This window comes from Hyla sarda, chromosome 1 (assembly GCF_029499605.1).
Source record: "Hyla sarda isolate aHylSar1 chromosome 1, aHylSar1.hap1, whole genome shotgun sequence".
Classification (NCBI taxonomy): Eukaryota; Metazoa; Chordata; class Amphibia; order Anura; family Hylidae; genus Hyla; species Hyla sarda.
In genome coordinates this window covers 72,426,339-72,542,784 of record NC_079189.1, presented here as the reverse complement: position 1 = coordinate 72,542,784, position 116,446 = coordinate 72,426,339, and the positions used below count along the sequence as shown (strand labels likewise).

The 116,446-nt window shown below is 45.0% G+C and overlaps 1 protein-coding gene across 2 annotated transcripts; it reads left to right on the top strand.

The window, feature by feature from the left end:
- Nucleotides 1-52,041: 52,041 nt before the first annotated feature.
- Nucleotides 52,042-97,949, top strand: LGI2 (leucine rich repeat LGI family member 2). Of its 2 annotated transcripts, XM_056555793.1 has the most exons (8): nucleotides 52,044-52,526; nucleotides 66,101-66,172; nucleotides 74,133-74,204; nucleotides 81,720-81,791; nucleotides 81,900-81,971; nucleotides 89,392-89,561; nucleotides 91,083-91,247; nucleotides 95,697-97,949. In XM_056555793.1, exons 1-8 carry the CDS (start codon nucleotides 52,345-52,347, stop codon nucleotides 96,512-96,514), a joined length of 1,623 nt encoding a protein of 540 aa, XP_056411768.1. In that variant the 5' UTR covers nucleotides 52,044-52,344; the 3' UTR covers nucleotides 96,515-97,949. The 2 variants fall into 2 exon arrangements, with proteins under 2 accessions (XP_056411776.1, XP_056411768.1); XM_056555801.1 differs by lacking the exon at nucleotides 74,133-74,204 and having other exon boundaries at nucleotides 52,042-52,526.
- Nucleotides 97,950-116,446: the final 18,497 nt, after the last annotated feature.

The following is a 116,446-nucleotide window of genomic DNA, read 5'->3' as shown; positions in this document are numbered from 1 at the left end:
CCCCCCCATATCACATTCCCCCCCTGTCACATTCCCCCCCCTTGTTGCATTCTCCCCCCCCTGTCACATTCATCCCCCCTGTCACATTCTCCCCCCTTGTTACACTCTCCCCCCCGTCACATTCATCCCCCCTGTCACATTCCCCCCTTGTTACATTCTCCCCCCCCCTTGTTACCTTCTCCCCCCTCCATGTTACATTCCACTCCCCCCCTGTCACATCCCCCCTTTGTCACATTCCTCCCCCCTGTCACATCCCCCCCCTTGTCACATTCTCCCCTCTGTCACATTCCCCCCTATGTCACATTCCCCCCTATGTCACATTCCCCCCTATGTCACATTCCCCCCTATGTCACATCCCCCCCCCCCTTGTCACATTCCCCCCCCCCTTGTTACATTCTCCCCTGTGTCACATTCCCCCCTCTGTCACCTTCTTGTCCTGCAGCAGCATACACTAGGTTTGCCGGGCAGATTTCAAACCTAGTGTATTTGCTGCAGAACAAGCCCTTTCCCCTTCAGCCAATCACAGGCTTTACACCACTGCGGCCTGTGATTGGCTGAAAAGGGAAAGGTCCTGTAAGATGAATAGAGCAGTGAACAGAGCGCACTGAGGGGAACGACATCTTCAGGGACCGGGACTAGGTGAGCAAAAGGTTTTTTTATTTTCTTCCTTCTTACTTTTACACTTAGTTCAGGGTTTTCTACCAGGGGGCCTCCAGCTGTTGTGAAACTACTGCTCCCAGCATGCCCGGACAGCCTTTGGCTGTCCGAGCATGCTGAGAGTTGTAGTTTTGCAACATCTGGAGGCCCCCTGGTTGAGAAACACTGACTTTTAGTATATGTCTTTACCTGCTCTGGCCGGCCCCCGCAACGGGAGCCGACCCGAGCAGATAATCACATATTTTCCCGGGGGCTGCATCACTACATCGCAAAAAGCAAAAATCGTGATTTGATTGCTTTTGCGATATACTGTGCAGCCCGCACAGCAACTCTGCAATTCTACCCCGAGCGTGACTCGGGGTTACCGCTTCTAGCAGCGAAAATTAACCCCGAGTCACACTCGGGAATACCGCTAGGCTGGTTAAAAAGCTTTGTGCATGTTTGCCAAAGTGTTCCTCCAACTGTCAGGGAATGCTGCGTGGGTGTTGTAGTTTTGCAACAGCTGGAGGCACCCTGGTAACAGTAACAGGAACAGTGTGTAGCGCAACAGTGTTAGTGCAAGGACCAATAAAACAACTTAGAGTGAATTCTTTACTTTCGTTTACGGATAACGAATGCATTCGTTATTTACAGCATGCATTCGGTAAATAACGAATGCATTCGTTATTTTGCTATTCGTATTATCATGGCTATTCGGGAATGTTCAAAATATGTTTTCATGCATTCGGATCGGTCCGAATGCCCGAAAACGGTAAAATTCGGTAAATTAGACATTCGTGCCCAAACTAATTGCACATGTCTAGTAAATATCTTCTCCTTAGACTCCATTTAACAGGGTCATAACAAGTTATATATAGTTGTTTAAGTTGTTTGAATGTCCATAAAAATAAATAGTGCAATATATTTATTTTAAAACTCCATTAAAGGGTTTGTCCAGTGTTTTATTTATTTTTATCTATACTAAAATGCCCAGCCAGCCTAAATAAAAGAATGAAGCCTTTAACTCATCTTCTTCACTCCCTTGCGCCCATGTGGCCGGTGACACAACTTTACCCGGAGATCTTGGCTTCTACAGCTAGGGGAACTGAAAGTGCTGTTTGGCCAATCACTGAGGTGGGACACAGCAGCAGCCAGTGATTGGCAGAACGTCGTGGGGACGTCCTTTCTGCAGCTTTGGCCGGGACCAAGCCGTGGACAGTTTCCTGATACCGGTGGCTACAAAGGAACAAAGGAAGGTGAGTTAAAGGTTTATGGTTTTATTAGGCATATTATTTAAAAAGAAAAAAACATCACAGCACAATCCCTTGGCACTGTACATAAAAAATGGGTTTATATATATACATGACATCATTCAGATGTTCATTGGCAAACTTCTGATGGGCCTGCACATGTGCTTTTCTGAGCTGGGGCTGACTATGATCCCAGCTGCCTTGAGATCATTGACAAGTCAGCATTCTCATGATCATTGAAACTCCTTAAGGTGAGATTTTCCATGGAGCCCTTGACCAAGGGAGATTGACAATTATTTTGTTTTTCTTTCATAAAAATTATAATTGATCATTTCTCAATTATAAAGCAATAGGGGGCCTAATAATTTTTTGCTTCACTGTACAAGTCAAATCATCCCTACCTACGTGTAATGTATTTCACCCTTATTTATCCCTCCTACACATGCGCAGACACGCTGCTGACAGGGGGCCACACTGAGTGCTGTCAGAGACTAAGGGTGCGTTCACACAGCCGTTTGCCCCCATTCTGTTTAAAAAAAAAAAGGATTTAAAAAAACGGATAGAAATGGCTGATCAAACGGGTATCCATTTTGAAACGTTTTTAACCGTTTTTGAATCCGTTTATTTTTTTTATTTTTATTTTTTTATGGCTCCTCAGTACCGGCCACTCAGAAGTGAGACCCGTTGCGATCAATCCCTCAGCCCCTGTACTACTACCCCCATCATGGAACAGAGTCTGATCCATGATGGCGATAGTAGTACAAACACTAATGTAGTCCCCCCAGCTACCGGCAGACTCCCGAAGTCAGGGAATTACTACTCTCATCATGGAACAGAATTTTTCCATGATGAGAGTAGTAGAAGTCCCACAACACTGTAGGAGTCTGCTGATGTCACCTCTTCTGAGCATGCTCAGATGTAATTACGGATATTTTAAACCCGGGTGCAAATGGATGACATTAACCCCTTAAGGACTCAGCCAATTTTCACTGTAGGATCCGGCCATTTTTTGCACATCTGACCACTGTCACTTTAAACATTAATAACTCTGGGATGCTTTTACCTTTCATTCTGATTCCGAGAATGTTTTTTCGTGACATATTCTACTTTATGTTAGTGGTAAAATGTTGTCGATACTTGCATCATTTCTTGGTGAAAAATTCCAAAATTTGAAGAAAAATTTTAAAATGTAGCATTTTTTTTTACTTTGAAGCTCTCTGCTTATAAGGAAAATGAATATTCCAAATAAATTATATCTTGATTCACATATACAATATGTCTACTTTATGTTTCCATCATAAAGTTGACATGTTTTTACTTTTGGAAGACACCAGAGGGATTCAAAGTATAGCAGCAATTTTCCAATTTTTCACAACATTTTCAAAATCGAAATTTTTTGAAAAGGATTTGAAGGGCCTTCATATTAGAAATACCCCACAAATGACCCCATTAAAAAACTGCACCCCTTAAAGTATTCAAAATGACATTCAAAAGGTTTGTTAACCCTTTAGGTGTTTCACAGGAATAGTAGCAAATTGAAGGAGAAAATTCAAAATCTTCATTTTTTACACTCGCATGTTCTTGTAGACCCAGGTTTAGAATTTTTACAAAGGGTAAAAGGAGAGAAATCACCCTAACATTTGTAACCCAATTTCTCTTGAGTAAGGAAATACCTCATATGTGGATGTTAAGTGCTCTGTGGGTGCACTAGAGGGCTCAGAAGGGAAGGAGCGACAATGGGATTTTGGAGAGGGATTTTTACTGAAATGGTTTTGGGGGCATGTCACATTTAGGAAGCCCCTATGGTGCCAGAACAGCAAAAAAAAAAAAAAAAAAGAAGAAAACTCGTGGGATACTATTTTGGAAATTACACCCCTCAAGGTAGGTAACAAGGGGTACAGGGAGCCTTAACACCTTACAGGTGTTTGACGACTTTTCGTTAAAGTTGGATGTGTAAATGATTTTTTTTTCCACTAAAATGCTAACTTTCCCTCAATTTTTTTTACAAGGGATAATAGGACAAAATGCCCCCCAAAATTTGTAACCCCATCTCTTCTGAGTATGGAAATACCTTATGTGTGGACGTCAAGTGCTCTGCTGGCGCACTACAATGCTCAGAAGAGAAGGAGCGCCATTGAGCTTTTGGGAAAAAAATTGTTTGGAGTGGAAGTCAGGGGCCATGTGCATTTACAAAGCCCCCCCGTGGTGCAAGAACAGTGGACCCCCCCCCCCCCCACATGTGACCCCATTTTGGAGACTACACCCCTCACAGAATTTAATAAGGGGTGCAGTGAGTATTTACACCCCACTGGCGTTTGACAGATCTTTGGAACAGTGGGCTGTGCAAATGAAAAATTACATTTTTCATTTTCACGGACTACTGTTCCAAAAATCTGTCAGACACCTGTGGGGCGTAAATGCTCACTGCACCCCTTATTACATTACATGAGGGGTGTAGTTTCCAAAATGGGGTCACATGTGGGTATTTCTTTTTTTGCGTTTATGTCAAAACCGCTGTAAAATCAGCCACCCCTGTGCAAATCACCAATTTAGGCCTCAAATGTACATAGTGCGCTCTCACTCCTGAGCCTTGTTGTGCGCCCGCAGAGCATTTTACGCCCACATATGGGGTATTTCCGTATTCAGGAGAAATTGCGTTACAAATTTTGGGGGTCTTTTTTTCCTTTTAATGCTTGTGAAAATAAAAAGTATGGGGTGACATCAGCATGTTAGTGTAAATTTTTTATATTTTTTTACACTAACAAGCTGGTGTAGCCCCCAACTTTTCCTATTCATAAGGGGTAAAAGGAGAAAAAGCTCCCCAAAATTTGTAGTGTAATTTCTCCCGAGTACGGAGATACCCCATATGTGGCCCTAAACTGTTTCCTTGAAATACGACAGGGCTCCGAAGTGAGAGAGCACCATGCGCATTTGAGGACTAAATTAGGGATTGCATAGGGGTGGACATAGGGGTATTCTACGCCAGTGACTCCCAAACAGGGTGCCTCCAACTGTTGCTAAATTCCCAGCATGCCTGGACAGTCAGTGGCTGTCTGGAAATGCTGGGAGTTTTTGTTTTGCTACAGCTGGAGGCTCCGTTTTGGAAACACTGCCATACAGTACGTTTTTAATTTTTATTAGGGGGGGGGGGGGACAGTGTAAGGGGGTGTATATGTTGTGTTTTACCCTTTATTATATGTTAGTGTAGTTGTAGTGTGTTTTTAGGGTTCATTCGCACTGGCGTGTTACGGTGAGTTTCCGGCTAGGAGTGTGCGCTGCGGTGAAAAATTTGCCACAGCCCAAACTTGAAGCAAGAAACTTACTGTAAGCCTGCCCGTGTGAATGTACCCTGAACGTTCACATGGGGGGCAAACCTCCAGCTCTTTCAAAACTACAACTCCCAGCATGTACTGACAGACCGTGCATGCTGGGAGTTGTACTTTTGCAACAGCTTGAGGCACACTGGTTGGAAAACCTTCAGTTAGGTTCTGTTACCTAACTCAGTATTTTCCAATCAGTGTGCCTCCAGCTGTTGCAAAACTACAACTCCCAGCATGTACTGATCGACGAAGGGCATGCTGGAAGATGTAGTTATGCAATAGCTGGAGGTACACAACTACAACTCCCAGCATGCTGAGATGCTGGGATTTGCAGTTTTGCAACATCTGGAGGGCTACAGTTTTAGAGAACACTGCAAAGTGATCTCCAAACTGCGCTCCTCCAGCTGTTGCAAAACTACAACTCCTAGCATGCCCAAACAGCTGTTTGCTGTCTGGGCATGCTGGGATTTGTAGTTTTGCAACAGCTGGAGGAGCGCAGTTTGGAGATCACTTTGCAGTGTTCTCTAAAACTGTAGCCCTCCAGATGTTGCAAAACTGCAAATCCCAGCATCTCAGCATGCCCAAACAGCTGTCTGGGCATGCTGGGAGTTGTAGTTTTGCAACATCTGGAGGGCTACAGTTAGAGACCACTGTATAGAGGTCTCAAACTGTACCCTTCAGATGTTGCTAGGCAACTCACCAGCTTCCATACGATCCAGCCGCACGACATCGCCGCCTGCCGATCTCCGTCGCCCGCAGCCTCCGTCTCCCACCCGAATGGGTAAGTAGACCTACGGCGTTCGGTCTCGTTCTGCCCCGCCTATTGATGGTGGGCAGGACGGGGAAAACGAAAGTTAACCCCCCTGCCCCCGATCTGCTATTGGTGGTCGCGTCTAGACCAGCAATAGCAGGGATAGGAGGGGTGGCACCCCTGCCACCTCACTTCAATCCCTTCAAGGGGATCGTGGGTGTCTTAGACAACCGCGATCCCCCTTATATTCCAGGTCACCATAGACCCGTAATGACCCGGAATCGCGCAAATCGCAAGTGTGGATTAACTTGCGATTTGCCGCGATCGCCGACATGGGGGGGGGGGGGGGGTCTGATGACCCCCCTGGGCATTTGCACGGGATACCTGCTGAATGATTTCAGCAGGCATCCTGGTCCGATCCCCGCCCAGCGTGCGGCGGGGGCCGGAATTCTCCATGACATACGCCTACGTCATGGGTCCTTAAGTACCAGGGTGTCATGACGTAGGCGTACGTCAAGGGTCCTTAAGGGGTTAAAGGTTCATCCGTTTGCCATAAACTTCAATGTTAAAATGATGATGTCCGTGCTTTCTTTTTTGTTCTGTTTTTTTTTTCACGGAATAAAAAATACTGCAGTGCAGACGGGTGCAAATGGGTGCACACGGATGTAAACGGATTGTAAAAAAAATCCCATTGACATGAATGGGATTTTTTTTAAACGTTTTTAATCCGTTTACAGTCTGCAAAAACGGAACTGAAACGGGGATAAAAGAACGGGGACAGACGGCCGTGGGAACAAGCCCTAAGCCATGCCCTCTTCCATTATGGGACGACATTTAATTTAAAAAGCAGGAGCTACACAACTTCAGTATAGCCGAAGCATTGCAGTAAAGCGGCACGAGTATATTGAGCACTTATACAAGGTTTATTAATGGAATTAACGTTATGAAAAAGTTTGATGCCGGAATAAATACCCCTTTAACGTTGGATTAAAAATTCTAAAAGAGACCCCAGTCGGAGGTAGAAAACAAAAGGGCAGAATGATCTGTTGTGTAATTGTGTTTTTCTTTTGTCGAAATGAGCACTTTATAATTTGTAGCTGCTGAGAACGGAACAGGGCAACCAGATGCATCAAATCTCTAGAGCCCAGTAGGTGGGGGGAAAGGGATTATGTTGCAAATGTTAATGCTGGCATTGCAATTTAGCTCATACAAACTGAAAGCGCATTATTGAAAAGTCATTTGTAGTGTATAATCATCATTTTCAGGACAGCTGGAGTCCAGAGACCTACATCCTCCTCCACTCCGCCGTACATCAGCAATTTTTCTATTTTTCATCGCTAAAGGAATGATAGAGCTAATTGAAGATTAATTGAAAGATTAATTGCATGGCCAACTTTTATGACTAATGGTCGCAGCAGAACATAACACTTCCTAAACAGATGGGGACGGGACCATGATGATCTTCCAAACGCTCTTTCACCAGATTAAAGTTAACACATTTAAGGGTCTGCTCCCTCAAGATATGATCCAATGAAACGGATCATTACACACTGTAGAACTAAGGAAAAGAATGACGAAGTGTGTCGGAAAAAAACCTTAAAGATGGGCAAATAGAGAGTTTATTCAGATGAGCGCTTGAAGACTGTCATGGTGATGAAGCGGCCGCAATCGACGCCTTTCGCGATCGTTTGGATGGAAAATGATAGATTCCGAACTTGTAGGTTTGTAACAAGATTATCCGCTTCTTTACCGAGGAAATTACCTTAAAATCACTTCTCCCCAATGCGAAAACAAATCACTGGTTAATATCTCTGACTTGTCGTCTTTCGTCAGGAGGATAATAATTCTATGTAGCCTTGAATCAGATAGATAGATATGTTTCAGGGAAAGTTTTGTCTGCCGGGCTACAATGAGAGGGCATGCCGAAGGCTGTCCGGGCATGCTGGGAGTTGCAGTTTTGTAACAGCTGGAGGCACACTGAATAGAAACTGCTTTAACCCCTTAAAGAGTACCTGTCACTAAATAAACTTTTCTAAACTAACTCTGGCTATGTTCCCTAACTACTCCTAACACCCCCTCTGCCCTTAAAAGAATGTTTAAGAGCTAAAAAAAGTTTTGTATCTTGCCTCTCTTCTTGCTCACTTAGTGTAAGCTGCTGGCAGGAGGATGTGGGCATGCCCCAGTGAGTGCTACATCACTGAAGCCTGCTGGGGGGACTGCTTCCGCCTTCACTTTGCTTGTCCTGAGTACACAGAGCGCCGCCTGTCCTCAGTGTACAGAGCCCTGCTTGTCCTCAGTGTACAGAGCCCTGCTTGTCCTCAGTGGACAGAGCCCTGCTTGTCCTCAGTGGACAGAGCCCTGCTTGTCCTCAGTGGACAGAGCCCTGCTTGTCCTCAGTGTACAGAGCCCTGCTTGTCCTCAGTGCACAGAGCCCTGCTTGTCCTCAGTGTACAGAGCCCTGCTTGTCCTCAGTGTACAGAGCCCTGCTTGTCCTCAGTGCACAGAACCCTGCTTGTCCTCCGTGTACAGAATCCTGCTTGTCCTCACTGTACAAAGCCCTGCTTGTCCTCAGTGTACAGAGCCCTGCTTGTCCTCAGTGTACAGAGCCCTGCTTGTCCTCGGTGTACAGAACCCTGCTTGTCCTCGGTGTACAGAGCCCTGCTTGTCCTCCCTGTACAGAGCCCTGCTTGTCCTCACTGTACATTGCCCTGCTTGCCCTCCCTGTACAGAGCCCTGCTTGCCCTCCCTGTACAGAGCCCTGCTTGTCCTCAGTGTACAGAGCCCTGCTTTTCCTCAGTGTACAGAGCCTTGCTTGTCCTCAGTGTACAGATCCCTGCTTGTCCTCGGTGTACAGATCCCTGCTTGTCCTCAGTGTACAGAGCCCTGCTTGTCCTCAGTGTACAGAGCCCTGCTTGTCCTCAGTGTACAGAGCCCTGCTTGTCCTCAGTGTACAGAGCCCTGCTTGTCTTCAGTGTACAGAGCCCTGCTTGTCTTCAGTGTACAGAGCCCTGCTTGTCTTCACTGCACAGAGCCCTCCTTGTCCTCAGTGTACAGAGCCCTGCTTGTCCTCAGTGCACAGAGCCCTGCTTGTCCTCAGTGTACAGAGCCCTGCTTGTCCTCAGTGTACAGAGCCCTGCTTGTCCTCCCTATACAGAGCCCTGCTTGTCCTCACTGTACAGAGCCCTGCTTGTCCTCAGTGTACAGAGCCCTGCTTGTGCTCACTGTACAGAGCCCTGCTTGTCCTCACTGCACAGAGCTGCGCTCGTCCTCAGTGTCTTGCAAGGTATGCGCTCCCGCCTGTCTGATTGACAGGCAGGGAGCTGCGCTGAGCTAGTCACGTGCTCAGCCAGCGGTCTGCGATTTCGGACTTGCGGCCAGGGACTCCTAGGGAGACCCCTAGTGGCCACATTTTCAAACTGAATAAAGACATAAAATAAAGCATTTTTTAAAATAAAATCCAAATAGAAAGTAGTTTAATATTGAATAAAATTTAACATATCTAAAACATTTTTGATGAACGGTACTCTTTAAGGACTCAGCGTTTTTCAGTTTTTGCATTTTCGTTTTTCCTCCTTCCCTTTTAAAAATCATAACTCTTACAATTTTCCACCCAAAAATCCATATGAGGGCTTATTTTTTGCGCCACCAATTCTATTTTGTATTGACATCAGTCATTTTACCCAAAAATCCACAGTGAAACCCAAAAGAAAGTCATTATGCGACAAAATTTAAGAAAAAATGCAATTTTGTAACTTTTGGGGGCCTTCTCTTTATTCTGTAGGTCCATATGATTAAAATGACACCCTACTTATGTAGGTTTGATTTTGTCTTACTTCTGGAAAAAATCATAACTACATGCACGAAAATGAATACGTTTAAAAATGTCCTCTTTGGACCCCTATAACTTTTTTTTTACTGCGGTGGTCCCGATCAGCCTGACTGAGCAGCCGGGAATGCTTTTTTTTTTTTTTTTACTTTAGACACCGTGATCCACTTTGATCGTCGCATCTAAAGGTTTAATATCGCACGTCACCGCGATCAGTGACATCCACTATTATTCATGGGTCCCGGCTACCTTTAGCCGCCGGGACTATCGTGGGAGCGGGCGCAGGACATTACAGATTTTTTTTTCTTATATAGTGCAGCATAGAATTTCTTGCATTTGCTCTTTGCTTACCTCTTTTTGCTGATATGGCAGGCAAGGGATAGGTTCCATTTTGGTCAACAAATGCACAATGATGTGGGTTCTGTAAGGCAGCCCACATTTCCCATGAATCCTCTGGCTTTGGGTGGGGTATTTGATTAATGCAGCTGGTCATCTCATCAGGCTGCTAGTGCTGAAGATCACGCAGATGAACTCATTAGACCTATAAGTGGGTTGGAGTCAGTTCACACTGTACAGTTTTCATGTATTTGCCATGAGGGAAAATTGATTTCACCTATAATCACAATCGAGGTGTTCAATGAAGATTTTGGGCTGTGTTCACACATTGCATTTTTCACACATGTTTACTGCATTTTAGCTGCACCATTGTAGTACAGTATATCCATTTTGCCATGATTTGACAAAAATCTCAGCAAAAAAAGGAAAAAAGCAGCAAGAAACAGAAAAACCAGCAAGAAATGCAATGTGTGAACACAGCCACATGCGAGGTGCATAACTACTATATACCCTGATCTCATAGAGATAGCAGATGGAGCTTGGAGGGGGAGCTGGGACTTCCACAGGAAGTCAAAGTCTGACATCCGGTTGTAATCATTAGGCACTGAAAAATTTGGAGAACTAAAATTGTGATCACATGACCAAGTTAGAGTAATAAAACACATGAAGAAAGCTGCGCTGGAATAAAACAAATGGAGCTGTAGGACTAGGGTATAGTGAGTGTGCATGATCTAGGAGTGCTTCTTTAAAGGGGTACTCCACCCACATATGTCTGATCGCGGGGGGTCCGGCTGCTTGGACCCCCCCCACGATCTTCGGCGCAGCACCACAGTTATCCGGTGCTCAGTGCAAACTCTGCTCTGTTCCGGATGATGGGCGACCACAGCTGTCACACCCCCCTCTCTTGAAAGGAAAGGGATAAGATGTCTGATTGCGGGGTATCCCAGCATAGACATAAATAGAGGGGGGCGTGGTGTTGACATCATGTCTCCGGCCTTGAAAACCCAGCATTCTAAACAAACTGTTTAGCATGCCGGGTGTGGCGAGGTAGCTGCACGGAGATTGCGGGGGTCCCAGCGGCAGGACCCTCGTGATCAGACATCTTATCCCCTATACTTTGAATAGGGGATAAGATGCCTGTGGGCGGAGCACCCCTTTAAGGACTGAAAATCTTTGAGCCTTTCAGACTGATACGTGGGAAATGGAAAAAAAAATCTGATTACATTTTTTTTATCCTGTTCATTGTACAGTTAAAATAGCCTTTTAACTTGATTGATACAAAAGATATATAATTCTAGTACATTTGCACAATTACCGTATATCTGTTAAAGTAAGACTAAGGTGACATACAGTGGCCGAAATGCGTCACTTTTTGTACATGTCTGTATCCTGTGAATAAAGAAATTCATGCTCCATATCTGCGCTGGACAACTCTTCTGTTATTGCTGTTAAATAATGTATAATGTAAATTTTTCATGGGTCATTACCTGTCAGGCCCAAGGCCTGATTATGGAAACATACATGTGTTTTATAATCGTATCTGTGTATAAACTAAGACCTGGGGGTGTGGGTCATTCAGACTGTGGGTTTGTGTATTGCATTTTATTGGGGGTATGGCTGTTTGGGATCTCCTTTGAAGTCATGCACACTGGTTCCATCATATAATCAAACAGATAAGGGTCAGGAAGAGAGATGCCCCACCTGCTGGGATCAGAGGGGGGGGGGGGGAATGGAGTTTCCCTCCATAGAATCAGATAAGACTTAAAATGCTGGACTTAACTGGTGTTCAAGGCTGTGCCCAAAGCTGACAAGAGCTGGACTCTCACTGACAAGGACGGCTATACCATCATGCTGTAAGAACTTCATCTTTTGTTTTCTGAACTTGCCTTGCTAAACTCTTTCATATTTTTGTAACTGTATTTCATTTGTTTATTTTTATATATATAGCACTGTGATACCTTTTATCAGATTAAATGTTTAATTAATCAACTCTGGTCTTTGATCTCTAAATATATGAGCTCACCTTTCTGAAGGAAGCTCTGGTGGAAACACGTTTATCTAAGGGTTAATTTGGTGACTTGCTGGGACTAGTAGTGGATACCCAGAGGTCTGGCGGCTTTAACCCTTGCACCATCACACTCTCTCTAGCGTCTTAGCTGGACCGATAGGGTGTGATCGTGACATTACCATATAACTATTTTTATTCATTTTTTCCTAAAATCCATGACTCCTTATACAGAGTCACATGAAAGTCTTTGTGGGACAAATTGTTCTTTTTATTTTAAAATGTACAGCGAAACAGAATTTTTTACATTTTTTTTTTTAGCTCTTTGAAATATAGCTCTTTTAAATTTTGTACTGTAGATCAGTACAATTACAGTGATATCCATTCCATATCATGTTGTTATTTTACTACAAAACTTTCCATATTATCACCTATATCTATGACTTTTTTTTTTTTTATGAAGCACAGGTAAACAACAGAAGTAGTACGATGATTTATTTTTTTGTACCAGATCTGTAGTTTTTATTGGTATTATTATACATTTGATGGGACTTTTTGATTGCTTTGTATTCCATTTTTTGTGACTAATTTAAAAAAAAAATATTCTATTTTTAGACTGTTTCCCATGCAAGATGAAAAACATAAATATAAATTTTATATTTTGTATTACATGGCAGTAAATAGTTAAATCTGTTATCTTCTAGTACAGCCTGGCTGAATTTTACCTGCCAATTACCTTCATAAAGCCCAAGACTAACTTACCCCAATTTTAGTCTTCCATAGACGTCATCAATTCCTTAAAATATTCAGTAATATGTATAGAAGGAATCTGAACAGCAGCTTGAAGTTTACCATACTCTCTGCCAACCAAGTGACAAGAGTTTTCCGAGCGAGCGTAAAATTACAGCAAATTCTTTTAAGTTTCTTCGATTGAACTCTTTCACTGTACATTACAATACCGTCCAAGTGATTTGCACAATGTTTGTATTCCATTTCCTTTTTGCTACCTGAATGTGTTTCTCAGCCAGCTCAATTGGCCAGAAATGCTTATGTTTTCATTCCTGCCGTTTCTGAGCCTCCTGAGCATGAAATGAAGTGATGCCATTGGCAGCAGGTGTCTGTACACATATCATTAGTCCATGTTATCGCGGGTCCCGGCTCCGATTGATGTGCTATGGATGCTATTTTAAGTGACTTAAGTGTAACTCCCTCAGTGCCAGAGCAAATCAACCTCATATGGAGTAAACTTTGCCTTTCCTTCAGATATCTACATGATTATATCCTGTATTGACCAATGGAATAACCGTAGGTACGTCAACTGCTACTGCATTCTCAGAGCCTGGTGAATTTTATATCCACAGGGGCAAAACTGGAAACAAAACCTTCCAAAATTGCTCAGACTGCCATACATTTACATGGTAGTGATAGTGCCATGCTGTACCAAGATAAACTATTACACGTGGCCCAGACAATACCATCATCACACTTTCAAATGAACACTATGGAAAAATATATACTTTTTATTATGCCTCGTGCAGGGCCTGTGGAGGTGGTACATGACACAGGACTTCAAAGAACACTTAGGGCCCATTCACACTAGAAAATCCCCATTGGCAAAGTGATTCCATGGGCAGCAGGTGCTTGCAAAACAAGCCATTTGTAGAACCGCCCAGACATGTGCTGTCCTCATTGACGGCAATGAGGTCCGGACAGAATTCCATGGAAAGATTGAACGTGTTAATTCTTCTTGGGGCGTGGCTTGCCGCGACCGATGATGGCCGCTTAGTCTCTGAGCTCCGCGCCTCGTGGCCGTACTATTCGCTACATTAGCCTACTTCCACCCTCTTTCTGATGCCCAGGGGAACCAGACGCCGCAGACAGACCCCGGCCCCCGGACTTGCCTGCCAAACTTTGTCGGGAGGGATTAGGCGCTATCTCCGCCAGCACTCCTCGTCCACTCCGGCCTCCCCGCCTGCTTCGCCGGCCTCAGACCGCCGACTGCGGTCCCGCTCAGTGGGAGCCGCTGCTGGATCCCGCGACCCGGCGACCGGCTCGGACAGTCAAAGTGATCCTCCTGCTGCCTTCACGGACCCTGGGGTGAGCCTTGTGAATCCCTCCTGTCCCTCCCCGGCCCCGTCCACCGCTGGCCTTGGGATTAAGGGTCTGCAGGCCCAACTGCTGCAGTTCCCCATTCCTGGTCCCACTGCTGCCTCTGCTGCTGCCTGTGCTGTATCTGGAGGGGGAGGGGTCCCGGACTGTGCTCTGGGGGAACTGGACTTTGGCCCTGGGCTAGTCCCTGTGCTGGACCTCCCTCCTGCTGCCCTGGAACCTGTGGATCTGGGGGTCCCTCCTGTTCCTGTTGGTCCCCTGTTGGAGGTTTGTGGGTCCCCTGTAATCTCCCCTACTGTGCCTGCTGCCCACCCGGCCCTTACCTCTGAGGGGTGTGATTGGCCCCCTGCCCTTGCTGTGGCCCTTGCTAAGACTCCTCCAAAGCCTCAAAGGACTATGACTGCCCCAGGATGCACTGGGGGTTCCCCTGGGATGTTACCCCAGCCAGGCCCCTCCTCAGCCTCAGGGTCCCCTAGGGGCCAGTCTGGTAAATCTGGTCAACCGACCTGGGGAGATGGCCCTGATTTTGATCTAGATTGCTCGGGGGTCCCTGCCTCTGCCCCTCTCTCCATGGATTTCAGCCAGCTGCTCTCTCATTTGCCGTCTAAGGAGGACTTCCGGGCTCTTGTTGCTGAGGTTAGGGATGCCTGCAGAGCGGAAATCGCTGATATGCGTAAAGATCTCCAGCATGTCTCCAATAGAGTGGATGATATTGAGGGGGCCCACGATTCTACCAGATCCTACATCTCTAAACTCCAGGGTACCCTGTCTGCCCAGACTGATTTTCTTAACGATCTACATTCGCATGTGGAGGACCTGGACAATAGGGGAAGGCGTAACAATATACGGGTCCGTGGCCTTCCGGAAGCTCCGCAGGCCGAAGATCTGCACATCACTCTAGAGGCCATCTTTAACATGATACTGGGTGAGCCGCCATCCCACAAGATCAAATTGGATCGGGCTCACCGGGCCCTGCGCCCCCGCCCCGCCAATGGCCCACCACGAGATGTCATCTGTTGTCTGGCGGATTTCCAATTGAAGGAACGCATAATGGCTAAGTCGCGCTCCCTCCGGAATTTCAACTTTGATGGAGCCCCTATACAGCTCTTTCAAGATCTTTCCTGGATCACCCTCCGCAAGAGAAGGATGCTACAAACCCCTGCTGTCCTCCCTACGTGCTGCACAGATCCCTTACAGATGGTCTTTTCCATTTGCTCTGCAGGCCAGGCGGGATGGACGCTCTGCTGTTCTACGTACGTTTCTGGACTTGCAGGACTTTTGCTCAACCTTAGACCTCCCATTCCCTTCTCTCACGGATTGGGGACTGATCCCTCCTCCCCCATCTCTGCCTCCGGTGTGGCAGCCTGTACGGGGGAAGCGTCACCGGTCTGATCGCATTGCCTCAACCTCTGGCTTGCCGAAGGCTGGTCCAGATCCTCCTTGATTGGACTACCTCCCGCTTGCTGATGCCTACGGTCCGGGTGTAGCTGTGGAGTCGGATCTCCTGTTTGATACTCCGTTTTTTTTTTTTTTTTTTGCTGATATGTGACTAACTTTTGCATTTTAGGTTCCTGATGTTTCCATGATCTATCCCTCGGGATTGTGCTGAGGGTGGACTCTCTCTCATTTGCCTGGCCCCTAGGCGGGATGCTGATCTATCTGAGTGGTATCGCTCTCGTTGCGTTCTTCCACCTCCCCCCCCCCTTGAGGCTATGGCAAACGGTGAGATGGTGCTGTTTATTGCTCTTTTGTGCTTTTGTTTCCCCATTTTGGCCTCCACACTGGTTAATGTTCCAGTGGTTATTTCTTGGTTCTCTTTGTTGTGTCCCCTTTCCCTGGTGTTTCCGTCTGGTTTTTCCCTTTGTCTCTCTGTGTTCTCTCCTTTATTTCCCTATCCTGGTAGTCTGGCTTCTTTTTTTTTCTCTTTCCCTCCTAGGAAGTCTAGCTTACCGCTGCGGACTGCTGTCTTTCGGGGGACCTTCCTGAGCGCCCTTGATAGGCTGAGTGAGTACTGTACACAGCACTTGATTTTTTCCTTCTATCTACTCTTATGGCTAAGTGTGTCTCTTTGAATGTCAAGGGTCTCAATACCCCCACAAAGCGGCGTTTGCTGCAGAGGGAGCTGGTAGCCCTTAAAGCTGATATTGTATACCTTCAGGAGACACACTTCGATAAGACGGGCACTTTTCAATTCCTTCATCACCTGTACCCTCAAGCTTTTCTTGCCTCTGCTGATAGAAGGGTTGCTGGAGTGGCTATATTAATATCTAGAACTTGTCCCTTACAGGTCACCTCCTCATATGCCGACCCCTTGGGCAGGTTTCTTATTGTACAAGGGACCCTGGGGGATAAACAGCTGCTCCTCTGTAATGTCTATGCCCCGAATTCCTCTCAATTACCCTTCCTTAAGCGGGTCTTCACTCGTCTTTATAAATGTGCTCCCTCGGCCTGGTTGTTGGGTGGGGATTTTAATTTAGTTTTTTCCCCAAGGGTTGACCGTCACTCGCTCGCTGGGTCCCCACCACCTGCTTCGCAGGTACGCCTCTCCACGCTTTTTCGTCGATTGATTCGCTCAGCTGCACTTTTTGACCTATGGCGCATTGACCACCCCTCTGACCGCTCCTTTTCTTTTTACTCTCACCCCCATAAACTCCATACTCGTATCTACTATTTTTTTGGGAATCTTCCCATGGTCCGTATGCTCACCTCTGCCTCACTAGAGCCTATTTCCTGGTCTGACCATAGCCCTATTCTGGTTCACTTTTCTCCGTTTTCCTCTTCTGTCCGCAGATGTCACTGGCGTCTTAATGATTCCCTACTCAAGACCCTTCCTTCCCGTGAGTCGATCCACCAATGCATTACTGATTATTTTACTACTAATGAGGGTTCTGTCTCTTCCCAAGCCGTCTTGTGGGAAGCCCATAAGGCCGTTATTAGAGGACATTGCATTGCTTTGGGCTCCAGACAGAAACGTGATTGTTTGGCTCGTTCCCGGGAACTCAGGGCTCTGATCTCCGACCTGGAGGCTCGACTTCAAGTTGCTCCTTCCCTCCCGGTCCTGAGGCGCTTGGTAGCTGCACGGTCTCAGCTGGGTGAACTGGCCCTCCATAAAGTGGAGCGGCAATTGCTTTATGCCAAACAGCGCTTTTATGAAAAAGGTAATAAAGCCCATACTATGCTGGCTAGGCGCCTTCGGGACCGGGCGGTTTCGCAGACACCCTCTGCATTGAAGGATTCAGCAGGGACTCTTCATTACCACCCTGTCTCTATCTCACGACTCTTTCAGGACTATTACTCTAAACTGTATTCTCTTCCTTCTCAACTGCCCTCGGACCCCAGGGATCGCAATGCGGCCCTTGACTCTTTTCTCTCCAGGTGTAGCCTTCCGGGCTATCGACGGTGATCGAGAGGTTCTGAATGCCCCTATCACACAGGAGGAGCTTGCGGAGATCCTTAAGTCCCTCCCAGCGGGGCGCTCTCTGGGTACCGATGGCTTTACCTATCTGTATTATAAAACTTTCTCTACTATTCTTTTGCCTAAACTGGTTCCTCTGTTCAACTCCTTTCTTCATGGGGAGGGCATTCCGCGGACCTTCCTACATTCTCTCATCACATTGATCCGCGAAACCGGGAAAGGACCTCCATGATTGCTCCAGCTACAGGCCCATAGCCCTCCTGAACTCTGATCTTAAGCTGTTTTCTAAAGTTCTGGCGACTCGCCTGTGTAGTTTTTTGCCCACCCTTATTCATAAAGATCAGGTGGGGTTTATCCCCGGACGCCAGGGGGGTGATAACACTAGGAGGGTCCTGGATCTGATAGATGTGGTCAATCGGGGGTCCGGACAGGCCTTGCTATTGAGTTTAGATGCGGAGAAGGCTTTTGATAGACTAGGTTGGCCGTTTATGTTTGCTACGCTTAAGAAATTTGGGATCTCTGGGAACTTCCTCTCTGCACTGCGGGGCTTGTATTCCTCTCCCACTGCCTCTCTCAAACTTCCCTCTGCCTCCTCTACTCCTTTCCCTCTCTACAATGGAACTAGGCAGGGATGTCCGTTGTCCCCCCTGATTTTTGCTTTATGTATCGAACCGCTTGCGGCCTTGATCCGGGGGGACCCGGATATCTCTGGGGTGGCTCTTCACGGTAGGGATTTTAAGATCTGCCTTTTCGCTGATGATGTCTTACTTACTCTCACTAACCCTCTTCTCTCTTTGCCCTCTCTGTACAAACTCTTACATGATTATGGACGGGTTTCCGGTTATAAGGTCAATCTCTCCAAATCAGAGGCTATGCCTCTCAATCTATCCTCTCCTATGGTCTCTCTCCTTAGATCGAACTATTCTTTCCGTTGGTCTCAGTCTGCTATCAAATACTTAGGGGTCTATCTTACTCCTACTTATGCCTCCCTCTACTCTGCTTATTTTCCCCCTCTGTTCCGTGAGCTGCGTGCTATGATGGAGAAATGGCGTTCCCAATATATATCGTTTTTTGGACGTATTGCGGCGGTTAAGATGACTGTCCTCCCTAAACTACTCTACTACTTTGAGTCACTACCTGTACGGGTCCCGCTAGCGGTGTTGCGCTCTTTTCAAACGGCTATTTTTCGGTTCATTTGGGACGCTAAACGGCACAGATTGTCTATGTCGGTTATGATGGCGAGCCGGTATCAGGGGGGTCTTGGGGTTCCAGATGTGACCAAATATTACTGGGCGGCTCATCTGCGACACCTGGCATCCTGGTCCACCTACCATGCTTATAGCAAGTGGATGGAGGTGGAGAAGTTGTGGCTAGCGCCAACCCACCCGAACTCTCTCCTGTGGACTTTCCCTCTCCCGACTCCGGCAGGCCCCCTGCTAGGTCCCATGTCCTTCACTCGTTACGTGTGGACTTATTGTTCTCGACGCTTCGGGCTTCTTTCTTCTTTTTCCCCTCTACGGTCATTCCTTTATCACCCGGATTTCCCCCCCGGATTGACTTCCCTAATGGTCAGGGAATGGGGCTCCCGTAACCTTTTCTGCTGGGCGGATGTGGTTGACCCTGTGACCCGTTCCCTCCTACCCTTTGACCAGCTGGTTTCCCGTTGGACTCTCCCCTCCTCTGAATTGGCCCGCTATGTACAGCTTCATCATTATCTGTCCTCCGCTAGGGGCTCTTTGTCTGTGTCCTTACCTACCTGCTTTGAGAGGCTGTGCAGGGGCGGGCCCCAGACGAGGGGACTCCTTTCTAGTATCTACTCTTTCTTGATCTCCCCTCCTGATGGTGTCCCCCCTTCTCACAAATATATGACCTATTGGGAGACGGCTCTTCAGACTGTCATCACCATTCCTCAGTGGAGGGTGATCTGGAGTCGGGCAGCTAGGGCTTCAATTTGTACTGCTTACAAGGAAACGCAGTACAAAATGCTAATGGGGTGGTATCATACTCCAGCCCTGCTGAATAGGCTGAATCCTGATATTCCTCCTCAGTGCTGGAGATGTGGGGTTGGTCTGGGCGACACATACCATATTTTCTGGTCTTGTCCGCTCATCCATCCATATTGGGGCAGGGTTCAGCGTCTAGCTCGGGAGGTGCTGGGGTAATGGTCCCGCTGGATCCGCTGGTCTTCCTACTGCAACTCTCTGTCCGATCTCTCTCTAAGAAACCGTTTAGGTTGTTTTTACATATTGTTTTAGCTGCTAAAACCCTTATAGCAAAGTATTGGAAGCGGACTCTCCCTCCATCTGATGAAGATTTAATGGCTAGGATACGGGAAGTTAGGTCCCTTGAATCCCTCACAGCCTCTTTGAACAACACTGTCCCAGCCTTTCTGTCAGTGTGGGACCCCTGGGATAGATTCACGGATAGGCAACCCCCTTAGTTTGTGACCCTCCTTTGGGATTTCTTGTCAGTACTCCCCTTCCTTGTCCTTACCTGCTTTCTCTCTGTCTTGTCTTTCCCTTCCTGATTGTGGTCTGTCGGTTCAGTGTTTGTTGGTTTCTCCTGTCCACCCCCCCCCCCTCCTACCCCCTCTTTCTCTTTATGTAAGCGTTACATATGGTAACTGGAGTTGGGATTTTTTCCAATGCTCCCCCTGTTTGACTCAGTCTTGGATTTTGTACACTTTATGCGTTCCATGTCTGTTGTTTACCTGAGTGGCGGGGTTCACTTTCCCTGCTTGTGCTGTTGTATGTATTTTCAATGATGTTCTTTCAATAAAAAATATACAGTTGAAAAAAAAAAAAGAATGTGTTAATTCTTTTAGGCTAAGTTTCCACTTGGGTTTTTTTTTCTGGCAGTTTTTGGAATACTGCCACTGCAGTTTTTGAGCCAAAGTCAGAAGTGGATCCATAAGGGAGGAGAAGTGTAAGTCCTTCCTTTATATGTCCTATTCCTTTTGAATACACTTCTGGCTTTGGCTCAAAAACTGCAGTGGCAGATATCCAAAAACTGCAGAAAAAAAAACAAGTGGAAACTTAGCCTTAGCAGAGTGTGAAATCCAAAATTCAAGTGCCAGAATATCCACTGTGGAAATTCCACAGTGTGAGCGGTGCAGCAGAAACCCATTGAAAACAATAGTAGGCTGCTGCATCGGAATTTCAGGGCAGAATTCTGAGCGGATATCAGCTTGAAAAATATGTAGTGTGAATGGGCCCATATGGCTTTTTTTAAATATTTTTTTTAGCAAATTTAGCAAAAAATAAATAAAAATAAAATCCTCACTAAATTTCCTCTGGGGATTCTTTCACACTCAGCAAATTCAGTAAGGAAAACTTCCTTGTGGAATTCCTCTGCGGATCAGCATGGAATTGGTGCTTATTTCGCAATTCATAGTCTCATTCAACAAATGGGCTTCCGTTGACGGATTCCATCGAAAGAATGAAGATGTAAATTTTGGGGTAAAATCTGGATCTGCGTCACAAGATTCCCTATGGAAGTTTTGATGTGTGCACAGAGCAGCAGAATCCCATTGAAATCAAGCAGATTCTGCTAGGATATCCTCTTGAAATTCTGTGCAGAGTTTGCTTCGGCCGGGTTTACATGGCGAATCCAAGCGTGGTCAGCACCGACTGAAATAAGTCAGCACTAGGAGCTCATGGACATAGCCGTCCCGATAGACGGCAATGTCTGCAGCATGGATTTTACCAAAACATTGAGCAAGTTTGGTCCAGAAGATTCTGCAGTGTGAATGGATTAACAGAAAACCCATTCACCTACATTTCCTAGGAAATAAGCCCATTCCTCCAGCTTTAGAGTAGTATTGTTCCTCCTTCTCCTCTTCAGGTATTGTAGTATAATACACAGTGAACTATGAGACGAAGGTTTTATGGTGTTATCAAAAGCTCAATAATAATAAAAAACAAAACACAAAGAAACGTCATAAACACCCGTCTGTTCCTTCAGTCCTTGGTGGTAAAAACCCAGTACCATATTGGGGGGCCCATTCTAATCTTTACTTTGGTTTTTGCTCCCTTTTTATCTACACCAAAATTCAAAGAGCTATAGGTACCCATGATTTAACCCTTGACTAACCTGTGTCTTATATGGTAATTTATATGTCCTCACCTCTTAGGCTAGGTTCACATTATGGAATTTCTGGGCAGAATGTCTGCCGGAGATCGAGCCGGCAGCACTAGGACCGTGAAGACTACATTGCCGTCCCCATAGATGGCTATGCATTTCTGAGCAGATCTCCCAAAAGATCCACCCAGAAATGCATTGCAGTCTATAGGGGCAGCAATGCAGTCTGCTCAGTCCTAGCACCGCCAGCTCCATATCCGGCAGAAAATCTGCCCAGAAATTCTGTAGTGTGAACCCAGCCTTAGGGTCCATTCACAAAGATAGAATTTCCGCTTTCGGAATTCTTCCTCAATTTAAGGGGGTACTCAAGTGGAAAACTATTTTTTTTATTTTTATCAACTGGTGCCAAAAGTTAAATTACTTCTATTTACTTCTAAATCTTAATCCTTCCAGTACTTATCAGCTGCTGTATGCTACAGAGGAAGTTATTTTCTTTTTTAAATTCTTTTCTGTCTGATCACAGTGCTCTCTGCTGACACCTCTGTCCATGTCAGGAACCGTCCAGAGCAGGAAAAAATCCCCATAGCAAACCTATCCTGCTCTTGACAGTTCCTGACATGGACAGAGGTGTCAGCAGAGAGAACTGTGGTCAAACAGAATAGAAAATCAAAAAGAAAAAAACTTCCTGTGCAGCATACAGCAGCTGATAAGTACTGGAAGGATTAATATTTTTTTAAATAGAAATAATTTACAAATCTGTTCAACTTTCTGGCGCCAGTTGATTTAAATGAAAAAATAATTTCCACCAGAGTACCCCTTTAAAGGGGTTCTCCGGTGCTTACACATCTTATCCTCTATCCAAAGGATAGGGGATAAGATGCCTGATCGCGGGAGTCTGACGCTGGGGACCCCCGTGATCTTGCACGCGGCACCCCGTTTGTAATCAGTCCCCGGAGCGTGTTCGCTCCGGGTCTGATTACCGGCGACCACAGGACCGACGGCGTGTGACGTCACGCCTCCGCCCCCGTGTGACGTCGCGCTCCGCCCCTCAATGCAAGCCTGTGGGAGGGGGCATGACAGCTATCACGCCCCCTCCCATAGGCTTGCATTGAGGGGCGGAGCGTGATGTCACACGGGGGCGGAGGCGGGACATCACATGCCGCTGGCCCTGTGGTCGCCGGTAATCAGACCCGGAGGGAACACGCTCCGGGGACTGATTACAAACGGGGTGCCGCGTGCAAGATCACGGGGGTCCCCAGCGGCGGGACTCCCACGATCAGGCATCTTATCCCCTATCCCATGGACTTCAATGGGACTCCACACTCCCATTCACACTTCTGAATTTTCGCTTGAGCAAGCGGAACTTCAGAAGTGTGAATGGGAGTGCGGAATCCCATAGAAGTCTATGGGCTTTAATTTAAGGCAGAATTCTGCAAGCAGAAATTCTGCTGTGTGAACGGACCCTTACTGTTTGTTTGCACTGAATGGTAAACTTTATTTCCATAGACGGCAAGGTGGGACGATTTGCACAATATGACTTATTGATTAACCTCTTAGATCTAATTCCTTATAATAGTTTCGGAACGTCTAATAGTTTATGGCTATGATTTATAAAGTCCCCGACTATCCCTCTTTTTAATTCCACGCATGCTTCTCTGTTCTCCAGGTGCAGTTTGCATTCAGCAGCGATCACGATGTAGCTTCCTCTCTGTCCGCCAGCCAGACACCTGCTTCTGGTGCTTTTCTAAAGATATAACAGTTTTCAACAAGAACAAAAATTGAGAAAGTCCCCTAACAGCTGGCACGGGTAACTCTCCTCTCCTTTATAGATCTCAGCCACCTGGACATTTGCTGACATCAGACTGTGTTAGGAAAAAAAAGACACGGCGAGGTTTTAGGTTTCACTACAAATATAAATAGCTGGGTTTCTTGCACCTGAAGGTTACTCAACCACGTCATCAGGAATAGTGATTTATTTCAGATAGCTTCTTCAGCCATACTTGGCACCATTCATGTTAAGGATTTCACAGTCTCCTACGTCAATGGAGACAAAGGAACTTGGAATATTTCTGCAGTAGCGAAGATAAAAAATGCACCAAAATGAAAAGCGAATCCTCTGACATGGATTACAATTAGACAAAAAATGTCAAACTTTCTTCTCTCAATAAAAACAAATCTTTGTTATTGAAATGTTTTATTGATGCTTAAATGGGTTGTCCCGTGATTTTATATTACATTGCATTGTTAGATCATACAAAACATTTACAACTATTCAACTGAAACCATTTACAACTATACAAATAAAACTTTTGTGTCTCAATACGGCTGTTACATACTTGTCATAGTGCCCCCCAGTCTACTTTTGAGTCCCTTTAAAAACATCCATCTAATGTGTCCACTGTCCAGTGCTGGTGGTTACACATGATTCAGTAGGTCAGTCCTAGGATCTTCTTGTTCAAAGGTGGTGGCATATATGTGTGTGTGTATATATATATATATATATATATATATATATATATATATATATATATATATAGTGGTACAGTATGACCTTGGAGCTTGCACGGAGCCATCATATCTTTTTTTTTATCTATTTTTTGTTTGTAATTCTAGTGAGGAAACCAGAGAGTCCTAAAACAAGAAAGTTTTGTAAATGGGTAACAGTACTAAAGAGGTAATGTGATGTGGGGTGCAACAGGAGACCCACTTCCTCTTGACAAAGCTACGGATCAGTGGTGAAACATGTTGAAGGGGGCTGAGTTTATGTTTTCATATACTGTATGTGCTGGACCATAGAATAGGATGTAAGCATACTGCAGACTGTTATGGAAACTAAACAGTTAATATCCTTAAAGTACAGAATTTGTTAGAAAATAAGCTGAATTTGAGAAAGGCCGAGAAGTTGTTTTAGTTTGTACCAGTATATGAGTTCTCAGGAAGGAATGACCAAGCTGATAACAGTGAGCTGAGGAGTTTCTGGGAGATTAGTCAAGGGCTGAGATAGCAAGCAGGTGTCCTCTGGTTAATTGCCATTATTGTCTTCAAACCAGCTTGTCTGCATATTCATCAATGTAGCTTTTCTCATTTGGCCAAATTATACCTCTCATCCTAATTTGGACCCACACAGGTGACCTGTAAGTGGATGTTTATCCAGAACAAGACGCATAATAGTCAGCTACATATAACTATACAACACTGACTGACACAATACAGTGATACTCAACTATGAAGTTCGAGCACATAATATTTTTAACATATTGTGTGTGTTTTCAATAAAGTTTATAAAGTTGTTAGTGGTGTAGGTGTCAGGCCCAAGGCCTGATTATTAAAATCCTATATGTGTATTATAATTGTAACTGTGTAATGTCTTATACAAGACATGGGTGAGAGGTCATTCAGACTGTGTTTTGTGTATTGCATTTAATTGGGGGGTCTGGCTGTTTGTTTACATCTCCTTTGAAGTCAAAGACTCTTTTGAAGTCATGCACTCTGGTCCCATCAGATAATCAAACAGATAAGGGGTCAGGAAGAGAGATGCCCCACCTGGTGGGATCAGAGGGGAGGGGGGAATGGAGTTTCCCTCCAAAGAAAGCAGATATGATATTTAAACAATGCTAGACTAAAAGTTGGGTGTTCAATGCTGTGCAACAAGCTGACAGGACCACCCTAAGAACAGCTGGCTCTGACTCTCATGGACTGCTATATAATCATGCTGTAAGAACTTCATCTTTTGTTTTCTGAACTTGTCTTGCTAAACTCTTTTATATATTTTTGTAACTGTATGTCATTTGTTCCTGTATTTTTATATATTTAGCACTGTGATACCTTTTATCAGATTAAATGTTTAATTAATCAGCTCTGGTGTTTGATCTCTAAATATATTAGCTCACCTTTCTGAAGGAGGCTCTGGTAAAACACGTTTATCTAAGGGTTAATTTGGTGACTTGCTGGGACTAGTAGTGGATACCCAGAGGTCTGGCGGCTTTAACCCTTGCACCATCACACTCTCTCTAATGTCTTGTCTGGACCGATAGGGTGTGATCGTGACAGTAGGAAATATAGTTTTTTTGTGGACCCCCTTTTAGTTGGTCTAGGAGTATAGCAATTGGAATTAACCCTCCAAGCACTGATCTTTTATTGAGTGATAAACTATTTCACAAGGCTCATACTTCTCCAAAACCACAGCTTTCTCTCTTTCTCTTGAGGTTCAGCACCCCACTCCCGCTGGGCCAGTAGCTGCTCATCATACACAGTCAAAGAATGCTCAGACTCTTATCATTGTTTGTCTAACACTCTCCTTCACTTCTACTACCTGTGGCAGAAATCCATTTTTACAGGCATGAGGACCCTCAATTTGGTCACACGACCCTCATTCATCATTTGCATCTATCATGGCACACAATGGCAGAATTCCCTGTCGCCATGTTGCCAAAACACACAGAAAAATCTGCATTCAGCTACTTCTTACATCCCGACTTCACAGTGTCCCAATGTTATGCCAGGTGCTCGGAGAACCTCGTTGGCTGAAAAGGAAAAAAGGGCAGTGTGTCCTGATGCTTGACGCATGACATTTTTTTGATGCTTTTTTGAACCACCAAAGTTGTAATATGGCAATCACATGTAGTACTGAAAGTTACGATAAAGAAGAAGAGTTTATGAAGCTAAGTTTGCTGTTAGTTGTTGCACTTTCTACCCTACCATAACATAAATGCTGGATGTTACAATTCCCCTTAGTTTTGCAATATGGCATCCCTTGAAAGATAAAGCCCATAGTTAGCATCAAACAGAACATTTCAAACACTTCTCAGTCCTAAAACCTTGCAGATAACTTATGGGATGGGATAATGGCTACCATTTCCTCGACTCTATTTCTCCTGGGGAATTTGATGTGAGAAACCATATACATTGGCACATGCAGCAATTTCATCATGTCACTTGTACATGAAAAACCTAATGTATAGCATAGTATATAGTTATAGGGGACGTTGTTATACCTCGGCAATAAAACCTCAAAAGTCCCATATTTTTACACAAAAATGGTGTTTGTAACAAGAGGGTGTGAAGGGGGCGCACCCTCCTCCCTTGTGACTTTAGGGACAATTTGCAACATCTAAAGTGGTATATATTTCTGCATATATTCTGCACCGGCGCAACAGCACCCATGGAGCCATTTGATTTACTTAGAGGCGTGACAGAAAGGGGTGGAGCTTTACTCACGTGCGGTACACCAAAACACTGCACATAGTGTGGTGACCAGTGATTGGCGGAAAATAAATTAACTTTTTGTATACATTTCTATAGATTTAATTAGATCTATAGAAACTCTTAGATATATGGAGCATAAAATATAAAACTCAAAATTTACTGATGCAAACTTAAAATAATCTGCTTGTTACTGAAGTCCAAATATAATGAATAAGCAAACAGAATACATTTGGCACTCCTCTAGGAGATTTAATACTTCCGGTAAGGCGGGGACGGCAGCGATGAAGGAGGGACTTGAAGGCTGACAGCTAATGGTGCTGAGCGGTCAAGGGAAAATAAGTTCCAAATATATGCAATTTAGAAAAGAAAAAAGACTGTTGCGCTCACCACTCTGATCAGCTTTTCTTTAATTTAGTACTGTGAAGCAGGTACAGTCATTGATGATGCAGGGGTGTAGGGGGACGGTGTCCATTTTGCGTGATGTACACGCTTCGCCTAGCCAACGCTCACGCGTTGGCTAGACGAAGCGTGTACATCACGCAAAATGGACGACGTCCCCCTATGCCCCTGCATCATCGATGCCTGTACCTGCTTCACAGTACTAAATTAAAGGGGTACTCCGGTGGAAAACTTTATTTTTTTTAATTAACTGGTGCCAGAAAGTTAAACAGATTTATAAATTACTTCTATTAAAAAATCTTAATCCTTCCAGTACTTATTAGCTGCTGAAGACTATAGAGAAAATTCTATTCTTTTTGGAACACAGAGCTCTCTGCTGAATCAAAAGCACAGTGCTCTCTGCTGACTTCTCTGTCCATTTTAAGAACTGTCCAGAGTAGGAGAAAATCCCCATAGTAAACATATGCTGCTCTAGACAGTTCCTAAATAGGACAGAGATGTCAGCAGAGAGCACTGTGTTCCAAAAAGAACATAATTTCCTCAGTAGTATTCAGTAGCTAATAAGTACTGGAAGGATTAAGATTTTTTTTTATAGAAGTAATTTACAACTCTGTTTAACTTTCTGGCACCAGTAGATTTAAAAAAAAAAGTTTTCCACCAGAGTACCCCTTTAAAGAAAAGCTGATCAGAGTGCGACAGTCTTCTTCCCTATAATGTCCAAAGATAGCTGTGTACTTAAAGGGGTACTCCGGTGGAAAACTTTTTCTTTTCATCAACTAGTGCCAGAAAGTTAAACAGATTTGTAAATTACTTCTATAAAAAAAAATATGAATCCTTCCAGTAATTATTAGCTGCTGAATACTACAGAGGAAATTATTTTCTTTTTGGAACATAGAGCTCTCTGCTGACATTATGATTACAGTGCTCTCTGCTAACACCTCTGTCCATGTTAAAAACTGTCCAGAGTAGTAGAAAATCCCATAGAAAACATATGCTGCTCTGGACAGTTCCTAAAATGGACAGAGATGTCAGCAGAGAGCACTGTGCTCGTGATTCAGCAGAGAGCACTGTGTTCCAAAAAGAAAATAATTTCCTCTGTAGTATTCAGCAGCTAATAACTACTGGAAGAATTAAGATTTTTTAATAGAAGTAATTTACAAATCTGTTTAACTTTCTGGCACCAGTAGATCTTAGAAAAAAGTTTTTCACCGGAGTACCCCTTTAAAGAAAAGCTGATCAGAGTGCGACAGTCTGTTTTCTTCGCTATAAAGTCCAAAGATAGCTGTGTACTTAAGGGGTTATTTTTGAAAAATGGAAGACAATGGCACACAGATACAAATGTGACCGAATCTGTAATAATATTAATAAAAATGTGAATACATCTGACGTTGTACCATGTATGCCTGTAGTAGGCTTCCTGAGGCTAAGCAGTTTTTAGAATTTTTTTTATTTATTTTTGGTTTACTACTAATTGACTTTATTTTCCAATGGATTTTAGTGCTATGTAAGTTCATAAAGAGCACATTCATGCTATAATGAGACAGAAGAAAGAATAAAAAGTCTTTGATTCCCTTTGTCAATATCTGTTTATGTCGATGTTCACACTTCAACTCCAGACCCTTATGACGTCCTTATAGAGAAGAAAACGGCGTATTTTTACCCATATACTGCAGTCTTGGATAAGTAATTCATCTTGAAATGACAATGCCACAAATAAAGCCTAAGCCTATACTTCCTTAGCGCCAGTGAATATCCTCCAGTCATTGGCTAGATCCTTGTATAAGAAGCCAGAACCCCTTGCTTCATTAACCTCTCTGTCCCCGCTCATTGTCTTTGCTCGCCACATTTAGTATGGATTTCGGAATGGGGTTAGTTAATCTGTCATTTTGACTAAACTCAAAGCTTCTCACAGACAGAGTGTTCCGGACTGGAATATGAGGCTTGATGTAAATGAATGCGTGCCACCACTGCTCTTTTCACAGCGTACAAAGAAGCAAAATTGCTGTGTGTAAATGTGGAAAATGCTGATATTTTGTTTCTATAAATATCCTGCCTTTGGAGTGTCGGGTTTCATTTGTGCCGTTTCCTGGGAGTTTTTGGCTTCTTATCGCTGTTTTTCAGAGAGCTGAATACAAATGAGACTGTTGAGCCATGCACCCAAGAATCCTCGGCTAGAAGACTGGTGACTGCTCGCCATTCTTCTGAGCCCGAGCGATTATTGGAAGGAATGTGCAGTCAAACTTCACACAATGGCGCACCATCTATAATTAGTGAAGGTGTATTACATTTTCACCCGCGGCTTCCCTGCATGCTACCTGATTTCAAGCATCAGTGCAGCATAGACAACATTCGCAGAACTCAGTGTCTTTCAGTCTACTGTCTGAGTAAGGAACTGGGGAGACAATAGCGCTCAAGTCACATAAGTCCAACAAAACACCAAAGACCAAACAAGTCAGCAGGTGGCTAATTTTAGGTGTGATGACCTATACCAGGGAAGAACTCCATACTGAGCGCAAGGGGCAGTATACCCTGATAAATGCTACCCGGTACAACAGGCAATAAATCATCACAACCCAGCGGCTGCCACATATGACTGACAAGTCCAAGACATCTGAAAGTGTTCATTTCAGCTTCAGTTTTATATATTATCATTTGACTGGATGCTTTTCTTTAATTTAAAAGAGAACTCCAGAATATAAAAATTGTCCCCCATACTGCCGGCAGTAAAAAAATAAAGATGTACATACCTTCCTCCGCTCCCCCCGGGGCCTCCGGTAACTGGCTCCGGCCTCCGCCGCGATCCTCTTCCTGGTTGCCGGTGGTCGGCGAGTCATACTGCGCTCAGCCAATCACCGTCCGCAGTAAAGTCCCGACTCGGCCGGCGATAGGCTGAGCGGCAGTGTGACTTTTTGGCCCCGGCAGCAGATGTGGTGTGGTGAAGAATTTTGTGTCTTGAAGCGTTCTCACACTGCCGCTCAGCCTATCACCGGCCGAGTCGGGACTTCACTGCGGCTGGTGATTGGCTGAGTGCAGCCAGACTCGCCGACCACCGGCAACCAGGAAGAGGATCATGGCGGAGACCGAAGCCGGTTACCGGAGGCCCCGGGGGAGCGAAGAAAGGTATGTACATCTTTATTTTTTTTTTCCGGCAGAATGGAGGACAATTTTTATATTCTGGAGTTCACCTTTAAGCATTTAAGCAGAAATACAAGTTTTGTGGGAGTTTAGCTCGGCAGAGATGGGCAAATGGCAGCAAACATCAGTCTGAGACAGTGACACAGTTCAGTGGCCAGGCTTCTCCTGCAGTTTATTGTCACATGGGCATAAAACAAAACAAAACCTGCTTGTCCAGCACAAACTAAACGCTCTAACTGGCCCTTACTATGAGTGTTGAGCGTGAATATTGGAAATGCACATTTTTACTGCAAATATTTAGAATATAGTAATATATACATAATGACAAATATTCATTTTTTTTCTGAATATGCAAATATGCAATTATGCAAATATTTGCAAATATCTGCACTTCCAGTCAGAGGACACTGATCCCTCCCTTCTTTTAATTGAGAAATATAATCGCGCATGTTCACTATGGGAATTTCATTACAAATTTCCGCATGAAAAAAATAAGAGTACGAACATAGCAAATATGCGACTTTTGCGAAGATAGGACAAATATTCGTCCATATATTTGTGAAATATCGCAAATTCGAATATGGCCCCTGCCACTCATCACTACTTACTATACAAGTGGATTACTACCAGCTACTCGACACATAACAAAACTCCCATCTGAAGGTCAGGTTACTCTTTGCCTAAGGCTAGGTTTCCACTTGTTTTTTTTTCTGGCAGTTTTTGGAAAACTGCCCTTGCAGTTTTTGAGCCAAAGCCAGAAATGTATTCAAAAGGAAGAGGACATATAAAGGAAGGACTTACACTTCTCCTCCCTTATGGATCCATGTGGAAACCTAGCCTTACTAGCAGACTAGCTTTCAGCTACCCTTAACACTCAGTAACCAGCTAATTTCAGCACCTGTGCTGATCATGGCTTGTCTAAAAACCTGGCGTGGCCCAGAAAGCAGAATAAAAAGGTTCCTCTGCCAAAGCCTCCTTTCGAAAAAAAAATCCTGCCCAGAAAATAGTCTTTACATAGATTTAACTCTTTCCTGAATTTCCCATATTCCACCCAGCTCTTCCTGGATGGGATATGCACTTCCTGATATATTGTGTCATATGCAGGTACCTTGGTGAAATATAGCGATCCCTGATCACTATGTACTGAAGTGCTAATCCAAATAAAGTCTGTCCTGGTTATATAAAAGTGTTCTCTACATTCTTAGCATATACGGCTTAAAGGGGTACTCCGGCTCTAAGCATCTTATCCCCTGTCAAAAGGATAGGGATAAGATGTTAGATCGCGGGGATCCCGCCGCTGGGGACCCCTGTGATCTCTCCTGCCCCCTTTATTCATCTGCACCGAGCGGTGCAGGGGATGGAGTATTGTGATGTCACGGCTCTGCCCCCTCGTGACTTTACACCCCGCCCCCCAATGCAAGTCTATGGGATCCCCGTGATCTATCATCTTATCCCCTATCCATTTGATAGGGAATAAGATGTTTAGCGCCGGATTACCTCTTTAACTAGTAATCTATCTAGGATCTTCAATTTCGATGGATGAGATACAGTGATCTACAGGGTCCATTAAGCTGCCATGCAGATATGTTGTGCTGTATACACGTACCATATGGCATTGATCTGGGAAATAGAGCTTAGACATGGAAAATTATGTGTAAGAAATCCTTATGCATGAGACCAACCACTAAAATGAGAGTTAAAAAGGTTGTTTTTTTTTGTTTTTGTTTTTTTAACACAAAACACTCTCATCACTGGATAATGATAGCCAAGAGCTGTACTTGCCTATTTTTGTCCAACCCAGTTGAACAGAAGGGCAACACACATGTCCAACCACAGCTCCATCTCGGGGGGCATCTCTGTTCTAATGATTGATGGGATTCCAAGCAGTTGGACCCCCACCGATCAGACTCTTATGGCCTATCCTGCAAACATGAAAAAGGTCTGTTTAAAGGGGTATTCCAGGATTTTTTTTTATTTGACTATACTACAGGGGCTGTAAAGTTAGTGTATTTCATAATATAGTGTCTGTACCTGTGTGTGACTGTTTTCTCACAATTCTTCTGTGATTTTCACTCCAATATTTATTTTTACCAGCATACAAAATGACTGTTGTCTCAGATTTTTCCCAGGTTGCAATGCGGCCGAGACCTGACTCACTAGTCAGCTGATGACAGGGAGCCTGTCTGCTTCAATGGAGAGAGAGATCAATCTGCAACAGATATAGGCACCCTGATTGAAAACCACACTGATTTGAATGGATGAAGCTCATTTATGTTTCAATGTGTGGGGTGGCTGATGTGTGGGAGGGAGGAAGATGGAATTGTGGGATTTTTAGTCAAAAAAAGAAAAGTCAAACAGGAATTACCAGTTCACAAACAGCTATCCACAGTATTATGGTAATCTCACAACACATTTAGCCCCAAGACAAGTGCAGACCCTTCCTAAGCATGTCCATTACTGTATGCCAGGTACGTACTAAAATCACCTTATGGTGGATAACCCCTTTAATGAATGGAATAGTAGAATATTGTAGTTCAAAAGAAAAGGGTAGGCTTATAGGCAAATATTTGGTTCCCTGACTTCCGGAGTGTTGAAGCAAAGAGAAATGTTTAAGGCACACCAACCCCTTTCTTAGGGTCCTAGCTCCAATTTAAAGGGGTACTCCAGTGCTCAGACATCTTATCCCCTATCCAAAGGATAGGGGATAAGATGCCTGATCGTGGGAGTCCCACCGCTGGGGACCCCCGTGATCTTGCACGCAGAACCCCAGTTAAAATCAGTCCCTGGAGCATGTTCGCTCTGGGTCTGATTACCGGCGACCACGGGGCAGGCGGTGTGTGACGTCATGCCTCCGCCCCCGTGTGACGTCACGCTCTGCCCCTCAATGCAAGCCTATGGGAGGGGGCGTGACAGCCGGTAATGCTCCGGTGACTGATTTTAACTGGGGTGCTGCTTGCAAGATCACAGGGGTACCCAGCGGCGGGACCCCCGCGATCAGGCATCTTATCCCCTATCCTTTGGATAGGGGATAAGATGTCTAAGCGCCGGAGTAGTAAATGAACTGATGCCAGAAAGTTAAATAGATTTCTAAATGATTTATAAAGAAAAAAAGGGGTACCAAAAGCCTCTAGACTAATACCATAAATGGTACATTATGATAAAAATTACAAAGGAATAAAGTCGGACTGTGCTTCACTTTAAATGATAAACAAAATTTAATATAAAATAATTACAAATGAGACATAAATGTAAAAATAATATAAATAATATAAATCAAATACATAAATATCTCCTTCCACAGGGCCCTTGTGGGGAGGTGATAGTGTTGTAATAAGATAATTTAATAGTTTAAAATCCGGATGTATGGTATATTCTTCCGCTAATCCAAATTTTTTGTAAATCGGCATAATTCACTTTTTATAAAGTGCACTCCGTGATCGTAAAGTTTGAAACAGTTCATATAATAGTATAATTACCAACTCCCATAGATGATGTGATTTTATGGCTGGACGTCCGAGAGGTAGATGGCAAGTGCTGTAGGGGCTATGTCCAGCGCTGGCATGCGCTTGCGGTGACGGGCCCGGTTGCCACAGGCCGAAGAGAAGTCACCGGTCACGGAGTAACTCCGGAGATGGAAGCACACTCGGAGACAGATGGATCAGCTCCGGCGACAAAGCAAAGCCTCGTGGAGGATCTCTCGGCGTCTGGTGGTGAAACAGGTAAAGTACAGCCAGGTGTAAAAGCAGCGAATAACGGAGCTTATCAGGAGTGGTATCGGAGGTAGAAAATAGCGGTTTGTGGATTGCGGTTGTCATGCGGTAATAGTCTCCTTCTCTAGACGCGTTTCAGGGTACTTTGTAAACGACCCTTTCCTCAGTAGATCTATATCTCTACTGAGGAAAGGGTCGTTTACAAAGTACCCTGAAACGCGTCTAGAGAAGGAGACTATTACCGCATGACAACCGCAATCCACAAACCGCTATTTTCTACCTTCGATACCACTCCTGATAAGCTCCGTTATTCGCTGCTTTTACACCTGGCTGTACTTTACCTGTTTCACCACCAGACGCCGAGAGATCCTCCACGAGGTTTGCTTTGTCGCCGGAGTAGATCCATCTGTCTCCGAGTGTGCTTCCATCTCCGGAGTTACTCCGTGACCGGTGACTTCTCTTCGGCCTGTGGCAACAGGGCCCGTCACCGCAAGCGCATGCCAGCTCTGGACATAGCCCCTACAGCACTTGCCATCTACCTCTTGGACGTCCAGCCATAAAATCACATCATCTATGGGAGTTGGTAATTATACTATTATATGAACTGTTTCAAACTTTACGATCACGGAGTGCACTTTATAAAAAGTGAATTATGCCGGTTTACACAAAATTGGATTAGCCATACATGCGGATTTTAAACTATTAAATTATCTTATTACAACACTATCACCTCCCCACAAGGGCCCTGTGGAAGGAGATATTTATGTATTTGATTTATATTATTTTTACATTTATGTCTCATTTGTAATTATTTTATATTAAATTTTGTTTATCATTTAAAGTGAAGCACAGTCCGACTTTATTCCTTTGAAATTTTTATCATCATGTACCATTTATGGTATTAGTCTAGAGGCTTTTGGTACCCCCTTTTTTCTTTATAAACTATTTTATATTTGTATTTTTTGGTGTAAATACATTCCATATAGCCTCGACTAATTTATTTTGTGAGCTGCACATAGCCCAATTTTTTCTAGATTTCTAAATGACTTCTATTAAAAAATCTTTACAATTCCAGTACTTTTTAGCAGCTGTATGCTACAGAGGAAATTCTTTTCTTTTTGAATTTCTTTTTTGTCTTGTCCACAGTGCTCTCTGCTGACACCTCTGTCCGTATCACAAACTGCCCAGAGCAGCATAGGTTTACAATGGGGATTTTCTCCTGCTCTGGACAGTTCCTGATACAGGCATCAGATGTCAGCAGAGAGCACTGTGGACAAGACAAAAAAGAAATTCAAAAAGAAAAGAATTTCCGCTGTAGCATACAGCTGCTAAAAAGTACTGGAAGGGTAAAAATTTTTTAATAGAAGTAATTTACAAATCTGTTTAACTTTCCGGCACCAGTTGATTTTAAAATATTTTTTTTTCCACCGGAATACCCTTTTAAATGAGTTTGAGTTTTCCATATATATATATATATATATATATATATATATATATATATATATATATATATTTACGATCTATCCTTAGGATAGGCTATCAGTGTTTTTTAGTGGGAGTCTAACCTCAGTGCTGTCCACAATTAGTAGGAGGAAGGCTCTTTTAAAGGGGTACTTTGCTGCCCCAGCATTCAGATTATTTCCAGAGCATTCTCCACTTCCTCAGCTTGGAGCGGTTGACCCTGATTGTGACATCGCAGTTATGCCCCCTTCAATGCAAGTCTATGGGACTTGCATTATGGGGATGTGGCGTGATGTCAAAAGGGGGCATGGTCGTGACGTCATGGCCCCTGCTGCCCACACCCAGCATTCTAAACGAACGCCGGGTGCTACACAGAGATTGCAGGGGTCCCAGCGGCGGGACCCTCGTGATCAGACATCTTATCCCCTATCCAGGGCCGGCGTTAGGGCAGGGCATCCTAGGCAATTGCCTAGGGCCCCCATCCAAAAGGGGGCCCCTGAAAAGCTTTAGGGCATTACTCCATACTCCATTTTGCGCAAAATCACGGTAAAATCGCAGCGTTTTTTGCCGCGATTTTACTACAAATTTGTGCAAAATGCAGTATTCAGGGCCTAAGGCACTAACACTCCTCTCCCACATCACCAAGTTCGGAGGAACGCAGCAGGCAGCGCTCCACTATTAAATCCCCCTCACATCCTGCTTGCACTCCACTGCTCGGGGCCCTGGGCGAAAAAAAATTGGCCCAGGGTCCAATCAAAATTAAAGATGACCCTGGCAGTAATGGTAGTGTAAGTATCAGTGGCAGATCCAGGAGGGGGGGGGGCTCCAACGGTGCAATTGACCCCCAGATTAATTTCCCCCATCACTATTAAGGACATCCCTATGTCCCAAAAGATCTTTTTGAGACACAAGGTTACCCCCATTAACTCTCTGCGGCCCTGCATTAACTTTAAAAACGCAGGGGCTGCCGGGAGATAGCGCACGCCGGGACGTCACTGACATCCCATGCGTGCGCCCATAGGAACGGAGGCGCGGAGCATCGAGCAGGAGGACGCCCACTGGCCAGCATGGTAAGTTACCAGTGGCACGTCATCGTCAGTGCTCCGACCACTGGTCCCGGGACCTACTGCTATGGCCTATAAGCCATGAAGAGCGGTGGTCGGAGCACTGAAGCAGAGCAATATATAGACATACAGCCTCCAGCCATACACTGTATATGGTTGTAGGCTGTATGTATGTGGGGGAATATACTGCCAGCCTAATGTGGGGGAACATACTGCCAGCCTAATGTGGGGGAATATACTGCCAACCTAATGTGGGGGAATATACTGCCAACCTAATGTGGGGGAATATACTGCCAACCTAATGTGGGGGAATATACTGCCAACCTAATGTGGGGGGACTATACTGCCAGCCTAATGTGGGGAAATATACTTCCAGCCTAATGTGGGGGAATATACTGCCAGCCTAATGTGGGGGAATATACTGCCAGCCTAATGTGGGGGAACATACTGCCAGCATAATGTGGGGGAACATACTGACAGCCTAATGTGAGGGGGGGGACTATACTGCCAGCCTAATGTGGGGGGACTATACTGCCAGCTTAATGTGGGGGACTATACTGCCAGCCTAATGTGGGGGAATATACTGCCAGCCTAATGTGGGGGAACATACTGCCAGCATAATGTGGGGGAACATACTGACAGCCTAATGTGGGGGGGGGGGGGAACTATACTGCCAACCTAATGTGGGGGAACATACTGCCAACCTAATGTGGGGTAACATACTGCCAGCCTAATGTGGGGGAACTGTTCTGCCAACCTAATGTGGGGGGCTATTCTGCCAACCTAATTTGGGGGGACTAAACTGCCAACCTAATGAGGGGGACTATACTGTCAACCTAATGTAGGGGAACATACTGCCAACCTAATGTGGGGGAACTATACTGCCAACCTAATGAAAGGGAACTATACTGCCAACCTAATGAAAGGGAACTATACTGCCAACCTAAGGTGGGGGAATTATACTGCCAACCTAATGTGGGGGAACTATACTGCCAACCTAATGAAAGGGAACTATACTGCCAACCTAAGGTGGGGGAACTATACTGTCAACCTAATGTAGGGGAACATACTGCCAACCTAATGTGGGGGAACATACTGCCAACCTAATGAAAGGGAACTATACTGCCAACCTAAGGTGGGGGGGAACTATACTGCCAACTTAATGTGGGGGAACATACTGCCAAGCTAAGGGGTAAAGGGGTTAATGTTTATTCAAGCTCAGCATAACCTCTCTACATATCTTGTCCTAAATTTCAGCCCTAGTGAGCCACATCATTGTGTTGGCCAGTCGCTCAGATCCCCACATATCACACATCATAGATGTCCTTATAATGATAAGATATCACTGTATATCCTTAGACTAAGCTTATTATGCATCAAGACGCCTGATGTTCATAGGAGTTTTCTGACTGTCCTCCTCCAAGATCGTGGTAGAGCAATGGTCAGCACTATCTGAAAAGTGGTGGTGCACGAGGAAAAGAGTAATGTAATTTAATGAAGGAGGTCCCAGCTCTCATCGATGCAAGTAATTAGTATTTATTGTATATCCAAGTCACAGGACGCGTTTCGGCACTTAGCCTTCCTCTGCTGAGGAAGGCTAAGTGCCGAAACGCGTCCTGTGACTTGGATATACAATAAATACTAATTGCTTGCATCGGTGAGTGCTGGGACCTCCTCCTCCAAGATTGGATGTCTTTTATTTCCAATTTTTATTTCCATTGACAATGACCAGCAGCCATTTACTCCTCTTCTTATAGCAATAGACATATATCCTTTCTATCACACCATATGCCCTCTGTGTACTGCCATATGGTCCTCATTGTGATGGCATCTTGCAATGCATCTAGGAGTATAATAAAATTAGACAAAGCATGCCATGATGTTAGTTCCTTATGAAAAATGGTACAATAGAGAACCAGAAAAGTGTAGGGTTCCATATTACGGCTCTATACAATTCAGAAGTAGTATGAACCCATAATACAGCCATATGACTGAGGCCTACAGCAAAATGAATCCACCAAGCCAGCATGCAATATATATAAAAGCTTTAATAGTATTTTATCTGAAGCCAAAGAACAAATGTCCTTTACAATACAAATCAATATGAGTCTTCATGTATCCTATAAAGTGAAAAAGAAATTCATTAGTAATGTAGTTATGTATTATTCATGAATATTGTAATATATATGTAATATTATAGGTTGGGTTTGCTTCATATATATGTAGCTGATACATCCTCTTACAGTATGAAATTTAATGTATATTAAAAGTACAATGTCAACAGTAAAATGTTTCACTCCATAGTTTAACACTAGTATTACTACCCATTCAACCAGTTCTTATGTTTTTGAATGGTCTAATTTTGGCATAAATTTACATAAAGACATCAACACAGCTGCAGAACTATAACAGCGGCAGCCATATTAGATCTTCTTCATCCTTTACAGGGGAGATTCATCAAAATCTGTGAAGAGGAAATGGTGACCAGTTGCCCATAGCAACCAATCAGATCGCTTCTTTTATTTTTGAAAAGTCCTTTGAAAAAATAAAAGAAGAGATCTGATTGGTTGCTAAGGGGCAACTGGTCAACTTTTCCTCAGCACAGGTCTTGATGAATCGTCCCCATAATAAGCCAATGCCTAAATTCCTCTCCTGGGCCCTTCTGGTCATACATAGTGACAGAAATACAGCTAGCAAGTGGGACACCGGAGTTGCACTACATCAAGCTATGTGAGTATCTATTGTTGCATGGTGAGAGAAGGAAAAAAGTCCATAAATATGCCTTCATAAAGCAGTTGAGTTTTTAAGGGGAACTCCGGGATATATGATTTCTTATTCTCTATTCACAGGTTAAGTGTCTGATCGTGGCACCCAGGCTTTCCTTATGCATGGTCACTCTGTGCATAATGTCGGGGTGCCAGGCAGGAGATTGTTGGGGGGGGGGGGGTCCCAGCCATAGATTGCATGTTTGTATTTGGAATAGTTTGTAATACTTCTCTAAATATATGTAACATATCCATACACAATCATTTGTCAACTGTGTGCTAGCAGAGGGTCCTTTTGGCGTAAGCTTGGTCAGTATACACTTGTGTATCTTTGCTTCCACTGTATTGAAAAGCACCAATACAACAGTATACAAAGCAGAATCTATACACAACATAGTATATATCATTTTTTCAATAGGAGTCAATGGCAGACACATGCACATACAAATATTGACTGAATAGCCAGATACACCTACAGTATACCCGATCCCACTGCACGGTGAGGACCAAATAAATAAGCAAAGTAACTTACAGCTACCAGGGAACTCAATAAAAGGCTTATACATAATTTCATACTTTCCATCTCGGACCAAAAAAATATGCATTTTGGGTTCTTCTTAACCCTAAATCATATCATTACTTTTTTGTTTCAATAGAAAAAAGAACGTTTCTATTTGAACACTGCTTGTACAGTGTTGCACTGCTAGTTACCAAAGGACAAAAGACAAAAAATTTGCACATATTACCCATATAAAACTGAACCTAACTAAAAGATTTGTTCTGTTAGCTCAAGCATCCCCCCCCCCCTAAAAGAAAAAAGGAAAAAAAAGACTAAAATATAAAGTATAATTGGATTGCTGAACTTATGTGCTGTCCTGTATGTATAGGACCTTCCTTGGTCATGTGACCTACTGTCATGTGCAATACCCAGATTTCCAGGGGCACAGGAACCCCAGGCATTAGCAACCATGGGCTTTAGTCCAGCCCCCTAGTATATAAGGGGCTGTAGTTTCTCAGCTCTCTTAGTTCCTGCTTCTCATCCTGTACACTAAAGCAGCATCAATTCCTGCACAATTGCATCAAAGCCAAAGCCTAAAGAAATGCAGCCACTTCTAAAACGTGAGTTACAATTCTCTCTACAAATCCAGTGACTACTACTCAGCTAAGGAATATACTAGTAGCACAGTGGCCTGCCTAAATATCTCAATAACTACAAGTCTAAGCAAGCCTGCAAGGTATCCTGTGTCCCGGTTGCCTCTGAAGGAACTGCATAATTGTAAAGACTATTTTAAATGCTTCCCTAAGCATTTCAAGAAAAAGTTCCAGTTTGTTGAGAATCATTGCTGTGGACATTCCTTTATTATAAACCGTGCCATTAATAATTAAGCCACCCAGGCAACCCGCAACGAAAAACTGGTGTATACCATCATTGCATACCATTATTGCAAGTGCCACTAGCCCTCCCCCTATGCAGGAATGTGTATAGAGAACTGTCAAGGATTGTCGCAAGCCGTGATCAAAATTGCACCCAAAAGTGTACAGGACATTGTTGCTGAAATTGTGCTTTGCCTGGGCGCTAGAAAAAGTAAGGGGGGAGGTGAAGAATATTGTATTGTGGCCATGTGTAAAATTAGGAACGAAGCCATGTTACGTGCCCCGCTACAAATAGTACCTGAAGGGGTTAAGGAAGAACCCGAGAAGCTCGCCAAAATGTCCCACGCTCGTCTGCGTCCCACCGAAGTGGAACTGTTGTTGTCTGCTTGTGTTTGCCGGGGAACAGGAAGTCAGCGCTGCACCGATGACGTCCTTCTGGCTGGCCGACATTTTGTTGAAGCCTCTTATAAAAGAGACCACGCGACCAGCCCTCTTCAGTCCGGAAATGGCGAGAGGTGTTCAGAGATGGCAGAGCCCACCAGAGCATGTGAGGAGAGCAGCAAGATGGCGCCGGAGCAGCGGAAAGTTGCCGCAACCACAGCGCAACTTTTCCACGACTTAACTGACCGCTTGCAGCAATTGTCCCTTGTGGCAGAGGAGGCCTGCAACCTGCCCAGAGGACAATGAGTGGCCAGCCACCCCGAAAGGGTAATCACCACAGACTTCAGCGACGGCATCGCCAGTGAGACTGTCCCCTCACCATAGATCCTGGGGATCCTGGGCGGAGATCGCGACCGAGGAGTCGGATGTAAGTACGCTGGCCGAGGCCGCATTTTCTATGCTTTCTTACTCCTCCAGCCCAGGTAGGGAGTCCCCAGTGCCGAAGTCTGTTCCAGTTAGCGCACGGCCGCAGTCACCCCCCTCTTCCTCAATGGGTGTTCGGCGACCAGCCAGCGCTTATCCAATACATGTGGGACCATGTCCATCGCCTGCCAGGGAAGTCCCATCCACCGGTCCCCACAGCCCAGGCTGAGAGAGCCTGCAGAGAGGTCAAAATAACCGGCATCATAGAAAAATTGAAAGCACAGCCAAGAGAAAGGTATGGGCCTAAGCAGTTGCCCTATGAAGTACAGCTGGAGCAACAGCAGGATACCAAAAGGCTTCCAGATATCGCCCCTAAGGAAGACATCTATTTGTCCAAGGCGCCCATCATGGCTCCTAAATTTATGAAGAGGTCCAGCTCTACATCATTTCTTACAGAGAACGTACGGAGGCCTACTCCCCCTGAGGAGGTTAGACCTAATCACCGGGCACCAACTTATGTGCCTAGGCCTATTCCAGTCCCGGAGGTGTGGCATAATCAGCAGGCACCGACCGATGTGCCGTGGCCTACTCCACTTAAGGAGGATTGGCCGAACCTGTCGGCACCTACAGCTGTACCAGTGGCATCAGCCACTGAGGTCAATGTGGTGGTCAATGTTAATCCGACCTTAACACATTCCCGGCTGACCAATGTAGCCTGGGACACTGTTGTCAACCCCATGAGGGAAACCCAACCTCATGCTCCCCGATATATGCCTCAAAGTAGGAAGCACACCGACAGGCGAGGTTGGGAAGCAAGAAGATCCCACTTCTAAAAGTATTGTTGCTGTTCTACTAACTGTGTAGTACATTAGTACCTTCTCTATTGTTCCAGGGTTACCATTGTCTGCAACAGTTCAAGCTAAGCACCTGGCAGTACTATGCCAAGAAGTTCCACTGTCTTGCAAAGCAAACGCTTTCGTAAGTTTGTGCCAGGCTCCGGCTGAGAGACTCCTTGCTTGAGGAGATCCTATTAAGTCTTGTGCCCGGCTATAGCCGTGATCCTAACCAAAGACTTCATAATGTAGGTGGACTGTAGAGCCTTACATGACCGTTATTGTATATGTGATCATAGTAGTATATATTCTTGGGCACTATTTTTGCACTCAAATGTCCGGTAAATTTAACCTGACCATCTCAAGTATTTTGCTGTTGGTATGAAACCTTTGTGTCTTCAAGCAAATAAAAGTTCTGGTTATATCAAATGTAGACAGGTAAATTGTTTGCTGTACAGAAGTACAAAATTGTATAGAGCTGTTATAGTGATTATACTTTGGTGCTGTCCCGGCTCCACTGGGAGAAACGAGAGAACCACCTTTCCACTAATGCCAACTACCAATTAGATATCAAGACTGACTTCATTCATCTATAAATTTAGTACACCTAAAAACTTTATTAGTGTACACATAAGTTTAGTACACACAAAATCTAATTAGTGTATATCTACAAGTTTAGTACACCTAAATCACTAAGTTCACGTACCTATCTCACAAACACACAATTAAAGGTATGTTAGGGACTGTAACCTGTCTTATGCCAGTCCACATATGTTATGTTATGCACTAAATGTCATGCAACTAATGCTATTTCTCCTTGTCTTTGCGTGTCCAGGGTACTTTTGTGACCAGAAGGTATTCCTGTAGCTAACTAAATGCACGTGCACGCACCAAAGTAAGGTAACAGAATGTGTAAATGTTATCTAGAATAAAGTGTTCTAAGGGTAAGTGTGCATTACCGATAGACCCTAGCAGCCAAGGCATTGGGCAGAAAGCCTCAGGCAACCGAATCCGCAACCAGTGTATAACAGCAGAAATAACAAGTGGTACAATATTAATAGTCTATCAACAAGAAAAAGTAACCATGAGGTAATGTTACGTATGTATAAGCATTGCGTTCACCATACATACCTTAAATAGCAATAAACTGTCAGTCATAGTCAAGTGTCACTAGAATGTAAGTCATAATTAAATGTCAATAAAAATGTCAGACATAGTCAAATGTGATAATTACTCTTAGGCTATGCTTAGTCATTAGAGATGTATAATAAAATAGATATGCCTATTAGGGATCGACCGATATCGTTTTTTTGGGGCCGATACCGATAATCGGTGCAGGTTAGGGCCGATAGCCAATAACTTATACCGATATTCCGGTATAAGTTATCGGCTATTTAACCCCCTGCGACACCGCTGCAGATCATTGATTTAAAGCGGGCGCTTTAAATCAATGATCTGCAGTGGCTTTTGCGGGGCCATAGGCCGCCGCCGCCACCCGCTTCTCTCCCCCTACCTGTCAGGGTGGTCCGGGCCATCCATCCATCGTTCCTGTAGTGTCCGGGGGCGTTCCGGGTGAAGAGTGAACCGGTCTGGGCTGTCCTTCTTCTCCGGCGGTCATCTTCTCCACTCCGGGCAGGCTCCGGCCTAGTACGCTGCATAGACGCCGCTGCGCAGTGACGCCCGTGCGCAGCGACGCACCTGACGTCACGGCGTAGCGGCGTCTATGCAGCGTACTAGGCCAGAGCCTGCCCGGAGTGGAGAAGATGACCACCGGAGAAGAAGGACAGCCCGGACCGGTTCACTCTTCACCCGGAACGCCCCTGGACACTACAGGAAGGATGGATGGCCCGGACCACCCCCATTACGGGTAAGTTAAATTTTTTCGGAGGGTGGGGGAGGGGCCCGACCGGTATACCGCCCAGCATCACGGTGGGGGTGCGACGCGGTGCGGCGGGTCGGGGGGGGGGTGGCGTTCGCGATGCGGTGGAGGCAGTGCGGGGGGCGGGGCATTATCGGCTTATCGGCAAGGTAATTGCAGATACCGATAATGCCCAAAATCGTGATTATCGGCCGATAATATCGGCCATACCGATAATCGGTCGATCCCTAATGCCTATGCCAAAAGAAAAGAAAGGGTATTGATACAAAAAATAATGAAACGTTATTAAAGTTATGGTCATGTTATTGAGGACTTCTAGGATTCAGTAAGTCTTAAAAAGTTGTCCCACATCATCCTGTTCCATCCTGTTCACAAAGTTACAGAGCATGTATGGACATTATCAAATGCACAGAGACTCTACATTTCTTCATTATTATTTTCTCGTTCATCAACCTGAAATTGAACGTTACAGAGCATGTATTGCTTCAGGACTGCATCTGGCCCGATGGCCACGTCGCTCCTCTCCCTAAGGGGACAGACGTAGAGGGCGACTTTCATTAAGTAAGGGGGTTTGTGGTGTCCAGGTACAGGATCTAGTCCTGTACCCTCCCTAAGTCCCCTCAGGAAGAGTCCCTTGAGTCCATAGGGCTCTTCTGCAGGGCTCACCCCTTGCTCACCCTTCACAGTCTTATCTGAATGCACTGTATATCTATATTGTGTACATATTGTTCTTGTGTATAAAGTTGTACAGTTTGTATAAAATGTATAAGACCTTTCTTGGTCATGTGACCTACTGTCATGTGCTATATCTAGAGTTCCAAGGGCACAGGAACCCCAGACATTAGCAACAATGGGCTTTAGTCCAGCCCCCTAGTATATAAGGGGCTGTAGTCTCTCAGTTAGCTCTCTTAGTTCCTGCTTCTCATCCTGTACACTAAAGCAGCATCAATTCCTGCACAATTGCATCTAAGCCAAAGCCTAAAGAAACGTAGCCACTTCTAAAACGTGAGTTACAATTCTCTCTATAAATCCAGTGACTACTACTAAGCTAAGCAATATATTAGAGGTCTGCCTAAATATCTCAATAATTACAAGTCCAAGCAAGCCTGCGAGGTATCCTGTGTCCCGGTTGCCTCTGAAGGAACTGCATAATTGTAAAGACTGTTCCCTAAGCATTTCAAGTAAAAGTTCCAGTTTATTCAGAATCCTTGCTGTGGACATTCCTTTATTACAAACCGTTTTTGGGTTAGTTGACGGCAGTTACCATGCCGGAATAACCACATCCTGGCGTCACGAACACTAGGGGTTAACAACATCTTGCCCCCAGGGTTAATACCACAAGACCCTGCTACATACTGCAACACGCCAGTCACCACATTAGGGACACCAGGTAGGTGAATGGAGGAAATCATGGCCGAGGCACATGGATGGTCCAAAAAATTTGACAGGATTCGGTCTCCTTGAAACACATTTTTGTACTTGTGGAATTCTTGGTGCTCCTCCATTAAATGCTCTTCCACTCTCAGGTCACTCGGTTTTTCTAGGCCAGCTATGGGTGAGTGGGCTAAATGTTTATAGGGTACCTAAAGTTTTTACAAACTCCTGACATGTTATAGTGACAGGTCAAATGTTTTGAACATAGTTGGGAATGTGGTGTCCATGTGCTGAGACTTCCACTGATTGCTGAAATGAATGGAGAGCAGGGCTCATCTGAGTCTGTGTCTATTTGTTTCTACTTGTCTCTGATTGGAGACTGGCATAAGCGATGTATGGGTTCACAGACCTGACTTTCTGTGAATCTGTACATTACTCAGATGGACACAGCACTCACCTATCCTCACGTTCTGGTATACTAGAGACTAGATGCTATGTACAGTATATGGTGGAGCTGAAGGTAAGGAAATTGTTAGGTACCAACTCAGGTATCAGGTATGCATCGGTTTCAGGAGGCAGTCTATTCCAGGAAAAGTCCAGCACAGATACTAAGTGAAGGTGAAGACCTTTTTCCCTAAGTAAAAGAATAACTACAGAAAATGACAATCGCATGTGACAATCAAATTTGACGAATCTGAATTTGTTAGGAATTTCAGGAATAATTTGCTTTGCAACGAATACGAATATCGCCGAGATTCTATCACACGAATCGCTTCATTAAACTCCATTTAGTGTGGTCCAGTTTCCAGGGCATCAAAAATGGTGGATCCACATGTGAGGACATGGGACAACGAACTCTGGGAAGGCGGCAAGGCGGGTAAGCAGGTTGACCCTGAATCACATGCAGCATGCAGCCTATCAGCAGACAGTCACCCCTGTGATGTCACAGCCCTATATAATCAGCAGCCATCTTGAGGCCAGTCACATCAGCGTTTTTCAGAGAGAGCGTTACACTGCATGGAAAGATGCAGTGTGTGCGTTGCACAGAAAAACTGCTTGACAGTAAGTGATTCACCTCAAGCCCAAATCACTGCATAAAAGCACTGACAGAGAAAGAGAGAAAGTACACTTTTGGGTGTAATACACAGTGACTCCACTGCTGCAGTGGGGTGTACAGCAACTCTAAAGCTTAAAGGGGCAAGTTAGGCAGAGCAGTAAAAACCATTGTCACCTGCTATTAGTGCACCTCCTAATAGTACTGTAGTGGGCTCTAATACACAGCGATTCTGTACTGCTGCAGTTGGGTGTACAACAACTGTAAAGCTAACAGGGGCCAATTAGGGTGATCAAGAAAAACCATAGTAACCTGATAACAGTGCCTAATTCAGGTTGCGTAGCGGAGCTTATTGTCCTCTCAAGTGTGGAACAGGTGGTAGCTTGCCCCGCAGCGGACCGCCAACTCAAAGCTCACCAGAATGGGTCCTCAAAAAAGGATTTTAAAACATTAAAATAAATTCACATTAAATTAAATGAAAATGACATTAAAAAAAAATCTCTTTAATCTCGGAATGAACCTAATTCGGAATGAACCTAATTTTTTCGGAAAATTCGGTGAATCGGTCGAATCAAATTTTTCAAAAATTCGCTCATGTCTAGTCCCTTCATCAAGAAAATACCCCTAAGCCCAACGGTATAAATTTGTTTAAAACAAAATAATTTAAATCTTATGGGAATTACTATATTTCTTAAGTAATTCATAACACCCTAAAGGATTATAAATAACTGAGGAGCAATTGTCCACAAGGCAGACCTATAATAGAAATCCAGGGACTGCTTTATGCTAACCGTCCTCCCTCCCTTATATTATTTATTACATTGTATACCAAGCACTATATTAAACACTTTGCTCATAATTTTTATGCAGGATGCACCTTTTATCTCAGCATATTAAAAGAACTTTTTTTTTCTGTTCAGTGATGAGGTTTGGACCATTTTTCTCCGTTTGCAATTGTTTTACAGGGTAAAATAGGAAAATTGATGTAGCTGAGAATGTTATTTACTTTGTAATAAAAAAAAGCAATCAGTGGAGTCAAAGACTCTGCTTCCTGTACAGAAAGTCGCTAAATTACTCTTTGCAGGGAATTTATCAAAAACTAGTTGTGTTAAATTGTATTGTAAGGAACAGGGCTGGGATTTCGTTGCAGATCTGTTTTCTTGAAGGATGTTCTTAGGACAGCATTTGTAAAGTTGTTTCATCTTTCTATATTTTTTAATTTCTTTTTTGATACCTCTATGTTAGACTTTTGGTGACAAACTGTCAATGCTATGACAGAAAGTTAAAGGGGATTGTCCACCATAAGGTGATTTTAGTACTTACCTGGCAGACAGTAATGGACATGCTTAGGAAGGATCTGCGCTTATCTTGGGGCTAAATGGCTATGTTGTGAGATTACAATAACACTGTGGCTATCTTTTTGTGAACTGGTATTTCCTGTTTGAGTTTTCTTCTTTTGACTACAAATCCCATAATTCTATTTTCCTCCCTTCCACACATCAGCCACCCCACCCATTGAAACATAAATGAGCTGCATCAATCAAAAGACCTGTGTTTTTCAATCAGGGTGCCTCCAGCTGTTGCATTAGTTGCAGATTGATCTCTCTCCCACCAAGCGATCGCTCCACTCATTGAAGCAGACAGGCTCCCTGTCATCAGCTGACTAGTGAGTCAGGTCTCGGCCGCATTGCAAGCTGGGAAAAATCTGAGACAACAGTAATTTTGTATGCTGATAAAAACAAAAATTGGAGTGAAAAACACAGAAGAATTGTGAGAAAACCATCACACACAGGTACAGACACTATATTATGAACTACACTAACTTTACAGCCCCTGTAGCATAGTCAAATAAAAAAAAATCCTGGAATACCCCTTTAAGTATACAATGATGCTGTGGCATAGCAATAGATACTAAACACAAAGTCCTAAGACAAAAAAAGAAAAACTCCAGCTCACCGGTAATTATGCAGTTTTCACATGGAAGGTGCGTTCAGGCAGGGAGCACGAGAGCACAGAGCCAAGCCATATTCTTGGTTAACATAGTCCAGATCCAAAGAGAAGGTAGGGAAGGGAGAGGGGGGAGGAGGACGGGGAAGCTCCAGCTCCACTTGGAAGTGAAAAAAATTCCTTTATTGACTTTCCATAAAATTAGAAAAAGGTAAAAAAGTGCAAAACAAAATCAAACGTGCATGGTGAGTTAAAATCTCAGGTCCACCGACGCGTTTCGGGCTGTCAAAAGCGTTTCGGGCTGTCATGCTTTGAGCTGCTTATATACACTGCCAACCTTATCAAAGGTCACATGATCCAAGGCCACATGACCCTACACATCTGATGCTTAATTCACCTTAAATCACTATAAGCCACATAGCACAGCTATAATGTAAACTTGTATATTGACCCTAAAAATGGATAGGCAACATGAGTATCAATAGATATATGCCAGATCATTTCTATAATTCATCCCTGCTGGAAATCTAGTTTCCAGCATGAGAATCCAATATGCCTCACGTTTAAGCAATAGGCGGGTCCAGTCTCCACCTCATTGAGGAGGGGAAACCCTTTCAATGCCGCATACTTCAATGGAGTCTGAATTGCCCTGGCAGACCTCTGCTATATGCTTAGACAGACCGGACATTGAGCGTGAGTTAAAAACCGCAATGTGTGCATTATGCATATGTTCATATATGTGTTTTTTCAACTTTCTAGTCGTGCAGCCTACATATTGTTTTTTGCAATCTCTGCATGTAGCCACATAAATGACATGTGTAGTATCACAGTTAAGGAATGTTTTAATGGGATATCTCTTGCCATTCGTAATGGAAGCAAAGGTATTAGATTTAGGGGCATACCGGCAGAGATTGCATCTATTCTTAGCACATTTAAAAAAAAAACTTTAAGGTGAATTAAGCATCAGATGTGTAGGGTCATGTGGCCTTGGATCATGTGACCTTTGATAAGGTTGCCAGTGTATATAAGCAGCTCGAAGCATGCAGATCATACACCAGGATTAAGGGCTTTTGACAGCCCGAAACGCGTCGGTGGACGTGAGATTTTAACTCACCATGCACGTTTGATTTTGTTTTGCACTTTTTTACCTTTTTTCTAATTTTATGGAAAGTCAATAAAGGAATAGCAATAGATAGGCTTTCTTTTAACCAGGCCAAAGTAAAGTGGCTTGTTGGGAATGGAGTACTGGTATACCAACACCCTGTACAACAAGAGTACAATCCTTAACCTCAGAGTGGTCAAAACAGTCACTGAGGGGGGAATATATCAAAAGTGGTGTAGGTTAATCAATTTTTCTACACCTTTATTTGTGTTATGGTAATGTGTGCATTCAACAAATTTTTTAACAGGTAGCATGGCATATGATGAATATGGTGCTACCACTTTGGATGGTTCCTTCTCTGTGGCTTTTAAACTTGATTGCCTTACTTCTCAGAGCTGATAACTGGCTGCTCTGTGCACTGAGGCTCTATGGCACGTCCCTAGCTCCCACAGCAGGATGATTGACAAACCTGGAGCCATCACAGAGCCCTGCTTGTCTTCCCACACTTCCTGTGTTTTGTCCAAGCAGAGACAGATAGGCAATAACTACAGGGACAAGACAATGTTTTGGACAGTGGGGGACTCCTAGTGGTATACAGTGTTTTCCACCCCAAAATATACCCATTTTTTAAGGTATATTACAAATGTACATACAGTATAATGTTATTATCTACATTATATAAAGCATTTTTGCAAATGACAGTACCCATTTAAGCCTTAGGTTGAGCATGTTTGATACTTGATATCATTTCACTGAAGTCATCAGTAAAGAGTCATTCTTCTTCTATATTGTTCCATATCTTTTATTTAAAAAAAAAACTACACTATGGCAAGGTGTTTGGATGTACCCAGGTAATGTATAGGAACAATGGAGGATATCCGGCTCCCAACAAGGTAAAATTCAAGGCTTTATTCCAAACATAGTTAAAATCCAAGTGTAACATAGCAAAAGAAGTATAAAAAATACAAATGAAGTGCACCAACGTGTTTCGACTTGTTAACAAGCATTAGTCATGGGCTAAGACTTGTTAACAAGTCGAAATGTGTTGTGCATTTCGTTTGTAATTTTTATACTTCTTTTGCTATGTTACACAAATTTTTATTTGACTATGCTACAGGGGCTGTAAAGTTAGTGCAGCTCATAATATAGTGTCTGTACCTGTGTGTGATGGTTTTCTCACAATTCTTATGTGATTTTCACCCCAATATTTAGTTTTACCAGCATACAAAATGACTGTTGTCTCAGATTTTTTCCAGGTTGCAATGCGGCCAAGACCTGACTCACTAGTCAGCTGATGACAGGAACCTGTCTGCTTCAATGGGTGGAGCGATCGCTTGGTGGGAAAGAGATCAATCTGCAACTAATGCAACAGTTGGAGGCACCCTGATTGAAAAACACAGGTCTTTTGAATGGATGCAGCTCATTTATGTTTCAAGGGGTGGGTGATGTGTGGGATGGAGTAAAATGGAGTTATGGGATTTGTAGGCAAAGAAGAAAACTCAAAAAGGAAATACCAGTTCATAAAAAGCTAGCCACAGTATTATGGTAATCTCACAACATAGCCATTTAGCCCCAAGACAAGTGCAGATCCTTCCTAAGCATGTCCATTACTGTCTGCCAGGCGCGTACTAAAATCACCTTATGGTGGATAACCCCTTTAAAGGAAGGTCGTGTGACCCAAGCCTCATGCATACTTTCATATCATCTATCCACCAATGGTGGCAGGACTGATAAACATTAACCCTTTAATCCAAGTATATGCATGTGTAGCAGTTTACCAGGTAATATTATACAGTGAACAAGTAAAGGATGTAGCTCTCTGGATATATTCTGCTACTATTTGACTTATAACTTAATAGCTGGCAGATGGGCGCCAGGGCACTGCACTTACAGGCCTAAGTACCATAAGGCCTAGGGTCCCTTCCACATGCAAACTGGGGCATATTTTCCTTTGCTAACTATAAGAAATATTACATATCCTTAGAAAAATCTGACATGATCTTATTCTGTTAACCTCTCCTTCTGGTTTATGTATTAAATCCGAACCGATCTCCCAAAACTAAAATAACATTTGCAACGTGATATACGGTACTTGTCACGCTAAGGTTTTCCTCAAGCAGTCCCCCGGCAGCCCTGGGTCATTCTGAGTGACAGATGACTGGAGACAACTCTGCACTTGTCCATATAGCACACAACTCTTGAGAGTCTTGGCAAGGTCATCCCCTGATTTGTTCTCATGTTCAAGGAAGATCGAGTCTGCTGAAACAGAGTAGGAACCTTTGCTACTTGGGGATTATTTTTAAACTCACCCGAATGGAGTGTTTAATAAATTATTCATTGGAGGGAAGGAAAAAAAGCACAGGCTGCAGCTGAAGTGCTGATGTCAGGAGGCAAGTGCAGTGTAGTATGGTGCAGTCAGAATAAGGAATGCCTGCCAGCCAGCTTCTTCCCAAGCCTCTGTCCTCACTATTTCACAGTGCACACACCAACACTCAGCCTGGGGGGTCAGGATGATGGCGCTTAATATTAAGGAACCCCTGCTCCTTCTCATTTTGCTTGGATGTATACAGAACACTGTTCAACTGAAGAAGCCGGTAAGATGTCCGTCCACATGCAGCTGCACCAAGGAATCAGTCATTTGTGTCGGTTCTTCCTGGATCCCAAAGACCATCCCCAGCGACATCAGCTCCTTGTAAGTGGAACGTCGGCTGCAGAAGTTGCATGAATGAGGAATGGTGTATCCTGACCAATTGCAAGAGCTTCTTTAAAGGAGAGCTCCACAGACCACTTTACCTGAGCACCAGGGGAAGGCTTATGGTCTAACATCTATGTGGTTATCAATCTATTAAAGATTGTTAATATTCAGAGTGATAATGATAAATGATGTGCATGCGGGATTAGCAATGCTTTCCAAAGATGTGCATGAGAGCAAGGGAGAGACTCCGAAGAGACAGGGATTCCAGATCGGGGTGACTAGTATATAGCTTACACTCTAAATGATACATTATGCTTTCCCTAGCACTAATGTGCTCGGTGGTTTTAAATGCTAAGATCCCATACGTGTCTTATTGTAAAATCTGAGGTATCTAAATATTTCTTAGAATAGACAAGTTAGCCCAATTTGTCAGTAAAGTATGAGACTGATTGTTTTTTATTGACAACTTGTAAAAGTTTTCTTCTTAATGTTTTATACTATGCACATTATCATGCTATCTTTTTATTAAACCAGTAGTTGATAAAATTATTTATTTAGCTAAAACAAGGTCTCAAAAACTGACATGCTTTTTAGATCTTTTTAGATCCTAACTCTTCTATGAGTCTGTTCTCACTTATGTTAGGAGGTTCTTCCACTCGGGGTACAGCAGGTCTGTTACTGTTAACAGCAAGAATACCTATTGGACCCCATTATATGCCAATAGGGTCCATCAGGAGCCATTATATATATATATGTATATGTTATGGTCATGGCACAGCGATTATACAAATGTGTACATAGCCATACACCTATACTTCCCAAGAAAGAGTTGTCACACATTTTTTCCCCTAACTTTTAATAGCAAATCTGTTTATTCTTTCATCCATTCTCTTTATTGCATCATAACTAATCCCATTTGCCTTCAAACGTGTAGGGGATAAGTGTCTGATCAAACACTGTATTTCAGTTTCTTTGACACTCTATAGACAATAATGGAGCTGCAGTCAAGTATTCATAGTCCTCTCCATTCAGAAGGGAGGATTTGACATAGTCAATGAGCTGCAGTAACCCATCATGGCCACTACACATTGTACAGAGCTATCTGCTTCTGGCTCGGTTTTTCTTTATAGGCCGGAGCAGTGGCTGTTGCACCCTTACTGATCAAATATTAATGGCCAATCCTGTGGACAGACCGTCAATATGTTTTCACTAAAAGACCCCTTTAACAACCAATGAGTAAAATAGCTATGCAGAACATATAGCTTCTATAAACAATAAATAGAATATTGAAAAGCATCTATGTCTGCATTTTAGATTTAGGACCCATGCAAATGGCAAACCCATAAGCATAGACCCTATGTGGAAACATTCACTTCCGTTTTTTTCCAAAGGATTGCCGCCAATCCATTTTTCAGAGCCTCAGCAAGGGAACCCATTTTGTGTTTCTTTGCATTTACCAGCAAATATGATTGACCAGCCAGCTTTCCATAGATGCCTTATTTACTGTGTGGTGTGCACAGGTAAAGTGATTGAGTTTGAGTTTTAATAATAAGCACCTTATGATTCTAGTAAAATACACAAAGTGAGCAATGTACCAATGCTGAACTTTAACGCTAGGCCTGTGTAGTGTTTATAGGCCTGCCAATATGCCAACACTGCCAGCATACATAGCATACTATATGTGAACATCCTGACTCAGCTTGCAAGTTGGCTTCATAACAAAATCTTCTCCTTTGAATAGGCATAATAAAAACACACAAACTGCATACCCTGCAACATTCTGAAATCAAAATAGGACACAATCCTCTCACCACAACAGACAGAAATGTATGCAGTTAGGTTATCACATACGCCTTCTTTAGTAAGCCCTCATTCGCCCTATAAAAATGCCATAATAATACAGCCAAGTGAGTCGGCCTTTGTGTCAGTTAATACTCTGATAAGTGTTATGTTCCGGCTACACATGCTGGCTGTGAGCACATAACCCCTGCTGACGGCGGGGCTGGGATTCACAGGACGCGCCCGCATGCGAATCCCAACCCGTCACTCACTTAGTGCTCCTTCGGCCTCCTCCTCTGCCTTTCTGCTCCGGCATGCGTGTCCCCTAGGGCGCGCGCCAGAGCTTGTAGATTTAAAGGGCCAGTATGCCCAATAATTAAGTGAACACCTGTGGCTCAGTTATAAGTTCCACCACCTCCCACACTTCCCTGCCAGATCTTTGTTGCACTAGTGCATGAGAGAAGGCATTCCTGAGAGTTGCCTTGCCGTGTTTCTGACCCTTAGTTCTGTGACCTGACCTTGCTCCTTTGCCGTCTGCCTACTGACCTCCTGCTATGTCCCTGACTACGCATCTGTGCCGCCTACCCTGACCATGAGTTGCCATATCCTACCTGTGCCTCGTATAACCTCAGCCGCCTGTGTGGTCAAGCCGTGCCAGGGGTAGCGATCTGGGTGCTGCCTGCCGCAGCACATCCGACATGAGCTCCAGATGCATGGAGCACTGTGCAACGAAGCCTCTACACCGCTTAGGATCACCGTCATACTTAGAGAATAGAGGTAGACATAGCTTGGAGCCAGAAGACGCTGCAGGAACAGGCGAAGACACTGGAGCTGTTACGCCGAGCGCTCCGGGTCCCCGTTCCTCCCCGGAGCGCTCGCCTCATCTTCGTTGTTGCAGCGCCCCGGTCAGATCCACTGACCGGGTGCGCTGCGGTCCCGCCTTCAGCCGGGGTGCGATTCGCGATGCGGATAGCGCCCGCTCGCGATGCGCACCCCGGTCCCCGTACCTGACTCGCTCTCCCTCGGTCCTGTCCCGGCGCGCGCGGCCCCGCTCCCTAGGGCGCGCGCGCGCCGGGTCTCTGCGATTTAAAGGGCCAGTGCACCAATGATGGTGCCTGGCCCAATCTTCCCAATTAGCTTAATTGGCTCCCACCTGTGCACTCCCTGGCCGGATCTTGTTGCCTTAGTGCCTAGTGAAAGCGTTCCCTTGTCTGTTCCTAGTCCGTGTTCCTGACCTCCTGCCGTTGCCCCTGACTACGATCCTTGCCGCCTGCCCCCGACCTTCTGCTACGTCCGACCTTGCTTCTGCCTACTCCCTTGTACCGCGCCTATCTTCAGCATCTTCAGCAGCCAGAGAGGTGAGCCGTTGCTAGTGGATACGACCTGGTCACTACCGCCGCAGCAAGACCATCCCGCTTTGCGGCGGGCTCTGGTGAAAACCTGTAGTGGCTTAGAACCGGTCCACTAGCACGGTCCTCGCCTTCCCTCTCTGGCACAGAGGATCCACTACCTGCCAGCCGGCATCGTGACAGTAGATCCGGCCCGAGCTTCTTCAGCCGAGATTGCCCTGCTGAACCTGGCCCAGGGTGTTTCTTCCGTTGGCGAGTACGCCATTCAGTTCCGTGCTCTTGCTTACGAGTTGTCCTGGAATAGTGAGGTTCTCTGCGCGACCTTTAAAAAAGGCCTATCCAGCAACATTAAAGATGTTCTGGCCGCACGAGAGACTCCTGCTGACCTACATGAACTCATTCATCTTGCCACTCGCATTGACATGCGTTCTTCCGGATGGCGTCTGGAGCTCCGCCTGGATATGGACTTTGTTCGCACGAAGCGTTTTTTCTCCCCGGCTCCTCTCTCCTCTGGTCCTCTGCAATCTGTTCCTGTGCTTCCCGCCGCGGAGGCTATGCAAGTTGACCGGTCTCGCTTGACACCTCAAGAGAGGACACGACGCCGCATGGAGAATCTCTGCCTGTACTATGCCGGTACCGAACACTTCCTGAAGGATTGTCCTATCCGTCCTCCCCGCCTGGAAAGACGTACGCTGACTCCGCACAAAGGTGACACAGTTCTTGATGTCAACTCTGCTTCTCCACGCCTTACTGTGCCTGTGCGGATATCTGCCTCTACCTTCTCCTTCTCTACTATGCTCTTCTTGGATTCCGGATCTGCAGGAAAAAATTTTTTGGCCTCTCTCATCAACAGGTTCTACGTTCCTGTGACCAGTCTCGCCAGACCCCTCTACATCTATTGTTTTTACAATAAAAGATTGGACTGTCTCGTACATTTCCACACAGAACCCCTCCTAATTTGCATTGGACCTCATCTCGGAAAAATTGAGTTTTTTTTCCTCAGGTTCTTTGGCCCCAAGAAGAGGGGGAGACCCAAGGGGGGGGGGTACTGTTACGCCGAGCGCTCCGGGTCCCCGTTCCTCCCCGGAGCGCTCGCCTCATCTTCGTTGTTGCAGCGCACCGGTCAGATCCACTGACCGGGTGCGCTGCGGTCCCGCCTTCAGCCGGGGTGCGATTCGCGATGCGGATAGCGCCCGCTCGCGATGCGCACCCCGGTCCCCGTACCTGACTCGCTCTCCCTCGGTCCTGTCCCGGCGCGCGCGGCCCCGCTCCCTAGGGCGCGTGCGCGCCGGGTCTCTGCGATTTAAAGGGCCAGTGCACCAATGATGGTGCCTGGCCCAATCTTCCCAATTAGCTTAATTGGCTCCCACCTGTGCACTCCCTGGCCGGATCTTGTTGCCTTAGTGCCTAGTGAAAGCGTTCCCTTGTCTGTTCCTAGTCCGTGTTCCTGACCTCCTGCCGTTGCCCCTGACTACGATCCTTGCCGCCTGCCCCCGACCTTCTGCTACGTCCGACCTTGCTTCTGCCTACTCCCTTGTACCGCGCCTATCTTCAGCATCTTCAGCAGCCAGAGAGGTGAGCCGTTGCTAGTGGATACGACCTGGTCACTACCGCCGCAGCAAGACCATCCCGCTTTGCGGCGGGCTCTGGTGAAAACCTGTAGTGGCTTAGAACCGGTCCACTAGCACGGTCCTCGCCTTCCCTCTCTGGCACAGAGGATCCACTACCTGCCAGCCGGCATCGTGACAGGAGCAGGCTACGGCTGCTGCTGCTGTTGCTGTTGCTGCATGGCTAGAAGTTGTTGCATCATAGCAGACAATTGTGTGAGTTGCTGCGCTTGTTGGGCTGATAGCTGAGATTGACATACCACAACGGAGGGAAGATCCGAGACGTCCGGCAGAGGTACCTCAGTGGGATCCATTGACGGATCTTACTCTGACACTCACGGTTCAGTAGACAGGAACACTTGTGGTAGTGGATCCGCTGGACCTGTGTGGAAGATGACACGGACCATACCAGGGAGTGGAGTCTAAGGTACCATTGGTTTTCACCAGAGCCCGCCAAAAAACATCCCGCGGCGGGCTCTGGCAATGGATCCCACTGAGGTACCTCTGCCGGACGTCTCGGATCTTCCCTCCGTTGTGGTATGTCAATCTCAGCTATCAGCCCAACAAGCGCAGCAACTCACACAATTGTCTGCTATGATGCAACAACTTCTAACCATGCAGCAACAGCAACAGCAGCAGCAGCCGTAGCCTGCTCCAGTGTCTTCGCCTGTTCCTGCAGCGTCTTCTGGCTCCAAGCTATGTCTACCTCTATTCTGTAAGTATGACGGTGATCCTAAGCGGTGTAGAGGCTTTGTTACACAGTGCTCCATGCATCTGGAGCTCATGTCGGACCAATTTCCTACAGAACGAGCTAAAGTGGCCTTTGTGGTCAGTCTGCTATCCCGAAAAGCCTTGGCCTGGGCTACTCCTCTTTGGGACCACGGTGACCTGGTTCCCTCAAACTTGACTATGTTTCTGTCTGAATTTAGCAGCGTCTTTAAGGAACCAGCATGTGCTTCTTCTGCATAGACAGCTCCACTTAATCTCTGCCAGGGGAATTCCTCCGTTGGTGACTACACAGTCCAATTCCGCACTCTAGCCTCCGAACTGGCATGGAATGATGAGGCCTTGTGTGCAACTTTCAAAAAAGGACTGTCCAGCAGGATAAAAGATGCTTTCGCTACACATGATCCTCCGGCTTTCTTGTCTGAACTTATCCACTTGGCTACACATATATATATATTTTTTTCAGTTTTACAATCTTTTTATTGTTTTTTTTAAAAACATAAACGTAACAGACATTTATAACATAGAGTTAAACAGTCATGACATCTCTTACATGGGGGGATCCGTCACATAATATAATATCCATGCATATTACAAGGATATTATTGCAAGATTATGCATATGCGACAATCAACCCTTCAATAGTAAGTTATGTAGAACAACAAGGAACTGTTGAGTCCAAGGTAGGACTAGAGTAAAAATGGAAAAATAGTAATCAAGACAAGTAAAGATAAAATAAAGGACTTGTGTGCAACTAGCACTGTTACTTTAAGTTTAATCGCTCTGTAGATCTCATTCTCGTGGGTACGCCCGAGTAGTCAGACTTCATCTTCTCCTTATAGGAATGTGTGGCTTCCATCATCTATACTATTTGTTGTTTAATTGTAACTATCTGTTGAACAGCATTTCACTGTGTCATGGAGGTTTGTAGAGAGTTAACCATGGTTCCCAAGATGAGGCATATTCTTCCCTTTTGCTTCTCTGACCCGCTAAAACAAGTTCATGGGTGTAGTGGATTAATAAAGTATTTATTAGTTCTCTAACGTGAGGAGAATCTTTGGAATTCCATTTGGATGCTAATATGGTTCTATACGTTAGGCATATGTGGGTTACTGGAGTTTGAATTATTTTTGGAAGATCTTCTATCCCCAGCAATAGCAGTAATAATTCATCTTTAATGTGAAAGCCTTGGGGGGCTAAACTTGATATCATATTTTTAACTTCTGTAATAAATTGGAAAATAATAGAGACAGGAAGAACTTCGTTTGGAGGGAGAACCTCCAAAAGGGTTTTATCCATAAACCCCCTTCTCCTGCCGGAGCAGGTTTCTTCTTTTTAGGGAAGAAGGATGACTCACTCGGCCCTTGTATTGACTACAGGGGTCTTAACAAAATCACAAAAAATCGTTATCCACTTCTTCTGATCTCTGAACTTTTTGACCGCCTCTTGGGAGCCAGGGTCTTCTCCAAGTTGGATTTGTGAGGAGCACATAACCTCATTTGTATCCGCCAGGGGATGAATGGAAAACAACCTTCAATACCCGTGATAGACATTTTGAGTATCTTGTGATGCCTTTCAGTCTCTGCAATGCTCCTGCCGTTTTCCAATTTGTCAATGATATCTTCTGAGATCTTCTCTACACCTGTGTTGTCATGTACTTGGATGACATCTTGATCTTCTCCACCAACTTAGAGGAGCATCGTACTCATGTTCGTCTGGTTCTTCAGCACCTTCGGAAGAATCACCTCTACACTAAACTGTTGAAATGCCTATTCGAGAAAACAAGTCTCTTGTTTCTTGGCTACAGTGTCTGTTATCGAGGCCTGCAGATGGATCCAGATAAATTGTCTGCAGTATTGGATTGGCCTCGACCTTCTGGCCTTCGGGCTGTTCAACGCTTTCTGGGATTTGCTAACTATTATGGTCAATTTATCCCACATTTCTCTTCCTTGGTTGCTCCGATTGTGGCTCTCACAAAAAAGGGCTCTAATCCTAAGTCTTGACCTCATGTGGCCGAACAGGCCTTCTCCCGTATAAAGTCTGCATTTGCTTCTGCTCTCATGCTTTCGAGACCTGATCCGGAGAGGTCCTTTGCTTTGGAGGTTGATGCCTCATCTGTTGTAGCCAGTGCCGTCCTTACCCAGAAAACGCCAAGGGCAAGACTGTAACTTGTGGGTTCTTTTCCAAGACCTTCTCTCCTGGTGAGAGGAATTACTCCATTGGAGATCGAGAACTCCTCACCATTTAGCTTGCTTTGGAGGAATGGCAACATTTATTGAAAGTATCATCTCATCTGGTCAGCATCTACTCCAACCATAGGAATCTTCTGTACCTACAGTTCACTCAGCGTTTGAACCACCGCCAGGCAAGGTGGTCTTTGTTCTTTTCAAGGTTCAACTTCTTCTTTCACTTCCATCCAGCTGACAAGAACATTAGGGCTGATGCTCTCTCCAGGTCCTCTGACATCATAGGTTTGGACTCCACGCCAAAGCATATTATTCCTCCTGATCACTTGATTTCTGCCACCCCTGCTGTTATTCAGCAAGTTCCTCCTGGAAAATCCTTTGTGCCTGCCAGATTGAGACGCAAGGTACTGAATTGGGGTCAATCTTTCTTGACGGCTGGTCATCCTGGAGTACGTAAGACTCAACTTCTAATCTCTTGGCACTAATGGTGGCCACACCTTGAATGTGATGTTTCTGATTTTGTCCCTTCCTGTGATCCTCGGCAGAGACCTGCTGGACTTTTACAGCCTTTACCCATTCCGGAGACTCCTTGGTCCCACATCGCTATGGATTTTATCACCGATCTGCCACCATCTCGTAATAACACCGTCATCTGGGTCGTGGTGGATTGGTTTTCCAAGATGGCTCATTTCATCCTTCTACCTGGTCTTCCATCTGCCCCACAGCTGGCAAAGTACTTCCTGCTACATATCTTTTGTCATCATGGTCTTCCACAGCATATCGTTTTGGATCGTGGAGTGCAGTTTGTTTCTAAGTTCTGGGAAGTTCTTTGTACCTGTCTTGATATCAATTTAGACTTCTCCTTTTCCTGCCACCCTCAGTCCAACGGACAGGTGGAGAGGGTTAATCAAATCCTAGAGACTCATCTTCATCATTTTGTTTCAGCTCGCAAAGATGATTGGGTCTACCTTCTCCCTTGGGCTGAATTCTCATATAATTATAAGAATTCCTAGTCCACAAGGTTATCTCACTTCTTTGTTGTCTACGGGCTCCATCTCCGTTCTCCTCTTCCACTACCAGTCTCCTCCAGTGTGCTAGCTGTTGATGAGCTGGTCCAAGACTTCTCTACCATCTGGCAACAAACTCGACAGTCAGTATCTCAAGCTTCCTCTCGCATGAAGGTGCAGGCTGATAAGAGCAGAAGACCTCCTTCTTCCTTCTCTCCTGGTGACATGGTTTGGCTTTCATTCAAATACTTTCGCTTCAAGGTTCCTTGCTACAAGCTTGGTCCTCGCTACCTTGGTCCCTTCCAGGTTTTGCAAAAAATTTATCCAGTCTCCTCCAAACTCCATCTGTCTGCTACGTTGCGTATTCCCAATTCCTTCCACATCTCTCTCCTCAAGCCTCTTGTCATAAACCAGTTTTCTCAAAGGAATCTTGTCCCCATGCCAGTCTCCGGCTCTTCTGATATCTACAAGGTTATAGAGATTCTTGCCAAAAAAACCATGAGAGGTTAAAAAAAATTGTGGTGGACTGGGAGGGTTTCGGTACTGAGGAGAGATCTTGGGATCTCAAGAGTTTTCTGAACCGCAAAAGGAGGGGGAGACCAAAGGGAGGGTACTGTTCTGTTCCGTGCTCCGGCCGCACATGCTGGCCATGAGCGCATGGCCTCGCTAATCCCTGCTGCCGGCAGAGCTGGGATTCACATTGTAGGATGCGAATCCCAGCCTGTCACTCACCTAGTGCTCCTTCTGCCTCCTCCTCTGCCTCTCTGCTCCGGCGCATGTGTCCCCATCTCCTAGGGCGCGCACGTGCCGGAGCTCGGAGAATTAAAGGGCCAGTATGCCCAGTTATTAAGTGAACACCTGTGGCTCAGTTATAAGTTCCACCACCTCCCACACTTCCCTACCGGATCTTTGTTGCCCTAGTGCCTGAGAAAGCGTTCCTGAGAGTTACCTTGCCGTGTTTCTGACCCTTAGTTCTGTGACCTGACCTTGCTCCTTTGCCGCCTGCCTACTGACCTCCTGCTACGTCCCTGACTACGCATCTGTGCTGCCAGCCTTGACCTTCTGCTATCCTGACCACGAGTTGCCACATCCTACCTGTGCCTCGTATCACCTCGGCCGCCTGTGTGGTCCAGCTGTGCCAGGGGTAGCGACCTGGGTGCCACCTACGGCAGCAAGACCATCTCGCTTTGCGGTGGGCTCTGGTGAAAACCAGCGACCCCTTAGACTCTGCTCCCTGGTATGGTCCGTGTCATCTGCCACACAGGTCCAGCAGATCCACTACCACAAGTGTTCCTGTCTACTGAACCGTGAGCGTTACAATAAGTAGTTTATAGTGGTTTATAAGCTCCAGTTTGACATAAATGTCAAACAAAGAGTTAATATACATTTTCAGGAAGTATTACTTTACTGAGAGAGTAGTGGATGCATGGAATAGCCTTCCAGCTAAAGTGGTGGCTGTAAATACAATGAAGGAGTTTAAGCATGAATGGGATAGGTATAAGCATAGATGGGCGAAATGGTTCTCATCTTCCAACACATTCTATGTTTCTATGTCTGATAAGAGCCTTTGTTGGTGTCTTTATAATTTTTATTTAAATTACTTTTGTAGTCCTGGGGAGCTGATCAAAAGTTTTGATCGGTTGAGGTCTGAGTGTTAAGACCCCAACCGAATGCTACAAGGAGGTTGCTAAAAACCAAGTGCATTTTTTCCCTGCTCTATGCTATGTGACCGAGACAATCTCATAATGTAACTTTATGAGGCCATCTCAGGGGCGCGTGCAGAGTGGGGAGAAGCAACACTTAATTGCGCACTTCTCGCTTCTGGATACTAGTTCCAGCAATTGGTCAGCATCTAAACACCAAGTCCAGACCGTGCCCCTAGGACATGTCTAAAGTTTTGTGAAGCTCAGGTACCTATTAAGAGAATAATAATGCCCCCCCCCCCCCCCCCCAATCAAACTGCAAAATGACTTTAGATCTCAACTAAAACCTTAAATATAAACACTGGACCCAAAATCAAACCAAAAGTCTCCCATTCCTCACAAACACTGCTCTCATGGCCCTCCTGATCTAGACTGGTCACCCTCCCCCTCCAGCCACACACAGACTGGTCGCCCTGCCCCTCCAGCCACACACAAACTGGTCACCCTGCCCGTCCCTATGGCACACACAGTCTGGTCACCCACTGCACGACACCCTACTGCACATGGCTCTGCGTGTACATGAGGCCTAAAAGTAGCCAGATGGTTGTTTGCAGGACCACTGCCCCTCTACACAATATTTTTATACAGAGTCCAATATTAACGGAAAACTGTCAGCCTGTTCACCGACACTAAACCCAATACAATGAGTTATAGTGGGGGTGAACAGGAGTCAGACAATGGGTCACTTACTAAAATCTGTTCTGTAGGTCCAGAGATATGTCCCATATAAGATCCTCTTTATTCCCTGAATCGCGCACAGGAGGCATGGCCCCACGAGCTTAATTTACATATTCATGTTCTGTGTCTCCACGTTCTAGTGATTCCCGTCGCTGGTTATATGAACGCTCTGCTTTTTGCATAGGGCAGCGGGAGTCACTAGGTCACTAGGAATTCCTTATACACAGAGGGGGAGATATTTAAAAACTACTGTGTTCCAGCGATATTAATCACACCTTTTTTTTCTCTTTACATTTTTAAAGGTCTCTTTGTGCTGCTTTGAAAATATGAAAATATTGGAGAGTTCATTTTCAAACTTATGATTTTTTTTTTTCACGCCAAAATTGCAGTTTTTTTTCCTTTACGCCATCTTTATTTATTTAATTTTTTATGCCAAAATTGCCGAAATGTATAAGACATGTCCAAGGGATAAATGTGACTGCAGGTGCAGGGACCATGAAAAAAAAAAAAAATTTTATATATATATATATATATATATATGTATATATATTTTATTAACATTTTCCAATAGTGACTATTTTTCAATAATTGATTAAATAGCACTTTCCCCCCCAAAAAAAACACAAAAGAAAAAAAACTACAACCATTTCTGTGATTTCTACACTGGCAAAGAGCTGGTGTGAAATTTTTTATGTAAAATGGACTCTCACCCCATTGAAAATACTGTATTTATCGGCGTATAACACGCACTTTAAAGGCAAAATTTTTTAGCCTAAAGTCTACCTGCGTGATATACGCCGATAAGCCACTGTAGTTCAATGATTTAAAGCGGGCGCTTTAAATCATTGAACTGCAGCAGCTTTGCAGGTGCAGAGACTGCCAGCGCTGCCGGCTTCTCTGCCCCTGCCGGCCCTTCTCTCCCCCCTCGCTATCGGCGCCGCTGCCCGTTCTCTCCCCCTGACTATCAGTGCCGGCGCCCCATTGCCGGCGCCGATAGCCAGGGGGAGAGAAGCGGCGCCGGCAATGGGGCAGCGGCGCCGACAGCCAGGGGGAGAGAAGGGGCAGCGGCACCCATTGCCGGCGCCGCTGCCCCGTTGCCTCCCCCCATCCCCGGTTGCATAATTACCTGTTGCCGGGGTCGGGTCTGCGCTGCTTCAGGCCTCCGGTGTGCATCCCCTGCGTCGTTGCTATGCGCTGCACGGCGCGGCGCAAAGACGTCACTCGTCATTGCGCCGTGCCGTGCATAGCAACGACGCATGGGACGCACACCAGAGGCCTGAAGCAGCGCGGACTCGACCCCGGCAACAGGTAATTATGCAACCGGGGATGGGGGGAGGCAGCGGTGCCCCTTCTCTCCCCCTGGCTGTCCGCACCGCTGCCCCATTGCCAGCGCCGCTTCTCTCCCCCTGGCTATCAGCACTGGCAATGGGGCGCCGGCACCGATAGTCAGGGGAGAGAACGGGCAGCGGTGCCGATAGCCAGCGGGAGAGAAGCGGCGGCAGCAGGGCTCTAGACCCCAGGAAAGCAGGGGCAGAGAAGCGGGCAGCGACGGCCTCTCTCCCGCTGCCTTTCCTGGGGGTGTATCGGGGTATACACACACACTAGGGGCACAATGGTGCTATATTTTTCATATTTCATAATCAAATATAATGCGTACCCGTCAGATCCAACAAAAATTTTTTTTTTATATATCACTCAGTATCTAGTGTCTAGCACCTTTTTTTTTTTTTTTTTATTACACTTTTAATTTAGCTCACTAGTCTGAATTCCTCTCAAAAGGAGGGGGTGTGGCCTCACTGTGCAGGTCTCCGCCCCCTCCCTCAGTATGCCATCTGCTCACATCTCCCCTAGCATTAGCAAAACTACAACTCCCAGCTTGTCCTCACTGACAGTAGCGGGACACAAACTGACAGTGGGAGGATTTTTCCTCCAGCTATGAGCCCTGCGCTCACAGCTGTCAATCAAGGAAGTTTGTCCATGACATAGGTGATGATGCATGGACACAGCAGGACTAGTATGTGTCCAATCAGGCAGGGGGGGCAGTTGTTTGACTGGCTTTTTCACTATGAAATACTGAAAATGTTCTAATGAAAGCAATTGCAAAAAAAACTATTGGTTTTGCATGCTTTACAACATATCAAAAGTTTTTGTATCTGACAGTGCCCATTTAACACAATAAAATGCGTACATTCAGCATTCAGAAGACCTTATGGATGGTCAATGCACTCCTGGTTATTAAAGGTCCCCAGATGCTCAACTTTTTAGCTATATGTTTATATTTCAGTACATAGACCAGTGTTTCCCAACCAGGGTGCCTCCAGCTGTTTCAAAACTACAACTCCCAGCATGCCCAGACAGCCGAAGGCTGTCTGGGCATGCTGGGAGATGTAGTTTTACAACAGTTGGAGGCACCCTGTTTGGAAAACACAAACATAGTTGTATATATTCTAATATATTTTAATTGTACAGAGCTTTATTGTCACTTTACGCCTTAATATGTCACAGTCAGAGTTTGACTTTTTTTTCACTCTTGTAGGAGTCTGGTGAATGGGACGTTTTCTGAGATCAAGGACAGAATGTTTTCTCATCTGCCCTCCCTACAGCTGCTGTGAGTACTGCACTCCATAACAAAACCCTGACTGTAGTCCCTTTCATTGCTGTTGGTACAGGGTATCATTGCCATTCAGAACACATCATCCACATGCTCACTGTTGTGGTGGGATTTTCTCTACGCCAAACATTCAGTAGATGTATCAGGATCTCTACAATTGTTATTTTTGCTGCTATAGTGTAAATAACTGATATAGTCTATAATATATAATTTGATGGACTCTTTTTTCGACCTTATGAACTATGTTACTATGTTACTATAACATAGGGAAGGATTAATACTACTACAATTATTATGTATAAAACTACAGTAATGTTCTCAGAGATGCACAGGATTAAAAACTTTAGGGCTCAGGCCTGGATCTCCTTCCCTTTCACAACTGCTTTGTAAATATTTATAAAATATATATGATCTTATTGAAAAGTCTTTAAAATTCCAATTCTTACATTTTTACAAAAATAAAAAAAAATAGAAAATTTACAAATGTGTCATTGTATGAGAAATTGGCCCTGCTTGTCCTCAGTGTACAGGGCCCTGCTAGTCCTCAGTGTACATAGCCTGCTTGGCCTCAGTGCACAGTGCCCTGCTTGTCCTCAGTGTACAGAGCCCTGCTTGTCCTCAGTGTACAGAGCCCTGCTTGTCCTCAGTATACAGAGCCCTGCTTGTCCTCAGTGTACAGAGCCCTCCTTGTCCTCAGTGTACAGAGCCCTGCTTGTCCTCAGTGTACAGAGTCCTGCTTGTCCTCAGTGTACAGAGCCCTGCTTGTCCTCAGTGTACAGAACCCTGCTAGTCCTCAGTGTACAGAGCCCTGCTTGTCCTCAGTGTACAGAGCCCTGCTTGTCCTCAGTGTTCAGAGCCCTGCTTATCCTCAGTGAACACGGCCCTGCTTGTCCTCAGTGTACAGGGCCCTGCTTGTCCTCAGTGCACAGAGCCCTGGTTGTCCTCAGTGTACAGGGCTCTGCTTGTCCTCAATGTACAGAGCCCTGCTTGTCCTCAGTGCACAGAGTCCTGCTTGTCCTCAGTGTACAAAGCCCTGCTTATCCTCGCTGCACAGAGCCCTGCTTGTACACAATGTACAGAGCCCTGCTTGTCCTCAGTGCACAGAGCCCTGCTTGTCAACAGTGTACAGAGCCCTGCTTGTCCACAGTGTACAGAGCCCTGCTTGTCCTCACTGCACAGAGCCTTCTTGTCCTCAGTGCACAGAGCCTTGCTTGTCCTCAGTGCACAGGGCCCTGCTTGTCCTCGGTGCACAGGGCCCTGCTTGTCCTCGGTGCACATGGCCCTGCTTGTCCTCAGTGCACAGAGCCCTGCTTGTCCTCAGTGTACAGAGCCCTGCTTGTCCTCAGTGTACAGAGCCCTGCTTGTCCTCAGTGCACAGAGCCCTGCTTGTCCTCAGAATACAGAGCCCTGCTTGTCCTCAGTGTACAGAGCCCTGCTTGTCCTCGCTGCACAGAGCCCTGCTTGTCCTCTGTGGGTAGAGCCCTGCTTGTCTTCAGTGTACAGAGCCCTGCTTGTCCTCAGTGCACAGAGCCCTGCTTGGCCTCAGTATGTAGAGCCCTGCTTGTCCTCAGTGTACAGAGTCCTGCTTGTCCTCAGTGTACAGAGACCTGCTTGTCCTCAGTGTACAGAGACCTGCTTGTCCTCAGTGTACAGAGCTCTGCTTGTCCACCCTCACTTCCTGTATTTGGACTCCTCATAAAGACACCCATACAATAGCTGCAGGGACAAAAATATACATATTTTTTAACCAATGAATATTACAAATATACATACAAAGGTATTATCTACATTACATAAAAAGTTTTTGTTGATGACAGGTACACTTTAAAGTCCCAGACAAGTCTATGGAAAATGTATGTTCCAGCATAACTTTCAAATGGCTGGAGATATTTTGATGAAACTTAATACACATGTTAATTTTATGACAAATAAAAATATATGACAGTTAAATTAACCCTAACCTATCTGAGGACAAGTACTTGCTTTTCCTCCCCCACAAGGATTAGGTAGGAAAAACCGGACAACGCCGGGTACTCAGCCAGTAATATATATTACCTGAAAATGTAGGGAATGCAGCCTCATAATCTCAGGAGCAATTCCCTTGAATGGCACAAAGTTGCAGTACCCTGCACTGCTGCTACTAAAAATATGATGATGCAGGTATGAGCTCTGGTAGACATTGAAGAGGCTGTGGTGCAGGCATAAGCAATGCGGCCCCTTCAGTAAGCTGGTTATTAGGGTCAGGCTTGTCATCTATCCATAAATGTATGTGCTGGGCCACAAATGCTCTTATAACATTGTATGTATGCTGTGGGTGTCTCTGCCACAGATGACACAAGAGTTCCTTACCCACAGAAGCCCTCTGAGGACCTTAGCTCCAATAGCCCAAGAAGCCATCATAACAGTATATGGTCACCCACCCAGAAACCTCCTCTCATTCTTCCCTGACATTTCACATCCCCTAACAACATTCTCCCAGCTGCAGACATTGCAAACTCCACAAAAGAAGCACTGGCCTAAAAGTATTACACATCCAGTGACGCTACTGGGGGGTGGGTTGTGTCAAGACCCTCAATGATCAGGACAAATGGGGACAAACATGCAGTAGCACACTTCAATCCCCTGCTTGCAGTGATCCCAGAATTAATTCGAGTGGAATCTGCTTGCAGGTGAGTTCCATTGATCTAAATGGGATTTTGCTGCACAGTGCACCTTAGGAATGTTCCATAGCAGAACTTCTGAGGCGGATCCGGATTTCAGCAAAAGAATAAACATGTTCATTCTTTTAGTTGGATTTCCACCCAAAAAAAGCCCATTGTCAATGATACTTTGAAATGCCGGGGTCATTTCTGCTGCAAATTCCACATTAAATTAAACCCATCTCCAGGCGCTGTGTATTTGCTGAATTCAGCGACAGTGAGGAAATTCCTTGGTGAATCCCCCTATTGTGCATGTGCCCTTATCGAGAAGCAAGAAATTGGATCCTCACCAAAGTATGGCAATGCAGGTATAAGCTCTGATAAACACTGAAGTGACTGCAGGGCTTCCATGAGAACCGTGGTCCCTTAGAACAGCAGATTGGTGGGACCTCGGCTTATTTAGTATTGCTGGTCTGAGGATAGGCCATCAAAATTAGAAGGCTGTAAATCAGCATATTATTTAGGACCAATTTGATAGTTCCCCTCCCCCTCCTTGTCCACCCCTGGCCCATAATTTTACAACTATATCCATGCAGATGCCCTATATTACTTGGCTTCAAATGCTTTATTATATACAGTATGAAGGACATATAGCCATTCCCAATAACCTGCTCATAAATTATTAACCATAGATAAGAGATATCTCCTGTAAAGAGTGAATTTTTTTTATTTCCTTAGAACCTTTATAACTCTAATTTCACCTTCTTAATGGTATTTATCACATGGTTAATATATATTAGATGCTTTTTCAGATGTGGCACTTGCCGTAGGTAACATTTAATATGCCTTCCTACAGAACTAGAGAATAGCGCTGTATTGTACCTGGACTAAACCTTGTAAATCTGTCACGATTCGGCTGGAGGTGGATCCTCTGTGCCAGAGAGGGATTGGCGTGGACCGTGTTGGTGGACCGGTTCTAAGTTGCTACTGGTATTCACCAGAGCCCGCCGCAAAGCGGGATGGTCTTGCAGCGGCGGTAGCAACCAGGTCGTATCCACCGGCAACGGCTCAACCTCTCTGACTGCTGAGATAAGCGCGGTACAAGGGAGTAGACAAGAGCAAGGTCGGACGTAGCAGAAGGTCAGGGCAGGCAGCAAGGATCGTAGTCAGGGGCAACGGCAGGAGGTCTGGAACACAGGCTAGGAACACACAAGGAAACGCTTTCACTGGCACAATGGCAACAAGATCCGGCGAGGGAGTGCAGGGGAAGTGAGGTATAAGTAGGGAGTGCACAGGTGAGGATACTGATTAGGCCTGCTGCGCCAATCAGTGGCGCAGTGGCCCTTTAAATCGCAGAGACCCGGCGCGCGCGCGCCCTAAGGAGCGGGGCAGCGCGCGCCGGGACAACACAAACGGGGAACGGGTCAGGTACGGGAGCCGAGATGCGCATCACGAGCGGGCGCGTCCCGCATCGCGAATCGCATCCCGGCTGGGAGCAATATCGCAGCGCACCGGGTCAGCAGGTCTGACCGGGGCGCTGTGAATAAGAGAACGCTGCAAGCGCTCCGGGGAGGAGCGGGGACCCGGAGCGCTCGGTGTAACAGTTAGAGAAAGTGACTAAGTTCAAATGCAGGGCTTCTTCTACTGTTTATTGTGCAAAAACAAAATAAAGCTGTATTTATTTTGGCATAAAACAAAAATACACCTTGTCCAGAGCCTTGAGTGGCTTCCTCCCAGCCACTCGGCAAAACAAATTTTAAAGTTCACCTTATACACTGGCAATTGTCACACAGTCCACTTTTTGAGACTGCAGCTTTCCTTGGAACAACTACCAGGTTGGTCAGGTTTCGCTCACCCTCACTAGTAAACTGACTTCCAGCTCATTTTAACCCACAGTAGACAGCTGTCTTCAGCACCTGTGTTGATTTGGGCTTATCTGTAAGTTTTGACAGATATTCAACTCTCTCCTGGATTCCTCATATATCACCCAGCTTTGACCGAATGGGGTATGTGCTCCTGAAATCTAATGTGTGCATATGACAGATACCTTGAAAAAAATATAGCGATTCCTGGCCACCATTCGCCTGTCTCTGTCTCACAGTACTTATATCTTTGGTTACTCTGAATGGCTATTATATTAAAGACACCTTATTAATTTTTTTCCCATTTGGGGTTCAAACTATATATATCATCCAAATACAATGCTAAGAGCATCCAAATACTATGCTGGTGCTCCAATGTTGTTCCTTCAGATAGACTCTTTAAGCAGCTGACAAGGTCAAGAACCATTCATGTCTAAGGGAAACAGAAGAGCAAGATTCCAGTGGATCAAAGAGCACACAAATTCTCTGGAGCTAGAACATGGATATCATAAAGGCAACACCGTAGAGGTTACACATCTACTATGTAGCTGTGAGAGTTAAAGAGTCCATATTATTTAAATTCCACTTTCCTATTAGATTTATAAGCTATAACCGTTTCCCCTGTACACAATATTATGCCTGGTTGGGTGGGATGGCCAGACAAAGACCGGCGAGAGACCCTGTTTTGATTTATGCTATGGTTTCTTCCTCTGCTCCCTGTTACAATTATCAGGAACATCAATCTATGTCTCTGTGTGAGGGGAAGAGTCGTACATCTTACCTGCAATTAATACTTATTGAAGTATTTATGCAGAAATGATTTTATGAAAATGCTTAAAGGGGTATTACAGCTTTATACATCTTATCCCCTATCCAAAGGATACGGGATAAGATGTATGATAGCGGGGGTCCCGCAGTGTCGGACGTGTCGGGCGCTGCCTCCGAGACGGGGACGTAACATCATGGCTATGCCCTCTAGTGGTGTCACACCACGCCCCATCATTTATGTCTATGGGAGGACGCGAGACATCATGTCCCTGTCTCGGAGACAGCGCCCGGTACAGAATGCCAGGGGCTGTAACGAAATTGCGGGAGTCCCGAGTAGCAGGACCCCTGCAATTATACATCTTATCCCCTATCCTTTGGATAGGGGATAAGATGTATAAAGACAGAATACCCCTTTAAGTTCAGTGTTGTAGAATAAATGTGTTTGATAAATCTTGAAATTCAGCAGCAGAATTGGATTGGAAAATAACTAAATATTATAATAAAATAAGCTCTTTACAATATAAAAAGTTATGTAACCTGTTCTAAAAGTGTGTCCTTTACCTATGCATAATGTATGGCTGATTTTTTTCTGATATGCTTTAAAAACACCAATACTTTGCATGGACTGATTTTAGCTTCTGATATAATTAATACTGCTATTTATTATTATTATCCTTTTTCTTTGCTTTTGTTTTTCTTTTGCAAAGTTTGTTTTAACAACCGTATGGCTTTCAATGCTAATATTGACGGCCCAAAAATGTCTTTTAATACAAAACGATTTAGCTCCTTTAGTTTATTTATTTAGTACGGTATAATACCAGTATAGTAGAATAGGATGTTTAATATTTCATTTCAGATGGCACAAAACAACTAAGGACCGGTTTCCATCATGCAAATCCATTAAGCCTTGCAGTCATGTTATTGGAAAGCAAAATAGTAGAGGAAAGCTCCAACAAAGTAATTTCAAATAGATGGTGTCTAGGTTAAAATCCATCCAATGGCCCCATATATGAAAGGCAGCAACCTATTAGTCCAGAAGCTTCTCCCATGTATAAGGCTGTCGAAAATGTGCAATCTTTGGTAACCAAAAACTCCTTCTGCGGTATTGTTGCCTATGTACCAGGGATGAATTATATCCAAGCACAATGCTTCATGCTGTCCGCAATGAGACAGTTTGTATAGTGTTGCAACGGCCTAGGCTCCATCTGAGCACAAAATGCCACCCAAAGGGCTTGTTAATTCCCTCTACATAACTTGTAATTCATAAAAATTGGGTCAATCGAGAAATTCAGTTGCAGAGTGTACACTACAGAATTTTAGCACCGCTGACATTCTGTCCCCAAAAGAATTGTTTCGGCCATTCTTTAGGCAGAATATATGCGGAATACATTGCAGTCTATGGGGACTGCTATGTCCGCCCAGTCTAGCAACAAATTATTAAAAGGGTATTCCGCCCCCCTTCATTCACGCCCCCTCCCATAGACATCAATAGAGGAGGTGTGACATCCCAAGGAGGCATGATGTCACAAGAGGGCATGGCGAGACATCACGTCTCTAGTACAGGAAACACAGAGGTTTCCGAGACTGGAGCAGGAGCCCTGCATAGAATGCGGATGCTGCACAGAGATCACAGGGGGTCCCAGTGGTGGGCCCACCACGATCATACATCTTATCCCCTATCCTTTGAATAGGGGATAAGGTATCTTTGGCCGGGATACCCCTTAAAGTCACCACTGGCCACCCTTGGAATCTCAGGTCAGATTATTTCCGGACGTAGATTCTGTAGTCTAGACCTAGCCCTAGAAGTAGGTTTATTCATTTGCAGGCTACACCCTCTATTCATTTCAGTAATGGGCAAAGTAAGTGAAGACTTAAATTACTGAAGCACTTTACTTCCTCCCTTCTTATAGAGAGAGATACATAGCTGAATAGAGAGCGAGAGAAATACAACTACAACGCCTTTAATATCTTACAGAAACAGAGAATGACATACTGTCTACAAAGAAAAAGAATACTACAGCAGATAGAGTGACTGTGACCCGGCTGCAGCTCCACTATAACATGGAAGACAATGATGACCGCTTCCTATTAGTTATTAGTAAGACAAGAGGTTTGCTGCACATTATCTTGGAATGGAAAAAGCTTCACAATAGTACTTACACATGAGGATTGAGAGCAGTGTGACATTTTTTATTTCTTACTGGAGCTTTGAGCATCCGTAATGTTATGTTTTAAATAGATCCTGGATGCATCTATCTAAGAACACATTTCTGGTGTCTATGCTCTTTAATCGGCTATGTCACTTTTAGAAACATAATCATTGCCATTATTTCAGGTCAAAACACTGTATAATATAAGTAAGTGCTCACCACTACATTTTTTTTATTTTTTCCAGTTCTATGAAGTCTTAATAAGCAAAACTATTCACAAGATTTTCCAACTATCACATTTAAAATGTAGAGTGCTCTGTAACATCAGAAAGGTTCAGTTTTGTAGTTTTCAGCTAAACAGCTTCCTAAAAGCATTGGTGTTATGCGTCCTCTCGAAGCCAGCGCAGGTTGACTCAGCAGTGATAGGCAGAATATTGCACTTCTCAGTGCTTTGCGAGAGCAGTCTATAAATTCTGCTTGACTAATTCTGAGCACCATAAAGTCTGGCTCGCCTCTAACCTGCTGTCTTCATTTTCAGCTTGCTGAATTCTAACTCATTTACTGTCATTCGAGACGATGCCTTTGCTGGTCTCTTTCACCTCGAATACCTGTAAGTTCTCCACTTAATGTCATATTTTTTTTGATTCTGTTCTTCCTCATCCTTTGGCATGTGCAATTGAATGAACAAGTAAAATGACTATTCGTATGAATTTATTACCAACTTAAAGGGGCTGCAAACACAAATAGTAGAATCTTTATAATTCATTCCTTATTTATGTCATTTTTATGTGAAGCTCAAAATATTTTTGACCTTAAAATTAAAGGGGTACTTCTCCCCTATACATCTTATCCCCTATCCAAATGATAGGGGGTAAGATGTCTGATCGTGGGGGTCCTGCATCTAGGCTTGGCTGCGGCACCCCAGACATCCGGTGCACGGAGCGATGACTGGATATGCGGGGTGGAGGCTTGTGACATCACAGTCACGCCCTGCTTGTGATGTCACAGCCATGCCCCCTCAATGTAAGTCTATGGGAGGGGACGAGACTTGTATTGAGGGGGAGTGGCACTGCACCCGACACTCTAAACAAATGTCAGGTGCCGCAGGGAGATTGCGGGGGTACCCAGCGGCGGGACTCCCTTAATCAGACATCTTATCCCCTATCCTTTGGATAGGGGATATGATGTCTACGGGCGGAGTACCCTTTTAAGCTCTACCCCTGTCACAGATCAACTGCTCAACAGCTCAACGGCTCAACTATTAGTAATAGATTGGTCAGGTGCATTGTATTCTGTTTTAATTTAGATTATAATCTTGAAGTCACAATTAATATTTTTAGTCAATCCCCTTATTGGTAGGGTTTTTGTCATGTGATTTACATAAAAGCTGGTAATGACAAATAGAGTCTCTTGCTAAATTTCCCCTGGATGTAAAAGAAATATGGGTCCTACAATCTCCAGAATAGCAATAATAAAAATGACAGAAAACATTGCTGAGAGGACCTGCATTATTTTTGACGAGAACATCATGAAAGGTGCCATTTGTGATCATGCTGGGACTTGCTGAGATAGTAGGAGGGAGCTCCATTGCAGAGTCCATACTAGTGACAAACAATGGACCTAGACGGTTTGTTGCACAATGGACACTAATGGGTCCCAACAGGTACAAATGACTTTGAATGTGGTCCATTGGGTTTTCCACCTTTGTGGACCTGTGGTATTTTTTCTTTACTCAACTCTCGTCATTTAAAGGGGTACTCCAACCCTAGACATCTTATCCCCTATCCAAAGGATAGGGGATAAGATGTCTGATCTCGGGGGTCCCGCCGCTGGGGACCCCCGCAGTATTGCATGCGGCACCCTCCTGTTTGTGCGGAAGCGTTGGAGGGTCTGAGTAGGGACTACAGGAACGGAAGTCCGTGACGCCAGGACTCCGCCCCCATGTGACGTCACGCCCGTCCCTTCGATGCAAGTCTATGGGAGGTGGCGTGACGTCCTGCTGAGAGAGAGTGAGAGAAAAAACATACTGCAAAGTAACCTAAAAAATAAAAGCTAATAATTTTCTATGGGAATGATAGTTGTTAGCATACCAATCACTTTTTATTGTTTTGTGTTTGCAGTCCCTTTAAAATTTTACACTGACATATGTCATCAAGTGGCTCTCTGTAATTTTTTGCTGCATTTTCCTCACTTTTGGGTAGGAAGCTGCTTCCCACTGCAGAAACGTAAAAAAACGGCCTAACCAAAGCTTCTCTAAAAGTTGGGGGACTCTTTTCTGCCTGCATGCCCAGGAGTGAGCGAAATGATATAAATTTATTGTTCTGTTATTGTTTTTTTTTATTTGTTTGGTTTTTCTTTTCTTTTTTTGCTTTGCAAAGCGTATTACCCTATATGCAAGGAGACTAAATAACAGGCAACCTTTAAACAGAAGATCTATGGAAAATATCAAAATCAGGATTGCCATTCAAAAGCTGACATTTATGTTTTAAATAAACTAGCCAGCATTACTGAAATAGTAAGAGTTATTATATTGTAATAATACATATCTCATTTTCTGCTCTGTTGTCTCATTGTATGCGGAAAAAAAAAGTATTAAACATTTTTTATAAAAAAAATGTATAAATAAAACAGCACACACACACACACACAAAAAAAAGCTGCGTTTAGAATTCGGCTCCTGGGACCCCCGGCAAACACCTGATTTAATGGACTATACATTTCCCCTTCTGAATAATTTATTTAACAGTCTAAATATACTTTGCACGTACTTACAGCAATAATGTATATAAAATGTTAAGGGACTGGGGAAGATAATATTTTTACTTGAGGAAAGCACCAAAAGGGGTATGGAGATGGGTATATGGTATAGGCCATATATGCTTTACAGGGAATTATGAAAAAAATTATATGCAAATGTAAAAGAGCTTGCTCTCTGGTGCCACCTATTGGAGGTATTGGAGGTAGCATCCCTTCAAGTCAATGTCTCACTAATTCATTGTTGGAGCTAAGGTGTTTGGTCACACACATATTACACCAAAGTTTGAATAAAGCAATGTCTATTTCTAAGGGTAAGCAGGAGAATGGATAGGGGATAAGATGTCTAGATGCGGAGTACCCCTTTAAATTCTATTCATAACAGCAAAGAAAACAATTAATAAATGTACTCAACTCATTATGTAGCTTAAAATTTTAGAACATTCTAGAGAGGAGAGGAGATTGCTCTGCAGAGAAAGGAAGTTCAGGGGACTCTAGAGAACAGTGAGGAGGAGCCCCAGCTAAACTTCTTCAGGAACCTGCAGCTTGCAGTGGGCATCGCAGCAACTAATTGAGTAAGCACTTTTTTGGAATCCACTGAGAGCTAACCTGGGGCAGTGTACCCCCTAAGGTCCCTTTAAATTGTGACATTGCAATAAAACCAAAATCACCCTTAGAGACATATGAAAGATTGTATCAAGGAGATTACAATAGCTTTTACAATAGTATCATAAGAATTGCTGTGAGAGAATTTTATACCTGTACGTGATGGGTAGAAGGGACAAGTGGCTATGTTTTTAGGTATGTGGCAGAAAATCAGCACAATATAAAGTTGCAGTTTATAATGAATTGCAGGCAGGGGTCCTAAAACCATTATAAATTAATACAGGATCTATAATGGAAAAATGGTAGCTTTTGGGACTTGTTGGTAGGGGTTGTGTTTTCTAGTGCCTTGTTTTCATGTATTTTGTGCCTTTGTACTCCTGTAATGTTTTTATAATGCGTTATATCATTGTTATACTCTTATACCCTTTTATGGCTGTAAGCAATATGCTTAGGTACACTTTCTATGAGAACATTCTAGAAGTGAGGAGCTTGAGGGAAGCTAGAGAACAGTGAGGAGGGGCACCAGCTACACTTCTTTAGGTACCTGCACCCTGCAGTGGGCATTGTAGCTACACATTGAGTAAACACTTCTCTGGGAGCCAACCTACAGCGCAACCCCTCAGTTCCCTCTCAAGGATAAGCACCCAGGACTAGAGTTTTAGTGATGGGTAGAGCAAAGTTGGGGAATTTCAGGGACTCCCATTATTCTAGCTTTCTTCAAGAAGGGTAACCTTCTGCTCCAGTCTTCTTTGTTTACTGTTCTACCAAGAACTGTGCTTCCCATATTGTGAAAGAATTGCCTCTTTTAGGTGAAGACTGCATGTCCTAGTGTCATAGCTGCACCACAACATCAAGAACAACCAAGACACCAACTAGACTCTTTACAGGCCCCTGGGGAACTATCACAACCTTCACCTGCTGTGCAGTCCTCTATTACTCTGCCAGTCCACAGAGCGTGGGACAATGCCGTAGAAGCCCTTGTGCAAGTGTGAGCACCATCATGATCGGCATGTGACCAAAGCCAATCCACAGGCATTATTCTACCTCAAGAACATCTCTTTCTGGGCTGCCACACTTTTCTTTGCATAAACTGTTCTACCTCACAAATCTGTTCAACTTTCTGGCACCAGTTTATTTGAAAAGAAATGTTTTACACCTGAGCACCCCTTTAAGACATGATCTCCACAATAAATATATATATCCATTAATTTAGTCAGTATTTACATACAAATCTTTATGGAGTTAACCTATAAGAATTGGAACCTTTTTGGATTGGGAATGTCTCTTAGCCTGAGAAAGAACATTTGCTCAAACCATGACTCCGTTCTCTAGTCTTATTTGCTGTCATATTCCATTTCATACTCAGAGCCAAACTTATACTTTAGAGTGCCCTTTGGCTGTTTTGCAACAGATCCAAACTAAATTTTAAGGGAAACTCCAGTGAAAAATGTCAGCTTTAGGGAGTATTTTGCTTTTTAGGTAGTCTACAACTAAACTATAAAATGGTGCTCACATAAACAGTAAAGTGGTACTCTAGTGGAAAACTTTTTTTTTTTTTAATCAACTGATGCCAGAAAGTTAAACAGATTTTTAAATTACTTCTATTTAAAAATCTTAATCCTTCCAGTACTTAGCTGCTGTATAATACAGAGGAAATTCTTTTCTTTTGGGATTTCTTTTCTGTCATGACCACAGTGCTCTCTGCTGTCCATTTTAGGAACTGTCCAGAGCAGCATATGTTTGCTATGGGGTTTTACTCCTACTCTGGACAGTTCCTGACATGGACAGAGGTGTCAGCAGAGAGCACTTGTGGTCGTGACAGAAAAGAAATCCAAAAAGAAAAGAATCTCCTCTGTAGTATACAGCAGCTGATAAGTACTGGAAGGATTAAGATTTTTTAATAGAAGTAATTTACAAATATACACAACTATATATGATTTATATAAGTCGTATTCAGTTTAGAGAAGAAACTGAATACAGCTCAGAAAAGAAATTCAGTGCCAGTGTGCGACAGCAAACGTATCTTAATTTTCTGTATCTGTATGTTATTTTTGCTTTTTATAACCTGATATAGGCAGAATGCAATTCTACAGTATTTTTCAGGTCAAATAAAAACTTATTAAAACTGTCTTAGGGTAGGGCCACATTTGGCATAACCGCTACAGTTTTTTTCTGTACGGAAGCATTTACAGGAACAGCAATGTAGATGAGCATTTAGCCAATATTCTGCAGTTGTGTCTCACATGGTCATATCCTAACAGGAAAGCTATTCTTGTTGCTAATAGCAATTAAATGGAGCTCAACGTTCATTGCCTAACCCACTGCCACAATGTCTTGTTCACCAACCCATTCATGTTCACATGTGTATGGATAAGCAGCTGGCCAATGGCAAAAGGGAATCTTTTAAAAAAAGGCCAGCACTTGTAGTAAAAAACTAATGAATTAACCATCCATTTTAATATTTCACATAATATTCCACAGAAACATTTTTCAAGCTTTTTTATTTTAAAGGAGTTTTACCACCAAGGACAATTATCCCCTCTATACAGGATATGGTATAGGTGTTTAACTACGGAGGTCTGTCTGCTGGGCCATCCCTGAGATCTTCAGAATGCGTCTTTTGAAATTCCCATCTGGTGGCCAAACCACTTTAAGGAAAAATGAAAGCTGAGCTTTGATTGGTCATAATGGACAACTCTTCCATTACGATACTGCAATAAAATCAGGTTATTGCCAAGAAAAATGTTGGGGCAAGTAATGAGAGCAGCAGAAGCAACAATGATTCAAAGGAGAGCTGGCTGTACAGTTGGTCCATATGGATCTATTTATCACTCAGACGGAGTGGATCACCGGATCATCAGGAGACTCATAGGCAACATTTGGGAACAAGTTATGATGAGGGAGGTTTCAACAAACACGTAGAAGTGTAGAATGTGAGGATAGGAGAATGTGGATGCAGCACACTCTACATAAGGATAAATGTGCTTAGCTCACCTGTGTACACTCAAGGCACCCGAAATCTGGGTCTCCAAATGAAATAACAAGCAAGTTGAACCCAGCACACCTTTATTGGTATGCTTTAAAATAGTACACCATGAACGTGGTCAGCTGACAGAACCAGCACGAAAAACAGTAGGTTGACACGTTTCTGGTCTCAAGGATCCTTAGTTATAATTGTAATGGTCGGAGTAGTTGATCTGCTGTAACACTGGAAAAAGGCGCACCAGGGAGCGGAGTCTAAGGAGCCGCTGGTTTTCACCAGAGCCTGCCGCAAAGCGGGATGGACTTGCTGCGGCAGGCAAGATCCCAGGTCCCTATCCCTGGTACAACTAACCCACAGTGGCGGCCGAGGTGAGGCGTAATACAATAAATAAGGAAATTCAGAGACAGGGACTGGCAGGAAGGTCAGGGCTGGCGGGAAGGTATGAGGTCAGGAAATGTAGGGACACTGCAAGGTGCCCTTTCTCAATGGCTACAAGGCACAAAGATCCGGCTGGGGTCAAGAGGAAGTGTAGACACTTTATAGGGTCAGCGCCCAGCAAGGACCAATTACCGGTGCACTGGCCCTTTAAATTTCATAGAGCCAGCCTGTGCGCGCCCTAGGAAATGGGTATGCGCACGCCGGAAGTCAGAGGAAGCAGAGGAGCCAGGAGCGCTGTGAGGTAAGTAACCACCGGCTAACTGAGTGCGACTGCAGCCGGACATGCTGGCCATGGTGCTGCCCTTCCCTGAAGCTGTACAGGGAGACGGGCTTTGAGTACGCGCACGGCCAGCATGACTGGTCATGGCGCGACTCATGACAATAATCAGTCATATTAGAGTGCGTATATACAGTTAGGCCACGCGTAAGCCACGATATAACCACCTTACGAAAATTTTAAACGGGAATTAAAAAGAAAAAAAGGTGCTGTAAAATTTTACTTTTAATCATAATATGTCTAAAATACCCCCAAAATTTAAAAGTGTATAAACCATCACCAAATAATAAACCATGTCTCACATGAAAAAATATGCTCTTCCCACAGTCTAAGGTATACTGTAGATCTACAGATTTCAACTACGAATAGTTACTTAATTATTGGTAGTTGAAATTTGTGGATCTATACCTAAGACTGTGGGAGGAGCCTATTTTCTTATGTGAGACATTGTTTATTATTTGGTGATGGTTTATACACATACATTTTTGGTGTATTGTAGACATATTATTGATTAATTAAAAGTTAATTTTACGGCACCTTTTTTCTTCTTTTTAATTCCTGTTTATAATCAGTCATAAGAAGAGATAATGACTAAGGGTCCTTGAGACAAGAAACCCGTCAAATTTACTGCCTTTCTGTTTGCTGACCATGTTCATGATGTACGCTTTTAGAGCATGGTGTGCTGGATTCAGCTTGCTTGGTAAATAAGCATCAGATCAGATCTGCTTCTGGCCTCATGGTGCCCAGAAACCAAAAATAGTTGTGAAAAACACATGGTGATCTTGTGTTTGCATCTCCAGTGTGTTTTTATTATTATTTTTTTTTACCATCCGGCTTTACAACCGCCTTTCAATATTGCATGGAGAAAAACTCCATATGCCAGAAAACCTTCCATCTTTTCCTGGGTAAATAAATTGCCCTAAAAACCATGCCATGTTGGTGACGGAAAGTCCATTTTCTACATGATACCTCTGATCGGATTTCTTGGACGTGACACTAGGACTAATATCATTGATCAGAAATATAAAATGTATATGCCTGCTCTATAATACTGTCTTTCTTCTCAGGTTTATTGAAGGAAATAAAATAGAGACTATTTCCAGACATGCTTTCAGAGGCCTCCGTGACCTGACCCATCTGTAAGTCCAGGGATCTGTTTTATATTCCGCTTACATTTCTTCACTTTGTCTGTGTTCATTCCCTTCAGTGGTGGAGACTCATGCTCAATTACTTGTCTCTTTTTCCAGATCCCTGGCAAATAACCACGTTAAGACTCTGCCAAGAGACATATTCAGCGAGTTGGATTCTCTCATTGAACTGTAAGTGTCAGACAGTTCCTCTTGTATCTCTATTAATCTTTCTTTCTGTATATTCGTCCCTGTTTGTACTGCCATATACCCATTGATTCAAGAAGCTGGGCCGTAGCCATTTAAATCCATCTTTCTTCATAAAGCTGGCCTCCCTGATTTCCATAGAAGCCGGGCAATGTGTCATTTACTACAAAGTAGATTATTTGCTTCAACCATGCACCAGGCATTGACTCGGAACCTAAGAATTGTAATGCACAACATAGTTTGTCCTTACATGAAAGCTAAAATGTGACGATGAGCAATTGACAATTTTATTTATGCAATTACCGTATTTTTCACCATATAAGAAGCAGTTTTTATTCCCCAAAGCTGGGGGGGGGGGGGGAAGTTGGTGCATCTTATACGGCAAATACACATTAAAACCTGTCCTATCGCGGCGGTCCCTTCGGCCATCAATGGCCGGGAACCGCGGCTAATACAGGACATCACCGATCGCTGTGATGCCCTGTATTAACCCTTCAGACGCGGTGGTCAAAGCTGACCGCCGGGTCTGAAGTGAAAGTGGCACTAACCCGGCTGATCAGTATCAGCGGCATCCTGAACAGCTTACAGGACACCGGGAGGAACCTTACTTGCCTCCTCGGTGTCTGCTCCGTGCCGGGATCCCCTGCATGGCCGGTGCTCTCCTTCATCGTCATCACGTCGTCGCTCACGCGTCCGGTCATTCAATAGGAGCGGCATGCGTAGCGGCGTGCGTAGCGACGTGATGGCGGCGACGGAGAGCGAGGATACCAGGCAGCAGAGACGTTCCGCAGCGACGGGGACACCACGGGGACGCGGCAACAGCGATGGAGGGCGACATCCAGGGCAGCAGTGACGAGCAGTGACGGGTCCGGAGTGGCGGGGACACAAGAGTATTACCTCCTATACCAGTGGTCCTCAACCTTCAGACAGGTCTGCAGGTTGAAGATCACTGTCCTATACTTTACATTGTATTTGGTTCAGAATCTTTTTTTTCTAGATTTTCATCCTTTAAAATTGGGTGCGTCTTATATGCCGAAGCGTCTTATATGGCGAAAAATACGGTACCTAATTTGTTAGTGTAGCTGCATGAATTTTGACCCTACACCTTAGAGTGGTTTTAGTTGATTTTTTTTTCCAGAAACAGTGCCATTCTTGCCCTCTGACTGGGCCTAATACTTATCGAATGGAGCTAAGCTACAATACCAGACACAGCTTATGGACAAACGTGGTACTGTTTTAAGTTAAAAGTAGACTTTTTTTTTCTCATTTCAGCAACTTCCAGGCTACGGACATCTTTAGAGGGTCATTCTGGCGACTAAAGGAAGCAGTTGAATAGAAAAAACCTATTCTTACCCTGCTTTGTACATGTCACCTTTGTCTAGGTGTCAGCCCCTGCTGGGTTGCTCTCTCAGCCAATCAGTGGCTAAAGCCAAACACCACTTCCACCACCGATTGGCTGAGCAGGAAGGTCCTTGTACTACTAAAGACACAAAGAAGTGCAGCACAGCAGGGACTGACAGAGAGACATTGTGTTGTGGAGCAAGGAGTGTACGCTCATGGGCTGAGCATGCTTCAAACAGGGTAGGTCCCAACTGCTATCAGCAGTCAGGACCCAGGGTTAATGCCGGGCATTACTGATAGTGCCGATGCCAGGCATCAACTCTTTAGAAAATGAAAGTAAAACGATCTCGGCAGCTCAGCTGAGCTGATCAGGACCATTGCAATGAAATCACCTGATCAGCAAAGAGGACGGCGGGAGGGCCCTTACCTGCCTCCTCGCCGTCCGATCAGTGATCCTCTGCTGTCTCCAGCCTTTGCAAGCTGGAACAGCAGAGCACCAACAACACTGATCAATGCTGAGCCAAAGCTCAGCATTGATCAGTGTATGCAATCAAAAGATTGCATGGTATAGTCCCTCATGAGGGTAAAATAGGGTAAAATGTGTAAAAAAAAAAAGTCAATAAATGTGAGGAAGCCCCTCCCCTAATAAAAGTTTGAATCACCCCCCTTTTCCCATTTTCTTAATAAAATAATATTAAAATATAGGATAGTTAGACCGCACGGTCAATGGCGTACACGGAAAAAAATAGCAATATCCAAAATTGTAAATTTGTATTTTACTTCAAATACCATAAAAAAGTTTATAAAAAGTGATCAAAAAGTCCCATGAAAACAAAAATGGTACCGATAAAAACTACAGATCACGGCTCAAAAAATTCGCTCTCATAGAGCCCCGTATGTGGAAAAAGACAAACGTTATAGGGGTTAGAAAACAATTTTTAAACATACTAATTTTGGTGCATTTTTTAAGTAGTAAAATAAAATAAAACCTACATAAATTGGGTATCGTTATGATCATATGGACCTACAGAATAAAGATAAGGTGTAAATTTGACCGAAAAGTGCACTGTGTAGAAACAGAAGCCCACAAATTTACAAAATGGCTTTTTTTTTTATTTCACACTACTAAGTTTTTTTTGTTTTAATGCTGATTTTGATATAAAATAAGTCATGTCATTACAAAGTACAATTGGTGACACAAAAAACAAGCCCTCATATGGGTCTGTAGGTGCAAAATTGAAAGCGTTATGATTTTTAGAAGGTGAGGAGGAAAAAATGAAAGTGCAAAAAGCCTGTTCCTTAGGGCCAAAATGGTCTTCGTCCTTAAAGGGGTACTCCAGTGGAAAACATTTTTGTTAAATCAACTGGTGCCAGAAAGTTAAACAGATTTGTAAATTACTTCTATTAAAAAAAATCTTTACCTTTCCCATACTTTTTAGCAGCTGTATGCTACAGAGGAAATTATTTTTGAATTTATTTTTTGTCTTGTACACAGTGCTCTCTGCTGACACCTCTATCCATGTCAGGAACTGTCCAGAGCAGCATAGGTTTGCTATGGGGATTTTCTCCTGCTCTGGACAGTTCCTAATACGGGCATCAGGTGTCAGCAGAGAGCACTGTGGACAAGACAAAAAAGAAATTCAAAAAGAAAAGAATTTCCTCTGTAGCATACAGCTGCTAAAAATTACTGGAAGGGTAAAGATTTTTAAATAGAAGTAATTTACAAATCTGTTTAACTTTCTGGCACCAGTTGATTAAAAAAAAAAAAAAATTCCACCCCTTAAAAAAAAGTTGTGAGTTACTGAAGTTGTGAGTTAAAACCAACAACTACAATGCCAAATGTTTGTAAAGGCAGTATAAATTGTGGATGTGAGGTCTGTGTGTCCATGAGGCTGGTGTTTTCATTAATTCTCACATTTCAGCACTGTTTCCTTCCTGTATTTCCTTGCGTGTTTGTACCCCCCCCCCCCCCGCCCCATGCAGAGACTGGTTTGGATGCTCTTCTCTCTTTGTGTAACCCGCCCCCTGCAGAGACTGGTTTGGATGCTCTTCTCTCTCTGTGTGACCCCCCCCCCCCCTCCCCTGCAGAGACTGGTTTGGATGCTCTTCTCTCTTTGTGTAACCCGCCCCCCGCCCCCGTCCCCTGCAGAGACTGGTTTGGATGCTCTTCTCTCTCTGTGTGACCCCCCCCCTCCCCTGCAGAGACTGGTTTGGATGCTCTTCTCTCTCTGTGTGACCCCCCCCCCCTCCCCTGCATAGACTGGTTTGGATGCTCTTTTCTCTCTGTGTGACCCCCCCCCCCTCTTCACTCTTGACCTTAGCATTCTTACAGTATATAATATTGTAATTACTATTATAGTTATTTATTGATCCAATTATTACTATTTTTGTACTGTAGATTTCCTTTAGATATTAATTTTCCATTTATTTTATTTCTCGTTGGGTTGGGGGGATTTGGTAACATACCATACAGTGGATCTTGTATTGTTCCAGTCACATTTAATTGTACATTTTTTTCTCTCTATTCTATGCTAAAATACACTGACTTTACTGCTTTCTATTACATTTACTTGTTCATAATTCATGAGTTTAAACATCTTTTCATCCTCATGAAAACAGCGCAATCCCATAGAGACTGACTCTTCATATAAATATGTCACAGTGTTATGTCTCATCTTCTTTTAGCGCTTTACTATGGCAATATCTTATTGAATGCTGTGATATATTTTATAATGTAATGGACTAGCACTCCTACTAATGTACTTTTAATGTCCTCTTCCCTGCATGCTGACAATATTGCTTACAGTCAGTTCAGCTCATCTCCACTATGTAGAGGAATTAGACGCATAGCTTGATGCAAAATCCATAACAAGTCCGCCCCAACTTCCACATGGAATTTATAATACAGTTATACTAAGCTGGAGAGGGGTAAGGCTCCTTTTACTCCCGAGGCCTGGGAGCATCTTCTATATACACTGAGGACATACTGGAATCCATGTGTAGAACAATATTTATTATTCAGCCAAGTGTCCTGGAGCTAAAATGAATTATATCACAGTACCATAAGGTTGGATCATACACATTAGGGAATCTCAAGTACCACTACATACATGTACTATAGGTTGAAAACTTAAAAATTACCACTGGTGCCTCCACTGATCAAGTAAACTAAGGTCCATTGTCCTCCCAGGTGAATAGTGCAGTAGCGTGAAAACTTAGCAGCAATTTCATATAGAATGAATGGAGCAGCAATCACACATGCACACTGTCACTCTGTGGGACACAGTACCTCTGTTCTTGTAATTGGAGGGGGTCCCTTTTATAGGTTGTGGACATCTTTGCACTGAAATTCAACATTAAAGGGGGACATCTTATCCCCTATCGCTGGGGACCCCCGCGATCTCCCTGTTGCACCCGGCTTTCGTTTGGAGCGTCGGGTGCAGTGCCTTAGGCTCGTGACGCCACTGTCACCCCCCCCCCCTCAATGCAAGTCTATGGGAGGGGGCGTGACGGCCGTCACGCACCCTCCCATAGACTTGCATTGAGGGGGCGTGGTTGTGACGTCACGATCGGGGCAGGCCCGACGTAACGAGCCTCTGCCCCGCATTGACAGTCATCCGACACGGAGCAAAGTTTGCTCCGTGCACCGAATGTCTGGGGTGCTGCAGCCAAGATGGCGGGGGACCCAAGTGGTGAGACCTTCTTCATTATCAAATCCTACTATTTTGTTGCTTAGGAGGTTGTCTAAGTTTTGCATCTAGCTTGTGGTGCAACGGAATCTCCCAGAAATCTGTCAATGCACTGCTTACGTTTTATGACCGCTCTCTCTTTTCTTTCTTTCAGTGGTTTAAAGATAGCAGCGGGGAAGGGGACTGTGTCCTACACAGCAGATCAGAGTGTGGAGAATGGGGAGGTATCCAAGGAGGGTGGCTCATACAGGCTGCATATAGGAAAGAAAGCAGAGCACTCACAGCAAATTATAAACTTTTTGATGTACAGTCCTCAGCATGGATTGCTAGGAGGGACGCATCCCAATGAGAAAAGTCTAAAACTAGGAGCTGGTGGGAAACAAAATATCTGTGTATCTGAACATAAGAAAAGGAATTTACATTGCAGCTTGAAACTTTTTTATGCAACATATTACTTTCAAGGTAACCACAGATAAAGAATCAGAGTGTTTTCTATATCAAAGATGTCTATAGCCTTTAAAGCTAAATTGGCTTCAGTTGCCTTCAGGGGCTAAACTTGGCTACATTTTGAAGCCCCATAGAAAGTGAATGGAGCGGTGACCAAGCATGTGTTGTAGCTCCATTTACTCCAAGGACAAGGGGCCTCAATTTTTGTGATTGTGGAAGTCTTGTCAGACTTCCACTGATCAGTGAGTTATCCCCTATTCCCTACACACAGGAAATTTTCTCGGTGAATTACCTCAGTTAATCTAGCTTAAAATAGTCCAGAATGGGCGCTTATGTCCAAGGCAATCTGCCTAGGATACAAGCGTTATCCTAAGGACAAATGGCACCTCTCTGCGGATCCTACTAGAATGTTAAATGGGTATTCTGGCCGTAGACATCTTATCCCCTATCAAAAGGTCTGTATGCAGTACCGTGTGGGCTGCTGCTCCAGTATCGGAAACCTATGTGTTTAAGGGACTGGAGATGTGACATCATGCCACACCCCCTCCCATAGACATGAATGGAGGGGGCGTGGCGTGACGTTTGAGGGGGCGTGATGTCACCTGGAAACACAGAGGTTTGGATAGGGGATAAGATATCTATGGCCGAAATACCTTCCTTGATGGAAGTTCTGCTATGGACATTCCATAGTATGAACAGAGCAGCTAAATTCCCATGAAGATCATTCCTGGTGGAAATTCAATCTAAAATCTCCATAGTGTGAATACGGCCTTATTCTTATAGACAAAAACACCATAACAAAGAAACAAAAAACAGTATGAACAGAGTGTGAAGACAGCGCCTATTTCTAAGCTTCCCGGTTTCCAATAAGTCATTACAAGTCCTATATTATAAATACATTCCAGCTTGTGAGTGTAATAAGGATTTCAGTACAGTACACATTTGCTCTTAAAGTAAATAATTGAGTTTTTCTATAAAAAGAGAAATTATTTTTCTCAGTTATAAGAAATTATTTAATGTAATAGCTTCTTTTTAAGATGAAAGGAAATCATCACACTGTCAACTCAGCTTTCTCCTCACATTTGATGGATTCAAAAGGGGCTATTGTCCTATACATCAAAATACTAGGTAAGAACTCCAGACTCTGTTCTAATGATGAACAGTGCAGCATGCTGCAATTTTTCTTCACATCGGACAATAGTGTTAATGGAACCTTAGGTGATGCTTCAAGGGACTGTAATACCTTTTTCTTGCTTACAAGAGCTGAGAGGGAGAAACCTATTAAAGGGGTAATCCAGTGTTTTCAAACTTATCCCCTATACAAAAGGTGTGGGATAAGGGATTCTCTGTGTTCTTCAGAATGACGCCCGAATCTCCCAGTACATAAAGTATGGAGTCAACCTACCACCTCTATGCACTCTCTACAGTACAGCACTCATGTATCTCCAGCCCGCCCATAAAGAATGCATGGAGGGGGCAAGCCAACCCTATGCTCTATGCACAGGGAGATCCTCTAAAAGCGCTAGATACCCCCCACCACTGAGATCAGACACCTATCCCCTGTGCAATAGAACCCCCGTGATCAGTCCCGTTGTTTCTTTCCTTGGTTGATCAATTTGTTTTGACAGTTCAAAAAACCATCATTCGTTGGTCACACATGCCCCTGTGTCTTCTGTGCTTTCTGAGAGTCCTGTGAGAATCCAATACGATATGCCTCCACTTTTAGTAATGGGAATGTCTCTTTAAATTTCTTTGTCATGCTTTTGCCTCTATGGGCCCTGTGCTAGGCATAGTATAGTAAACCTGGTTTGTGAAAAAGTTCCTTTAAAAAAAAAAAACACAAAGTAAAAATTGTAAAAAATAGTTTGAAAATCTATGAAGCTTGTCAAAGTCTATGTCATTTCCATGTCTACATCTTTGTATTCTAGCGATTTACGAGGCAATAGGTTCGAGTGTGACTGTAAGGCTAAGTGGCTATTTTCATGGCTGAAGATGACAAATTCCACTGTGTCTGATGTGCTTTGTGCCGGGCCATCTGAGTACCAAGGGAAGAAGCTGAATGAAATAACAAGCTTTGATACAGACTGCATAACAACCGGTATGTTCTGACCTTAATGAGGTTATTATACTGATGAATGGTTAGAGCAGAATCCAGAGATCATTTGCATACCTATACTGCGTGGTAATTTCCTGCAGACCCAAACTGCATCCATAGCGTGCAAACATTTTGTTCTTTCGAAAGTATTCTACCGTAATGAAGGTTTCAGAGAAACTCCATTATGATATTAAAATTCTTCAACTGTACAGGTCTGTCTTGTCCGTAGGGGGCAGTATTCATAGTAAATTACAAGACAGTAGAAACAACAGTGTCCAGTGCAATATGGATAAGAGTATAAGCCTTGATAAATGGTAGTGTACAATATGTATCAGTCCTGATTAGAGATGAGCGAACTTACAGTAAATTTGATTCGTCACAAACTTCTCGGCTCGGCAGTTGATGCCTTATCCTGCATAAATGAGTTCACCTTTCAGGTGCTCCCGTGGGCTGGAAAAGGTGGATACAGTCCTAGGAGACTCTTTCCTAGGACTGTATCCACCTTTTCCAGCCCACCGGAGCACCGGAAAGCTGAACTAATTTATGCAGGATAAGTCATCAACTGCTGAGCCGAGAAGTTCGTGACAAATCGAATTTACTGTAAGTTCGCTCATCTCTAGTCCTGATATAACACGCATGAAGTGAGGTTGTGCTCTCATCAAGAAAATTCACAGGTAAAAATCCCCAGCAATGAATAAGAGAGAAAGATAATGCACTCACCGCTGGTCACGATGCGAAAGTTCAAGCTTTATTCCAACAGAAAGCAATAGCTTCAGTAGACAGGACAGGTATACAGGGAGCTCAGATTGAACAGGTGAGGCGGGGGCAGGACAAAGGTGTAGCAACTAGTTTCGCGCTCTAAGGTGCTTCCTCTGGCCCGTACAGAGTACGGGCCAGAGGAAGTGCCTTAGAGCGCGAAACTAGTTGCCGCCCCATCGTCACGGGCATGACGGAGGTGCAGCAACTAGTTTTACGCTCTAAGGCGCTTCTTCTGGCCTGTACTCTGTATGGGCCAGAGGAAGCGCCTTAGAGCGCAAAACTAGTTGCCGCCCCTCCGTCACGCCCCGCCTCATCTGTTCCATCCGAGCTCCCTTTATACCTGTCCTGTCTACTGAAGCTATTGCTTTCTGTTGGAATAAAGCTTGAACTTGAAAAGGTGCTAGAAAGGTAAATAAAGGTAAAAATGTACATGGTCAGGATTAGGTACTGAGTGATATATTTAAAAAAAAATTTTTGTTGGATCTGACGGGTACACTCTAAAAACTAAAGTGTTACCTTTAGCTACAGACAGTTCCAGCCCAGACTGAACTATGTGAATTGTGCTTTCCTATTCATATACAACATGGTACTCTTGGCCAATATATAGTAACAACTTCTATAACAACAACATGGTTTCCTCTTCTATGTAGAAAATATTGGATCTGTTGTATTCTAGAAGTTCTCCACCTCACTAATGTCAAATGCTTTATGCTGCTTGTTGAAGTTATAGAAAACAATTTTGGTTTTCATGTTGTTAATTTACAGATTTTGTCATCCATCAAATTTTGCCGCATGAGTCTGTGTCAGTCGATACCTTTCAATATAAGAATGATGTCTTTGTGGCTATTGCGCAACCAGGCATGGAAAACTGTATGGTTCTGGAGTGGGATCATATTGAAATGAACTTTAGAAGTTATGACAACATTACAGGTACAGGAATTATAAATATGTTTTAATTGGACATTTAAAAAGTTATCTAATTTACCAAGGTGCTCTAAGGTTAATATTACCGTATTTTTCGCCGTATAAGACGCACTTTTTCTTCCCCAAAACTGGGGGGAAAAAGTCGTTGCTTATACGGCAAATACACACCTATCGCGGCGGTCCCTGCGGCCATCAACGGCCGGGACCTGCGGCTAATACAGGACATCACCGATCGCGGTGATGCCCTGTATTAACCCTTCACACGCGGCGATCAAAGCTGACCGCCGCGTCTGAAGGGAAAGTGACACTAACCCGGCTGTTCAGCCCGAACAGCCCGACTGAATAGCCGGGTTAGTGCTTACAGGACACAGGGAGGGACCTTATCTGCCTCCCCAGTGTCTTCTCCGTTCAGGGATCCCCTGTATGGCCGGCGCTCTCCTTCCTCGTCATCACGTCGTCCCGTACGTGCGTCGGCGTTCGTAACGACGTGATGGCGGCGACGGAGAGCGAGAATACCTGGCCGGCAGCAGAGATGTTCCGGAGCGACGGGGACACGGCGACAGTGATGGAGCGACATCCAGGGCAGCGGTGATGGGTCCGGAGCGGCGGGGACACGTGAGTATTACCTCCTATGCAGTGGTCTTCAATCTGCGGACCTCCAGATGTTGCAAAACTACAACTCCCAGCATGTCCGGACAGCCAACGGCTGTCCAGGCATGCTGGGAGTTGTAGTTTTGCAACATCTGGAGGTCTGCATGGTTGAAGACCACTATTGGGTTCAAAATCTAAATTTTTTTAGATTTTGCACCTATAAATTGGGTGCGTCTTATACGCCGGTGCGTCCTATAGGGCGAAAAATACGGTAACTATTTTTTGCTGGTTTGTACATGGACAGCATGTGATAAAATTCTAAACTTAATTTGTTTACCTAAAATTATATAATATAGTAGATATAGAGGTGGACAAAATTGTTGGTCGCCTTCTGTTAGAGACAGAAAAACCCACAATGCTCCCTGAAACTGACAAAAGTAATAATAAATAAAAATGTACTGAAAATCAGACGTAATTGTGGTTAACAGAATCATTTTAAAGCCTCACCTGAAAACACCTTGGATTAGGGAAACCTGTGGTGGACTAGGCGTGTGGACTGGAGCACTCCCACTTCCAACCTGTCCTCCAGTCCATGAAATCCAGCCCATGTAACTTAAAGGGGTACTCCAGTGTAAAACGTTTTTTGTTAATGAACTGGTGCCAGAAAGTTAAACAGGTTTGTAAATTAATTCTATTAAAAAATCTTAATCCTTTTAGTAATTTTTAGCAGCTGTATGCTACAGAGGAAATTGATTACTTTTTGAATTTCTTTTTTATCATGTCCACAGTGCTCTCTGCTGACACCTCTGTCCGTGTCAGGAACTGTCCAGAGCAGCATAGGTTTGCTATGGGGATTTTCTCCTGCTCTGGACAGTTCCTGATACGGGCATCAGGTGTCAGCAGAGAGCACTGTGGACAACACAAAAAGTAAATTAAAAAAATAAAGATTTTCCTCTGTAGCAAACAGCTACTAAAAAGTACTGAAAGGATTAAGATTTTTTTAGTTGAAGTAATTTACAAATCTGTTTAACTTTCTCGCACCAGTTCATTTAAAAAAAAAAGTTTTCCACCGGAGTACCCCTTTAACAAAAAAGCCCCAGCAGAGTATGCTCTGCTAAAGACAATAACTAGAGATGAGCGAACTTACAGTAAATTCGATTCGTCATGAACTTCTCAGCTCGGCAGTTGATGACTTTTCCTGCGTAAATTAGTTCATCCTTCAGGTGCTCCGGTGGGCTGGAAAAGGTGGATACAGTCCTAGGAAAGAGTCTCCTAGGACTGTATCCACCTTTTCCAGCCCACCGGAGCACCGGAAAGCTGAACTTATTTATGCAGGAAAAGTCATCAACTGCCGAGAAGTTCGTGACGAATCAAATTTACTGTAAGTTCGCTCATCTCCAACAATAACCTACTGGATTTCCCTTATCGTGCCTGGCAGAGGAAACCAGGTAAAATATACACGCCATCCATCACTTTCCTGTACACTTTACCACAATATATATATATATATATATATATATATATATATATATATATATATATATATCTCATGCATGTGTTAGAAATATACCCTGCATGGGATAGATATAGAGATAGATATTTATGGGTGCGTATAGATGTGTGTTATTGCAGTGTTAGTCACAGTATGGCAGTATTGTTCTGTTCTGGTATGGCGTTGTTATTCAGTCACAGTATGGCGGTATTGTTTTGTTCTGGTATGGTGGTGTTATTTCAGTGTTAGTCACAGTATGGTGGTATTGGTCTGTTCTGGTATGGTGGTGTTATTGCAGTGTTAGTCACAACATGGTGGTATTGTTCTGTTCTGGTATGGCGTTGTTATTTAGTCACAGTAAGTTGGTATTGCTCTGTTCTGGTATGGTGGTGTTATTCAGTCACAGTAAGGTGGTATTTTTCTGTTCAAGTATGGCGTAGTTATTCATTCACGGTATGGCAGTATTGTTCTGTTCTGGTATGGAGTTGTTATTCAGTTACAGTATGGTGGTATTGCTCTGTTCTGGTATGGCGTTGTTATTCAGTCATGGTATGGCAGTATTGTTCTGTTCTGGTATGGAGTTGTTATTCAGTTACAGTATGGTGGTTTTGTTCTGTTCTGGTATGGCGTTGTTATTCAGTCATGGTATGGCAGTATTGTTCTGTTCTGGTATGGTGGTGTTATGCAGTTACAGTATGGCAGTATTGTTCTGTTCTGGTATGGTGGTGTTATTCAGTTACAGTATGGCGGTATTGTTCTGTTCTGGTATGGTGGTGTTATGCAGTCACGGTATGGCGGTATTGTTCTGTTCTGGTATGGTGGTGTTATTCAGTTACAGTATGGTGGTATTGCTCTGTTCTGGTATGGCATTGTTATTCTGTCATGGTATGGCAGTATTGTTCTGTTCTGGTATGGAGTTGTTATTCAGTTACAGTATGGTGGTATTGTTCTGTTCTGGTCTGGCGTTGTTATTCAGTCATGGTATGGCAGTATTGTTCTGTTCTGGTATGGTGGTGTTATGCAGTTACAGTATGGCGGTATTGTTCTGTTCTGGTATGGTGGTGTTATTCAGTTACAGTATGGCGGTATTGTTCTGTTCTGGTATGGTGGTGTTATGCAGTCACGGTATGGCGGTATTGTTCTGCTCTGGTATGGTGGTGTTATTCAGTTACGGTATGGCGGTATTGTTCTGTTCTGGTATGGTGGTGTTATGCAGTCACAGTATGGCGGTATTGTTCTGTTCTGGTATGGTGGTGTTATTCAGTTACAGTATGGTGGTATTGCTCTGTTCTGTTATGGTGTTGTTATTCAGTCACGTTATGGTGGTATTTTTCTGTTCAAGTATGGCGTAGTTATTCAGTCACGGTATGGCAGTATTGTTCTGTTCTGGTATGGAGTTGTTATTCAGTTACAGTATGGTGGGATTGTTCTGTTCTGGTATGGAGTTGTTATTCAGTTACAGTATCGTGGGTTCTGTTCTGGTATGGCGTTGTTATTCAGTCACGGTATGGCAGTATTGTTCTGTTCTGGTATGGTGGTGTTATGCAGTTACAGTATGGCAGTATTGTTCTGTTCTGGTATGGTGTTGTTATTCAGTGATGGTATGGCAGTATTGTTCTGTTCTGGTATGGTGGTGTTATGCAGTTACAGTATGGCAGTATTGTTCTGTTCTGGTATGGCGTTGTTATTCTGTCATGGTATGGCGGTATTGTTCTGTTTTGGTATGGTGGTGTTATGCAGTCACGGTATGGCGATATTGTTCTGTTCTGGTATGGTGGTGTTATTCAGTTACAGTATGGCGGTATTGTTCTGTTCTGGTATGGTGGTGTTATGCAGTCACGGTATGGCGGTATTTTTCTGTTCTGGCATGGTGGTGTTATTCAGTTACAGTATGGCAGTATTGTTCTGTTCTGGTATGGTGGTGTTATTCAGTTACAGTATGGCGGTAATGTTCTGTTCTGGTATGGTGGTGTTATGCAGTCACGGTATGGCGTTATTGTTCTGTTCTGGTATGGCGTTGTTATTCAGTCACGGTATGGCGGTGGTGGTGTTATGCAGTCATGGTATGGCAGTATTGTTCTATAAAAGCATTCAGGAGCAAAATGGAGAAATTCCTATAGATTCAGCTTGGCTGAATTAATACTTATGGGGGCATAAGCAGTTTGGACAGGTTGGACATTGGTTCGACAGGACAGTTTGGACTTAGACTCTTCCCAAAGAGCAGATTATCAAAAATAGTGGAAACGAAAAATTCAAGTCAATATAAGACAAACTTCAATGTGTGTGATGCCCATAAGTATGTTGAATGTTGTGTGTAAAAAGTTGCACAGTGTTTTACATACATTTTTATAACTTAGTTTTCTTTTTGGCAGGTCAGTCCATTGTTGGATGCAAAGCCATACTCATTGATGATCAAGTGTTCATGGTGGTGGCCCAGCTATTTGGTGGCTCTCACATATACAAGTATGATGAAAGCTGGGCTAAGTTCACCAAGTTTCAAGACATTGAAGTCTCACGTATTTCCAAGCCAAATGACATTGAGCTGTTTCAGATTGAGGGGGAGAACTATTTTGTGATCGCTGACAGCTCAAAGGCAGGTCTGACTACCGTGTACAAGTGGAATGGCAAAGGCTTCTACTCCTACCAATCCCTCCATGAATGGTTCCGTGACACTGATGCAGAGTTCATTGAAATTGACGAGAAGCCTCATCTTGTGTTATCCAGCCGGTCTCAAGTACCTCTTATCTTACAATGGAACAAAAGTACAAAGAAATTCACCCCTCTCAGTGACATCCCAAACATGGAAGACGTTCTTGCAGTCAAAAGCTTCAAAATGAAAGATGAACTGTACATTTCATTGACAAGGTTTATCGGAGACTCGAAAATCATGAAATGGAGCAACAAGCAGTTCATTGAGATCCAGGCTCTACCATCTCGTGGAGCAATGGCGTTGCAACCCTTTATCTTTAAGGAGAGATATTACCTGGCATTGGGCAGCGATTACACATTTTCACAAATATACCAATGGAACCCCGAAAAGAAGACTTTTGAGAAGTTCAAAGAGATCTACATACAAGCTCCTCGTTCTTTCACCGCAGTGTCAACTGATCGGCGGGATTTTATTTTTGCCTCCAGTTTTAAAGGAAATACACAGATCTTTGAACATGTCATAGTTGACCTGAGCTTGTAAGAACCTTGAAAAGGCGGACTGTATATCTCCTGAGGAAATGCAGGGAACTATATTATGTACCAGGAGACTTTGCATCTGAGCATCAGGGTCTAGTTGACCGTGTGCTCAAATGCCTATTTTGGGTAATTTGCATGACATTACTCATTTATTGATTTTAATGATTTTCAACACTTTTTTTTGTAACATACTGAATGCTTGGAACATGTCTAACAATGCACAATTCTTTTTAGAAGATGTCAAATGGCACTGTTTGTATATTGCATCATTAGCCCGATAGAGTAAATCACAGCTGGAACGCCTGATGTAAATAGCAATGCCGCGACAGCTGAAATGCCTAGGTTGCCTGTCTATTCTGAAAAAATATTATGTAATATATAGAGACTGTGTTACTGCCCAACACCTTAACTATTTCTACAATTGTATTGTTTATATCCTGTAACAGCCATATTTTGTATATAACTCCTGCACTATTATGACTATTATCAGGTGTATTGCAACTTTAAATGCTTAAAGGGGTACTCCAGTGGAAAAAAAATTTTTTTCAAATCAACTGGTTCCATACAGTTAAAGGGGTACTCCGCTGCTCAGCGTTTGGAACAAACTGTTCCGAACACTGGAGCCGGCAGCTCGTGATGTCATAGCCCCACCCCTCATGACATCACACCCCGCCCCTTCAATGCGAGTCTATGGGAGGGGGCGTGACGGCTGTCACGCCCCCTCCCATAGACTTGCATTGAGGGGGCGGAGCGAGATGTCATGATGGGGCAGGCTATGACATCCCAAGCTTCCGCCACCGGCTCCAGCGTTTGGAACAGTTTGTTCCAAACGCTGAGCAGTGGAGTACCCCTTTAAACAGATTTGTAAATTACTTCTACTAAAAATATTAGGCCTTCCAGTACTTACCAGCTGCTGTATACTACAGAGAAAGTTGAGTTGTTCTTTTCTGTCTGACCACAGTGCTCTCTGCTGACACCTCTGTCCATGTCAGGAACTGTCCAAAGTAGGAGCAATCCCCATGGGAAACCTCTCCTGCTCCGGACAGTTCCTGACATGGACAGAGGTGTCAGCAGAGAGCAATGTGGTCAGACAGAAAAGAAAAACTCCACTTCCTGTGGAGCATACAACAGCTGATAAGTACTGGAAGGATTAAGATTTTTAAATAGAAGTAATTTACAAATCTGTTTAACTTTCTGGCACCAGTTGATTTAAAAAAGAGAAATTGTTGTCCACCGGAGTACTCCTTTAATTTATACAATGCAAATACTTTTATAATGGCAAATTTTTAGTCTTGTCTGTTTTGTGTAGTAATGAAACCAACACCAAATGTGAATATTAGCATTAAAATTTGTATATAACATGGTCAAACATGGTCAACATAAGTAATTAAATGTACATCTATGCATATTTGGGCCCAATACACAAATTTACATAAAATGGTGTTAAAGCCTCCAGTTTACAGTGATGAGGAACAAACTGTAGTTTTCCTATTAGGAATTTATGGACTTTAGGAGAAGTATAAAGGGCATACCCAGGGCTGGTACAAGGATTTTTGCCACCCTAGCCGCACGCTAATTTTGCTGCCCATTGGCTTCGCCCTTTGACGCCGGGGCGGACATATCACTTGTTCAGCCGGTTCGGCTGCACAGGGGCCCAGCGTGTTAGGGGGCCCCCCTAGTAGCCCAGGTCACAGCCTGGGCCTCACAGTTTGGGCCCCTGCAGGGCCCCCTGCCAGTACTTCATACTAAATGCTGCAGCAACAGGTCCCGGACCTGCCGCTTACAGCAGTAATTTACCTTTAAACCGGCCGGGCGAGACGGACAGGCCAGGGGCTGATGGGAACAGACGTGCCCAGCGCAGGCACGCACGTCTGTTCCAAGCCCCTGACGTCACGTGTCATGGCCTCTGACCCCAGCAGAAGCGACAGGAGCAGCAAACCCCCCCGCCTCACATGGCCGCATCGCTGAGCAGATGAGGTGAGGAGAGTGACGGTCGGGTGCAGGGCGGTGGGGATTGTAATGATGAAGAAGAGGACAGGAAGGGTGTTGAAGAGGTTGGTGGTGTAATGATAAGAAAGATTGGGGGTCTGGGAGAGCGTAGTGTTGATAAGAAGGACCAGAAGGGGGGTCAGGGGTGTAGTGATTAGGGGGTTTAATGTTGATGAGAAGGACTGGGGGGTGTCAGCTGTGTAATACTGATGAGGTGCTTAAGGTATATGGGGTGATAAGGAGACTGAGGATGGAGTGCATGGGGTGTATGGGGTGATGAGGAGACTGAGGATTGAGTGCATGGGGTGATGAGGAGACTGAGGATGGAGTGCATGGGGTGATGAGGAGACTGAAGATGGAGTGCATGCGGTGATGAGGAGACTGAGGATGGAGTGTATGGGGTGATGAGGAGACTGAGGATGGGATGCGTGGGGTGATGAGGAGACTGAGGATGGAGTGCATGGGGTGATAAGGAGACTGAGGATGGAGTGCATGGGGTGATGAGGAGACTGAGGATTGAGTGCATGGGGTGTATGGGGTGATGAGGAGACTGAGGATGGAGTGCATGGGGTGATGAGGAGACTGAGGATGGAGTGCATGGGGTATATGGGGGTGATGAGGAGACTGAGGATGGAGTGCATGGGGTGATGAGGAGACTGAGGATGGAGTGCATGGGGTGTATGGGGGTGATGAGGAGACTGAGGATGGAGTGCATGGGGTGATGAGGAGACTGAGGATGGAGTGCATGGGGTGTATGGGGGTGATGAGGAGACTGAGGATGGAGTGCATGGGGTGTATGGGGTGATGAGGAGACTGAGGATGGAGTGTATGCGGTGATGAGGAGACTGAGGATGGAGTGCATGGGGTGAGGAGGAGACTGAGGATGGAGTGCATGGGGTGAGGAGGAGACTGAGGATGGAGTGCATGGGGTGTATGGGGGTGATGAGGAGAATGAGGATGGAGTGCATGGGGTGATGAGGAGACTGAGGATGGAGTGCATGGGGTGTATGGGCGTGATGAGTAGTGTTGAGCGGCATAGGCCATATTCGAATTCGCGAATATTCGCGAATATATGGACGAATATTCGTCATATATTCGCGAATATTCGCATATTCGTTATATTCCCGTTTTATTTTCGCGTATGCGAAAATACGCGCATGCGAAAAATTAGCATATGTGGAAATTCGCATATGCGAAAATTAGCATATGCTAATTTTCGCATATGCGAATTTTCACACGCCAGTCTCACACAGTAGTATTACAGCCTTCTTTACACCACACAAGCTGGAAGCAGAGAGGGGTGATCACTGTGATGTGTACTGTGAAGAAAAAAAAACAACAAAAAAACGAATATTCGTAATTACGAATATATGGCGCTATATTCGTGAAATTCGCGAATTCGCGAATATACGATATTCGCGAATAATATTCGAATTGCGAATATTCGCGAGCAACACTAGTGATGAGGAGACTGAGGATGGAGTGCATGGGGTGATGAGGAGACTGAGGATGGAGTGCGTGGGGTGTATGGGGGTGATGAGGAGACTGAGGATGGAGTGCATGGGGTGATGAGGAGACTGAGGATGGAGTGCATGAGTTGTATGGGGTGATGAAGATGGAGTGCATGGGGTGTATGGGGTGATGAGGAGACTGAGGATGGAGTGCATGGGGTGATGAGGAGACTGAGGATGGAGTGCATGGGGTGAGGAGGAGACTGAGGATTGAGTGCATGGGGTGTATGGGGTGATGAGGAGACTGAGGATGGAGTGCATGGGGTGATGAGGAGACTGAGGATGGAGTGCATGGGGTGTATGGGGGGTGATGAGGAGACTGAGAATGGAGTGCATGGGGTGTATGGGGGTGATGAGGAGACTGAGGATGGAGTGCATGGGGTGTATGGGGGTGATGAGGAGACTGAGGATGGAGTGCATGGGGTGATGAGGAGACTGAGGATGGAGTGCGTGGGGTGTATGGGGTGATGAGGAGACTGAGGATGGAGTGCATGGGGTGTATGGGGGTGATGAGGAGACTGAGGATGGAGTGCATGGGGTGATGAGGAGACTGAGGATGGAGTGCGTGGGGTGTATGGGGTGATGAGGAGACTGAGGATCGAGTGCATGGGGTGTATGGGGTGATGAGGAGACTGAGGATGGAGTGCATGGGGTGTATGGGGTGATGAAGAGACTGAGGATGGGGTGCGTGGGGTGTATGGGGTGATGAGGAGACTGAGGATGGGGTGTATGGGGTGATGAGGAGACCGAGGATGGGTTGTGTGGGGTGTATGGGGTGATGAGACTGAAGATGGGGTGCGTGGGGTGTATGGGGGTGATGAGACTGAAGATGGGGTGCGTGGGGTGTATGGGGTGATGAGGAGACTGAGAATGGGGTATATGGGGGTGATGAGGAGACCGAGGATGGGTTGTGTGGGGTGTATGGGGTGATGAGACTGAGGATGGGGTGCGTGTGGTGATGATTAGACTGAGAATGGGTTGTGTGGGGTGTATGGGGGGATGAGACTGAGGATGGAGTGCTTGGGGTGTATGGGGGAGATAAGGAGACTGAGAATGGGTTGCGTGGGGTGTATGGGGTGATAAGGAGTCTGAGGATGGAGTGCGTGGGGTGTATGGGGTGATTCAGTGGTGTATCGTGGTTGGCAGTATTATATTGAGAGAGTACAGTGGTTGGCAGTATTATATTCAGGGGTACAGTATTTGCCAGTATTATATTCGGAGGTACAGTGGTTGGCAGTATTATATTAAGGGGTACAGTGGTTGGCAGTATTCATGGGGTACAGTGGTTGGCAGTATTATATTCAGGGGGTACAGTATTTGGCAAGGTTATAATGATTATTGTCATCATACAGAGGATGAGGATCTACTGACAAATTAAGGAACCAATGATGTCCAGGTGTCAGACTCTGCAGAGAAGATGGAAGAAATCCTGGTGTCTGGACCAGAGGAAGAAGAAAAGTAAAGACAACAGAGAAGACGTCACTCAGGTCAGTGATATCATTGTGTATTTTCCTAACTGTCCCATCAGAGCTGTAGTCACTGATATCATTGTGTAGTCTCCTGACTGTCCCATCAGCTGTAGTCACTTCAGACATGATGGGAGTTGCAGCTTTCCAACATCTTGGGAGCCACTTGAACCAAGGTGATTGGTGGGGGTCCCATGAGTCAGACCCCCACCATAAAAATGGGCTGTTTATTTTAACCCCTTAAGGACCGAGCCCTTTTTCACCTTAAGGACCGGAGCGTTTTTTGCAATTCTGACCACTGTCACTTTAAACATTAATAACTCTGGAATGCTTTTAGTTATCATTCTGATTCCGAGAATGTTTTTTCGTGACCTGTTCTACTTTAACTTAGTGGTAAAATTTTATGGTAACTTGCATCCTTTCTTGGTGAAAAATCACCAAATTTGATGAAAAAAATGAAAATTTAGCATTTTTCTAACTTTGAAGCTCTCTGCTTGTAAGGAAAATGGATATTCAAAATATATTTTTTTTGGGGTTCACATATACAATATGTCTACTTTATGTTTGCATCATAAAATTTATGAGTTTTTACTTTTGGAAGACACCAGAGGGCTTCAAAGTTCAGCAGCAATTTTGAAATTTTTCACAAAATTTTCAAACTCGCTATTTTTCATGGACCAGTTCACGTTTGAAGTGGATTTGAAGGGCCTTCATATTAGAAATGCCCCATAAAAGACCCCATTATAAAAACTACACCCCCAAAGTATTCAAAATGACATTCAGTAAGTGTATTAACCCTTTAGGTGTTTCACAGGAATAGCAGCAAAGTGAAGGAGAAAATTCAAAATCTTCATTTTTTACACTCGCATTTTCTTGTAGACCCAATTTTTGAATTTTTGAAAGGGGTAAAAAGGAGAAAATTTTTACTTGTATTTGAAACCCAATTTCTCTCGAGTAAGCACATACCTCATATGTCTATGTTAATTGTTCAGCGGGCGCAGTAGAGGGCTCAGAAGGGAAGGAGCGTCAAATGGTTTTTGGGGGGCATGTCACCTTTAGGAAGCCCCTATGGTGCCAGAACAGCAAAAAAAACACACATGGCATACCATTTTGGAAACTAGACTCCTCAGGGAACGTAACAAGGGGTAAAGTGAACCTTAATACCCCACAGGTGTTTCACGACTTTAGCATATGTAAAAAAAATAATTTTTTTTTTCCTAAAATGCTTGGTTTCCCAAAAATTTTACATTTTTTAAAAGTGTAATAGCAGAAAATACCCCCCAAAATTTGAAACCCAATTTCTCCCGATTCAGAAAACACCCCATATGGGGGTGAAAATTGCTCTGCTGGCGCACTACAGGTCTCAGAAGAGAAGGAGTCACATTTGGCTTTTTGAAAGCAAATTTTGCTCTGGGGGCATGTCGCATTTAGGAAGCCCCTATGGTGCCAGAACAGCAAAAAAAAAACACATGGCATATCATTTTGGAAACTAGACCCCTCGGGGAACGTAACAAGGGGTAATGTGAACCTTAATACCCTACAGGTGTTTCACGACTTTTGCATATGTGAAATTTTTTTTTTTTTTTTTTCAAAGTAAAGTTTTATTGTTTTTAACATATCAAAAAACAATTGGCAAGGCAATATGGCAACACATAGTAACAAGTATCACATTACAGTAAAGCCATGTAGAACAATCACATAACAGTAAAGCCATGTAGAACAATCTCTCTAGTTCGAGCTATGTACCCTTGTAGAGCGAGAGACAGTCATGGGAAAAAATAAAACTATCTCGCCATATTAAAGCTGGGATAACATTGCGTATGGTGTACACTCTCCAGGGATCACATGGGTACCAAACCATACTGTTCAGGATTTGGAGTGTTATATTCTAATCCCAGTTACCAAGGAGAAGAGAGATGTATGCAGCACAACAAGCGGGGAAGGGAAAGAGGAGGAAAAGGAATAGACGGGGAGAGAAAGGGGAAGAAAGGAAAGAGAGAAGGAAGAAAGAGCAGGTCACTTTTGGAGACACCTACCTCCCGGACCGGAACGGCTCGGCCCTCCGCCCAGGTCGGCAGCATCAGCAGTCATGAGAAGAGCAGTTCATTATGGTGTCAGGTAGGCCACGTTAGTGTCCCAAGTGCAGGGAATCAAACTCCGGCGATGATAGAAAAGAGAGCCAAGGGCCCCAAACGGCCCGAAATCTGTCGTGTTGACGTTTAGAGTCAGCAAGCAATTCTTCCAACCTACATATACGGGAAATTTCCTGAAGTAAGGACGAGAAGGTGGGTGGTTGGGGTGAGCGCCATAGTCTTGGAATCACAGTGCGTGCTGCTATCAGCATGTGGTGTAGTAAGCTAGCGGAAGCCCTAGGAAGGGTGCTGGGGAGTATCGACAGGAGGACAAGTTCAGGAGTCCTCGGGAGCGTGCTGGAGACCATGCGTGACATGAGGGCAAGCGCCTCACTCCAGTATCGATCAAGTCTCGGGCACGCAAACCAGATATGGGTCATCGTGCCTCTCCCTTCATCACATCTCCAGCACACATCCGAAGTCCCCGGGTGGATTCGAGACAACAAGGACGGGACTCTGTACCATCGTGTCAGTATTTTGTAATTAGTCTCGTGAGCCTTACTCGAGACAGTCGTCCTATGGCAGAGAGAGAGAGCGCCCTTCGCCACTCCACATCTAGGATGGGATGTCCCAGTTCATTCTCCCATGAGGAGCGGAAATGAAGTGGGGGAGTGGCAAAGTCATTTAGGAAAAGAGCGTAAAGGGTGCTAATCAGCTTGGGGGGTGGAGATGACGACATACAAAGGCGCTCAAAATCCGTCAGAGGCCGATGAAGGGAGAGTGAGCGTTTGTTAGTATCATAGAAGTGTCAGAGTTGCGCATATTGAAAGATTTGGTACTGTGTGGGGGGAGAGGTAGCAGTGAGATCTTCTAAGGGTTTCAGATTTGTAGTATCTAGTAGTGAATGAAAAACTGTACCTTCTGAGCGGTGAAAGGAGAGAAAGGTGCGGGTGTGGAGTGCGGGTGCAAAGGCCGGGTTGTCGAATAGGGGTGTGAGTGGTCCGTTGGGCGGTACTACAGAGGAGCGAGTGAGGTAGGTGGCGCGGGTCTTGAGGATGGAAGCCACGATAGGTGGGGGACTGTATGAACCTTGAGGGTATAGGGTATTGGCCGTCAACCATAGGGCAGCTCTAGGGTCTCTACCCGAAATATCATGTTCTAAAGCCACCCACGGTTTACTATCCGCGCCGTGGAAGGAGTCCAGTACTCTGGTGAGGACCGCCGCCAAGTAGTAGGACAGGACATCTGGAAGGGCCAGTCCACCCTCTTTTTTCCGCCTAATGAGAACAGACCTCGCCAGTCTAGGACGTTTCTGAGCCCAGACATATTTCCTCTGTATGGAGGAGATTTCAGCGAAGAAGGAGCGGGGCACATGTGTGGGAATTGTAGCAAAGAGATAGAGAAGACGCGGAAGCACGTTCATTTTGAAAACATTTATCCTACCTATCCAAGAGATATCTTTTCTCTCCCAATTTGAGAGGTCCGACTTTAGGGTACGTATAAGGGGAGGGAAATTTAAGCGAAACGTGTCATCCTGATCTCTTGGTACTTGGATACCTAGGTATGTGAGTGAGTGTGATTGCCATTGAAAGGGGTACGATGCTTTAAGCTGTTGGACAGTGTGCGATGGAAGTGTTATATTGAGAGCTTCACTTTTGGAGGGATTAAGTTTATAATTGCTATATGATGAGAAGAGACGAATCGTGGCCATAAGGGAGGGTAGGGAAGTGACAGGGGAGGAAAGGAAGAGTAGGAGGTCGTCGGCATAAGCCGAGCATTTGCAATGGCACGAGGACAATTGGAGCCCTTTGATGTCAGGGTTCTGTCGGATAGCCACTAGTAGGTGTTCCATGCATAACACGTATAGGAGTGGGGAGAGAGGACAGCCCTGCCTCGTGCCATTGCAAATGTCGAAAGGGGGGGATAAGTGACCATTGATCCTGACTTGAGCTTGAGGGTGTCTATAGAGCGCCATAATGCGTGACCTCATAACGGCGCCCAAGCCAATTTGAGAGAGTGTTGCTTCAATAAATCCCCAGTCCACGCGATCGAACGCCTTCTCAGCGTCTAAGGAGAGTAGGAACAGTGGTAGTTTACGAGAACGAGCATTATGTATGATAGAGAAAGTCTGGAGCGTGTTGTCCCTGGCCTCCCTTCCCCGTATGAAACCCACCTGATCTGGGTGGACTAGGGATCTCATGTGTTCAGACAATCTATTGGCTATTAATTTGGCGTATAGTTTAGCGTAGCTGTTAATCAGCGATATAGGACGATAGCTCGGGCATAGCAAGGGGTCTTTGCCGCTTTTTGGGATGACCGTTATGAAGGCACGCATAAACGAGGAAGGTAGTGGTGGGGAGTCAGTAGTAATGGAGTTGAAAGCAGAAAGCAAGACTGGGGATAGATCTGGGCCTATGGATTTGTAGAATTTTGCTGTGTATCCATCGGGTCCCGGGCTCCTACCACCCGGCAGGGAGGAAATCGCCACCTGTAACTCCTCCTGTGAGAACGGCTCCTCAAGAGATTGGATCGCCTCTTGGGAGAGCGGAGGAAGCACGGTAGAATTCAAATATTGTTCTAAGGAGGGCGAGGCCACAGTGGTCGAGGCCGGGACCCGAGGGCCTGGTAGGTTATAAAGACTGGCGTAGTAATCACGAAAGGCGGACAGGATGTCAGGGGTGAGGTGGGAAGTGGAGCCCGAGGGGGTGCGTATCGCAGGCACATATAGGGAAGATTTTTTCACTTTGAGGGCATTAGCCAGGAGGCGTCCGGACTTATTGCCCCAGACATAGTATAGTTTGCCTGTGATCTGTTTGTAATATCTGTGGCTATTGTTTAAGTGGTCAAGGAGGTCGTGTCGGACTTTGATTATCTCTCTATAAACCCTATCCAGTTGAGACTGTTTGTGTTGGGATTCCAAAGTATGTAATAGATTTGTAAGTGTAAGCAGTTTGGCCGACGACTCCCTCTTCAGTCGCGCTCCATGTTTCATCAGGACCCCTCTCAAGACACATTTGAGGGCTTCCCATTGGGTCATGGGGGATGTCGGGTCAGCGAGGTGGTCCTGACGAAAGTGGGCGACAGAGTCCTTGAGTTCCTGAAGACATAGGGAATCCATGAGGAGGGACTCATTTAAACGCCATGTGGAGTGCGGTTTAGTGTAAGGGGGAAGGGCAAATGTACAGGACACAGGGGCATGATCTGAATGTGTAATTATCCCTATGGTGGAAGAGAGAACAGAGGTGAGGAGGTGATGAGGACAAAAAATATAATCAAGTCTGCTATAAGATTGTTGGGGGTGAGAGTAGAAGGTATAGTCACGCCCTTGGGGGTGAAGAGCCCTCCAGACATCGCTAAGCTGAAGGGAGTGCAGTTTACGTTTTAAGGCACGAAGCTTATTGTGAGAAATGTACGAACGTCCTAATGAGGTATCCGCAGTAGGGGACAGTGGGAGGTTGAAGTCGCCACATAAAAAGATTGGGCCTAACGCAAATGAGGAGAGGGCTTCTAGGGTTTTCATGATAAAGGGGACTTGGTCTCGGTTGGGTGCATATATAGACGCTATCGTCAGTTTCTGTCCCGCAAGTTCACAGTTGGCAAATATGTACCTAGCGTGTGGGTCAATGAGTGAGGAAGTAACTATAATAGGCAGGGACCGGTGAAACGCCAGGGAGACTCCTTTCGTCCGTGCGTCTGGATTGGAACTGTGTATCCATCGGGAAAAGTACCTATCACTAATTTTTGGGAGATGACCTGTCTTAAAATGCGTCTCTTGTAGAGCCAATATGTGTACTCTTTGTTTGTGTAGGGAATAGAGTAGTTGGGCCATTTTCTCCGGAGTATTGAGACCCTGCACATTTAGGGACATCAATTTAATGTCAGCTGCCATTACGACAGTGAGGTGTTGGACTGTACTCACCGACCGACCTGGAGGATACCGAGTCGCCCGGCCCACAAGGCAGAGATGGAGGAGGGGGTGCGGACCTGCAAGGAGTAGAAGAAAAAGTGTGATACAAGGGTAAATGGGAGAATAGAGGGAAAAGCAGCCAATGAAAGGTGGAGGCAAAGGGACTAAAAGAAGCGGCCATAAGGGCCAAATTCAGTGACGGAACCAGCCGGCACTGTAACCTATTGGGGGTAATGTAGAAGGAGCGCCAGATAGGGAGCGAATCCGTTATCAGACACAGAAGGGGAGTCACGTAGGCGGCGTGCTAGGGACAGTTACAAGCTAGGGACCTAATTAAGCTATGGGGTCCTCCCGGCCCCTATTGGCGGGGAGGAGCGGTGTATAAAGGGCTATAGTTCAAACGCTGTTTGGAACGACAAAAAGGGGGTGGGAGGCAGAACCACTGCAAGTAGCAGTAGTGGAATTACTGTGAGCAACATAGTTAACTAAAATGCATAGAACACATCAATAAATGCAAACCGTGGGGGCAGGGTAAGTAAGAGCCCCCCAAAATTAGCACCGCTGATGACACCCAGTACAGGCAACACGGGTTTCGGGGGGGTCCAGCCCAATTCTGGGCTGAAATGCGGAACGTTCCCCAACGAGGCAGTCCCCAGGCACAAGGCCCGTATTTTGGAGAGGGGGCTCCCTCGCAGGGGAAGACCACACAGGTAAAATAAGAAGTGTCAAAAGATACTTAAAGTCCCGTGGGGAGTCAAGTCTTCCTCTTTTGCTGCTGCGGTTGAGGCAGTGAAGGTCGGGTAGGTCGTCGATCTTCTGGGAGGTGATGGCGTTGTGGGGTCACCAATTGTTGAGGTGGAGGCAGCCGAAACAAATTCTCCCAGTCTGGTAGTTGAACAGGAGGAAGACGGAAAGTCGCGAGGAAGCCTGCGAAATCTTCGGGACGACGCAACGTGGCCGTGGTGGTCCCATGTCTGGCCACAAGAGAAAACGGGTAGCCCCATCGGTAAGTGATCTGTGCGTTGAGGAGCAGGTGTAGGAGGGGCCGTAAGGCAGCCCTTAGTTTCAGAGTGCGAAGGGAGAGATCTGGGAACAGTTGTATAGCAGTTCCATTATAAGAAAGGTTCTTTAAAGCACGTGCTTTTCGCATGATTTGTTCCTTCTGCGCATAGTGGTGCACACGGCATATAACATCCCTTGGCCTTTTGGGATCCGGATTTTTCGCCTTGAGGGCTCTGTGCGCTCTATCCAACTCCAAGGGACTGTCAAGCGGTTTTTGTAACACCTCATTGAAGATTCTTTGCACCGTGCCAGTAACCTCCTGGGGCAGTACAGTTTCTGGTAAGCCTTTGATTCTAATATTGTTTCGCCGATTGCGATTATCCATATCATCTAAATGCTCCACCGTTGCCGTCTGCTGGAGCGAGAGGGCCTGGACCGTTTGCTGTAGTGACTGTACCTGGGAATTTACTGAAGAGCGAAAGTCCTCAAGTCCCTGAACCCGAGTCTGCAGGTCAATGACATCAGTCTTAACCGGTTTCAGATCTTGCTGCCACGCAGACTTCAGATCAGAGGCCAATGTGAGTAGGTCGTTTTTAGAAGGTAGGAATGCCAGTAGTGCCTGTAGCTCAGGAAAGTTCTTAAGGGTGTTTGCAGCCGTTTCAAGTGATGGCAGGTGGGGAGCAGGCGTCACCTGTCTCGGGTCTGGGTATGATGCATGTGAGACAGGTTGTTTGCGGGGGATAGAGCGGTCTCGAACGGATTTGCTCCCCTCTTGGGAATCGTCTGAAGAGGAATGGTGCCTATTAGCCGCCAGGTGGGCAGCATGTTTCAGGGGAGTCTTAAAAAGTTTCTTTTTAGCTGGTGGACTATCCTCCCAGAATCTTGGAGTATCGCTCCCATCCGTGGAGCCATGAGGGCTCTGCTCTTGTGGCGTATCATCAGATTCCATATCATCAGCCCAATCAGTGACCGAGCGAGCTGGAGGCCCCAGAGCCCAAGTGTCCTGGCAGGAGGGGATCTGAGACGAGGGGCCAGAGTCATGCAGTGCAGGCGCGCATACATGGTTTCCCGCAGGCATAGATGAGGCCAAGATGGAAGCTGTAGTAGGTCCAGGGTCATCTGGGGAGGGGGGCGGCACAGGGATTGTGGTTGCAGCAGGAGCTGTAGTAAGGGTGGCAGGGTTCGCTGCTGCATACAATGCTGAAGTGTGGGCTCCTGTTGAATGCCAGTCATCGGACACGGCCCCCTTTGAAGTAACAGAGGCCTCCTCAAAGTGGGGCGTCTGACTGTTATCTCCTCTCGAGGCAGGAGGTTTGTCCGCATTCGTGCGCAGCGGTGCGCATTGAGGCTGCAACGGGGGAGAGGAGCGTACCTGCATGTTTCCAGCTCCCGGTTCCCCGCGCGGGTCACTTAGATGTGGATCGGAGGAGTCACTCTGCAAGGTGGGTGATCCTTTGTGCACTTTCGTGGTGGCTGGGAAGTGCGCTGTAGTAGTGGCGGGTATGTGAGCAGACGCCACTGTGTTCCGGTGAGGCCTCGAAGTCCGCCTGGTAGAGGGCCGCTGCGTCTGCGGGGCTCCGGCACTTCTCCGGGGCACAAAGAAAGCTGCAATTGAGCCAGCCGAGTCTCTGGGTGTTCCGGTATCAGGGTGCTTCTTTTTGGATTTGGTTCTGCCTCCCATCTCACACTAGAAGCCCATTTAGTAGTAGTCCCAGCAGGAGCTCTCACAAACCGCTGCCGACCGCCAGCGCGCCAAGCCACGCCCCATCATTTTTTATTTTTTTTTACCTAAAATGCTTGGTTTCCCAAAATTTTTACATTTTTAAAAAGGGTAATAGCAAAAAACACCCCCCAAAATTTGAAGCCCAATTTCTCCCGATTCAGAAAACACCCCATTTGGGGGTGAAAAGTGCTCTGCTGGCGCACTACAGGTCTCAGAAGAGAAGGAGTCACGTTTGGCTTTTTGAAAGCAAATTTTGCTCTGGGGGCATGCCGCATTTAGGAAGCCCCTATGGTGCCAGAACAGCAAAAAAAACACACATGGCATACCATTTTGGAAACTAGACCCCTCGGGGAACGTAACAAGGGGTAATGTGAACCTTAATACCCTACAGGTGTTTCACGACTTTTGCATATGTCAACATTTTTTTTTTTTTTTACCTAAAATGCTTGGTTTCCCAAAATTTTTACATTTTTAAAAAGGGTAATAGCAGAAAACACCCCCCAAAATTTGAAGCCCAATTTCTCCCGATTCAGAAAACACCCCATATGGGGGTGAAAAGTGCTCTGCTGGCGCACTACAGGTCTCAGAAGAGAAGGAGTCACGTCTGGCTTTTTGAAAGCAAATTTTGCTCTGGGGGCATGCCGCATTTAGGAAGCCCCTATGGTGCCAGGACAGCAAAAAAAACAAACAAATGGCATACCATTTTGGAAACTAGACCCCTCGGGGAACGTAAAAAGGGGTTAAGTGAACCTTTATACCCCACAGGTGTTTTATGACTTTTGTATATGTAAAAAAAATTTTTTTTTTTTACCTAAAATGCTTGTTTTCCCAAAAACTTTACATTTTTAAAAAGGGTAATAGCAAAAAATACCCCACAAAATTTGAAGCCCAATTTCTCCCGAGTACGGCGATACCCCATATGTGGCCCTAAACTGTTGCCTTGAAATACGACAGGGCTCCAAAGTGAGAGTGCCATGCGCATTTGAGGCCTAAATTAGGGATTGCATAGGGGTGGACATAGGGGTATTCTACGCCAGTGATTCCCAAACAGGGGGCCTCCAGCTGTTGTAAAACTCCCAGCATGCCTGGACAGTCAGTGGCTATCTGGCAATACTGGGAGTAGTTGTTTTGCATCAGCTGGAGGCTCCGTTCTGGAAACAGTGGCGTACCAGACGTTTTTCATTTTTATTGGGGAGGGGGGCTGTGTAGGGGTATGTGTATATGTAGCGTTTTTTACTTTTTATTTTATTTTGTGGTAGTGTAGTGTAGTGTTTTTAGGGTACAGTCACACGAGCGGGGGTTCACAGTAGTTTCTCGCTGGCAGTTTGAGCTGCGGCAGAAAATTTGACGCAGCTCAAACTTGCAGCCGGATACTTACTGTAATCCTCTGCCCATGTGAGTGTACCCTGTACGTTCACATTGGGGGGGGGGAACATCCAGCTGTTGCAAAACTACAACTCCCAGCATGGACGGTCTATCAGTGCATGCTGGGAGTTGTAGTTTTGCAACCGCTGGAGGCTCCGTTTTGGAAACAGTGACGAACCAGACGTTTTTCATTTTTATTGGGGAGGGGAGGGGGGCTGTGTAGGGGTATGTGTATATGTAGTGTTTTTTACTTTTTATTTTATTTTGTGTTAGTGTAGTTCACAGTAGTTTCTCGCTGGCAGTTTGAGCTGCGACAGAAAATTTGCCGCAGCTCAAACTTGCAGCCGGATACTTACTGTAATCCTCCGCCCATGTGAGTGTACCCTGTACGTTTACATTGGGGGGGGGGGGGGGACAAACATCCAGCTGTTGCAAAACTACAACTCCAAGCATGTACGGTCTATCAGTGCATGCTGGGAGTTGTAGTTTTGCAACAGCTGGAGACACACAGGTTGTAAAACACCGAGTTTGGTAACAAACTCAGTGTTTTGCAACCAGTGTGCCTTCAGCTGTTGCAAAAGCTACAACCCCCAGCATGTACGGACAGCGGAAGGGCATGCTGGGTCTTGTAGTTATGCAACAGCCGGAGGCATACTACATTGGCTGGGGATGCTGGGGATTGTAGTTATGCAACAGCTGGAGACACACTGGTTTACTACTTAACTCAGTGTGCGTTCAGCTGTTGCAAAACTACAACTCTCAGCAGTCACCGACAGCCAACGGGCATGCTGGGAGTTGTAGTTATGCAACCACCAGATGCACCACTACAACTCCCAGCATGCACTTTAGCTGATTGTGCAAGCTGGGAGTTGTAGTTACACAACAGCTGAAGGTACACTTTTACACAGAAAGAATGTGCCTTCAGCTGTTGCAAAACTACAAGTCCCAGCATGCCCATAAGGGCATGCTGGGAGTTGTGGTGGTCTGCCTCCTGCTGTTGCATAACTACAGCTCCCAGCATGCCCTTGTTGCATGCTGGGAGCTGTTGCTAAGCAACAGCAGGAGGCTGTCACTCACCTCCAACGATCCTCGCCGCACAGGTCAGTCCCTCGTCGTCTCCGCCGCCGCCGCTGCTCCTGGGGCCCCGATCCCAACAGGGACGCCGGGGATCGGGGTCCCCAGCACCGGGGGTCGTCTTCCCGCACCCGCTCACGTCCTCCGAAAGAGGGGCGGAGCGGGTTGCGGGAGTGACACCCGCAGCAGGCGCCCTGATTGGTCGGCCGGTAATCCGGCCGACGAATCAGGGCGATCGTGAGGTGGCACCAGTGCCACCTCACCCCTGCTGGCAATGGCTGTTCGGGGCCGTCTCTGACGGCCCCGATCAGCCAGTAATTCTGGGTCATCGGGTCACTGGAGACCCGATTGACCCGGAATCTGCCGCAGATCGCTGGACTGAATTGTCCAGCGATCTGCGGCAATCGCCGACATGGGGGGACATAATGACCCCCCTGGGCGATATGCCGGGATGCCTGCTGAACGATTTCAGCAGGCATCCGGCTCCGGCTCCCCTCCGGCTAGCGGTGGGGGCCGGAAATGCTCAGGGCGTATCCATACGCCCTCGGTCCTTAAGGACTTGGAAACGGGGGCATATGGATACGCCCTATGTCCTTAAGGGGTTAAAATACCTGGGCCTATTTTGGTCCCAGTCTGGCCCTGCCTGTAAGTCACTTCTATCACTAAGGATAAGAAGCCAAGGAACCAGGGGGTGCCAAGGGGTGTCGTGCTAAGTCCAGGGGTGCGAATGTAAAGTGGAGCACTGCCCTCTGCCTCCCAGCTAGATACGGGTCAGGCTGACCTGGGGGAGTACTCACCGGGCCTGGGCCGCACACTGAGAGGGACAGGGGCCACCCGGAGCCCACCTCAGGAGCCGTTCCATCCACCTGTGGTGGACAAGGCAAGTGGCGACACTACACGCGCGGGGTAAGTGGAGGCCCTCCGGTGGGGTCTAGGTACATGAGGGGGCTCAGTGCTGTGGGGGGGGGGGGGGGCCCAGGCACATTCTTTGCACAGGGGCCCTCTGCTGTCTGTGTCCGCCCCTGCTTTGACGCACTCCACCTTCAGGGCCATCTTTAATTTTGATTGGGCCCTGGGCAAGCAAAGCCCCCCCCCCACCCACCGCCCCCCCCCCCCCCCGCGCCACACCGACCGACACACACACTACAGATACACACTTATAGACACACACTACAGACAGATACACTTACAGACACACTCACCTGGCCATCCGTGGTTTCTTCTTTCCTACGGTGGCCGGGACTGACGTATGAGGTCGCTGATGTCCTCCTGCGCGGGTCTTCTGAGGAACATCACTTGCATGATGTCCCTCGTCAGTCCCGGCCGCCAGGGCTGCTGCAAGGATTTCTGCCACCCTAGTTATTACCACCATACAATGACTAACAACACCATACCAGAATAGAACAATACCGCCATACCGTGACTGAATAACAACGCCATACCAGAACAGAACAATACCGCCATAGCGTGACTGATTAACAACGCCATACCAGAACAGAACAATACCGCCATACCGTGACTGAATAACAACGCCCTACCACCAGAACAGAACAATACCGCCATACCGTGACTGCAAAACACCACCATACCAGAAAAGAACAATACCACCATACCGTGACTAAATAATAATGCGATACCAGAACAAAACAATACCCCTATACTGTGACTGAATAACACTGCCATACAAGCATACTACCGCTATACCATGACTGAACAAAAAAGCCATACCAGAACAGAAACATACCCCCATACTGTGACTAAATAACACTGCCATACCAAAACTGAACAACGCTATACCAGAACAGAACAAAACCCCCATATTTTGACTGAATAACAACGCCATACTAGAACAGAACCTTACGGCCATACCGTGACTGAATAACAACGCCATACCAGAACACAACAATACCGCCATACCTTGACTAACACTGCAATAACACATACCGTGACTGAATAACACTGCAATAATACACATCTATACACACACACATAAATATCTATCTATAACCCCCTTCCTATGCAGGATGTATTTCTCATACATGTATGGAATTTGTGTGTATATATATATATATATATATATATATATATATATATATATATATATCAGCATTCCCCAACCAGGGTGCCTCCAGCTATTCCAAAACTACAACTCCCAGCATGCCCAATTGCAGTTTTACAACAGCTGGAGGCACCCTGGGAAATACTGGTGTGTGTGTGTGTGTGTATATATATATCTCAGCGTTTCCCAACCAGGGTGCTTCCAGCTGTTGCAAAACTGCAATTGGGCATGCTGGGAGTTGTAGTTTTGCAACAGCTGGAGGCACCCTGGTTGGGGAACGCTGATATATACACACATTAGTGTTTCCCAGGGTGCCTCCAGCTCTTGCAAAACTACAACACCCAGCATGTCCAATTGCAGTTTTGCAACTGCTGGAGGCACCCTGGGAAACACTTGTGTATAATATATATATATATATATATATATATATATATATATATATATATATATTTATATTTACACATTAAATTCCCACCCAACCCCTCACAATCAATTCCCACCCAACCCATCACATACAGGGCCGCTGAGACACTTACAGGGAGCGCCAGTGGCTCTGTCTTCCATGAGCACCGGAGACAGTAGCAGTAGCAGGGCGGGATGATAGGGAGGGGGCAGGACATTGTTTCTTGTGCGCAGCCAACACAGTGCAGGGCGGGAGGTTGGATGGGGATTTGTGGATTTTGCGTGCTGCTAAGACAGTAGCGCAGGGGGACACAGGGACAGGGGTCTCGGATGTCTGAGGTTTCGGGGTGGGGGGGGGGGGGGGTGCTGGGGGGTTTGCCCCTGTGTGGTGAGCCATGGTGCTGCGATATGAGGTGTAGGGGTAGATGGTATTGCCCAGGGGAAGATGATATTAACCCCTTTGTGTTTGTGACGCCAGGGTGTGGTTTGCCTATGTAACCACTCAAAGGTAATGCCGTTAGTCCTAGGTTAGGCAGGGGTAAATAATAGTCCAAGGCCAGGTTAAGATTAAAGGTAGCTTTACTGAAGTTGAACAAGTCGAACAGTCTTTACAGGGAAGTACGGTTCCCAGAGAGGTGACCTTGCAGCTTTCTGGGACTTGTAGTGACTTGACAGACTTTAGCACAGCCACGCTAACTATAACTGACTTGGCTTGACTGAAAATAGTGACAACAGACAAATATGACTTGACTTACTGACTTGTCGCTGCAATTTAGGCTTGAGGCCTCCAGATGTGCTGGACACTGACTCTGAGATGTCTGGACTGGACTTGACCTCAGAATCTAAGAGAGAGATTGTAGTACCTCCCCCTCTTATAAAGGGGGGCTGAGCAAGGAGCCCATAGGCCAACTGCGGGTCACCTGGTGCTCTCTGGGTAATAAAACACATGACTTAAACATGTGACAACCATTATCATGTGACTAATAATCATGTGACCATATCAAAGGTCCTTTACCCTTAGTATATAACTTATACACATTATGGGGGAACACTGCAGGTGAGCCCTGAGGATGTACAGGGACTCAACCTGACAGGACTGTAGGAGCATATCCCGTAGTGGGACATCGCACCTGCTTACACAGTAGCAGGCCTGGAGTAGAGGGGGAGGGACAGGTTCATCTTACAGATAGTGGGACCTGAGTGAGGGGCACTGTGCTGGGCTCTTCAGCTATGGACCAGCGCCCGCTAGCTGCTTTAGCATGGGGCTAAAGAGATAGCTGCTTTGGGCCCCCAGGAATGACAGGGCCAAGGGCAGCTGCCCCTTTTGCCCCGCGTAAAAGACGGCCCTGCCCACCTTACTAATGGG

Coding starts and splice junctions, on each gene's coding strand:
- LGI2 (XM_056555793.1), top strand. CDS start 52,345: ATGATGGCGCTTAATATTAAGGAACCCCTGCTCCTTCTCATTTTGCTT. Junction 52,527..66,100: donor CCCAGCGACATCAGCTCCTT/GTAAGTGGAACG, acceptor TCACTCTTGTAG/GAGTCTGGTGAATGGGACGT. Junction 66,173..74,132: donor CTGCCCTCCCTACAGCTGCT/GTGAGTACTGCA, acceptor CTTCATTTTCAG/CTTGCTGAATTCTAACTCAT.